Source organism: Mya arenaria, chromosome 8, assembly GCF_026914265.1.
Source record: "Mya arenaria isolate MELC-2E11 chromosome 8, ASM2691426v1".
Taxonomy (NCBI): domain Eukaryota; kingdom Metazoa; phylum Mollusca; class Bivalvia; order Myida; family Myidae; genus Mya; species Mya arenaria.
This window is the reverse complement of record NC_069129.1, coordinates 31069133-31189276: the sequence shown is the minus strand read 5'-3', so window position 1 is coordinate 31189276 and position 120144 is coordinate 31069133. Positions and strand designations below refer to the sequence as shown.

The 120144-nt window shown below is 34.6% G+C and overlaps 7 protein-coding genes across 16 annotated transcripts; 2 read left to right on the top strand and 5 right to left on the bottom strand.

The window, feature by feature from the left end:
* Positions 1-2958: 2958 nt before the first annotated feature.
* LOC128242925 (alanine--tRNA ligase, cytoplasmic-like) lies at positions 2959-21470 on the bottom strand. Of its 4 annotated transcripts, none has more exons than XM_052960363.1 (20): positions 21322-21470; positions 20564-20716; positions 20015-20203; positions 18549-18694; positions 17917-18108; positions 17016-17160; positions 15504-15649; positions 14968-15115; positions 14425-14661; positions 13528-13672; positions 12606-12775; positions 11739-11852; positions 10816-10953; positions 10289-10429; positions 9739-9851; positions 9286-9394; positions 8826-8951; positions 7944-8150; positions 7027-7140; positions 2959-5614 (listed from the first exon to the last, which is right to left on the bottom strand). In XM_052960363.1, the coding sequence occupies exons 2-20, from the start codon at positions 20705-20707 to the stop codon at positions 5441-5443; spliced, it is 2898 nt and encodes a 965-aa protein (XP_052816323.1). In that variant the 5' UTR covers positions 20708-20716; positions 21322-21470; the 3' UTR covers positions 2959-5440. The 4 variants fall into 4 exon arrangements, with proteins under 4 accessions (XP_052816323.1, XP_052816325.1, XP_052816324.1 ...); XM_052960365.1 differs by having other exon boundaries at positions 21328-21421; XM_052960364.1 differs by lacking the exon at positions 21322-21470 and adding an exon at positions 21091-21238.
* LOC128242927 (retinitis pigmentosa 9 protein homolog) lies at positions 21394-27118 on the top strand. Of its 2 annotated transcripts, none has more exons than XM_052960368.1 (4): positions 21394-21479; positions 24537-24601; positions 26030-26091; positions 26494-27118. In XM_052960368.1, the coding sequence occupies exons 2-4, from the start codon at positions 24548-24550 to the stop codon at positions 26810-26812; spliced, it is 435 nt and encodes a 144-aa protein (XP_052816328.1). In that variant the 5' UTR covers positions 21394-21479; positions 24537-24547; the 3' UTR covers positions 26813-27118. The 2 variants fall into 2 exon arrangements, with proteins under 2 accessions (XP_052816328.1, XP_052816327.1); XM_052960367.1 differs by lacking the exon at positions 21394-21479 and adding an exon at positions 21645-21799.
* Positions 27119-27664: 546 nt separating this feature from the next.
* On the bottom strand, positions 27665-45314 carry LOC128243445 (RNA cytosine-C(5)-methyltransferase NSUN2-like). Its single transcript, XM_052961229.1, has 22 exons — positions 45201-45314; positions 44834-44917; positions 42710-42846; positions 42063-42164; positions 41717-41822; positions 40787-40858; positions 40509-40590; positions 40204-40328; positions 39438-39493; positions 38940-39014; positions 38365-38495; positions 37883-37956; positions 34339-34460; positions 33770-33858; positions 33247-33478; positions 32628-32720; positions 31794-31929; positions 31244-31318; positions 30340-30481; positions 29659-29701; positions 28966-29090; positions 27665-28607 (listed from the first exon to the last, which is right to left on the bottom strand). The coding sequence occupies exons 1-22, from the start codon at positions 45222-45224 to the stop codon at positions 28558-28560; spliced, it is 2175 nt and encodes a 724-aa protein (XP_052817189.1). The 5' UTR covers positions 45225-45314; the 3' UTR covers positions 27665-28557.
* Positions 45315-46787: 1473 nt separating this feature from the next.
* Positions 46788-66958, bottom strand: LOC128243337 (RNA cytosine-C(5)-methyltransferase NSUN2-like). 2 transcript variants are annotated; one of them, XR_008262821.1, is made up of 23 exons: positions 66854-66958; positions 64651-64731; positions 63965-64101; positions 63311-63412; positions 62397-62502; positions 61852-61923; positions 61236-61317; positions 60673-60797; positions 60134-60189; positions 59634-59708; positions 58815-58945; positions 58356-58429; positions 54715-54836; positions 54447-54535; positions 53191-53407; positions 52884-52976; positions 52433-52565; positions 51784-51861; positions 50843-50984; positions 50558-50600; positions 49635-49759; positions 47343-48286; positions 46788-47294 (listed from the first exon to the last, which is right to left on the bottom strand). XR_008262821.1 is itself a non-coding variant. In XM_052961047.1 (22 exons), exons 1-22 carry the CDS (start codon positions 66881-66883, stop codon positions 48249-48251), a joined length of 2151 nt encoding a protein of 716 aa, XP_052817007.1. In that variant the 5' UTR covers positions 66884-66958; the 3' UTR covers positions 46788-48248. The 2 variants fall into 2 exon arrangements, 1 of the variants encoding a protein (XP_052817007.1); XM_052961047.1 differs by having other exon boundaries at positions 46788-48286.
* Positions 66959-70429: 3471 nt separating this feature from the next.
* On the bottom strand, positions 70430-75939 carry LOC128243872 (methyltransferase N6AMT1-like). The gene is made up of 7 exons (XM_052961854.1): positions 75810-75939; positions 75130-75216; positions 74835-74925; positions 74463-74546; positions 73379-73520; positions 72668-72809; positions 70430-71349 (listed from the first exon to the last, which is right to left on the bottom strand). The coding sequence occupies exons 1-6, from the start codon at positions 75932-75934 to the stop codon at positions 72706-72708; spliced, it is 633 nt and encodes a 210-aa protein (XP_052817814.1). The 5' UTR covers positions 75935-75939; the 3' UTR covers positions 70430-71349; positions 72668-72705.
* A 3626-nt stretch (positions 75940-79565) lies between these two features.
* LOC128243426 (D-aspartate oxidase-like) lies at positions 79566-93697 on the top strand. 5 transcript variants are annotated; one of them, XM_052961204.1, is made up of 11 exons: positions 79566-79701; positions 82970-83247; positions 83937-84060; positions 85193-85272; positions 85687-85752; positions 87761-87815; positions 90468-90569; positions 91532-91596; positions 92156-92273; positions 92518-92616; positions 92911-93697. In XM_052961204.1, the coding sequence occupies exons 2-11, from the start codon at positions 83054-83056 to the stop codon at positions 93031-93033; spliced, it is 1026 nt and encodes a 341-aa protein (XP_052817164.1). In that variant the 5' UTR covers positions 79566-79701; positions 82970-83053; the 3' UTR covers positions 93034-93697. The 5 variants fall into 5 exon arrangements, with proteins under 5 accessions (XP_052817164.1, XP_052817166.1, XP_052817168.1 ...); XM_052961206.1 differs by lacking the exon at positions 79566-79701 and adding an exon at positions 79823-79956; XM_052961208.1 differs by lacking the exon at positions 79566-79701 and adding an exon at positions 79847-79864.
* Positions 93698-94056: 359 nt separating this feature from the next.
* Positions 94057-101231, bottom strand: LOC128244124 (uncharacterized). Its single transcript, XM_052962140.1, has 6 exons — positions 101171-101231; positions 98376-98483; positions 97063-97283; positions 96323-96448; positions 94790-94978; positions 94057-94327 (listed from the first exon to the last, which is right to left on the bottom strand). The coding sequence occupies exons 1-6, from the start codon at positions 101229-101231 to the stop codon at positions 94091-94093; spliced, it is 942 nt and encodes a 313-aa protein (XP_052818100.1). The 3' UTR covers positions 94057-94090.
* Between the last annotated feature and the right edge of the window lie 18913 nt (positions 101232-120144).

Genomic DNA, 120144 nt, shown 5'->3' with positions numbered 1-120144 from the left:
TCACATACTAGAATATGGCCATTCGATCAGTCCTTTGATTTTGTTTAAAAAGTAATAATATGACACCTCAATTCAATGCTTAGAATTTCACTTAAATATTATATTTTTTCAGGTAGATATACATGTATTTTAATGATATTTTTTCAAGTAAAATTTTTAGATTTGTATTGAAATGTCATGTTATTACTTTTAAAACAATATCAAAGGACTGAATGGCCATTTTAAGTGTCCCAACTATGAGACGATTATCTTTGTTTAATGTTACTATAGTAACATTGCCAATTCGATCATTAAACTATTTTAGTTGACGCATAATGTACTTCTGTCCAATGTTACATGTATGTTTAATTCATGTACAAATATTAAAACAAAGCGTACATCTGAATGAACAGACATGCAGTTGATAGCACCACTTTAACAATGTGCCAATTCGTTCATTAAATTATTCTAGTTGACGCATAATGTATTTCTGTTCAATGTTACATGTATTTGTAATGCAAATATTAAAACAATGAGAACATCTGAATGAATAGACATGCTGTTAATAGCTCCACTATAACCAAGTGCCAATTCGATCCGTAAATTACGTCTATTGATTCAGGTTTTCCTTTGTTCAAAATCGAACGTGCAATTTTAGCAACGTCATTGCATGAATGGGCATAAAGGAATATTGAAAACGAGTTCAAATATTAACTGGGCATTTTTTATGTATTTTTTCTTCATAAATAAGAACATCAATTCATCAGGGAGTCGAACAGCTTGCAATTGTCATACTTTAAAAATAGCAGACTTTTTTAAATTCCAGGGGATATGGATCCCCCGGCGGGGGGCCAGGGGATGGGTTGGAATTCCGGGGGATTCCACCCCCCACCCCCTCCGCCGGGAGATTTGGCATGTATGTCCGAGGGTCTGTTTCAGTATGAGGGATTCATTCCAAAAGCAGGGTTAAGAGGCTTAGACACCTTTTGAAATTGCTAATATTTATTTAAGGTATTTCCTACTGTTTTTAATACAAATGTTCGAGAGTAAAAAACAATCTTTACAGCTGTTCAATAGTCAAGAGATACAAACTCCCAATCCTGGGGCAGTGACTACGAACAGTCTCAAATCCGAATTCAGACTCAAGATGGCAAAACTTCATTTTATTGTGATTTTCCTTCCATGAAAGCAGTAATGGTTAAAATTGATGAAACATATTACTTTTTGAATGTTTTACTATTATTTACATATATTTTTGTAAAAGAAATGGAATAAATGTGATTTTTGTTCCTTCACAAAAATGCTTTTCTGAGTCTGAGTCTAGACTTGGACTTGAGACTGTTTGTTATCATGGGCCCAGATTTCAGGATTAATTCTGAACTTTAGAACCCCTGTACTATGTTCATCATTTTATTTTCAACATTCTCTATCTACATACCCATTAAAGTGACACTCTTATTCAAAATCAATACATACACCTGTATAACAAACATAAAATTTGAGTAATAAACCTTTAACTACTTCCTAAATAATGCATTTATGGAAAATATTAACTTCTGATAACAAGATTGTAACCGTATATTTAATAGCTGATTACGCAAAAGTATTAAATGATTGGTGAATGCTAAAAGATTTACTGCGATCTACTATCGTCTCAAAGGGTAGAAATACTGTGTTTTCTGCAATTTTCTTTCAAATTCAATCGGTATCTGTAATTACCATTGACTTCTACAATTTTTCTTCCTTTTGGAATATAAAACAATTGTATTAATTGCTGTAAATCTTTTTTGGGAGTAAGAGTGCATCTTTTAATAAAATCAACTCATTCTGTGCCAATCATTCTCGTTCACCAGAGTGATGATGCTATGCGTATAAATCTATGTTAGATTAATCATTATCAAACCTCTTATGAATGAGAATGGTGCAAATATTCATAGTTGGTACATGTATATCTCCATTCACCATTCCATTTAACCCAACCACCTTAATGTATTGTTCATAAATATCATCAATCTTCTAACTGCAGAGACTTTGCAATTCTAATCTAATATTCTATTGTTTCTTTAATTGATCTATTGATGTAGTTATTCCGTTTCAAGTTTTATGTTTAAGAACATAACTGCCAAGTAAGCCGATATTAAAAGCTTAATGTTGAGATTGATTTTTCCCCATGACAATTCATGATTTATGCATGTACCTGGTTTCAATGCAATGCACCATTAGTAGTCTTAGCAATATTGTTATAACAATGCAAGTGATTTTATTAAATCATTTTTGTTTTGTTCTTTTATACAATATATTTTGTTTTATTGTTTTATTCTTGTAAACAAACACTGTTGCTGCGCAATGTCTATTGATATTCAACCTATATTAAATATGTAAACAATTATATACTGTTGTTTTTTACAATGTATTATACTGTTTTACCGGGTTATAAAACTGAACTCATGCTGTCTCATTTGTTGATCTTAAATAAGGCTTTTTGGGCCAATTCTTCCAAACTTTGGTTAAGTTAACAATGTGATTAACTACATCATTCTTAACTTTCAAATCGTTACTGTTCTAGGAGTTGAATGAATACACTTAGGATCTGCAGTGTCCCTAACAATATATGAGATGAGTGTTTCAGTTGTACTTGTTTTATTTGAATGTTATTTATCACATTGTTAAAGTTCTGAAAAATCCACCCATTGATGCATAAACAAGAGCGCTCATCTGATTGTTCCACCTGGACAAGGGGAATAATTTAATAATTATTGAAGTCAGAGTAAGAGGACTTGCCATGCATGTGTGTATTGCCTCTAGCAACATATATACCAATTTTGAAATAAATATCTAAAATGGTTTTTGAGTTATGGGCAAAGATAGAAGTTTTACTACGCTACCGTCACCAACTAAGACACTGACACCAAAATTATGACAACACCAAAACTTTTTTTTTCGCAAAACAGCTAAGCTAAAACATGAAAAGAAGTGTACTGTAATTTGTATCAGTTTATTTGGGAGTAAAGTTTCATGATAGTTCAACAATAAATATATTGTGTTGTGTGCTAAACAATGTTTACATTGAAGTGTGAAATACTTTCAGGAATTACTCCATCAACCTTATCATGAACACTAATCCAAATATGCCAACAAATATCATCAACCAAGTCACATAGAATAATCAAAAACATCACAGGGATGTAGGTAATGTTATGTAGCCATTTCAAATTCAAAGGCCAAATCCCCCTCTGCCCTCCAACATTTCATACATTAGTTTTAAGATGTGTACAGACGAATCACTTTCTTTCAACTTGAATGACTGTGGAATGTTCATTACAGATTTTTGTTTGTAGCAAGACTTAAGCCAATAAAGATAAAAAATGTCTGATATCTATAAAGCAAAAAAAAGGAATTATTAATTAGAACTTGAGCCAACAAAGAAATATACGTCTGGAGTGGTATTCAATATACAACTTAGGTTAATCTTAAGGTCAAACATCATTGTTTTCATTCACACTATTGGTCAGTTATTTATAACAAGCAATCCGATTAGCTACATCGTTCTCATATCTAATTAAGGTCAATATTGAATACCAGCCCTGATATCAAAGCAAATTAAGTTGACAGAAGGAATTATATAGAAATACATGCATATGTATTAACATGGAATGCATACAAACCTTTGGTCAATTTGTATTCTTTGAACAATAAATCGGTCCAACTCAAAACTGTGAAAAATAATCTACCAACATTTTACAGTTTTTACAGATCGATCACAGTTCTCCTGATTTCTGACCTCTACATGATGTTCTAAGAACCAATCACATCTATAATTCATAAAGAAGAGAACACTGTTCAGGTTACTGGATAAATAAACCAAAGGTGGAAAAGTCTAAATAATAAATAAGCATTTATGGTACTTTCATTTGTGAACAAAGAAACATTAATTCCAATAATGTACATTAGTGAACCATTGAGCCATTGTATTAGGGCCATAAGTACCATTTAAGTTACTAAGTAAGTCTGATGGTCAGTAAAAAAGACATTCAATTTCTCAATGAATTTATTATTGCCATAGATGCCCATTGTTTAGCCCAAGTAATTGGAGATTATGTTTCCTACTATTTCAACCAATTTTTGACACCACCCTGACAAAAACAAGAGCACCTCACTCAGTCAATGCTCGTCTTTCTTTTTTTACTCATACCGTGGGCAAATACTAAATTTTTATCAATGCCAAAGTTAAGGGCCTTTCCGTGCAGTATGCATTGTCTCTGGCAACATGTGTACGCAGTTTCATTTGATTATGTTCTAAAATATTTTTTTTTGGTTATATTCAAGCCACAACAGCAAGGCGATACCAATTTTTTTATTTATTTATTTTAAATCAGATGAGATAAAAATCCCTGTAGAAAATTGTTAATTCAGAAAGTCGTACTGGTATATTAAATGAATATATCATGTAAACCAATGATTTATGAACAAAATATACCGAATACTTCATGTCTAGAACTTGGATATTAATGTACACAAGCGCTTATGAAAATAAATGACAACATCTATGATAAATGTTTTGCAAATTAATAATTTAAAGAAAATACCTGATTAGAAACAATGACATGCGGTTTAAAATACAATAATTGGCATTTCATTTTGAAGCAGAAATACTATTTCTATTTTCTTGGAAGATAAACAAATACATGTTGATGCATTGTTTTTTTGTTGTTTTTTTACATTTGCCCCGTTCACAATTCCCAAAAGAATAGTTTTTTCATAAAAATATGACTCAAAATTCACAATTCTAAAAATAAAAAAATCTCTTTAACAGTTAATAAGTCGACCAGTTCAGATATTTTTGAATGCAGCCGAATTCTCTTGACTTTCTTTAAACCAAGCATCATAAGGAGTTCTTTTTTGCATTTGTTTCCAATTTCAAAATACACCATGCCAGGTCTGTTCATAATTATAGGCATTTTATCCTCATTTGCACAATTATATCAGGGCTCTGGCCCCATTCACCTAAAAAAGTGGAAATTAACACTGGGATGATATCCACAACTGTAACACACCCATAAGCAAAATTATTTTATTGTCTTGAATAAATCAACAGTACCAGTACCTTATCTCTACTGAAACATACAAATTAAAGCACTTCTAACTTTTAACATGATCATGCACCAAAGAAGCACAGGAAATATTCTCAGATATAAATTTACCAATACAAAGATAACTGACAGCACTAGTGCCTTCAAAAATAAATATGAGAATCAAAGACATTCACAACAGACAATCAATTAGATAATCTTGGTATGAAAAATGAACACTGAATATATAAAAGAATCAAGCTGAATATTGTTCTTATTTTTTTCACATTGGCCTATAATTTTTTTTTTATTTAAACCTTGAAAAGAACAGAAGACATGAGACAATATATCAGCTTATCAGCTATATCAAAATTCTAATTTAATAGCCTGGTTCAAGACAACTTCATTTTGGCGAATTCTAGCGCGACCTCCAGGGCCTTGGATATTGCTCCCGTGTTACTTCCTGTGGCCTGGGCAGAGAGTTCCTTCCCCCCACCTTTCCCGTTGATCAGACCCGACACTTGGCCCACCCACTTGTCTGCACCAAACTCAGGAGACACAATGGACTGAAATTGTAAAGACAATATTTGTTAGAATAGAAATAGAAATATTTTTTAAGGTAGCAAAAATCAATTCTAAAGATACAGGGTTAAAATTTAGCTATATCATGCACTCACATACCAGTATTTTTGTGTGAGTGTTTAAGTGCTTACTCGAAAAATGACAAAACACACACGCAAAATCTCAAATAATATATTATGATGACATTAGATATCATCATACACAGGCTCAATGTTCTTTTAATACATGCATCCATAATAAAATATAATGTACCCTGGTAATGAAGGTCTAAAAGTTGGCGTTTTTGTTTATCACCATACCATTACAGTCATTAAAATTAGACTTTTGGATGAACAAGCCTGAATTATTATACTATTGCTTGGCATCAATTTTTTTAACAAGCCCTGCTATATAAAATTCAAAATTTGAGCAAACTGGAAGACATTTTATTTGTGCAGGGCTTGCAGGCTTGTGTTAAAAGACAGTTATTCAGTTTGATATCATTATGATACTCCTGAGTTTATCAAGAATTTTAGAAGATTTGACAAGAAGAAAATATCCACTCAAGGAATTTTGCAAGCTTAGGCAAAAGTCACTCACAATAAATAAAAGTTCACTCCCATTTTGCCAGTAAGCGAGTCTAAATTTCTTTGAGATATATTTTTTGCCCTTAAAAGTAACGCTCCATATAATAGAACATATCCCTGCAAAATATTCAATTAAATATTGCCGTCATCAATAAAATGGTTGTTCACCTTAGGTTTTTCAGTAAATCCATGTGGATTATGCAGTTAAGTGTTATCATTCATTAATAAAATATAATCCTATCATTTGTCTGCTGATTGTATGAATGAAAAATTGGGGATTTGCAATAGACATGAAACTAAACCAATCAGATGTTAATATTTATAACTGTGAAACAAACTGAGAGATTTATGAGTAACATGATAACTCCGGACAAACACAGACATGGATTCAACATATTCTTTATGTTTAAACAAAGTTAATTACTGAGAGCAGCCATAATCCGATTTAAGCGTTATATCAATTGTCAAGGTTGTCTGGGAAGGGGATTTTTAGTTAATCCATTGGATCATGCAACCATGTTCTCTGATTTTTATACTTAATATAATCCTATCATTTTTCAAATGTTTGTCTGACAATTGCCAACTGTTTAATTAAATAGTTGCGACCATGTCGTCATTGAAACAATCTGTTACCAATAACAGGATTATATTTTGTAAATAAATAGAAGTCTATGGTTGCATTATCAAATGGATTAGCTAACAACCCCCCGCCAATCGATCACAACAAGTTACAATAATTGCTTGCAACTGGTCAAATATTCAGTAATCAATAAATAAGATCATAAAAGTTTGCTTTTACTACAGACACAACAAGGAAAGTTTCGAATTACCTTAGGCACGCAGCTCATGCAGACAATCTTGCTGTTGTCTGGATCGACAGTGAAGAACATGGCAGCTGTCTCCGGACTGAGAGCCTTGTACTGTTTCATTGCAGCATCCAAAGCCTGCAGGAGAAAATATATAGTTACCATTTTTTTCCCTTAATATTGATTACTATTAATTCTGTGAAATTGATCTTAAAGGCAAAATGCACATGCAAGGAACTCAGAAAGAAAAAATGCTTTGTTAATTTATTTTTTTCCATATTGAATTCTATTAATTCTGTATAAGTGATCTTAAATGTGAATTGCAAATGTCAGAAATGGCAGGAGCATGCAGAGGCTCCTGTTTTCTCTGTTGTACAAGGGGCGTAACTCCAAAACTATTCTAGCCAGAGTGATGGGCCAAATGGTCAACTTCTTTACTGGAGGATCCTGTCAAAGACATTTGGTAAAACCTCAACTATTTTATCTTTGAAAAAAATACTAGCGAATAAGGAACTGTCACAGGAACATGTCAAATACTCCAAAAGGCCTCATTGGACTGATGGTAATTTGTATCAGGGCCTGTATGGACATTTATCCTTCAGTTTCTTCATGTTTTATGTCACTGAACCTAAGCATTTTCTTCAGTTATTGATCAGAAACCGTGGGGATGGACGGACGCACTTTCATTGCTGCTTTATGTGTTTTTTTTACAATAGAAAACACAACTATTAACCTCCTAGCTCTAATGGACACAGACCCTTAACACCACTTTTTAAGTCCCGACAGACACACAGTCAGATAACTACATATATATGTCAGCCTTTAGGGGCATAAAAATAATATAATCAAATCATTTAGGTTGTAATAGAAAGCCTTCAAATAACACCTATAATCTTTTCTTATGACATACTGTTTCATTTAAACCTCTCTTATGTACAAACCTTCGCATTGGAACCAGCTTTAAACTCGTGCACAATGTATTTCTGTCCTGGGTTTTCTGTGATCATCTGTTTTGCTTGTTCCGTTACCGTAGCAACCACAGCGACTTTACGTTTCTTATCAAGATCATCCATTTTCTTTTTGAGGCCCTTGAGCTCACTACGTATATGATCCTTCTGCCAGTATGGAATAACTGACTGCGTTACCTCCTGAAGATGAATTAAAGATTTGTAACACATGTGAACATTCACAAGAAATGTACATTAAGACAACTTTGTAGATTTCAAAACATGGTAATAATGTTATGTGAACAAAGGTTATGAAATTACAGATTTTATACTTAAAAGAAATATGAATACTGTTTCTCTCTGTACCTTAAAGTTAGACACATTAAGGCTATATCAGGGTGAGGAATCATATAACATGAAGGGGTTCTGAGAAAGGTCACCACGGATCACAACCAATGTAAACAAACAAGTGATAATTAATTTCTAAATAACTTTTTGACAGAAAAGATATGAAAATATTACTTAGCCTAACAAACACTATGCTATTTTCTGCTCATACATGTGTGAAATATTTTAAGTTTGCTTATATTTTTTTTGTATTTGGCTAAAATTTCAGCATTGCATCATTCTACAAAATACAGTCAAGATGAAATTTTGGCCATGGATTTCATCCATGTGAGAACCCCTTTGAAGTCACTTGACTCCTCACCCTGTTGATGGCCGATACCATGATAAGTTGCATTAAAAATGTCAAGATGAAAATTTTTATAAGCATTTTAGATTGACTTCCATATACTTCCAGAATGCTTGACAGTATTCTTTACTTGGCAATGTCCATCTAAGTTATTGACATAGGATAGAGAAATGTGTACTCACATCATCCATATCTACAATCATGCGTGTGAGCTGTTTGTCCGTGAACTCCTGACTTTTCTCATTGCTCTCCACTTTTTTCTTCAACTCCTGGACCTCACGTTCCAGCACTTCTGTACGGTGTAAAGCCTGAAAAATGGGAAATCATCTTGGTCAATATCAAATATGGAGAGGAGATGGAAACATCATGATTTATGATTTTATCATGTAAATTATAATAAGTATTTAAGATGCATACAAAATTATGAGTGACCAAGTCTTACATATGATATTATATTTTAAAAGTCAAACCCTCTCAACAACAACTCTTATTATGCTGATATACATGTACCAGTAACTTGTTTTTACCATCACATGAAGAATCTGAATAAAAATGATATTTTAAATTAAAAACATTTTTGGATACATGCATTGAACATGTTCAACCATGTTTTTTCTTTCTAAGATTAAAATATTAGTTCACCTTCATCGCCTCAGCCCCAGTGATAGCAATGATTCTGCGGACTCCCTTAGAAATGGCTTCCTCCGACACAATCACCATCTTCCCGGCATCTCCTCCCTTCCTCAAGTGCCTGATATACATGTATGTAACTAAGTGTAACCACGATATAATTTTTTACATTTTTACATGTAGTATACAACAGCCTTTGAACATATGAGCAATTTCCACAATGCAATACATAATCGGTGTCTAAGTAAACATTCAGTTTGACGACTTTAAAATTAAAATACACTGAAAGACAATTCATAAAAGAATGGGGAATTGAAACTTGGGGTGTTTGAAACATCGGTTCCTTCAAGATTTTAGCTCAGACCCCGGCGCCCTCGAGCGATAGCAGTTTTACTGTAATGCCAAGGTTTATATAATATGTATAGGAACCTACCCCACTATTTTGGTGTAAGTTACATGACTTACGTTCCACCACAGAACTCCAGTGAAGTGATGGACCCTCCCGGGCCCATAGGGTCAGCTAGCAACTCCTCAATTGGTATGCCCACAGAAACTACCCTTACTGGATCAGGGTAAACCTAGAAGAGAATTTAATGTTTCCTATAAAATGGTATCCTAATCATTTATAGGGGATGTTCATAATGATTATTCAGCACAGGGGTACATCAAACCAAAGACCCTTTGGGAATAGGGGATGACATTTTTTTTCTTAGAAGACTGTTACACCATAGAAGTATGTGATCACGCTCTTTCTTATTGCATAAATGTGTTTCTAGACCAACCACAATACGATCGTAACGATTCTCCTTTTTTACATGTGAATGATATGCATCCACACCATACAAGTATGAATAAACACCTTTCCAGGACAGTAACGGACCGATATGCATACAGACCCTAGTTCAACATTTTTTTGAGTCAATAAATTTTAGGGGCTGTGAAAAAAAAGGGGCGGGCAGGAATTAAAATCTATAGTTGCCTTAAGTCTGAATATGCATCATATCATAAAAATTACCTCATCAAAGACAGCCCTCAGCCCCTGGATAGCCTTTGCTTCTGCCAGCGGTGTCTCCTTGGCATAGACAGGCTTATTTTCAGCAATCACTTGATTCACAATGTCTTCTGTCTTCTTAACTTCAGCGACTGTCATCGCTCCCTGCGGAAGAAAATTTATATTTGTAATTAACTACAAGTATGTTACTAAATGATTGAATTAATGACTATCCTCTCATGTTAATTGCAGAACATTTTTTATGAAGTTCCTTTTTGAACTTTGTGATTTTTTTCCCCTTATACTTTTGTTTTTTCGTCCAGTTACCCCCACAAAAAAGACCACACTCTTTTGTGCCAACGAGAGTGACTCACCATAAGTTAAAAAAAAAAATTTCACAACCGTTGTAAAATAAATGTAAAAATTAAAAAGTAGACTTACAAGAGCAATCTCATGAATAAATATCTCAGTAACTGTAGATATAACGGTACTAACATAAAATATTGCAAACAGTTCAACCTCTCTTACGTCAAAAAAGTAATGTACCATACCTTTGCAGAGAAGTCAAATCTGAGCCTGTCTGGTGCAACAAGGGATCCTTTCTGGTCGGCCTCTTTCAGTACAGAGCGCAGTCCAAAGTTCAACATGTGTGTTCCGGTATGGTTCTTCATAACTGCACATCGTCGTTTCTGAATTTCATAGTAAGAGAATTTAGGCATTACATAGCTCTTAAATGGATTAATACCGAGATTAATTATCAGGAAAAAAACAACATGTATGACTGTTCTTTTCAGAATGAGGTTATTTACATCTAGAAGTCTGTATAAGAGTCTCCATATCCATACTTTTTCCCCACAACTGGTAGATCTACGATCACATGTCTGCATTTAACATCATTCAAGGGCCAAATTTAGCAAGTGCTTAATTATTATATAGTGCCGAGCGATATATCTGAAATCACCCAAAAAAAAACACCATTTAATTGTAGTGTTAGTATTTTAACTTTTAATGACCACCAGTTATATTGCAAATTAAATGTCCATAAATGAGTGAAATGTATGTAATCAAGACATAGCATTCTTATCTTTGCAAAATATTTGATAATAAAAACAACAGATTAGGTGATGCTGTAATAAGGGTGTTACTGAGAAAACGTGAGTCTGTTGTTGTTCAATTGAAAAAGGGGCATAACTCAGCATTTATTGAAGCAAGAGTTATGGGCCTTGCTGTACACATGCATTTTTTCACTAGCAACATTTGTACCAAGTTTCATTTGAATATCTTGAACAGGTTTTTAGTTATGGCCCAGATTAATGATTTTGCATGCCCCAACCGAAGCAACAACTCGAAGACGACAATATCTCAACTATTTTTCTTGGTAAATCAGACAAGATAACAAATGAAGTTACCATATCTTGGAAAAAAGATCTGAAAATGTCTTCCAAGTATAGAGTAAAAAGCCAGTTTAAATTACCTCGTCAATTGCCTGTCTGACAGTATCCCCCACTCGTAAAGTTCCCTCTATCACCCCTATGTGTAGAACATAGCCTCCACGCACTTGAACATTGCGTACTGTGAACTCCACATCCTAAGAGAAAGAAACATGTTGGGATTATTAACTAACATGGGATTATTGACTAACATTATGAATATTACCAAGAAGAATAGGGTAAAAGTGTTGAAACATAAATGTATTTATTTTTAATTTTGTACCTGTAAATAATCATTCATTTTTATTCATCCAAAAACTTTTGAAATCTTATCAGCTTGTTCTTTATAGAAACTAGAAAAAGAGCATGGCAGAGCTAATACATATGGTCAACTGTTCTTGCTATTCAATTGAACAAGGTGCATCAATAAAAAATTGTTAAAGCCCGAGTTATTGGCCATTCTAAACACCTGCATATTGTCTCTGGCAACAGTAGTACCAAGTTTTAGTTTAGTATGGCCAAGATTGAAGTTTTTGCACACCAATGCTACCGCCTCAGACAATGACATCGATGCCACAGCTATGACAATACGTTGTCATGTTTTCCGTTAAAATAAAACAAACTTAAAATGACATACCTGTTGCCCATTCCTTTAGCCCCAAATCCAATATTCTTACCTCCTCATTCTCTTTCACCATAAAACCCTCATCCAGATTTTTATCCCCCAAAATAAACAGAGCTTAAAATGACAAATGTGTTGCCCATTCCTGTGACCCCAAATCCAATATTCTTACCTCCTCATTCTCTTTCACCATAAAACCCTCATCCAGATTTTTATCCCCCAAATTAAACAGAGCTTAAAATGACAAATGTGTTGCCCATTCCTGTGACCCCAAATCCAATATTCTTACCTCCTCATTCTCTTTCACCATAAAACCCTCATCATAGATCTGTCCACCCTGCTCGGCATAGAAATATGTCTTATCAAGGAGGACCCCGCACTCCTGACCAGTTGTAACCTCCTGCACAAACTCCTTGTTTGTTCGCAGAGCTAGGATCTTCCCCGTACATGGCACAAAGTCTGGAAAATTGAAATGATATTTTCATTAGAAAGCATGGTTCACTTACTTATGAAGGAGAAATTAAATTTGTTTCACTTAGGAAAAATAAAATCAACTTATAGTAAAACTGAACCTGAAAGTTCTTAGTTTGTTCGCTTTGCTCAACTATCACTTTGAGGATCTTGGAAAAAACAAGGAAATAGCAATTTACTATCAAGACCATTGAATACTGTGACATAAATGTGCACAGGGTATTTGGTAATTGCATTCCATTTGATATTCAACAAAACAATACTTGAATCATCAATCCTTATACCTAATAACAATATAAGATTTCTAGAACTTCTGCGAAAGATTAATTACTTTTCACAATCTTGAGGAACAAAACCAGTGCCCTTTAGTGGAAAATCTATACCGGTATGTTATTTAACTTCTTAGTTTGAAATTCTTAAGTATGCCATAGAATATAAATACATTTAATTTATTGCTCTCTTTTTCAAATAGGAAACATGTGTAATCAGCTCACATGTAGAAACGACAATAATATACGAAGACAAGTTCAAATATATTTGAGTTGGCAAAACAGCCTAAATGAAACTGACTGAACCGAAATGATATTACGGTAGTCTTTTTTGCCTTAACATATATTTTAAGAAGGAGAAGTTTTGTTTTGGCTGTTTCTGGGGAAGACATACATTTAGATATAATCTTTGACTGACCCCCCAAAAACAGCCCTGAAAAAAGAAATTAAGAATAGAAACCTGAAACCTACTGTAGTTGCCATTATCATCAACAGAGTAGTTGTACTTAGGGGAATCATCGGTGGGTGCAATGCCCTGTGTCTGAAGGTCGTTAATGGCATGTACATTCAGGTTGATCTGATCGTTCCGGACACCACCTGGACCTTGGGACATCTCCTACATGGGATGGAAAAACCACAGCTTGTATTCAGCTTTTATTATTTAAAAATAAATTTGTCATAAACCTTGTCACACTTTCTTTAATGCGTATAAAATTTAAATTGAACTTATTTCTAAAGCAAAAATAAGTACACAAGGATTGGACCACCAGTTTTTACAACATTAGCAAACAGCCCTCTCCTACTGGTAAGATTGAATTCTTCGAAAATAAATGGCACAGTCATCAAGGTTCTGCTGGTCAAGTAAAGACAAATGCCTCTGACCCAAGATTGAGTCTAATCAGGCCTCTCAGAATGGACACCAGCCCTATGGTTGCTTTATTTATTTGCTATAGAGCACCTAACAACTAACTCCTATGCAACCATGACAGCAATGAGCACCAACGTGATCCACCTGTCTAGCATTTTTCGGCCTCACAGTTAGCGCTATTTTGATTCAAAGTGTTGCATAGAAAATCCGCATATAGAAACCATGTGGGCTTTCTGAGGGTTGGGTCTAACCTTTGCCATATTTTTTCTATTGGTCATTTATATTTTACTTTTAACCAGATTACGCTTATTTGATTCAGATTTGTTATTGGAGCTCCTGTATAGTACTCTCAAATAGCACTATTCTTTTACAACTAGGCCCTTGGTCAGACCTTGAAAATAGACTACAGTGTGAATCAAAAATCAACTCATACAAGGACATGTGCATGTACATTAAGCTGTTTTTACTACCATCTAAAATGAATCAGCATAGACTCATACCTGAGCTTTCTTCTTAGCTTCCTCATAAGCAACCATATCAATCTTCAACTGCTTCTCTTCTGCCATGAGGGCGGTCAGGTCCACAGGGAACCCATACGTGTCATACAATCTCCATGCTACATCCCCTGGTAGGGTAGTGGTATCACCCATTTTGTTAATGGTCCGTTCCAACAGTCGGCGTCCACGGTTCAGTGTCTTTAAGAACTGTTCCTCTTCATCATTGATGATGTCTTTAATCTAAACATAGAGTCACAAATCAAAACAATAAGTGAACGGGTTTTGAAATTGAAATACCTTCAGGTAAAAACAGATACTTGTACTTTTGTTGTATTTATTTTATTTATCACAGCAAAAAGCTGCATCTAGATATCATACTTCTCATATTGCTATTAAAACATACAATGCTATTTAACATAAATGCTATTTTAAAGACATTTGTACCAATTTCATCTTTGAACTATAGACACCAGCGTGAGTCATGCCATCTTTAAAATGAAGCTTTGTACAAATCAAGTTTTTCAAACATCATCCCTGAATTATTACCATATCTGGGTCCTTTTTAACCTCTGGGAATGCACCACCAAGCAGTTTAACCACACAGTCTACCATGCTGGCAAAGAAGCCCGGCTTTGCCCCTAGTTTCTCTGTGGCATAGCGAACGGCACGTCGTAGAATACGTCTCAACACATACCTGAAAAAACAACAACAACAGTGGCTTGTGTCAAGTGTTTTGAAAGCTTCATTATTGTTACAATAGTCACATGATATAAAGGCAAATATTTCAGGCTTTGCTTCAGACCAGTGTCACTTCAAACATGTTAATATCAAAGTAAGGGCTTGCAAAGGGATGCAAAATATCCCATCTTTGCTCAAAGTGTCACTTAATCCATTTCAATACATGTCCTTGAAAAAAACAAAGATTTTTAAGTTTCACTTATATCAAAGCCAAGTGATTGATTGATTGATTTATTTTCTACAGTGCAATTTAACTGTTCAGGTATAAAATTGTATCTTTCAATTCATTTATCTGTGCAGTAGACTCCTTTCTCAAAACAAGGATAAAGCTGTTTATTCCTCACCCTCTGCCAGTGTTATCTGGTCTGCCTCCATCAGCAAGAGCAATAGTCAGTGTGCGAGCATGATCCCCCAACACTCTGTACGCCATGTCAATACCGTCAACGTCATCTTTCCCCACTTTTCCAGTGTATGGACGGATGCCTGTTGTCTGAATGCAGACAATTATAACACTATTTAAAATTCAGTCCTATGTGTTGTTTTAAATAAATTTCTGCAAGAGTAGCATAGTATGTGATGTCAATATCATCAACATCATATTTTCCCACTTTCCCTGTATAAGTGCAAGCCTAAAACTGTGCTCTGCCAGAGATGTACAGAAATATTCATAAACGTCTCCGTGGCCTATTGTTTAAGGCGTCCGCCAACGGAGCTGGAAGTCATGGGTTCTATGCCTGGCCACGTCATACAGAACTAGAACTGTAAGCCATAGGCTAACGAATACCCCCCACCCCTCCATGTCTAGGTTGTTTGCCCTGGAGTTAGGCCGGACAAAGCTAATTTTGCCTACAAGGGGAGATAACTCCAGTCAGGGTCATGTGACCTGTACCAAATTCACAGAGGCGAAAGTTTACAACATGGCCATTAATTTCTGAAAGTTTGATAAAGATTTGTTGAATAATAACAAAGATGAATCCCGGAGAGGGCTTATTTTGCCTACTTTAACACATCAAGGGGAGATAACTCCAGTCAGGGTCATGTGACCTGTACCAAATTCACAGAGGCGAAAGTTTACAACATGGCCATTAATTTCTGAAAGTTTGATAAAGATTTGTTGAATAATAACAAAGATGAATCCCGGACAGGGCTTATTTTGCCTACTTTAACACATCAAGGGGAGATAACTCTGGTCAGGGTCATGTGACCCGTACCAAATTCACAGAGGCGAAAGTTTACAACATGGCCATTAATTTCTGAAAGTTTGATAAAGATTTGTTGAATAATAACAAAGATGAATCCCGGACAGGGCTTATTTTGCCTACTTTAACACATCAAGGGGAGATAACTCTGGTCAGGGTCATGTGACCCGTACCAATTTCACAGAGGCGCAAGTTTACATCATGGCCATTAATATCTGAAAGTTTGAAAAAGATTTGTTCAATAACGACAAAGATGAATCCCGGACAAAAAAAAACGGACGGACAGACAGACAGACGGACAGACAGACAGACAGACGGACAGACGGACAACCCGATTCCAGTATACCCCCCCAAACTTTGTTTTGGGGGGTATAAAGACGTTTCAAGTTGGTACACGTAGCATTCTTGCCTGCCGCTCGGCATTTAAAGGGTAGTTCTTGGAAAATGGTGTAATAAGTATTGGTTTAACCCTGGAAAGTTGTACCCCAGCTCTTCTATTAATTCTTAAACTACTTTTACAAAAAAAGTAGGGAAAGTAGGGCTTTTTTAAGAAAAAGTAAGGAAAAGTAGGAGCCTAACAAAAAGGTAGGGCAAAGTAGGAAAAGAAGGTCCCGCTTGAAAGTCTGTAAAGGTCAATCCCCTGCACAACAATATTACCTTTTGTATAAAGTCAAACAGTGGCACAAATAGGTCTGTGTCATAGTTTGACTGTTTCCTCTGTATTACAGAAACCAGTCTCTCCAATCCCATACCACAGTCAACATGGCCTTTGGGAAGAGTTTTCAACTCTGTTGCTGACTCCCTGTGGAATAACATTTCAAGTAAATTTCAGGTTAAGATTTAAGGTCATAGATGGTGGTCTTGGTCAGAGATATATAATTATATAAAACAGCATATTTATTCTTTCTGTCCCTGACTGATTCTGACACATACAGAACAGATCAGATATATTATCTTACAAGAAATGAATAACATTTAGCTCCATTTTCTTGACAAGAGGTTATTACTGGTGGCCATAACAAATTTGGAGGTCTTGAAACAATTGTACAATTGTTTGCTTGTCAAGGCAAATTATTTTATTTATTTTTTTAAAAGAGGCATAACTCAACAATTATTGAAGCCAGAGTTATAGACCGTGCTATACATGTGCATATTGTCTTCAGTAACATGTGTACCAACATGAATATTCTGAATGATTTTTGTGAAATGGATTTTTTTCATCCTCATGATGACAACACCAATGCTATGACAATTCATATTTTTCTTTGAGAAATAGTAGATTTAATAAACATTCATACTTTCCAATAGACTTTTCATGAACTGACTAGCATACAGTGGTCCAAATTAAGACAAGCCCTGCATTGGTAAAATATCTTTCGGGCTTGCTAAAATTTTGAATTTTATATAGCAATTTGATGCCCAGCAATAGTATAAGAATTCAGGCTTGTTCATCAGAAAGTCTAATTTAGGTGACTGGCTGTCCATTGTAAATTATAATGGTTCCAAAAAATGATTATAATGTTGAAAGAATTTCAATAAGAATATTGTATTCCCTAACCTATTATACTGCATAAACACAAGATTCCAGATTTCTAGCACGTCTGGGACATCCATATTGACGAGGTGTTTCGCGTTTCGGCCTCCTATCCGGTCATAGTGGATCTCGGTACACGGTCCGCAGGGGCCCGTTTCCCCCATCTCCCAGAAATTGTCTTTCATATCAAATGGCATCACTCTGTCTTCAGGTACACTGAAAATTGGAAACACATAAAATATATTTGTACATACCGTAATTATACAATGTATAGGACGCAGGCAAAAAAAGGTGAGAAAACATGCATAGTATAATACAGTACACGTTTAAAGTGTACAATTTATCACCTTTATATTTGGATGTATGAAAGGTACAATCATGACAAATTAGAAAGAGTTTTATAAATATGCAAAATATCAAATATTTCAAGCTTTGTATTTTATATTTTATTAATTAACTATTGCGTATAAGACACAATACTGGGACAATCGCAGTACTAATACTTGACAATTGACCCAGATAAAAAAAAAATAACTTCGAATTGATGACTTCCAGAAAATGCCGAATTCTGGAATATTTTGCAAATAATACTCACTATTTTACGGCAGTTGTGCTTATAAATATTAACTTCCCAATCAACTGATCCCAGTACACACCCAAGACTGAGCCAGATATCTCTTGTGTCATTGTCTGGTTCAAGTCCCATCTCTGGACTCCCGCCAAAGTAGGTTACATACAATCTGTCTTTCTCCATCTTGATTCGCTCGGTCAGCAGCTCCCAGGCCCATGTACAAGCTTCTTTCTGTGTAAAAAATTAAAATGTTTTAAAAAAAATCTGATGTATTAGGGTTTTGAGAAAAGCTCTTTATAATAACCTCAAAAATGACATTTCATAAATCTTGACACATATACCTTGAAGGCTTGAAGCATTAAGAGATCAATGACTTCATTCATGGGGAAAAAGTAGGGTTAAAATGATTTTGGAGTCTTGTCAAAAATCGATTGTTTACAATTGAGGTCAACAACCATTGATTGCATAATTTCAGAATCGATAATCGCTAGGTGTCTGTATTCTTAAAAGAGAAATGAATGGAAATGTGTTTTTTTCCACTTTTAATATGTTCATGAATAGCACTTTATTGCTACATTTGCTAAATGTTTAGAGGTAAATACTTCTTTAAAAAACAAAACAAGAATATTTTTTTTCTTAAAGAGGATTTTTTTTTCCTGGGTAGGGGACAGATATATATACTTTTTCAGGTAGAGCCGAAAAGAAGGCCGAAACAAAGTTTAAAGTATAAATTATTTAGTATTCAGCTAAAACTCTTAAGCTTAACTTCGAAAGCAGCTTAACTTCAAAAGCTTTCTTCCAAATAACTAAAATTTAAATACATCTTCTTATTCTTCTATAACATTTACATTAAATTTAAACATATGGTAAAAACTTTTGATTTCTATTAGTTACATTATTGAAAATTAATCATTTTATGGCCTGACAGATTATTTCTATGATTAATTTTTATCAAGACTGATATTCAATCATTAGGGTTTCCCTGTATTTTGGTTATGTATCCCTATTTCGTATAACTTTGAGCATGAACCCAGTAACTTATACATCAAATACACAAAAAAAAATTAACAGAGAGAGACCAATAACCTCAAAAATTGTTTTCTTTAAAAAGAGTGTCACAATATTAAATTTATATTTTACACTGCCTAGGCCTAAAAAAAAAAAATTGTTTGGTTAGGGTTACATCCTTAAAAAAAATAGGTAGGGTAGGTAGGCTTTTTTTATTTTTTTATTTTTTTTTTTTTTATTAGGTTTTATATAAGAATATAATTTTCATCATTGGAGAATGGTGTTAAAACTATCTTCTGTACAAGCATTTAAGGTTTAAACTTAATATTAAAAAGCAATTAATTTTTTTTTTTTAGTTTTTCATTTTTTTTTCAAACTGACTATAAAAACGGTAGGGTCGGCGCCTATTCCGTAGGTAGGGTCGGGTAACCCGAACCAAATGTATTTTTTTTTTAGGCCCTATTCTAAAGTACTTTCTATGCATGTTGGAATCCATAGAGGCAAATAAAATTCATGCCCTCACAAGCTATACATATAACGAACCTTGTAATAGTCTCCAAATGACCAGTTGCCCAACATTTCAAAGAAGGTATGATGGTAGACATCCTTGCCCACATCATCCAGATCATTGTGTTTACCACCCGCACGGATACACTTCTGGGAGTTGGCTACTCGCACATACTTTGCCAGGTCACTGTTTGGATCCACTGTGCCCAGAAAGATGGGCTTGAACTGTTAATAAAATTATTTATATTTTAAACTATGGCATTCAGTGTTCTTTCAACATGGCATGTTCAATGTTGTGAAAATAACACTGTTTTGAAATTGCCTTTCATTTATTGCTATTTTTGTGATTTAAAATGATACAAATTTCGTTCAACAGAACATATAATTTTCAAAGGCAATTTAAATGAGTGATACGTTTGCCCTTTAAGTTCATATGCAAGAACCTTCTTCATTCAAATATTGGCAAAAGTCATGAAAATAAATGACAAAACTTGTTTCATTTTGGTAGTATTTAATTATTTTATTTAAAAGATCAATTTTCATGTTATTCAAAGAAACATTTTATACATGAAAAATGGTTCCTACCTGGTTCATTCCTGCATTGGCAAACAACAGAGTGGGATCATCAAGGGGAATTGTTGATGAGGAGTGGACATAGATATGCTCCTTCTCCTTGAAGAAGTCAACAAACAGGTCTCGGACCTGGTCTCCAGTTAGACTTGTATCCATTCTTGTTCTCTGTGAAAATATAAAAATTCTGATGTCAGCTTTGCTCCGCTTTAAGTGACAGTGTTTGGTGTGATTTATATCTGTCACATTCAGAAATTAAAATTTCACTGAACTAATAAAAAAGTTAAGTCATTCATTTCAGATCTTTACAACTATAAATCCATATTGGTTGAAGACAGAAAGATAAAGCATGCTAATCAGGCCATTTCAATTTTTTGATGTTACACTTGAATTTATTATTCTATTTATTTACGTTTAAGGTCCTGTTATCACACACATGTTAATCTAGGTCTTTTTAACAATACATAATGACACTTTATTAGAGGATATGACAATTTATATAATTACTGTCCTATCATTTCGTACAATTTAAAAAAAACTACCTTTCAAACCTTAACACTTCGACGGACAGCAGTTACATCAGTCGAATGAATTTAGAGAAGCAGACAAAAAATCGTTTAATTTATATACATATGTAAAATCCGAAAATAATTATCCGGAATATCAACACTTAACAAAATGTTGCATCATTTTTCGAGTATCACTCAACGTTGTGCAATGATAATTAGCAGAAACAATACATGAGAACAACCATATGACAATAAGTCACTTACACTCACAAACAACACTGGAACAGCTTCCTTCTCCAAGATAAAATAAACGTGTTTTAACTGCCAGTCACCGGTCTGCAAAAAATTGTGCCCTACAGTACAGTACAGTAATTTCCAAAGGAGGCAGACAACAGTTGCTTAAACACACACGAGTTTCTGAGGTTGCAAAATTTACATACAATTTTGCAAAATTGATAAGTACTTATAAAAGTGATAAACAGGTCATTGAAAAAAGTTATCTTTTTAAAGTTGTTTACAGATTTTACTAAATTTTGAGGCATGCGTCTAGCTGACACAGAGTTAAAACCGAAAGTGAAAGTAGGTGTCATGCACTGTTGACATTATGCTCTTGTTTTCTTTGCTAACCTCATGAAAAACAATCTTATTTAGATTGTATTTCTGTCTTCTACATATGACTTTTTGGTTTACTTGAAGCTTTTTAAAGTAAATTGATCTGAAATGAGCTTAAATAATGGCACAGGTACTTGACACAAACTTTTTTTAATGTTCTATATGGGCTATATACTATAATAAGATATCTTAATAAACATATATATAGGCCGATTTTTTATTATGTGACTTGCGCCTGTGAATAATGGTATTGCAAAATTTATCTTTATACAACAGTTATAATTACAGATCAAATTAATATATAATACAAAATTTATATGAACTACTTAAATAAATAGTATAATTTTAACAAAACAACTATAAGCATTTCCCAACATACATGTTAAATGCATTTTTGATATGATTGAATATGTTATTCAATACATGCAAACGTTGACAAATACAGTCGGGTAAGGGATTCCGAATCAGTAAGGACAAATCCAGTGCTGTATTGATATTAGGATAGTCAGTTAAATGAAACAGTACTTGTTCAGGAGCTCATATATATGGACTAGATTTATATCACTTTCAAGTATGACGCCACAGTAATGATGTCAAATTAACGTGGGCAGCGAAGTAACACATCGCCCCATACTTTGATGTTACTTTGATGTCCGGGTGGAATCCAGGCGGAATTGGCAAAGTGAATTCCGCCTAGAGTATGGACGGAATCATTATTACGCCTGATATCTACACATGTTTCTTGTAGATTCTGGGCGAACAATTATTGGAAGTTCCAGGCGTAAACAAATTACGGGCATATTTCTATACTTTAACAATAGTGTGGCATGGAATTTCGTACTTCGGTTTTTCTATGCAACCTTTTGGGCAGAATATCCAACTTAACATTTTAGTGGAGCCTAATTTTTGAACTTAGCCATATTTTCAGCCAAAAAAGCAAAAATAATATGAAAGTCATGAGAAATTATTGAATTGTTTTTGTTCCCTTCAGAAAGGAAAAAACATAAACATCTTCCATGTTATTATCTGTACACGGCATACTCCTTGCAAAATAAATGATGCAACAAAAATATAAAACCACAAAGGAAAGTCAAAAACATAATGAAAAAAACAGGACCCCATGATAAAAATTTACACTCTGTTTTCATGAACTTTAAAGTCCACTTAAAATGTCACTTATGACACTTCTTGGGATATTACATCATTAATCACTTATATCTATTGAACTAAACTCGGCCCACTTGGCTATAAATAATTAACTTCCACTTGATTCGAGACCATCACGCGCAATACTGTGCTACAATAGTTGACTCACCGACAAGCCTAAAGGGCTATCAATGGGGTACAGGATCCAGCTGTTAATAGAAACTCACCTTATCTTACCCCAATCTGGTCAGATTTCCCTCTGAGCACCTTAACCTTTATTTACTTTATTTCGGTCATGTGTTTCTCAAGATGCTCACACGGAAACCATTCCGCCCTCAATACTTAAATATATATTATTCAAAGTACACCTGGTAAAATTCTCTGTCCTGAACTTTTAGTTCAATTACGTGTCAATTCCAGGCGAAAGATTTCGTACGGTTCATTATTGTTGCTAGCTTGACCCCGAGCCAAACTTTTTACCTGTGTCACGGTACCGATACCTACACATGTGGTGAGGTGTGTGAGCGGTCCGGTAGCTCAGTCGGTAGAGCACTCGCCCTGATAACGAGGGGTCGCGGGTTCGAACCCCGGTCTGGCTTCACACTTTTCTCACCCTGTGACACCAGTGAAGGGCTGTATGACCAAGCTTGGTTTATAAGGCTCCCAGGGTCTAATTTTAAAGTCTATAAGATGAACAGGAAATTACTGAGTCAAGAAAGCCACAATCATCTCATCATGTGTCAAGGCTAGGAATGAAACAGGAAGTATACGAGAGAATCAATTTTTTTCATTGTAAGGGGTGTCTCCACCAAGTGAGTTTGTCCTGGCAGTCTCAATGGTATTGTATCTGTGAGAACCAATTGAAAGACTATTGATGAAAAATTATAATTTAAGTACCAGTTGTTGAGTATCACGGTCAACTCATTATACATAAGAGATGTTGTTAGATATTTATACGGGGTGTGAGTATATAAACTTAAATCCATGTTCATAGTTAACAAAATTGATGCTATTTTAACTAAACAGAAGGGTAATCTAAAATAATATTCAAAATGGGAGTCTTCTAATCACTAAATGTAAAGGATTTGCTGTATAAAAAATCATAAAAAAATATGTTGATATGGAAGGATTGCTAGGAAAAAAATTATATAAATGTAATCGAGTATTTGATTTTGAATACCAGGTTAAACAAATACCAATGAAAGAATCCCCTCAGCATTTTATTTCTGTGACTATATAAATAATGCACCAGTCAATTGTAACCACGGCCCCCCCCCCCAAGGTCCGGGGAATAGAGGGGACTTTGACTTTTGGTCAAGCCAACCTCGGCTAAAATCCCCGCCCTGCGGGGACAAACATATGGTAAAATCCCCGCCAAATGCCCCCGCACCCCAGGGACCCTAGGTAAGGCCCATTCCCCGCTATATTTTAAGCGAAGACAAAACCACCGCATTTACCCAGCAACCTGAAAGGTAAAAACACTGCCCATTTCCCCAGCTATCCCCGGTATACCCCCAGACCTAGAGGGGCCGTGGTTACAATTGACTGTTGCATAATATTGAGGCAAAGCATTGTAAAATTCTTAAATTTCAAAGTATATAAATCAAAATCAACTGCTATCACTATTCAAAGACATGTGTTGAACGTCTAGATAAGTGTTTCATAAAAATGGAGTGAGACCATTCAAATACATGTAAATCCAAACTATAGTTTTATTACAGATCAGTGCAGAATGAAAGCAGGCCAAAAACCACGGATTGATCTCTCCTCTGAAAGATTCAAATGGGTATCTGAAAATTTTGGAATTTGCAGTAGAGTTGTCTACCTTATTATGTATATTTTTCCATATAGTCATTTTTAGCTCAACTATTCGAAGAATAAGGAGAGCTATACTACTCACCCAAGCATCGTATTGGCATCACATCTTGGTAAGGTTTTGCATGAAAGCACCTTTAGGTCATTATCTCAGCAAATGCATCATGTATTGCATTAAAACTTTAGATATGTATTCCCAACTATTCAACCTACTTAATTAATCAAGTTAGATAATATAATGCAAATTATTGACCTTTTGTATTTGACTTAAGGTTAAGGTTTTGCATGTAAGCGCACATAGGTTAATATCTCAGCAACTACTAGATGTATTTCATAGAGACTTTATACAATGGAACTCAACCATCCAGCCTACTTAATTAACCAAGTTAGATAACTATAGTTTGCATTTATTGCAAAATAATTGCCCTTTATTATTAGACTTAGAAATTATGGTTAAGGTTTTGCATGTAACCATATTTAAGTCAATATCTAAGCAAAAACATCATATATTGCATTGAAACTTTAGATATGTATTCCAAACTATCTAACCTACTTAATTAAAGAAGTTAGATAACACTTTTTTGAATATAATGCAAATAATGCCCCTTTATTACTTGACTTAGAAATTCTGGTTAAGGTTTTGCATGTAAGCACACATAGGTTAATATCACAGCAACTACTTGATGTATTGCATTGAGACTTTATACAATGGTACTCAACCATCCAATCTACTAAATTAACAACATCAGATGACTCTATTTTGCCTTAAATTCAAAGAATGGCCCATTTTTATTCGAAATAGAAATTCTGGTTAAGGTTTTGTATGTAACCACATTTACGTTAATATCTCAGCAAAATTTTTTTTATTATATTGCATTGAAACTTTATACAAGGGCTCCCAGCCATCCAACCTTTTTAATTAATCAAGTTAAATAACTCTATCTTGCATATAATATAAATTTTTCCCCATTATTATCCGACTTAGAAATTCTTGTCAAGGTTTTGCATGTAAGCATATATAGGTTAATATCTCACCAACTACTTGATTTATTGAATTGAGACTTAATACAGTGATCCATGCATGTTTTGCCAAAACTATTCAATTCTTACACTGAAAAGCTGGGGAATAGTCGAGCGCGTTGTCTCTGAGAGAGTTCTTGTTTTATAACAAACAACGGTTTTGTTGTAACTGCAAATAGAAAAGTGCCGCACATGGTCACAGGGTGTGACATTTAAAAATATTTGCATACATACTTTCAAGGTTATTTACAGACCTTAAAAAAAGATGATTTAAATGGACAAATTTAAAGAATAACTCTATGACCCTTGTTTGCTTGCCGTGGTTCATACATACATAACGGTATCATTACTTCATAAACCATTTACAATTGTTTTTCAGAGTTATGAAGATCCGATGTTTGATTATCTGCAGGAGCAACAGAAAAAGGACAAATCGGAAAGGTTCTAAATCTGTATTTATTCATTTTGTTTTCTAAAGAAAATTGTTGGCAGATATTAAGCCCATACATGTCATGACCCCTGTTGGAGATAAAGGTTCCCAAGTAGTTTTATCAAACCCCGGTCATTCTTTGGGGCCTCTAGTTTCCGAGCAAAATCTTCTCGGACGCCTTCTAGAAATGTGGCTTTTATGTAAGCCATCACCCAATGCCAAATGGATGTTTTATAGCTCTTATTTAATATTGCCAGAATGTTTATGATTTATATTTTATGTAGCAAGTTTTATAAAAGATAACAACTATAGAACTCTTCTAATAGAACTCTGCAATAGCCAAATTAATTTAATAAGGGTTATTATTTGTGGAAGATGAATTTCTTAGTTATAAAAGGAGATTTGCTTTACAGAATAGCTGAATTGAAGGCTATACTTGCATCTTCAAGCACGTCATCATCAGACAGCGACAGTGAAAGCAAGAAAAAGCGGAAAAAGAAGCATAAAAAGCACAAGCATAAGAAAAAGCATAAAGGCAAAGATGATGACTTGGACAAGGATGGTTCCAGCACTCACGACTCGGAAAGGGATAGACAGAGGTCTAAACATAGAAAATCCAAGAAGAGAAAATCTAGGAGTAGGAATAGAAGTGATAGTAGTGAAAGTTCCAGTGATGACAGAAGGACAAAAAGAAAACACAAGTCAAAACATAAACATAAAAGGAAAGACTGATAATGTACATTTCAATCATCATAATGCTTTTTCATACATTTTAGTTGATTTTATTGCACACTTTTTTGTGCAGCTTGAAGCTCTTGTGTTATCTTCTTTGTCTATTTATAACTTTGGTTATGGTGTGTTAAAAACATTGTCTGCAACCACGTACTTAATTCTGTTATACTTCATAAGCACCGTGGGACAATTGACTGACAAAATTTTTGTTTTGATAATTGTACAAGAGGCAGGGGAGACAATTCTTCTTCCACTGGATTCGCATGTTACAATTAAATATTCTTAAATAAACCTGTAGCACCAGCAGCTTCTATGGTCAAGTGGTCTTGACAGCTGACAAAAATTATGGACTTAAAAGGCAAACTTGCTTCAATTCTGGCTTTTGCCAGAAATGGGAAAAGCCTATGAATAGCATCAGGTACCTTGCGGAACAAATGAAACTGCCTTTTTAATTATTCATGTCAGTTTAGGAAATTTTCAATATCGGCCATGGTACACATCGAAGTACCATAGTAGTGTATTGGGGGTATCTGACAATGTCTTAATAACAGCAATAGATGTACATGTTATTTCTGTGACTTCAGAGGGCCCTTGACCTTTGACCTCATAATTCATAAGGGTCATCTACTGACCCAACTTGCATACCAAGTATGAAGTTCCTGGGTCCAAGTATGAAGTTCTTGGGTCCAAGTATGAAGTTCTTGGGTCCAAGTATGAAGTTCCTGGCGTCCAAGCGTTCTACTGTAATTGAGCCGTAATGAAATGTGGTATACAGACTGACACTCTGGACAAACACTATATGTCTCCCAATGAATGAAGTAAACACTATAATTCCTATGGAAGAAATACAACTTTTGATCAGTTATTTTATTATGAAAATTTGCTGATATTACAAAAGAATGACAACAGTGTTACATGAATATTACATTCCAAGTTGAAAGTTCACAATTTTTTTTTAGGTCACTTTTCCAGAAATTGTTAATTGAAAAGGGAACAGTAGAATGTACTGCCATTTACCTTGTATTTATCCTTAATTACTCATGATTGTTTTTCTGAAACAGGAACAGAAAAGGGAAAAAATGTACATTTTTCACAATTCACAACATCTAACATTGACGTAAAAGAAGTTAAAACTCTCTACTTCAAAGTGTGGTTTGAATACAGCTTCATTTTATTACAGATATGGTAAATATATAATAAAATTTGATTGGACAATAAAAAGTCATTACAGTATGATAAATTTCAAACAGTAACAGGATAAAAATGTCTTCTTTTTTTTAACTCATCGCTCAAAGCAAAGACATTATTATATAAAGATGCTAATACATTTTAAATTTCTAAAACAAAATTATTATCAATCGGTCAATTGTTCTGTGATCTTAATGATATGAGTTCCAGTTCTATAACTATTCACCAAGTCAGGCTAGATGAAACTAAAAAACACAGCTTTTCTTTACATAAAGCTTATGGTAAGATATTGATTTCATGGAGTAAGGATTTTTTTAACGACTAATGTCATAAAATATCAGTTTATCTGGTTTCTAATACAGTCTCTTGAAACTGCACAAATCACTTTTCATGGTTAATTTCAGAGATATGGCAAAGTTCATGACTTAATTTGTGATCATCAACATCATAGAAATGAACCGTAGGCAATTATTCAGACAACTTTGAAATCAGGATGTTGAAATCTTTTGCAAGTTGATGGTCAATGTGATGAGATGTGAAGGTATTCAACCAAGTAGCTATTCTGCAACTCCGTCCACTTGCATGTTTTCCTGGCCTTCCTCCTCATCTGCAAAGGTTATTTAAGTCAGAGTAATGGGCCTTTGAATTAATGTATGTTGCCACTTTTCAAGAAACCGTCAAGAAAAGGTTTTTCACAACGACAAAGATACCATGGCCATAATTTAGCATGAACTAAATAAACAGACATATTTATGAGGCATCTTAGTGAACATTTTTTTTTAAAGTTGAATATAAAGAAACTAAAAATGTTTTTACACCCAAATTTTGAAAATAAGCAAGAAAACAGTCTAAATTGTAAATGCCTTTTAATAATCTTGATGAAAAGTAGAGGGTTTTTAAAATAGTTGTAGTTAAAAATTCGAAAGAATCTTCATGATTACAGCCCAAGTACTAACAAGCCTTACCGGAGGTGATTCCACAGAGCCTCAGATTATGTTTATCATCGTTGGAGTAGGGGCTGAAGGTTTTCTTGACGAACGAATCAAACTTCTCGCGCTTTATGATGATGGTACACCGTGGATCGGCGTTCCTGAAATATTAAAAGCAGGAATTCAGTTTTAAGCAAAACAATTTCATTTATGTGTTGATAAATCAGTAAGTAAACTAATGGAGACCAGAATCTTTACCAATGTTTTGCTCATCTGATAGAATTAAATTCTAATGAGTAATTATTTTGATTTTGATTAAAACATATAATTTGATTATCAATACATACAAACTTTTCACATTTGGCAATTGAAACCTAATCTTACTGCAATTAAACACAAGTCCTAAAATTTCTTTCAAAATCATAAATGTTCCAAATTTTATTCAGCCCGATAAAATGTGCCCTATGTACCCTGTCACTCTTCTGCAGCAACCTCTCCTTTTTTAAAACCTGGCTAAAACTCTATCTTAACATACAGTCAAACTCTGTTGGCTCGAACTCGCTTAACTCAAACTAGATGAAAAGGACCGATTTCTTTATACAGAAGATAAGCATTCAAGCTTGGCACAAATTTCCCCGAGGCTCGAGGTATTTTTGCTGGTCCCTGAAAGTTCGAGCCAGGGTTTGACTGTACTGTCTAAGACAGGAAAATAATGATAAAAGAACTTACTTTCCCTTCGGTTCATAGTAGAAGTACATGTAACCAGTCTCATCTGAAAGAGACAAGATATATACAGCTTGTATTAAATAATAATAGATATAAATTACTTACATTTCCACATACAACAGGTTTTGATCAACACTCTTCAATTCCCTTTTAAGCTTTTTCTCAACTCAACCCTTTGTGAAACACTATTAACTGAAATCTGGCCAGAAAACCATATAACCAATGGGGGGAAAGGCAATTCTTTTCATAGCATATGGGTGGGCGTCTTTTATGCTATTTGGACCCCAAAAGGGTAAATTTGCTTCTGTTGGTGTGTGGTATAATTAAGAAATGCCTTCCCCTTGTGAGTTATAGGTTTAAATGTAATAGCCCTAATGTAACATTTAAATTGTGTACAGGCGTGCTTCCATGATGGACTTGCAATGTAATAAGGTGTATCAATTACATTGATTTTAGTATAAGTACAGATATAAGAACATGAACATATCTTTTACATGAATGTGACCTTGACCATTTTATGACTAGTTCCCTCAGAAGGTCATGTTGAACTGTCATAATTATAAAAATTCTCCTTATTTTGCTTTAAGCTTTTTTTTCTTTCTCGTAATATTTCCTGATTTAGTCTAACCCTTACTTGACTCAAACTTGTAAGTCTGAAACTATTCACACAACAAATATACCAACCTTTCATCCCTTCCAGAGTGGCCTTAACTTTGTCGGAGAATTTATCGAACAGGACTTCTTTATTCTCCAGCATAAGAACAAGGTCCGATTTGGGGACACTCAACAGTCGCTTGTTGATGTACGGCATCAGTGGAAGAACAGCCTGGTAGGAGGAGACAAGAATTATAGATTCAACAAAAAATTATTCTCGTCATGTACAGATATCAATGCAATACACTGAAGAGAGTAGAAGTGGTCTTTAGGTATAGGTGCCTGCCTCTCACCAAAGACATTATGGGTTCGATCCCTACCAGAGTGGCACTGGTGTAGCTTTATAGGTGTCGGCATATCCATCTTCTGGTATAGATTTCAACCTTTTGTCCAAGAGGTTGTGGGTTCAAGCCCAACCAGTAGTACTTTCTCGTTTACTCACAAAAAAGGACTCCAGGGGCAGTATTTAAATTATTTTTATCCTTAGATATGCCGTAGTGATTACATTCAGTATATTGGCCAGTTATCTTTACAGTCCAATCAAAACAGTTGAGTTCGACTCTTAAGCTAAAGTTTGATTGAAGTTGCTTATTGAATGCAGCCCCAGTACTGGTTAATACCAAGGAAACAGACTTCAAGACATTCCAAGAGCAACCAGCTGTCTTGATAATTGAGCTTTAAGAAATATTAGTATAAACTTATGCAATTAATGGGTTCCAGTTCTAAACACCAATACCATTAGATCACCTCACTATCATTAAGTTTAAAAATGTCCAATTTGGTTCTCAAAATAACTTTTGCCTTTGACATGATCCTGTATACTATTAAATTGCTTTATGACAAACAATTCGAGGCGTGCTAGCAAGACTGTAGTAATTCCTATTACTTCAGGTAAATACTGCAGTCTTGCAGGGAACCTTCAGAATGGTCTTACCCCAGGGTAGAGGTCTTGACAGGTGTTTAGACATCCTTTCATAAAGGTCAATCCTCCAGCAGATTTCCTCGACATCTAAAAACAGAGAAAAGCATTAATTATGAGGGTTAGTTATTATCCTTCGGATACTACGGTAGTTTCACAATTTCTCAAGACATTTCCTCCCATTTTTTTTTTCGATCTTCAATGTTTTTTTTTTTAAATAACTATATTCATTTACTTGTATTTCAAAATAAATATCGCTTTTATTTTTGCAGAATTGAGAAAGTGTCATGTTTTTGATAACATACTGCGAACTAATCGGTGTTCCTTCATTTTAAAAACATACATGTAATGTACATTATTACAGATTGGTTCTCACTGAATTTTCACAATATTTATCATCCTGGCATATAACATGTTACCAGTCCACTTGCTTTCTCGAGCTTTTTTATGGCAAATATTCAGATGTTTGCACAGACTTTGCACAAAACAATACCAAAACCTTGTTCTTTTTCTTCAATTTAAAAAACTTATATACAAGTAACTTGTTAGCATTTGTAACACCCACCACAGCATCCTTATTATAAAGTATGAGCTTCTTGATGTCGGGACTACAAAAGTAGTACATAGCGTTCGTTTGTCCGTCCTCATCATACTGAAGCATGTAGGGAACGGGGTCAAACTTCTTGATGTCAAACCGGTCCCTGGAGAATATATAATATGGGTTCATGACTTGTATTCCAAAAAATTCAAAGCTCTTAACTTCACTTTGTATAAATGAACCACGAAATTATATAATCACAAATAATTTTTTCACACATAAAACTAGGCCAAAACGGAAAATGCAAATCCTAAATTACTTGTAATACATCTATTTTAATATTGCCAATATATTCAATATAGATATTTTTAAAACCTTGGTGAAACTGATATATATATATGTGTGAATAAAGAAATGGTGAGGCAATCACAAAAACAAGTCTGTTTGTTTTCAGTGTAAAAGGGGCATAACTGATAACAATTATTAAAGCCTAAGTTATAGCCCTTGCTGAACATGGGCTTATTGTCTCTGGCAGGATATAATATACTGGGCTTATTGTCTCTGGCAGGATATAATATACCAGGCTTATTGTCTCTGGCAGGATATAATATACTGGGCTTACTGTCTCTGGCAGGATATAATATACTGGGCTTATTGTTTCTGGCAGGATATAATATACAGGTTTTAAGTTGTTGCACGCCGACAACAGTGACCCCAAATCTATGAAAATACCTGGAGTTTTCGAAAAAACAACACATTTCAGGTCCTAAAACAAATCTTAACCAAACAATATCAGCAGGAATAAATTAAGGATTTATTCCAATCTACAAGGCAGGTTTAATTTTTTTTAATGTTTCTTACTTTATTTTCGCCCAGTCTGGATTATCCTCAGTGATCTCTTTGTAGCCGCTACGTTCAGCTTTCATCTTCCTCTGCAGGCTTAGCGGGATACAACTGCAAGAGATACCAAGATGACAAAACCTGATTCTCATAATTCTGGGTTTACCTAATGTTTGATATTATTTTCTTATATAGTAACAAGTTTCTAGTAAATTCATACATGTATCAAAGAGGAAATGTAAGCCTTATTCTGAGGCTAAAAAAATAAAATTGTGTGGTAGGAAGGCTGTTTTCTTTCTTTTTATAAGCAGCATGTAAGAATGATATTGCCATCATTGCAGAGTGGCGTACAAGATATCTTTAGTAAAAAGCTTTTTAAACTACATTTTTAAACACATTTCTTATTCTTATAACAAACAAACTTTTAAAACAGTGGGGTTTGGTAACCAAAACCGGAAGTATTTATTTTTAAAGGCCTGATCAACATTTTGTAACTTTTGTATTATATCATATGTCACTCTGTTGCGTAAGATAGAAGCACTACCTGATTGACACCTTCTCATTAAAACAACAAACCATGTCTTATCAAGCAACATAACACTAAAAAATATTTCAGGTAATTCCATAATAAGGTACTCACCATTTGGAAATATTAATCTCCGGGAGTCCAAAGTTGGACACCTCTGTATCAGTGCGTGTGTTCAGCTGTTCGTCTGTGATTTCCGTGGTCCACTCGATCTCAGTCACGGACACATTCACGTCACATCTCAGTGGAGTCAGATATTTCGGTTTGTCTTCTTCCTTCTTGGCATCGCCATCAGCCATTCCACCAGCTTCGTCAGTCTCCATCTTCACCTTAGCCTCTTCTGCCTCTGAGTTTTTCAAACATTTTCATGCGATAATTTTTTTTCACATGAATTAAATACACATCATTCTACTGAGGCTTTGAAGGATATTTGACAAACAATTATAGTGGAATTTCTGATGATGATGTGAGCATTTTTTAAGCCAAAAGACTTAATATATAATGCACATTAATTTTTTCGGAGGCTTTGAAAGATATTTGATAACCAATAGTGGAATTTCTTCTGATGATGTAATCACATTACACCAAGATTTTATTCATTTCTATGTGTAAATTGTTGATTATATGCATCACTTACCTTCCTTGACCCAGGGTAGGTCCCCCATCTTCATGAAGACAGCCACAAAAAAGGCACCGGTGTCATTGTCATGCGGCAGCACACGAAGACTGAAAAATACACATGTACCCTTTGTGTATTCAATGTGTATGTTCTTTCAGGAACAAACAAGAAACAGTCACAAGTGAATTACAATGTTGTCTTCTGATCACAAAGCTTACGGGGATTAAAGCATTTAAACGACATTAAATTAAGAAACGGATAGAAACTTCCCACTTTTACCTCTAATATATTGTATTATAACTAATAATAATTTTTTTTCAAAGAAATAAGACATAAGAACTGAATTGTACAACACCCATGATGAAAATGCCCACACATTACATGTTATCTTTTAAAAATTGTTTTCTTAAGATTTAAAAATCTCACTATCTCTCAATAATGAAAAATAAACAAAAATAACCACATAAAATTCACCATCTCTCAAGGATGAAAACTCAAGACCTAACTATAAAAAAATAATCCTATCAACTCTCAATGTAAACCACATACATTTTACCATTTCGTAATGTTAACCATATTAATCTCACCATTTCTCAATGTTGAGAGCACCAATGTTGTCCGGCGGGAAGAGAGAGCGCTCATTCTCCTTCTGGTACCAGGCCGGGGCGTCATCAAACTTGTCGTAGAACACCAGGCCCTGGCTCATCACCTTTGAGGTTATACGGGCAAAAAAGGTTATACAGATTCATGAACGTTAATAAGTTTCATATTATTTGAAGAGTGGTTTAATCATTATCCTTATATGTCTTGTGATATTATGTTTTGAAATAAGTCAGTGTCTCAAACTGCACATGTTTTATGGTATTTTTATGTCAAATCCATGATTCTCGATAAGGACAATAGCTATATATGTTACCAGCATGAAATGCCATTTTTTTCTTCAGTGTAATGTTCCACTGTTGATCATATACTGGCAAAACCATATTTTACTTGTATAGTTGATCTTCCATTCCTTTCCAGTATGCAAAAATAAATGTGTATATCTTGAACAAAACAAATAATCAAGTAACCCTTTTTTGTTGTGACCAATAGTTAAATGTTTAATTTTGAGTGTAAACGAATGCTGCATAAAAGGTCATATATGAAGGTCCTTTTCAATGGTGTTATGAAACTCAATCTCTGAAATTAATGGACAAAACCACATCATTTTAAACGAATCTCTGAACAAGTACACTGTTCAGTGAAAAATTAATAGGTTGGCAAAATCATCAGTTCATATGTAGAGGTCCACTGCTATATCATAACATGAAACATGTTCGATGGGCTGTCTCTGTACTTCTGCTTCATAAACTTAACAACAAGCCCTCCGAAATTCTTCAAACCCGTGACCTTTTAATAACTCTGTTTCATACACTTAACACTTTCTTCTTAACAAAACGACATCTGATATCTGTCCTACCTGTGACCTTTTAATTACCTAAATAAATTTATAACTTGGTAACTCATTGCAGTTTTTCCATTCCTTTGATAATGGCACGAACAGTGTGAAGATACAAATGTTTGTTAATCCACTGTTTAACTCGATACAAGTATTTTTTAAAAAACAAAATACTGTACGAGTAGTTACCACGGAAGTTTATAAGACATTTCTTGATGCAAAATTCTGAAATAAAAAATCAGTGGATTTTAACAGGTTTTTCTGACTTATGTCATCACACAGTTTTCAGATGGTTCAGCTTGTGTTAGCTTACCACTGAACTGTATTTCAGATCAGAAAACAAATGGTATGTTTGACGGACTGAAGAGTTCACCATAAATGTCCTAAAAAAAACAGTGGAAAAAAAAATAAAAAAAATACAATGACCATTTCTAAGTTAACACAAAGAAATACAATGCATGGGGTTATGGGTACATACATGTATGTTTTGTAAAAGCTTTCCTTGAAGGAATTCCATGTTGTAAATGTTTCAACAATGTTCACATAACGGTAGCTAACACCTTCCGGCAAAAATGACCAAAATAAAACTTGTAGGAATTTCTACATCTTCCTTATCTTCTTTTCAAGCTACAATGTTCAGTTCTCAAAACATGAATACCACTTTGATACCAGTATACCAAATACATCTCACAATTGACCATCATCTTTTCCGGTTCCTTTTTTTGAGTCATGAAAAAACCGGCCCATTTCCTTCGCAAACAATAATTTGGGAAAACTAAATGCAATTTTTCTTACAAGTTCATTGTATGTGAAGAGTCATAATGTTTAAATGACAAATTCTGGAGACACTATATGTAAGCATTTCAGTCTTGCTGAGAAAAAAATCAAGGTGTTTTAATACAAACTAAATTATGGCTATCTTCAAGTTTTTAAAACAAAATTAAATAACAATTGCTATCTTATAGAAAATGTAAGACATCAACATTTTTAACAATGACTATAAAAGTATTTAAAACAAGTTTTAAATGCAATTGAATTGAAGTCACTACCTCTTTTACACTGCACTCTGTAAGGCAATGAGTTCTCTCGACTAAAAAAGCAAACAGCACATTTCATTTCAACATTTCGCGGAAAAACATCATTTAAAATGTTAACAAATACAACCTAGATATAACTATTTTACAAAATAACAACATCTTAAAAGTGAAAATCTTTGTCTAAATGCAACTAAACAATTAAATTGGAATTTTCTTCACCACAAAATTATAACAATTTATATATCGCTTAAATGATAAATATTTTCTTGACTGTTCAAACACTTGTATTGGTATGGAACTGTCTTGCTTTTCAAAAAGGTGATTCCTTACATCAGTTCACAACAGAAACCCTTGACAAAGGGATCAGGTTCTTAGATACTGCTTTTTCATTCAGCTTCTTAACTTCAGCATTGAATTGCCTGCTAAGGCACTTCGTTCTAACATGGCCTTATAATGGTTACAGCACTGTCAGTCAATGGGTTGCTGTGATGTGACGAAACCACCGTTTCCTTTGCAGCAAACTGTAGCAATATGTCCCGTTTTTTTAAATTAATATTCAACATTAAAGGTCTTCTATCACCTTTGTATGATATATGTATATCCTTGAGTTTGTGTATGGGCCGGAGTACAATAAACTTTGAACTCTACCTTTGGGTCAAATAATGCAATGAAATCTTCCATTTTTAATATCTATTCATAAACCCTCCTAGTCGAATGCATTTAGCAAAAGTTGCCATGCAAACTGAACATGTACAACAGTACATGTATGTCATACTGCTATAAAAAATCAATGTCTTCAAAGTGTATCTGTCAATGGTTGGCTCTCTTTCTTTCCGGCTATCATTTCTGTACTTTCCTCTAAATCATTTGACTGTGAGTTTTACAGAAGCCCTTCTTTCCTAAGCATTTGTTTCATTTCAACTGATTGGTCAAAAGGCTTCATTGAATTACCAATGACAAGTAAATTCAGAGGTTTGGAGGTCCTAAATATTTTATTTTTAAGACAGCCACCAAGATATCATAGCATTCTTCTTTGGGTCAAACATTTTCATATCATATATGATAGGTACTACCAGAGATTTTCATCTCAGTCGCCATTACAAGTGAAACCTAACAGAGAATATTCATACAAGTCTAGTTGTGTAGAAAAGTAACAGTTAACCATGTACCAGTACCTGTAAAATGATATCAAGTGTAAAAATGGCCTGTCCATATAGATAAGCAAAATATGCTCAATTTGTTTCGTAGCTTTATGATGTAATACGTAGCAAATACTTGTCAGAATTTTTCACCGTAAGGCATTATTGACAAAATCATTGAATGGCTTGCCTTGGTCCTACCTAACAATGTCAGGAATAAATCTGTATGTAGGTCAATAGGCACAAAACATAGGAAAGACGTGCCACAAAATTATTCAAAGTAATAAAACAGAAGGAGGTGACCATAAATGGTAAATATTGAGAACTTGAAATTCTCCATATGAAAGTAGGATTAGGAACATAACTGCAAATCTGCCTTATTTTGAAAACTTTATAAAACAGAATATCAGTTAAGTTAAATGTTAAAATCAAATAATAATAGAAAAATAATTTTGAATTCCTAACAGAAATTAAAACATATGCAACATTTTATTAAATATGAACAAAATAAGTATACCTTCCATTGTGTCATGCCCTGGCGGATGTGAAAACTGGGGAGCTTGTTCTTCACATCCACTAGCTTGAGTGCACCTGAAATTCATGTACTGTAGTAAATACATCAATTCATAGAACTCTGTAATGAGTCTGGCAAGTATTCTTAAATGGATGTTTGTTTACTTTTCCATAGATTCTCTGGTTACTTATCAGTTTGAAACAGATCCAATAATTCACATATTGACTTCACTGACAGATTCCAAAAAACAACAACAAACAACCAAACATTTATTGCCAGCAAATAGATCACAACACCAATAAGACTTTCAATGTTTTACACACACTATATTAGAACAGAAGAGATGTTTATTAAGATTTTAACATAGCTCATGATATGATAAGAACATATTCTAAACACATAAAATTATATTACTAATATATCATAAGCAGAGCAAAAAATACATAAATGAACAGATTTCTTTATGATTGTCTTGTGTTTCTCACCTGGTGCCTCACTCATGATGGCAGCCACAACAGCCTCATTTTCCAGTGGGTTCATTGACTGGGTGGAGTAAACTAGCTGTCCGTTGATCTCCAGTAGCTCCAAAGCTCGTCGTACCTGTTTCTTCAACTCACTGTGGGAAAGGGCAAAGGTAAGATTCAATGGTTAGATTTACAACCATTTGCAAAATACCAAATTTTACCATTGTATTTTTCCACTATATTGGAAAGAGAAAACCCTGATTGAGAATTCCTATTTTGCCTAAAAATGGACAAAAATGCTTAAAAAAATGAACTAAAATCGTTACAAAATTTGATTGAGTTTGTTTATTTCAGAATGTTCACAAGATCTGCATAACAAAATGCTATGGGGTCCAATTTTGACATTATATATAAATTTTTTAAAACGAACAATATATTTTCTCGATTTGTAAAACTTATTTTTAGCATAAGGGATGGGGCCAAATTCCGGTCAGAAAAAATACACTGCATTAATATCAAATTGGGTTAAATGACATACAATAAAATAAGAAACAGAATAAATCAGTAAAATAAGATTGGAAGAACATTTTACTTACGTATGATTTTTCTGAGCATTTGTTATCGACCAGCCAATCCTCAGTTTAGGGTTTGACCTCAATGAACCATCATTCCTGAAACACAATATAAAAGTATTATTCGCTATTATTGATAACAGTTGGGACCACAGGTGATCGTTGCATAGCTGACACATTTACGTTCTTTCTTACTCACATTATTTTTAATACAATTATGTGAATTTAAATGCCAAAGAGTCTTAAATGAGCTTCATCACTTTGGACATTCATTACCCTTTATATAACTGCCCTCTATTTTATGATGAAAGGAAAACATATCATGCATTGTAAAATACATTATCACTTAAGATGATCCCTGAAAGAATGCCCAGAAATATTAAAATGCAAAATGTTAAAGCCTACACAACTTCACTGAATTGTCAAAATCTGAAGACATAAAATGATCCCTAAGAAATAATCAGAAATATTAAAATGCTAAATCCATCAACTTGACCCAATTGTCAAAATCATAACACTTACGATGACGCTCCATCCAGGAAGATGCGATCATACAGGACTTTGCTGTCTTGGTCATGCTGAAAACAAACCATCAGATCAAATCAGCAAATAACATATACATATAATACTATATAAAATAAAAAAAACATAACATAACTGACTTTATGTATATAAATTGGATGAACTACATGTACATGAATGTGTGTGCCTTTTTTCAATGAGCACCTATTCTTTTAAGATGCATACTACTTGTTAGTGTCTTAATCTTAAGTCTAAATTCTTACATTACAAAAAAAATCTTAATCTTAAGTCTAAATTCTTACATTACAAAAAAAATCTTAATCTTAAGTCTAAATTCTTACATTACAAAAAAAATATACAAGAGCTTAACATGAAGGGGAAATATCAATGATTGCCCTAAAAGATTTCAAGTCGAACATGGGCCTTAACTCAATAATTGTTAAAGCCAGAGTAATGGGTTATGGGCCTTGCATGCATGGGCTTATTGTCTCTGGCAACATGTGTACCAAGCTTCATTTGAATACCTTGAACAAAAGTAATGTCATGACCAAGGTTAAAGTAAGAGCCGAGGCCAAGCTTCATTTGAACATCTTGACAAATTATAATATCATGATCAAAGTTAATAAAGAGCCAAGGCCAAGGTTATGACAATATCTGGACTTTTTCTTTGAAAAACAGAAAAGCAAAAATGTCAAGACAACATAATAAAGAATGCCTTGGCATAAGCATGATAAATAATTGATAATAATTCCCAAAGTATTCACACCTCAGGAGTAAGGTACAGGTCTGGGAAGGTCTCAGCTGGGTGGTGTGTGTATAAGATGTTTGTTCCTTGATTGATGCGATACTGGGTTCGGCTTCTGTCTTTATCATTGGCCACCAGAAAACCATCTACAAATGCATCTTTATTTTATATAAGTGTGATTTATTTATTTTATAATTATGACTGAAAGTATTGGAAACCAGTATCATTTTTTCAATTTTCTCATCTTAAACACATTTCAATCTACTTATCATCACCTCCAATATAGGAATACCTATACATAAAAAATAAGAAAGCTTATATTGTACCTGGCATTTTCTTCGGATTGGCATATAGTAGCTCCATGATCTGGGCCGTCTGATGACCTACCCCGCAGTGAAGCTCCAACACCTGGAAGAGAGGAAATTTGTAATCTTGCCAACATAAGTTTGTCTCTGTTAACATGTATGTCAAGTTTTAATCAAATAAGTTGAAAGGCTTTAAGTCTTATGGCAAAGGTTCAAGTTTAGCAGTACAGCGACAACACTAAGGTTATCACAATAGCATGACTTATCTTCTTCGGTAATCCACAATTATCCATCATTACCTTATGCTGCGGTAGAACATCCACAAGCAGGGGTGGAATCATGCTGGTCAAATCCTGGTTAAATAACGTCAACTGCAACATGAAGAAAAATGTTATTAAATACCCTTCATTGACTGGAAATAATCTCTTTTGGGTACAAACCTCATCTCAGGGCTATTGCATTAAAACATATAACCCGCAGGGGGAAGGCACTTTAAATCATGCCACCCCCCTACAGTAGCAAATTTACCCTTTAGGGGTCAAAATTAGCAAAAAAAAGAATCCCATCAATATACTTTTTCAAAAATTGCCCCCCCCCCCCCCCCGGAGTTACATGTTTTACTGGAATAGCCCTCAGTTTACCATTAAAACAATATTTAAAAACTACTACCATGTTGTGAAAATGATGATTATTATATATTATAATTATAATTATTTAAGTAACTTATTAACGAATGAAAAATAATTTATGCAAATAAACCAGGGTCGGTATTCATTTACATCTCGAGTCTGAGTTTGAGACTCAGGCTCAGAAAACTAGATTCTTAATCGTTTCAAAACATCTACAATATAATTTTTTTTACAAATCAGTCATCAAATTTTTCAAGATTTTTTAATAAACAAGCCCAAATTCTAATACTATTGCTTGGCATAAAACTTTTTAACAAGCACTGTTATATAAATTTCAGAATTTTAGCAAGCCTGGATGACATTTTACCAGTGCTTGTGTTAATTTTGAGCACTGCAAAATATGAGTGTTTGATTGCAGAACAGATTATTCATAACAAATATAACATTTTTAACATCTTTGCTCCTATCATAGCGTATCCAACCAACATCAAAATTAAGCCACTTAAGTACATGTGCCGATTCTCCTGTATGCTAAAATGCATGTAGGTTCGAGCTTGGAATTTACAACTGAATTAAGTTGTGTAAATCTGTAGATCTTACCCCTTTCTCCTCACTGAACAAGAACTCAGCAATTGGTTTGAGTTCTGAAGACTGTGATAGCATTTTGAAGTCTGTGCTTGCTTTCCATCCCATCTGGTTTGGATACCTGTTTATAATTTAGGAAAAATTTAGTGTATTATAAAATGCTTTAGTTCAATAACCAGTACAGTGTGTACAAAATAAAAATAAACAAAAATTGGTTCGAATTAAACTTGTAGTTTGTATCTGTGAACTCATTGAAGTTTCTGTATTATGAAAGCATAGGACATTTCATCTTTTTCTATTTAAATGTTCATTTAATCTGTGACAATAGTCAGGGATCAGATTTAAATCATTGAAAGGTTACCAGGGTATAGACTTGATCTGGAATGGTTCGCCATCTACCTCCACTCCAGAGAGCTTAGTAATGATCTCATTCTTCAGATACTCACGCAATACCTCCGCTTCACTGAAATATGACATATCAACATATCACACATATTGTCTGTGAAATAATTTTCTCAGATAAGGAACCACAACATAGTTAATCATTAACACACTTTAAAATACTCTTTTTTGAAGTTCCAAAACTCTTTGGAGCATTACACAAGTTATACAGTGAGTTTTTTCAACATTATTTTCACTGACTGTGCATTCCAAATGGGGAATAAAATTTGACCTTCAGATAAAATATATATATAATATCATTTATTCATGTTTTTATATTTTTTATATATGCATAAACTGTGCCGAAAAAGAGTTAGTTTGTCAAGATTTTGTTTCTTTTTTTAGATTTTTATACATTGCCTTTTTACAATCAATTTTATTCTGTACAAATTGGGGAAAATATTAAACATTAAAAATATAAAAAAAAATCGCAAAGGAAAACAGCCTTTAGAAGGCAATTAATCACACAAAGAAAACTCATTGTATACCATGTGAATCTGTCTGGCAATCCCATTGGCTGAGGTATAAGCCTGGTCACTAAAAATGATTATGAACACCTTGGCATACCTGAGAACGCCTGGCCTTCCATCGTAGATGTTGTTACACCTGCGAGTACGGGCTGATATACGGAAGGACAGAGGCAGCTCATTGAAGAGAGACTGTAAAAAATGCTTCCACTCTTCTTCTCCAACCAATCCGATTCCCTGCAATAGAAATAAAGAATTATGACAAGTGATTAATACTGTTTTAACAGTTTAAGTTTTAATAGGTTGGCTCTGTCAGTACAGTAGAGCTATGAAGGGTATTAGCGCCGCATCCAGACTTGCTGAAAAATAAAAAGAGTGTCTGACATCTGTCAGAAAGAAAGAAAATATGTCAGAACAAAACAGGTGGAAAAATCCCAAGTAAAAACATTGTTTCTCTTCTTCTCATTAGATACAGTTGTTGATTATTCCCTTCTCTTACCTGACACGGCTTCGTAAAATTGTAATGATGCTATGATTGCTGCATAAAAGACTGGCAATATGTTGGTCTTCTACAGGCACTGTGCCAAAAGCAACCAATGAACACAGTGTTCGACACTAACGGGGTCCCGGGATCCCGAGGACACCAATTTTTCGGGAGGTACACCTGATCTTTGAAGTCCGGTATTCCGTCGGGACACTTAAATTTTGACTGATAAAAGCTAAATATTAATAAATAAATAGCGTTTCATTTATTTATTACCTAAATTTGGGTCCCCTAAATTTCTTAAGTGCATGTGAAAAGGATATTTTTATTAATACGTCGAACACACTAAAGCGAAAGTATGGCTGACTTTTTGACTATAGTTACGTCATGAATCTATAAATAAACAGGTCATTTCACAGTGCGCATGCGGGTTAACGCTTCCGTTTTGTTGTATACATAATCAACAAGGTCAGAGGTGACTTTTATTATCGGTTTAATAATTATGTTGAATTATTTTGCTTATGTGTCAGAACCACCCCAAAAAGAAGCCAACACTACTGACATTGATGCCTTAATGATGCGACCTTCGAGTTGTTACAGTAATATTTACGGCACAAATACCGGAATCCTACTATTCAAAATTCTTTGTTGTAAATATGCTTTGATCAAAACAATATAGAAATAAAATTTCCAACTTTAGTTTTATAAAATGCAATCAATGCATAAACATTTTTGGTCATCGGCTCTTACAGTATGCACTATACCTGTTGGGCACGCTGATTGATTGATTGATCAGCAGCTCTACTAAATATAAACTTTTTCACAAGCCAGATGTAATATTCCTACTGTTTCTCAACAAAAAGCACTGACATATGACAAGACCCTGAACCACATGGCATATTTTACGTGTATTTTCCGAAAATCTAAAAATAGTAACAACATCAAGTTTTTGTTTACATTGTATCCATCTTTGTTTTTGACTGAAAACAAAAGAGACTTAGACATGCTACTGCTTTTGAACCCTATCTACTGACTTGGAGACCCAAATCTTCCTCTCTGCCATTGCCAGAGGTTCCTATGTCTGACATTGTGCTACTAATTTGTCATTACATGCTGTTGAAAACATGTATAATATATGGTGTTTACTTGAATTACAAATTGAAAAGTAAAAGGCACTGTATTTGCATGTTAAATTCAATATTTAAACAGGTTAAGTAATGAAAAAATGTAAAAAATGGAAGGGACTCCTAATTTCATGAAGGACACCTGATTTCAAATGTTGGTGTCCCTTCGGGATCCCTTGGAAAAATGGTTAGTGTTGACCCCTGGAACACATGCGATACATTTATCTAACGCATTAAAGATAAAACCAACGCATTAAACATAAAACCAGAAAGATAAAACACAGTTAACGGGGTCAAAAAGCCGGACAGACTGATTTCTGTCCTGCAATAGTCAGCTTATCTCAAAATTTGCCGGTCACATCCCATCAAACCAACAGTTTTGACATCAGGTACACGTTTCCTCCTAGGTTTACTTTAGAAGCCTTATTATAAAAAAATATGTTGTCAAACATCAAGATATATATTCTTTATTAACAATGAGAGCAAAATTGCTCAGGAAATGAAATCCAATTTGTTTAAGCTTTCGTGAAAAGTGCTAACATTTCAAAGGCAAAATATTTGAATAATACAACTAACTTTTTACAATTTGGACTAGGGGAACAGGAGTTACTTTTACCTTGTAATACTTAACAAACTGTGACATTTGAGTCTCTGCATTAGCAAATGTGATGTTTTCATAGGAGCTCGCCGATGGTGGAGGCTGAAAATAAAATATTGACAATTCAATCTTTTTTTCTTACCAAGTAAATTTATTTGATTTAGAAAAAAAATACAACTTCGTTTTAACAACATGGTGAGGAGACCTATGACAACTAAGACACATGCATGCGCTAAATGACTATAATTAGAAAGTGCAGAAATTTAGTAGTATGTAACCTCTACAAAAGCAGGAATTTAAATTATGAAATATTCACTAAATATATGCCCAAACAGGAACTCACATCATTCATTTATTAAGCATGCACTGAAGCTCATATTCTTACCTTCTTCTTTGGTTTCTGTGGCATGTTGATTTTTTAATTTTAGTAAATTATAGGAAAACAATGCAATTGAGGAGCCGGATGCGGCAAGAAATTTTGGTAGAGACCGTTACATAGACACCACCGTAACAAGGAAACGGATATCTAGACAAAACGGCTTCATGATACCATAATTCATTAGACTGGTACCCTCTTTCTCTTTTTTGTAGAAAAAGTAACGTAGGGTACTAGTCTACAATTCATTACATCGGTACCCTATGTTACTTTTCGTAAAAATATTTTTGGGGAAAAAAAGAGAATGCGTGTACCAGTTTATAATAAATCAATTTCACTTAAAAGTTTAAGTATACAATTGGCACATTACGAGCTATTATACACATTTCAGGGTTATTATCCACACAGAGGCCTGACAAAGTTCCGCCTTCAGGAATCACAAGGAAGCACTTTTTGTATGAGGAAAATATAAAGTGTGGCAAATAACAAGGAGTGTTAAAACCAAGATTCTGACAACTATAACACTTCAGCAATTCATATTTGCTTAAATATTGTTCTTGAAGACCACAATTTTCAATAGCCTCATAACGGCTTTCAGCAATCCGTTGTTGTGTGATTGACATCGTCACATGATGTTATCAATGTATTGTTAAAATGTCAAAATATTAGCCACAGTAACAGCTTTCAGCGATCTGTTGTTTTGTGATTGGATGATTAACATTAACATGTGATATTATCAATGCATTGTTAAAATGTCAAAATATCAGCCACAGTAACAGCTTTCAGCGATCTGTTGTTTTGTGATTGGATGATTAACATTAACATGTGATATTATCAATGCATTGTTAAAATGCCAAAATATCAGCCACAGTAACAGCTTTCAGCGATCTGTTGTTTTGCGATTGGATGATTAATATTAACATGTGATATTATCAATGCATTGTTAAAATGTCAAAATATTAGCCACAGTAACAGCTTTCAGCGATCTGTTGTTTTGTGATTGGTTGATTAACTTTAACATGTGATGTTATCAATGTATTGTTAAAATGTCAAAATATCCATCTCTGATCAGTGCCCCAGCCAGGATTTTAAAGGGCAGGGTGCTAGATCAGAAAGGGCACTTTTGATGTGCATTGAATGAGCCTTAATGGGGCCCTTGCAAGGGCCATGTTCAATTCATATTGCGTAGGTGTTGTAACTACTATCAATACTAATAGTTTGTTATCCTTATCTCAGTATCAAAATTATGTATACTCTTTTTATACTCATTTCTGAAAATTGTCAAACAAAAGGGCACAGGGGGTGTAGTATAAAGGCAGCAGGGTGCTGGAAAAGGGCAGCAGGGTGCTCCATCCTGCTATTTAGGCCTAGCTGGAGCACTGCTGATGTATAAGGCCTTGTGGCCTAGCAGTTAAGGCAATTTCTCTTGGCTTTACAGGCATGAGTTGCAACCCACTGAAACCAAAATATTTTGTTAAACTTGAATTGTATTTTTTTTTCTGAAATTTCATTATGAAAGGGTAAAATAATGATAAAACAAGAGTTTTCAGATGAATAACCCTGGCAAGTAATTTTTGGTCCACAAACATGAGCACATCCAAAATAAGATTTATTTTAAGTCTGCATAGCATAATACGATAAAGGTAAGCCTGCAGAGTTATTTTAACCGATGGAAATGATTCTGTCCACACACAATAAAACATTTATTAAGTTGACTCTTTATTCTCATAAAATGGTAGACACAAAGAATAGTCAAAATGAAGCAAAAACAGAATACAACATCAACAACATATTAGTTTTGAAAAAAAATAACACAGGAAGTACAAAATCACGAAAAAAGATATAAATCTTGATAACAATTGATTTAGTGTTTCAAACAGAAAGAATGATCACTTGCAGTGTTTAAAGTGTATTCAAAACATTTAATCAATAACACAAATACAAAGAGTGATTAATCATTTAAAAAAAATAATCATTGGATTGAAAATATCCCCGACAGTAAGCAACTTATCTCAATACTAAAACATGATTTCTTAATAACAAAAATCGTATTTATAAAATCTACAATGTCCCCGGTACTTAATGTTTTCATTCACTTGTGACCTTGATGTACAATGTCCCCGGTACTTAATGTTTTCATTCACTTGTGACCTTGATGTAAGCATACATGTAAGTCAGTCGTTTTAAAAAGGGAGATTCAAGTAAATGACATGTATATACATGTAGGAAATCATTGTTTGATCAAACTTGTACTCATAAAAGATAAAAGGAAAAGTGATATGATTAATGAATGAAATCAGAATTATGCCATCAAGACAATAGTAATCAAAACAATCAACACTTGATTTCTGTTTTTCTAAATTCAGAGCTTTTATTAAACTGTTGTTATAGTACAAGACAATAAATAAGTTCTTGCTTTATTGATTTTCTCTTGAAATCAAAGTATGCCTACATTAAACATTAAGGTTAAGTTTCATGATCATTAATAAATTCACAAAAACATCGAAAGAAAAACAAATAAGGTAAGTCTACAGTCATCTATGGCCACTGAAATGTACACAGAAAACACAAACAAAATCCCTTAACAGGTTTGGTGCATCTATGATGAGGGGATAAGATTATATACAGTGAATGTCAATGAAATGATTCTTGGTCAATGATTATATACATTTGAGTCTTTAACTGATTACAAATCATGGTACGATGATGGTCAAACATCATAAAATGGCATCTAAAACTGATTACCCAGCATGGATTGATTATGGTCTAATTTAATAAAACTGATATCCAAGCATGGAATGTCGATGGTCCAAGAGCATAAATTCATTGAACGTCAATGAAAAACACATGATTTAAATTCCATCAACCACCATATAATGGAAATATGATAGCCCAAGATTATACATATACGCAATAAGATCCAAAAGAACATGACAAAATGTCCATGGAAGTCTATGTTGTTCTACAACAATGTGATCCGTGTGGTGTGTGTAAGACGTGGTCCATGGTATATACAAAGTCTTTGAAAATTGTCCAAATGGTGTTGGAAGAATAAGTCTACTCTGTCTGCATATCTTCCTCCTGCTGCTCCGCAGCTAAAAATAGATCAGATGTCAAGATGAGTATAGCAGACTGATGCCAACATTTGTTTTTCCAGCTAAACATTTCTGTTTCTCTGTGAGATGTCCAACATATTGATCACATGATGCACACCATTTTCTAATTGGACATTTTTTTCAGCATTTTGCAATAAGATTTGGTTTCGCCATTATAACTATATTTAAGTGCCATATAGTTCAGTTAATTATGCATTTACTAATATGTCCATATTCAGGTAAAGCTATCATAAACTAGAAATGTGTCCATAGGACACGGATGCCCCCACTTCGATTTTTTGTCACAGAAAATAAGCCATAATGATTATTCAGGATAATCTGCACAAGGGCAAATCCTTTTCAAAAATTAGATCGGATAAGATATTTTTTAAGTATTGTTGGGAAATAAAGGGCCCTAACTCCTAAATGATTAAAGCGATTTCCATGGCTATCGAACTTGATCAAGGTATTATGGTCACAAACATGTGTTAAAAGTTTGGTGAGGATTGGACAAACAGTTTTCAAGAATTAGATCGGAAACAATCTTCGGGACATATTTTTCAAGTCTTTTTTTGCAAATAAAGGGCCGTAACTCCTAAATGACAAAAGCGATTTCCATGGCTATCGAACTTGATCAAGATATTATGGTCACAATCATGTATGTAAAGTTTGGTGAGGATTGGACACATACTTTTCAAGAATTAGATTGGAAACATATATTTTTGAAGTATTTTTGGCAAAAAAGGGCCGTAACTCCTAAATGACTAAAGCGATTTCCATGACTATCGAACTTGATCAAGATATTATGGTCACAAACATGTGTTTAAAGTTTGGTGAGGATTGGACAAACGGTTTTCAAGAATTAGATCGGAAACAATCTTCGGGACGTACGTACGTACAGACGTACGTACGGACAAGGGCAACCCTATATGCCGCCACTTTGTGGGGGCATAACTATATCCATATGCCGGCCCCACATGATGGTTGACATCATGTGTTGAGGAGTGATGCTGTCATAGTTAAGGACTTGCGTCTTGCAAATGACACGTGTGCAAAGTAATTTTAAAATGTGCATGAGGAAGTTACAGCCAGGACACAACCAACTACTATTTATATACATATAAGCAGCATTCCATAATGATAAACCTGTAAGTCTGACGTTGACCTTTGACAAAGGGACATGTCGCATGTGCCAAGTTATTTTAAAATCTCTCCCTGCTTGACAAACTGAAAGCCCAGATAAGCCAATTCAGACGGACAGACAGATGTTGCGTTTTTGAACATGCCCACCTTTAAAAAGACAAGAATATGCTTTTATTGTTTTTTATGACAGATAAAACATCCCAACCTGGTACAATGCCACAAAGCCTGAGGCAGTGTCTGTCCTCATTGGTGAAACGACTGTATGACTGTCTGATGTAGCCACAGAACTTCTCACGACGAATGACAATCACGCACCGTGGGTCTGGATTTCTAGGAAAAAGTTAAAGTTATTAAAAATTGAAGAATGAATCGAATCAATGAAGGTGACTATTTTGTTTATGCAGATAAAGAACTTCTCCTGATGTATGAGGACCAGACATCTAAGTTTTTGGCTGATTAATATTGAACTATGAACATTTTAAATGAAACCTGTTTTTAACTTGTATAATGTACTTATCTATATAATATATAACTGATTAGCGAATGATGTGTGTACATATATGTAACTTTGTGCATCATTTATGTATGCTCATGGGCCTGAGGCTTTTATGCATTTGTTATTAAATATGGAACTATTACACCATTATGTAGCTGAAAACTTTCTCAGGATGCGATATGATCACAGAGTTTAGCAAATGAGAAAATACCTGTTGCTGGACATTATATGATATAGCGGATAAGTGTTTAAACTATTTACTTTTGGTGTTCACAATCTTACAGTGAAACCAACAATTTTCCTCTTTGTTAAGTGCCTAAAAAGAATATGATATGACATTTAATAGTACTTTTTCAGAAAATGCGAACGTAACGGAATTTTTAATTCACTGATAAATCTATATAAATGCCCAGAAATTCAAAATAAAAATCCGTCGTCAGCAAACACTTTCGTGAACACAAACATATATTTGACTTTGAATGAAATTCAACATATTTTATTTTTGTTAACAAAACTACAGTAAAACTCCAAAACATTATAATGCACAAATGTACACATGTATATGACAAAAAAGCTTTCCCATGTAATAGATTTCTATTTTCAGTCTTTTCTATAAATAGCACATAACTTACCTTCCCTTAGGCTCAGAGAAGAAATAGATGCTGCCTCGCTCATCTGGAAAGCAATTTGAACAAACTTGAACTATCTTAAATGCATCAAACATAATTTCATCATAACTTTTTTTAATTGGCCATGGCAAGATGCATATCAATATTATAGCCAGAACAATGGGACATAATTTATGAGCATTGTCAAACAATAGACTAATATCTATCATGTGTTTCAATTTTGAATCGAAAAACTCTGACCAGAGAGCTCTGTGCCTTTGGTCAGTAGAGCTAAAAACAAATCCCTACCTTTTCTAGCCTTCAGGGCATTCATTGTTTGTGGGCTGAGCATGTCAAACAAGACATCCTTGTTCTGCAGCAAGATGACCAGGTCGGACTTGGGCACGCTCACCAGTCGCTTGTTCACATATGGCATTAGCAGTGTCATACCCTGTAGAAAACAGAATTACAGTCAAACCTCTATTAAGTGGCCACCTTTGGGAAAAGGTCAAGTTGCTTAAGAAAGGTGGCCACTTTTACAGGTTGAAAATTGCTGCAACTTCAGCTTAAACAAATTTGTCACATTAATGCAAAAACTCAATAAATGGTTCTGCTGTGATGGTACACCCTGCACCAGGGGGGACACTATGGTGATTTTGGCACTCAAGCTATTGACTATAGAACATGTACCAAAGTATACCCTGTCTAAAATATTTCAATTTGGACTAATCTGTTGATTTATCACAATCATACAGTATGAAGAAAATAACATTGTTATAACATGTTGCAGAAAACAGAAAATGAACTACCAGTAGACAAATAGTGATTTTGTTGTAAAACACATAGCTATTGACTATAGTATATTTTATAGCTATGTCCAATTAAGAACATACAAATATTTTCATTTACATGTATGACCAAAGGTACAAGTTTTTGAAACAAGGTTGTAACCTAGAAATGAAAGGTTAAGAGTTATCTAATGGTAAAGGTGTCTCTCCACCCCTCACCCATGAGGTTGTGGGTTAAATCCCCTGCATGGGTACTTTCTCTTTGCCTCTCAAAACGGACACAGTACTGTTTCTACCAGGAAACAGGCTTGAGAGTGATCTTATAAACTATCAGCTTTTATCACAATCATGCTTAAATAAATTAGCAAAAACTAAACTATAAACCTAGACTTTATTTTCTACTCTATTCATACAGACCAGTGTTAAACAATTCTATTATAAGTCTACATTCAGACAACTCACCCCCGTGTAGAGATCAGAGGAGCCGGTGTAAGATCCTTTCATCAGACTCATGCCTCCGGCGTTCTTGCTCTCATGGTCCTGTGAAGAAAAGTACCGGGGGTGTATTTAATTTGAAGTGTCACACTTTGCCTTAGATATTCTCTGATGACAAGAATTCTTGTTATACAAGACTGCCGGTACTTGCTTTAACAATACCTTGTAGTGTCTTGGTTTCAATCATAGCAAATTTGGTTTATTTTTTAACTTTTGATTTGAATGTCACTTGTATGTTAACATACTATGTAACTATAATTATTGAGACATACTCCTTTTTTTAAGCGTTTGCTAAAATCTGAAAAATCAAACATGTTAAAAAGGCTGTATATATATTTGATGCACTTGAGATAAAAAAAGAAGACACATACTTAAATTTAGATAAGTAGTAATCAAAAAGTTTTGTTTATGGCAATAATATTTATCTCACCATGTAAATGCATAATCATTGTTTTTCTTCTGTGTTTATACTTGAGTTATGCTTACATTCAATACATCTCCAAAACAAATTCCAAATATTACGACTTTCATACTATTATATCATATGTTTAATATATTCTTATTTCTATAGGGAGTTTTTGTCACCTAATATTAAGCCCTTATAAACTGTACAAACCACAGCATGTTTGTTGTAAAGGATCAGTTTCTTCACATTTGGACTGCAGTACACATATGTGGGGAAAGTTTTGCCACCGTTATACTCAAGAAGATTAGCGGTGGCATCAAACCTCTTGATGTCAAAGTGGTCCCTGGAATAATTTACAACTGGTTAGAACTATTGGTTTAAACAGTATTTATAATGTAACGTGTAATATTTATACAACATACAGTTGATCCCTGCTAGCTCTAATTCCCAGGGACCAGCAAAAGTACTTCAAGCTTTGGGGAATACATGACAAGCAGGAAAGCTTACCATCAGTATAAAGAAATTGGTCCTTCCCCGGGTTCCCCAACAACGCAAGACCAAACTCTCTTGAAACATCTTGCCATCAAGAGTAACTAAGATTGAGTTAATATTACTTTCATCACAATCGTTATACATGTAATAAGAGTTTTAGAATATCTACCTAATTTTAATCCAGTCTTTGTTATCAGGTGCCACTTCATGATAGCCACACTTCTTTTCCTTAATCATCTTCTGCAGGGAAAGTGGGATACACCTAGAAAACAAAGGGTTTCCTCATTGTTCTAAATTCAATCTATGGAAATAACAACGATATCATGATTCACTCATGCAATAAGCCATAACAGCTCTTTATCCATTCCACTTTCTCCATACCTTCACAGATATTAATCATTCTAATCGTAAGTTAGATAGATTTTTTATTCAACATTCATGTCCAAAGTTTTAAATTTGATCTGAAGATTGCTTACGATCGAGAAATGTTCATGTCTGGCAAATCGAAGGTCGTGGAGTACACATCGGTACTTGTGTTCAGTTTCGCATCAGTGATTTCCTCCGTATACTCAATCTCAGCTACGCAAACATTCACGTCACATCGCAGAGGTGTCCTGTATTCCATCTTTAGTGGTTCGGTATCAGCAGCGGCTCCGTCAGTGTCCATCTGCTCAACTTTTGGTTTCGTTTCAACTACAAAAGATAACATTTATGTCTGAGAACATTTTTCCAAACTTTGCTAACAGATAAATCAGTCATGAACGATGACAGACCGAAAGTTCCATTCCTGAAAATTTACACTGAGTATAAGGGATTTGGGACTCAAACAGGTTTAAGGTGCTTATACCTTATTTTCAAACCCATGCCTGTTGGTTTCAACTTCTAATAACTATTAATTGGAAATGATCAGCAAAGAAAAGACTTCACAAATATGCTACAATCTAATTAAGGAAGCTCTCAGTCCTGACTTCAAGATAATCCCGAATCTTATCATTTCTGAATTGTGTTCTTTGTAGGTGTTTTCCTTTTCACAGTATGTTTAAAACATCATGTTGTTAAATGTTAAATAGTTTACTTCAAAGAAGATGTATACAAGTATAACTTAATATTCCCTTTTGAAGGAGGAAACATCTTAACAAATGTCGTGTAATAGAGCTCTTGGGCAGGGGAAAAACAACTGCACATTCAGCAGGTGAGAATAGTCTAGTGTTATAGGTACCTGTCTCTTCTTTAACAAGAGATTGTGGGTTTGAACCCCACCAAGGCAAGAGTGGTCTAGTGTTATAGGTATCCGTCTCTTAACTACAAGGTTGTGGGTGCTATCTCCACCAGGGTGAGAGTGGTCTAGTGATATAATTGTGCGTCTCTCACCCAAGAGGTTGGGCATTTGATCTCCACCCAGGGAACATTCTCATGACTTTCAAAATGGACTTCAGTACTAGTTCCATCCCAGGAAATGTACAAGTGATTATATAAGCTTTGTCACAATCCACCGAAAAAAAAAACAATTTTTTCCACAGACTCATATAAGGCCATAAGGCTATTCCAGTAATACATATAACCCACAGGGAAGGCAACTATTTTTATAGTATATGGGTGGGTGTCTTTTTTGCTAATTTGTACCCCAAAAGGGTTAATTTGCTTCTGTATGGGGATGGCATTTAGCAGTGACTTCCCCCGTGGGTTATATGTTTAAATGGAATAGCCCTTTGAAGTCTGAACTATTTCTCACCTGGTTTCTCCCAAGGAAGGTCACCAAGCTTTGAAAATACAGCTACAAACAATGCTGTAGTGTCATTGTCATGGGGCAGCACACGTATGCTGAAAATAATGGAGTTAATAATAGAGAATATGTTATATATAGTAGGCCAACTGTTGCCATAAGCATCTTATTAATATACAAAGCACTATCATCTTAATGTTTCTAAAAGCCAATAACAACAGATATAAGAGTAAAAGACCACTACATAATTATTCAATTAAAAATAAGTAAGCCATACCATCTGTCAATGTTAAGAGCATCCACGTTGCTCGGGGTAAAGAGAGATTCCTCATATTCCTTCTGAATCCAGGCTGGGGCGGAGTCAAAACTCTCGTAAATTGTGTTGTTCTGGCTCTTCACCTGTGTTGAGAGGAAAAAATGAACATGATTTAAGGCTGTTTATTAATGTTGATGGCTTATCTTTTGCCACTGTTGCTGTTTTTTTGCCCATTGTTCAGGTTCAGAATTAAATAACTAGTGAAGATAAATTTAATGATGTTTGTCAATTTTTAATAATGGTGATGTACATTTCAAATCAGCCCATCCAAAAAATCTTGAAAAAAGGACCTCATGAAATTTAATAAATCTACAAGGCTTAGAGGTCCAGTACTTTAAAAACAAACTGCAATATATATGAATACATTTATATTATATACCTTAAGATATCCATGTTACGTGCAGTAAATTCAAATATTTTTTTAATTCAAATACAATTTTATAATCAATGTTTTAATACCAGTTGGAAGCAATGTTTTCAACAAAACTATTAATTAAAGGCATAGTGGGCAATACCACTATTTCAGCGTCACAAAGATATGGACCATGATTTCAAGCATTCTTGGGATTTGAATGCTATTACATTACAAGGAGATGTATTCTGAAATCATAAACTTTTCAAATGGGTACTAGCCTTGACCAACTTTTAGCTCGTTTTAAAAACACACACACATCTGTATAGTTTATTAGATGTATTGAAACCCTGAAAACAAATTTCAAATGGGCAAGTGGGTCACCTTGTTAATCGAATGAGTGTGGCATAATGACCGTTGCATGATGGTAGTTTCTTCAATACCAAATCCATTTCCAAGATCTCTATCACATCAATAAACAGCACATTTGCATCAACACTTCACCAGCACATGGATTTCCCATACTTCTCCATGACATACAATTCATTATTCAAGATGCAGGTATCATGGCTTAACCAAAACTTTCTCTCAACTTCTTCTGACCATAACTGCATACAAGGATTCTTTTGCATGTTTTACACATTTTCTTAACTGAAATTCAAAGAAACATGAAGGCACAGACAAATATGCCAACAAGTCTTTCACAAATATAAAGTTGTTACCATTAACCAATGCCGTCAATATCCATACTCATGTCTTCTGAAATAAACGCATGTAATACAATTATACCAGCATCTTTTGCCGACTCAAAAATTTAAAGCCTGCTTTGACCATAAAACAATATGTAAAATGCATTTCAACAGTTATGATAACTGGTTTACATATGGTGTTAAATGTTTGATGATTTACTTATTTCCAAAATTAGGGCCAATCACAGAGATTCATTGTGCACTCCTACGCACAGGGTACAGAAGGTAAAATATTAATCTCGCTACAAGCTTATCAAATGTTGCTCTCCCTGAGCCTAATTCTGACCCACTGTGCACACAAGAATGTGTTTTATTCAATTTCAAAAACATTGAGGGTATAATTGGCTTTTATTGAAGGGTATGACTGTGATGAAAAAGGGTTATATTCATATCTTAAGTAGAAACTTGAAAAAAGGGCATTTTAACAGTGTTTGAAAATACAATCCATTAACATGATGTGATAATTTCCTTTCATCAAAGTTTGAACAAATGGCCAGATGAATGACATGGTCGATATATTCACCCATAAAGATGCCTAAAATCATGAAATATACAAAAGTTTGTGTCCATAATACATCAATGTTATCATCTTATCAGAACCATCATATTAGTATTTTGGACCAAGAACAACAAAGTTTCAAAAATTTTGAGCTCTGGTAACATTTCTTTTCTTTCAACAAATGTTGGAATAAGACAAAAATTTAAATGAATCTTCTACCTCTGTTTACACAGCTAGCTGTAATGCTATGAGCTGCCGATGCTAGAAAAATAAATAAACAGTTAACATACATGTACAATATTTCAATGTGATGAACAATATACATGATTAACTTAAACAAAGTTTAAAGAAGTTACTTTTTGGCAGTAACATGAAAGTTCACTAAATATGTGTAGTTATAACAAAAATTCGTATTTACATATGTTCAAGTACATTTTATAGTAATTAATCACAACAATTCCACAAAATCTTCATAACCAATATAAACATTTACTCCAGTAACGACACAGGGGACTTGTAACTGGATAAACATATGATGATTACATTAAATCCTGGGTAAATTGTAACATTTCTTGAGTCAAGTCTTAGATTGACACTGGTTAATTCATTTAATCTACTAAGTCAATCATGGAAAGACCAATACTTCCAGAAAATTGTTACCAAATAAGCCTACTACAAATAAAATCTTCCTAAAAATCTGCCACCAAGGTGCGATGGAATGTCGTCTTTGCTTGGGAGTTGTTGGCATGACCTCCAGAATCGTTTTGGTGACTTCAAACACTTGAAACCCATCTTTCAAATGTTGAGTCTGACTGTTAAGTTTGGGCGGCATACCATGACCCGGTCATCAGTGCCAAATGGCAATACAAATGTGCTCTGTTTAACAGACTGAAAAGCTCACTTTGCATAGTTTAATGGTAAACCTGTTTATAAAGTTGTTTGTGGATAAACAAATATTTCAAATGTGCATCAAATGGTCAACCATTCCCATAGGCACAAATCTCCATCGTGACAATCCATTTCTTTATTTACCAGTAAGTGTAACTGTACAATAGAGTTTAACCATCTGGCAATCAGTGTTACTTTTTTTCCAGGCATGGAGCTGATTGTCCTTCCTACTTCTTACACATTCCTCTTCAGCTGTCTTGGCATTGGGAAAACTTTTTCACAAAATCTCTTCATCAAATGCCTTGTTTCTGTCACACGGATGACAATCTGTTATTATCACAGTGGTTTATCTTGGTCTCTGTAACTGTGTAGACTAGCTGTTAAACAAGAAACAACTCTTGGCCAGTTTGATTTGGGAATGTTCATTCAAATTTCCCTTCAAACCATACAATACCCATCAGCCAATGAGGGCAACTGAAATATTTTGCATTTGCCAATATTTGACAATCAATGCAACACAATTCTGTTTCTTAAGTAAACTAAGTATTCACTAGTTCCGTAACATCGATCTCAGGGCCACAGAATTTATAAAAGAGCAGAAAATGTTGAAAGTGATGCCATTGTAATCATCAAATGAATGAAATAGACATAAAGCCAAAACAAAGAGATGGGCTTGTGGGCATTTTTCAATTATACTCAATCTGACTCGTCCTTTGAGACAATAACTGCATTTTTGCAAAGAGCTCATACAATCATTGAATGTAAGACTTTGAGTGATCAAGGCTTGACTATGTTCATATAGTCTCGAAGCAGTAGCCTGGCTTTTCCAAGGAATTTACAACAGGGGGTCTTGGGAACCTTATGGTTGACAAACTGGGCGTCTCTGGTAATTTGATAGGATCCCAACGTATCATTTTGTATTCAAGTAAATTTCCTTTTGGGGGTCCAAGAGATGCCCAGTAAGTTGGAAAATGAGGGACCCTAGCCAGAAAATAGTGTCCAAGATTCTAGGTATTTGTGTCAAGGAAATCCCTGCTAAGTTTGTTTGTCCAAGCAGCTGCATTGTAGTGGTATCATCATTATTAACAGAAGTACAAGACACATTTTTTCCTACCTTCCAAGAGGTCATGCCCGGGCGCATATGGAACTCTGACACCTTGTGGCTCACATCAACCAACTGCAATAACCCTGAAAATAAAAAGCGAGAAACTTACTTCACATCATGGAGATTATCTAAACTTTTAAGATTCTTTTATTCATGGGTTCTAATGGGTGATAAATGTCAATCCTAAAAATAACTGGGGGTCTGTTATAATAGGGGGTCTTGTGTTGTGGGGGGAATTGGAGTGCCCGGAGGAAAACCCTGCTTGTCAAACTTAGTTACCACCAAACAAACTCACATACACCCTTGCCAGTAACCCTACCCAGGATGCTCTGTTTAAAGTTGCATGTTTTCACAGATGACAAAATTAAAATATTGAACAATCATTAAAAAAGCTTAACAAAAATATACATAACACCCCAGCAAAAAAATGATGCTATTGAAATTATTCCACATGTAAAACAACCAAACCTGGGGCTTCATTCAGTATGGCGGCCACCACGGCCTCATTCTCCACTGGGTTCATTGATCGCGTTATATACACCAGTTGTCCGTTCAACTCAAGCAGCTCCAAGCCGCGGCGTATCTGTCTCTTAAGCTCACTGTATATGGGCAAAAAGTAGACTTCATTGAGATATTAAACATGTAATTTTTCCTCAAGCAATTAAATATTCTTTATGCAACTTATTTTAAGCAGTTGTCTTTTTTATCAATAACTCAAAGCCATGAAAAACCTGACTCGCCAAATCAGATCTCTTCCAAGATATGGTGCTTGAAAACAGTAATATAATTTTATGTTTCCTTTTCTGAATGTGCGTGTAATGATATCATAAATTACTCCAAAACGTTCATCTATAGTTACAAGTCTTTAACATATACTCATGGTCAAACGATGTACAACATACTACAGTTCTACATTTTCCCACAATATATATGGATTGAAAAAATAGTCATCACATTCAGATATTTATTCTCTTAAAAAAAACAGAAACGAAAGCCGCTCAGAACAAACCCAATCACCTTTCTGCAGTTCCTTTTTGCAATCAATCAAGTGGAATAACTCGACAGCTATTAAAGCCAAGAAATGTCTACCATGTTGCAAAAAGTTATTAAGTTATGGCTATATTTAAAGAAAACATGCATACCAATGATGCACATGTCCACAAGACCACCTACACTATCAAAATAAATTCCAAGTATTTTTTAGTTACCCCCCTCCCCCCCCAACCACAACAACAACAATTAGACATATTTTTAAAGTAACTTTTCATTACAAAAACTACAACTTACCCATGATGTTTCACACCCTGGTTGACCTCCCAGGTACCTCTGGCTTTCTTATTAACCCTCACCAAACCATCATTGCTGAAACAAGTCAAGTCAACTCTAAACATTTTCGTCACCCTATGTATATCTGCAAGATATTCTGACAACGAAGGAACATCCACAAGATAAGCACATTTTCCGAAAAAAATAAAAATAATAATCACCCTGACGGATACAAAACTTGACCTGAATTTTTAAGTGTAAACAACAACAACAAAGACTTTTTAAATGAAATGTTAATAAACATTGGTCAAAATTCTGTATGACATATTTTTTTAATCTATTATAACCTTAATTAAACTCTTTTTTTTGCCCCAAACTATTAACTCTTAATCAAACTTGCATGAAAAGGCTTTGCTTGGATGTTTATGGCATATCAAAACATAGTTATGACCTCCTCACACCCCCCCGCCACCCCAAATGGAACCATTACCACAAAATCTTTTCACACCCCTCAGACTTACGAAGCTGTTCCACAAAGGAAGACCCTATGATATAACACCCTGCTGTCTGGATCATGCTGAAAGACATGAAACATATTTATACAAGCAAAATAAAAAGGCAAGGTTGTTTTTTAAACCTCCTATTCATTAACAATGCCTTTATAGCGACACACTCGTGTTACATGTATAATCAGGGCCGTCTCACAGGTTATGTGGAATGGGTCTTTCAGGTCTTTTGAAAGCTAAATATTTAATAATTTCCTTATTTGCAGGATACTGAAATGCTTGTTCTTTTATCTGTAAAATTTCCCAATTTCGTCATATAACGTGACGCTAGTTTTTCCAAAATGTCTAGTCTTCTTCCCAAAATAAGCAGAACAAGCTCTGGGTTTTAAACTTTATATTGAAACACTCACTTCCATTTTTTTTAAATTTCTTCTATAACAGACTGCAATAGCAGTAGGGTCGGCACCTTTCATCGGAAGGTTTGGGAAACCCAAACCAAAAGTATTTACTTCTTTGGCCTTATCTTTCAAACTTGAGCTTGACATAATTGTTACCTCTGGCGTAAGATAAAGGTCTGGATATTTGTCAAGGTCTTGATGGGTGAACACAACATTGGATCCCTGACACCAGCGGTACTCGAGCTTGCTAGTATCCTTCTCATTGGCTACCAGAAAACCCTCTGTAAAACAACGTATGGATACAATAGATTTAACTGGCTTTTAATGACAGATTTTTAATAACAGTATGTGTTTGTACGAAGGTGGCTTGTGAAGATCTTCACTTGAAAATTTTAACATAGCAGTCATTTGTTATTTTCTGAAAAATAACACTAAATTCATATGTACAAGTACTTTACACCTTGTATGCTGCTAACACTGGAACACCAAAACAAAGTTAATCAGAAACATTTAGGGTTTTTTATTTGAACTAAGTGAACATATTGCAGCACAATTTCTAAGTATTATAGGAGGTTTTGGCCTTAATGTGCTTATCATCTCTGGCAACATGTATACAAAGTTTCATTTCAATGCTTTATGAGTCATGGCCACAACAAAGCAAACATCAACAACAAAAGCTCTATTCTTTTTTAAAACAGTTGAGCTAAAACTCTTCTTACCAGGCATTTTCTTGGGATTTGACAGGAGTTTCTCCACCAGCATAGCAGTCATAAAGCCTGTTGCTGCACGCATTTCCAGGATCTAGAATAATGAAATCAATTTATTTAATACCGTATCTGTATAATGTGAAGTCAAATTTTACAATGTACATGAATATGCGATACTTAAATTTAATAACTTTAATGCATTTATTTTCCATCCACACCATATCAAAATTAAAAGTTGACAAGGATGATTTTAGGGGCACAGTACCAGGTCCCCCCCTCACAAAGTTTTACTTGTTTAAATAATAATGGTAATGACAATTTAAAAAGTTGCAATAATGGGCAATTTAACAACTGATCTTAACAAAACAAGAGAGCCACAGAACAAATGTTAGTCTGATCTTGTCAGTCATACAATATGCATAACTTATGTTAGCCAGAGTTATGTGCCTTGCTTCATATGTGCGCATAACCTCGCACAACACTCTTCCAGACACAAACAAAGTGAATGTTTAAACGCGGACAAAATCATTTCTTTGAAAAATAGATTTTTTTAAAAATGACGGCTAAGTTACCCTGTGTTACGGCAAGGTGTTCACTTACCCTGTGTTACGGCAAGGTGTCCACTTACCCTGTGTTCCGGCAAGATGTCCACCAAACAAACCGGGATCATACTGGTGATGTCCTGTTTAAACACTGTCAGCTGAAACACAACATGATCATGGTTTTACACATAGTTCATGCTTAAACATTTTAACTGTTTAGTGTTAAAATCTTCAAATTTCAATACAATCTTCATTGAAGAAACTATTTTGGGTAGATGATCCATACCAGTCAAATTGGGAAATTTCCATGTGTTGATGTTTTTAAGAGACTCAAATCTAACAATAATCAATAAATACTATATGTTCAATGCCTTTAGGCGATGTTTGACGAAATAAAACCTAATATTTGTCAAAGATTCATTGGAGATTTTTGCATTCAAATCAGGAAAAATGTATTATTTTTGGTTATGCGAAAAGTTGCCAAAAACGCCTTTAAAACAGCCAGAAAAAAGCCTCATTATTTTTTCAAATCAACAGTACTTACCGTGAAAGTTGACCTTTTCTTTCAAGTTAAAATAAACCATTTTTGTATAAATCTCTTCAATATCTATAAAACTACAATAATTAGTACCAGTTTCTCCTCAGCAAATACAAAGTCCCTGAGTGGCTGGAGCTCTTTACAGGTGATGAACTGGTTCATGTTGATATTCGTCTTCCATGCCATCTCCTTTGCATACCTGTATATAAGTTGTCAGTTAAAACTGTTTTAACAGCGCTGTCTTTCTGTACACAATGTAGTGTCAATCATAAATGATTTTATTTTATTTACATTTGACCTGCAAGCATTATTTAAAAAAAAAAAAATATTTAAATATGGAGCGGATTTTTCACCAAAATTCATGAAAAGAAATACATTCCACGGCTTGGGAAATGGGGCCTTGTATCGGCCCTAAGATTTTTTAGAAAGACAGCCCTGGAATACAAATGTATAAATGTAACTCATTAATAAAGGAAAATAGGTTTAAACACCATTAATACCATAACACTGCATGATTTCTTGCAAATTTACCTCTTAATTGTTCATTTACCTTCTCCTACATACGAAAAGAACACTAAAAATTAGGCTTAAATTTCTTATAACTAATATTGCCCTACAAACCATGAACAATGTAAAACAGGCACGTTTAAAGTACCATTCCAAAAAGTACTGTTACAGTAGATCGGTTTAATTTCATGATATCTTTTGGTTTTTGTGTTCTTTTCATGACTTTGGCTAATTTTGTGATGTCATGATTTCATCATTCAAAATCAGCAGCCGACAATTATATAATCATTTAGTATGTGTCTTAAGGATAGTTTGTACTTTAAAATGATTCGATTGGTCAACAGAAAATATTAGATGACCAATCAATAATCATTTCAACCTACTTTAACTAAACCAAAGAATTCATCACCAGTTCATGAATTGGCTGCAGTGCATTAACATTTGCTAGGTTGTGAATTCACAACCTCATTCAATCACGAAAAATTGTGTATATATTATACCAGGGGAGGGCAGTCATCCTGAACTTCTCGCTGTCAATCTCAACGTTAGAGATTTTTGGGATCACCTCCTTCTTCAGAAAGTCACGCAACACCTCAGCCTCACTGAAAAACCAGACACACTTATTACTCCCACATTAAGAATCCTTCGATTAAGAAAACTAGTATAAATGGCCACTTCAGTGGGCAAAATATAACAGAATTTGAAACAGACGTGTACTTATTACACACTCTGAGTCCAACAGACAATCATATTAAAACCAACACTGCTATGACACAAAATGAAATACTGAACAAAACTGACTCCTGACAAATTCAATGCACAACAATATATGTGTACTATCATACTCAGTATGACTTTGAAATAAAAAAAGTTATCTATTAGACTGAACATTAGACTGACACAAACTTATTTTATAATTTGTTTATAAAGAGCAGCATAGACAGCTTATATGTTGCTTTGGTATTGATACTTAGCAGGAATATTATAGCTAGTACAAACAGATATATGAAATTCAGATGAATATTCAACATTTTTTTAATCCAATTAAAAAAATAGTACTAACCACTAAAAACTTTATCAATAAAAGCTTTGAGTTAACATGTTAACATGGTACAGGAATTTATTGGACACCTTTCATTGAATAAAAACCATACCTGACAGTATTCGGCCTTGCATCATATGGATTAATACACCGTCGACTTCTTTCACCAATACGAAAGGTCACAGGCACTGGCTCGAACAACGACTCCATAAATGGCTTCCATTCTTCTTCTGGTATGATTCCAATTCCCTAAACATATTTCATAATGATTTACAATAAAATGATAAAATTAACAAAAAAATACAAATTATACAGTAGCAGTCCTTTTTTTTTAAAGCATCCCATGATTCAGATTCATTCGTTATATCAAATCTCTTTAAAACTATGCACAATTTTCAGTTCCACAGTTTACTCTTGGAATTCTCATTCCCAATGTAAACATTTTTAGTGATTACTTTCTAAATATAGGTGTAAATATTTTCCAAAAATTTAGAAACAGTCATGAATTAATTACATAAAAATATACAGCGCACTCAACAAATGAGACCCAATATCCAAGATCACTCTTAGTGTTAAATCCAATTATTGTGGCCGCTAAGTTTCGCAAAGCTAACTCCTCCAAGAAATGCTGCGTTAACAATGCTTGGTCGACTCTGAGGGCCTAAAATCCAAATTCTGTGGAAGGGGATAGTCGATTACTTAATTGTGTTGGCCATGATAGCGACAATCCGCGGCAGGAAACAGAAAGAGTATCTAACACGTGGAAAGTAATGTTACAATACTAGTGTGATTTCATACCTTGTAATAACTGATGAACTGTGACATGTGTTGCTCAGCATTTTCCAGAGTGATATGGTCTCCTTCTTCTGGTGCATTGGACTGGATAAAGAAATTTATGATTTTAAAAGATATGCAATAAATTTGGAAAATGAGAAAAAATGCTGCTTGAAAATGATTCTCAAAAGAGGGATTGACAAGATCTAGAATCATAAGATTATTTTATTTGAATTAATAATTTGTATCATTCCAGAGGGTGCTTCACAATAAACAGGTCTTTATCTTTAACACCATACTAAATATGTACAGTATAGGTAAACCTGAAAACACTGTGGTCAATATTAGCAAAAGCCCTGGGAGTAAATAACAAGACCAATGGTGGGAATGCATTCATCAGTAAGTTCATGAAAAAGGGTTTGGACAAGTCTTTAATAGAGCCCTGGATTAGGTTTTTGGTCAAAAGGGGAGTTTTTTTCTACTTTTATTGGAATGGTGGCGTGGGCCGTTTGATAGGAGAAATATAGCTTAGTTTAGGCAAAGAGGGTAATAATACTTACATGATTTATATTATGTTCAACTTGTTTACAGACCTTTTATTGAACAAACCTATGGTACTATTCATGGAATTACGGACACTACGGACCATGGACATTACGGACCAGATTTAGGGACACTACGGACCAGATTTAGGGACATTACGGACCATGTTCGGAATCTTACGGACCATGATTTAAACATATTTCTTTTTTAAATTATTCACTCATTAGTTTTTAATTTGTTAATAAATACTTGAATATGAGTGCTCAGTATGACGTTATATCTTCCATATATTACTGTGAAAAATCCCGTGAAGTTCAAATAGATCAATGGTTCAATATAAAATCTTGTGAAATTCCAAAAGGTGTTAAAGACCTATGTATTTATAACAATTATTTGAAAAATAATGAACAAAATTTGAAAGATTGGCAGTAAAATCAGTTAAAAGCAACAGAAGAAATATTTTCCAAAACAGTTTATTTCCCAAACTAAATCGAGCAGAAATATTATCCAAAACAGTTTATTTCCCAAAATATATCGAGCACATATAAGAACATATCAGTGTTTGTTGCAATTCTTGCAAACTGATGTTTAAAACTGGCAATTTCTGTTGCCTTTATTAGTGTTTATTAGTTATTATTGTACCCGTAATTATCTGCGGTATATTACAAAAGAAACAAACATGATACTGACAACCTTTAATAGGCAATCATAAATGTGTGAAAACCCATTGTGACTGCGCACTTTCACTGAACCTTTCAATTAAAACAGATGAAACGGAAAACAAACAAATATGACGATCGAAAGTTTATTTCAGAAACCAATCGATCACATATGAAAACATTAATATTCACATTAACAATTATAAGATAAACACATATTTCGTTCGTTATTATTCACATTATTATAATATTTTATTAAAAATACATTGATGTTTAACATTGGAATTTCATGGGATTTTTCAGTTACATTAAAGATAATTGTCATACTGAGCAATTATATTAAAGTATTTATTAACAAATTTAAGACCAATGAGTGAATAAATTAAAAAAAAATGTTTAAAAACATTATAAATCATGGTCCGTAAGTTTTTGAAGATGGTCCGTAATGTCCCTAAATCTGGTCCGTAATGTCCCTAAATCTGGTCCGTAATGTCTGGTCCGTAATGTCCATGGTCCGTAGTGTCCGTGACCCCTATTCATGAATGGCACTTCATTGCTAAAATATCATAGCTTAATGTTCAGAGGTCAATGCTCATAAAAAATAACATTATTTTGGAATATCTTTACCAGGACTAAAAAAATATAAGAGAGGGGCCCCTTATCGGGCCGCAAATCAGGCAGAAAAAAACACTGAGTTAACCCCACATTCTTGGTCCAAAATTTTGTTGTTGTTTTTTTAATAATTTACCGAGATCAAACCAATATTCTAACTGCTTTTAATTTTACTTTACAGTAGTGAAATTAATAAGCAACATCGTTTTTGACGAAACTTTGGCTACAGTGTATTTCAATTATACGTTCACTTAAATATGCTGAAGAATGAGTGCAGTTTCTGTTTATAAATGCAGAGTGAACTTTGTTTTTTGACAGTTGTTCATGACAAAATTTCACGCTTTGCAATGAGTCAGTTAAAAAATATGTTCATAAAGTCAAATATTTTTTTTAACAAAATGAGACAATTATACCCGCTTTCTCCCCGCTTTATTAAACGGCATTTTTGGGACAGATTTTTTTCTGGTTTAACAGAAATTGATGCACGCCGGCAAGAAAGTAGGTCAATACAAACCTACACCCAAAGACACAATTATCATCAGTTATAACGGCCCGCGGTGAGGAAAAGTAACGTAGGGAATCAGTCTACGTTGAATAGACGGGACAATGAAGCAACATGTTTCGAAACTGCTCCAAAAAGGCTCGTAGACAAAGTTTTAAAAAAATATTAAGTATGAAAATCATAAATTTGGTATCTTTTTGTTTCAAGTGATATTATTTTTTGGTTTCAGCATTTATTACTTAAAATTTACTACGATCTGTGACATTAATCTTTATTTTTTAAAATGCATTTCTAACAAGAGTGACACTCACAAAATACGCCCATCAATAATTTCTTGGATTCTAAGACAACTTACTGTCACATTGGCCCTTTGAGAAGCAAGCTTTTCAAGAAGCAAATGATTTGGCAAAATATGGCATGATTCATCCTTAATCGTACCCAAGAGACAATCAGTGTGTACTTGGCAAAGCATTTATACCGGCAAACATTCTTGGTAAAGATTTTATAGCTACAAACATTTTCAGCAAGTTTGGTGAAGGTCAGATGAGAATTGTTCAAGTTAGAGGGTAGACAAAGCTTAAATGGCAAGGGCAGTAATCCTGAAGTGCTTCGGGGCATTTGGCTGATTATCATACTTGACCGATTTATTTTACCAACAAATATTTTCAGCAAGTTTGGTGAAGATCAGATGATAACTGTTCAAATTAGACAGTGGACAAAGCAAAAATGGCAAATTTTGACCAATTCAAGGGCCATAATCCTGAAGAGCCTGGCTGGTTATAGAACTTTGCCAAGAATATATACCAACAAACATTTATAGTAGCAAGTTTGGTGAAATTCGGATAAAAACTGTTCAAGTTTGAGAGTAGACAAAGCTAAAATGGCCAATTTTGATAAATTCAGGGGGCCATAACTCTGGAGTGCCTAAAGCGATTAGGCTGGTTATCGAACTTGACCTAGATATTTCACCAACAAACACTTTCATGAAGTTTGGTGGAAATTGGATGAGAAATGTTCAAGTTAGAGAGCGGACAAAGCTAAAATGGACAATTTTGACAAATTCAGGGGGCCATAACTCTGGAGTGCCTAAAGCGATTTGGCTGGTTATTGAACTTGACCGAGATATTTCACCAACAAACACTTTCATGACGTTTGGTGGAAATTGGATGAGAAATGATCAAGTTAGAGAGCGGACAAAGCTAAAATGGCCAATTTTGACAAATTCAGGGGGCCATAACTCTGGAGTGCCTAAAGCGATTTGGCTGGTTATCGAACTTGACCTAGATATTTCACCAACAAACACTTTCATGAAGTTTGGTGGAAATTGGATGAGAAATGTTCAAGTTAGAGAGTGGACAACATTGTGGAGCCGCCCGCCCGCCCGCCGCCCGCCCGCCATGGGTGTTCCCATAATACGGCCATCGTAAGATGGGCGTATAAAAATGCTTTACTAATAAATGGAGTTATCGTCGATACCAGAAATTTTCCAATCGTCTCATAAAACTTTCAAACATATTTTGACCTAAAACAGATCCGAGACAAAAATGTTTTACAAACAGCAGGCATGTAACTTCCTTGAGCGGCATGGCACAATAGCATTACCTATAAACATTAAATAGTGGTTAAGCGTCCGCCTACGGAGCGAAAGGTCGTGGGTTCGAACCCTGGCCGCGTCATACCAAAAGACGTTAAAAGTTGGAACAAGTAGCTCCCTTGCCTGGCGCAAGGCATTAAAAGAGTAGTGCTGGGAAAAGTGGTGTACTCAGTACTGGTTTAACCCAGCAAAGCTTTACACCGAGCACGTAAAAGAACCAAGGGGTCTCTTCGAAAAAGAGCTAGGGTATAGCACCCGAACTTCTTTGTATCCCGCCAGTGTATCTTCAGCGTGCTGTTCCTTCAGCAAAAAAACAAAGGAACCCGTTGGAAATAAGTGCTTGCACTTTCACGGGTTATCCCGTTGACCGCAAGGTATACATACATACAAACATTCAGGTATGTAGTATCCGAAATAAATGCAGATAATTCTGCTTTGAAAATAAAGAATTTGAACCGTTGTTCAATGTTATTTTAATAAAGCTGCGACGATGCTATATTGTAAACTGTTTTGTCAGGCGGCAGTCTTTCATCAATGGTCCGACACATCGCGTTTACATTTTCTTGAAATTTTCATTGTTTTGCATGCTTGTGTAGCATATATTGCCAATGAAAATTAGCTTTATAAGAAGCGACGACATATAATGCTCTAACAATAAATGTAAGTAGTATGAATAGCAACGATCAGGAATGTTGTATCCGAACAAAATAGAGATACAGAATTTGGACAATTGTTAAGTTTTTTTTAAATGAAAGCTGCGGCGGAATGCTATATTGAGAACTGTTCCGTCAGGCGAAATCTCTTTCATCAATGCCCCGACAGACCGCGATTTCAATTTGTTTTTGATTTTTTATTGCTTTGCACACATGTATAGCATATTTTACCAATGAAAAACAGCTACCACGTGTCTTGTATCCGAACTTATTGAAGATGGTATTGTTTTGAAAACATTGGATTTCGAACGGCACCAAGGTATTTCTTTTGAAGCTTCGACGGAATGCTCTACCATTTCATGCTACTGTTATAAATTAGCAAAGATCAGGTATGTTGTATCCAAGAACCCGTGGTTGTATCTGAACGAAATGCAGATCAATATTTTGTCCCATTGTTGAAAGTTCTTCAAATGAAAGCTGCGGTGTAATTCAGTATTGTAAACTTAAGTCAGGCTATGGATTCCGGGATAAATCTCGGGGGATTGGTAGCCGGAGACGGCAGAGTTGTGTGCAAAGCAGTGCTTCTTGTGAGCGATGTGCGTATAATGTTCAGGGAACTATCCGCATTGCTTCAGATTGCCATAATGTTTGAATTGGCAATGTAATCCGGAATAAAAAAAATCTGGGGTCGGGAAGCCAGGGTGGCAGATTGGGGTGCAAAATACTGCTTACTGTTAAGAGTTATGCGTAAAGGTTTCAGAGGAAAAACCGCTTTGCTTCAGTTGCATTCAGACGACCCGGCTTCGATTCCCGCCCTGGTCGCATGAGAGTCTGGTTTGTGGTCATCAAGTCGGAAAAGTGGATTTTCTCCGGGTTCCCCGGTTTCCCCCACAAATAAGGCCACATTCTCGCGCAACATCGTGCCAACGAGAGTGATTAGTACAAGTTGCAATAACTTGTTTCACAATTGTTGTAAAAAATTTTTAAACTATTACATCTTACAAATATTGAGACAACTGATGCAGCTGTGCTCGTTATATTTTAATAGATTAGCCCCTGGTCTCATACAAATGTTCATCTTAAAAATATAACGACGATACGATGTCATTTACAGTCTTGTTTACCTTAACAAAGTTCTGAACAATGGGCAGAATGTATATTAACTAGTCTATGTACTACATGCTGTTACGACAAGCAAGCGCAACGGCTGAAAAAGAGAATCCAGCAACAGACTGTAAACAAAAGTTAAGTACAATCTATTTACTTACAGATCTACAAAAGACATTTCCAATAAATTATAATAACATTTAAATACCTAAAATATAAAATAAGTCACGAAATACCATCACTGTTCTTGGTATCTTTAATGTCTGCAGGATTAAATCCACATGAACTGTTGAACACACTATATGAGCACTATTTTAATCCAACAACACTTGGATTAAATCCAGTATTTGAGAAAATGTTTTGTTTGTTTATTATTTTGAGTTAATCAAGGTCTGCTTGTGCTTATTGGCCTCTGTTCTGCCTCAACAATGGTCCAAGGTGTGTTCTGAACAATGATCCAGGGTGTGTTCTGAACAATGATCCAATGTGTATTCCGAAAAATATTCCAGGGTGTGTTCGAATAATGATCCAGGGTGCGTTCTGAACAATGATCCAGGGTATGTTCTGAACAATATTCCAGGGTGTGATCTGAACAATGATCCAGGGTGTGTTCTAAACAATATTCCAGGGTGTGTTCTGAACAATGATCCAGGGTGTGTTCTGAACAATATTCCAGGGTAAGTTCTGAACAATGATCCAGGGTGTGTTCTGAACAATATTCCAGGGTGTGTTCTGAACAATATTCCAGGGTGCGTTCTGAACAATGATCCAGGGTGTGTTTTGATCAATGATCCAAGGTGTGTTCTGAACAATGATCCAAAGTGTGTTCTGAATTATGTTCCAGGGTGTGTTCTGAACAATGATCTAAGGTGTGTTCTGAACAATGATCCAAGGTGTGATCTGATCTCTGGTCCAATGTGTGTTCTGACCTCTGGTCCAAGTTGTGTTCTGAACAAGGATCCAATGTGTGTTCTGAACAATGATCCAAAGTGTGTTCTGAACTATGTTCCAGGGTGTGTTCTGAACAATGAGCCAATGTCTGTTCTCATCATTCTAAAAAATACAATACATCAGTCTGTGTCTAATGAGATTAAAAAAAATCATTTGTTTACATAAACTATAAAATGCAGGCTGCTGAACCAAATTGCTTGTGGCATGAAAAGTACCACCAACTTAGCAGGCTTACTTTAAACATTGAAATACAGAATTGCAGATAATAGTATTGATCTATTAAATAGTAGGCTTTTGGTATAAATGGTTGAGTCATGTGCATTGTATCTTTACTCTCCTCTTTTATCATTTGGTATCACCTTATGGTATAGTCAATCACCAGGCCTTTTTACAGTAAAAAAATATGAGAAGCTGGAAATAAACAAATACTATGTTGAACTACTTTTTACTTCGGCTGGCATTGTGCCAAGCATGTGGACAGGTCTGTGGTGAGCTACGTTCAAGTATGAGCCGCCTCCGATAAATGCATTCATCGAAGTATGACTATGTTGACTACAGATAGTTCAATTTCAGTATGGATAAGGCCTAAAAAAAATACATTTGGTTCGGGTTACCCGACCCTACCTACGGAAAAGGCGCCGACCCTAACGTTTTTATAGTCAGTTTGAAAAAAAAAAATGAAAAATTCTTTTTTTTTTTTGCTTTTCAATATGTAGTTTAAAACCTTAATTGCTTATATAGAAAATAACTTTAACACCATTCTTCAATGATGAAAATGACATTCTTTTATAAAGCCTAATAAAAAAAAAAAAAAGCCTACCTACCCTACCTATTTTTGAAAAGGATGTAACCCTAACCAAACAATTTTTTTTTTTAGGCCTAAGTACTTTACAGTATGGATAACAACATTTTCAGTACAGACTACATTTTAGTACTGATAACTACATTTTAGTACGGATTACTGCGTTTTAGTACGGATAACTACGTTTTAGTACAGATTACCACGTTTTAGTACGGATAACTACGTTTTAGTACGATCCGTACTACATTTTAGTATGGATAACTACGTTTTAGTAAGGATTACTACATTTTAGACTACGTTTTAGTAAGGATTACTACATTTTAGTATGTTTCAACCTGGTGACACCACTATTGCTCTAAATCTGGTACATATTCAAAAGTTGGAGAAACTTGCAAGTTTGGGATAACTCTTGAATATGTTTTGACCAAGAGTTGATTACCCGGTTACGGGTAATACTGAATACTACATTGAGGTACGACTCAGATATGGGTAACTATGTTACTATCTGCACTGTGTGTGTGACTTGTAAATTAAGGCCAATGAAATTGTTAATACTCCACAATAAAGTCATATTTTTAAGTATCAGGAATAATTAATAAAATATAATTATGTACATACTATAAGTTTAAAGGCTTGAGGTAAAGTCTTTTAGACCGTCATCTCTGAAATTTCAGAACAGACAGAAATTCTGGTCCACTCCGTCTAGACATAACCTCTTCCATCTTCAAACCAAATTCTCCAAGAATGGACGCTATTTCATCTGGAAAATAAAACAGAAACAAAACAGAGACTTAACAATTTTATAATTATGCCCATACACATTCTGACCACATTTGGTGGTAACAAATGCAACTGGACAAATGCTTCTTAAGTTATTGGTCTGACAACACTGATAGTAGTTATTTTTATTATTAAAGGGCGATAATTCTCAAGTGACTTGAGAGAGATGGCTGGTATTCAAAACATCAATACACATTCTCACAAGAATTGGAGAACAATTGGACAATACTGGAAGCCGCACACCTGTGTGCAGCATTTGAAACTATGATATGTGCCATTCCATGGACAGGACTGGTGTCAAACAATGAAATAAGAGAGTTCTACTCACTTATTAATAAAGCTCTGATGCAAACTATACCACGGTTAGTGAAAATTGCTATAATTTAGCAAAAAACATATACCATGCATATACACATGTACAAACATAATTTGTGTTAATATACACATACATGTACTAGTAACATAACATACATTTCTTGATATTTTGATTTTTTTTTAACCTTTACTTATATTCTTATTATGTCTATACAAATGCTATAAGCAACTCACCTGCTTTGTTTTCTTTAATAACCACCATGTAAAAGACGCCATCAGGGGCAAGTAACTGTGGAACAAGGGGCAGCACTCTGTCAATTACCTCCCTTCCATCCTTGCCACCTGCCCAGGATGCTTCGATACCTGTGCTTCCAACCTGGGATAAAAAGAAGCAAGACTTAGCTCATAGAAAATAATCAAATTATGGAAATTTTACCGTAACCCCTTCAGGGGCTAGCATTTTGGGACACCAGAGTGATGATACTATGCATTAAATAAGTCACTGTCCAACCTCTGATGAATGAGAATGGGGATTAGCAACTTAGTCACATTATATATATTTATAACATTTAAGAATTCACTTTTTCTATGGCCCCAGGTTTTTATTACAGCAATTTTCATCAAATCTTAAGCAAAAGTGCTAAGTACAAAAGAGACATGCCAATTATTTCTTATCTGTTGCGAAACTACAGATATCACAGAATGCAATTAATATCGGCACACTCCCAAGAGTCGAAATGCCATATCTTTTTAAAATCTGATCTTGTATGACAATGATATGGACCGGACACAAACTATCATAAGTAAGGCTTATATAGCAAAACCTAGTAAGGTTGCTGTGACCTTGACTTTGAAGGTAGGGACACAGGTCTTGTGCGTGACATGTCCTCGTACTCTGATGGTCACTTCTGCCAAATAATTTAAGTATCCAACCATGAATTAGAAAAAAATGGGTTGGAAAAAAACTTGACAGACTGACAGACACATATTAAGTTCAAAAGGTTGCTATGACCTAGACCTTGAAGGTAGGGACACAGGTCTTATGCGCAACACATCTTATGCTATGGTGGTCACTTCTGGCAAATTATCTTAAAATCAGACCATAAATGAGAAGGATCCCGTCAAAAATGGGACGGACAGGCTTGACAATTTGCAGGATTACTAAAGTGACCCCACTTCATTTGATATAAAATTGGTATAAAAAATACATGAATGTTCAACTTTAAGTTTTTGATATTCATGTGTTCATGTATTCATATCCATTTATATATAATAGTATATTCATTCCCAGTGATATATTTCAATATAAACTATTTACCTCTTCGCTAGGGGTAACAACATATGGAGGGTTAAACAACAGTACATCTACTTGGCCCGTTAACCTCGGCAGCAGCCCATTCACCTGAAGAAATTGAAAAAACAAACCGTATTAAACCATTTCAAGAATCTTGTTTCCTGAAATATCAGAGATTTAAAAATATTTATTTTTAAAACTATACAGCTGTGTTTTAACTTATAGATCCCTTTTCAATTTCAGCATCGTCTTTTTGACAAGTACTTTTCTTCCAACCATTTTACAAAAGTAGACTTGTCTGGATGTCACAGGACAGACAGATGGGACAGGGTGATTTGTATATATATATAGATTTTACATTTTATCACCATGATTTTAATTGTTAAATTATTATACCAAGTCAGTGAGTACAGCATGAAGCTGGACCATGTTTTTCTTTCCAGTAGTGTGTGTCACTTCTGCTGCTTTCACATTGATGTCTGTGCATCTATTTAAAAAACAAATTGATCAGTTATATGACCATATTTTTAATAATACTCTTAGTATCCTTACTTTTTGAATGTAAGTTGTATACATAAAGTGTGATTTTCAAGAAGTAAAAACGTTATTAAACTTATACAATGTAGTTATTAAGAATTACTACACTTTCATTACATTTCGATCAAAACACAATTGTTCTCTGTAAACTTACAGTGAAAATATTGGTCTCCCAATTTCCTTGGCAAGAAAAGCTGAACAAATCCCTGATCCTGAACCGATCTCCAGAGATATTACAGGGCTGAAAAAATAATTCCTATTTTAATCCACAGGGCTGAAAAAATAATTCCTATTTTAATCCAACTTTTATTAATATTAATTATGGACGTTACGAAATCTTACATAGATCTATAACCATTCTTGACTGCTTGCAAACACTGAAGAAAGACTTATATGTAATGAATTAGAAATTGATACTTATGACAGAACAGCTTGATAGAAGTCTTGTCATTCTAAAATGCCATCCAGGCTTTTTTTTAATGATGGTTAGTCCAGGCTAACCACTGGACTAACCATCATTTAAAAAAAGGCTGGACGGCATTTTAGAATGACTAGATAGAAGTCCAACAATGGTATTATGTGCCTGCGTATGACACAATTCAATTTTACAGAACACTTCCTAGTAATGACATCATACAGCATATATCACTAGTGACGTTCACTGGTGGTTCAACTTTTGAGCAGATCGGCAGTTAACAGTTCATGTGTTAGAGTTAGCGGATGATTTAAGAGTCTAAAATCAGAAAACTAAACAACATTTGGTACGAAACACATGGGTACGAAAAGCAAAATCATTTTTGCGCTTTTATCGACCATTCGTAAAATATGTATTACCTTTTCCTTTGGAGGAAATTAACTTCTTTTTCTATTGCATCTATTAGCAGGAAGGTGTCTTCTGCCGGCTCATAAATAAAATTGTAATCGTTCGAGGAAATGTGCGAAATGTCAGGGGTGCACATTTTGGTTCAAGGCAAAACGTCTGCAAAGAAACGGTTGTTTACAAAAACTGTATTATGCCAAAGCAATGGCGTAGCTTCTTGTGGTAATGGCATGTAGGTGCGATACATGCCTTAACATGTATTTTTTTTCAGGAAAAGTGTTTTGATTTATAAATTTATAAAAGAGAATGCCGAATATAACTCCAACTTAAAAAAAAAACATTGCTCGCTCCGGACCCCGCCCATTTTATGCACTGTAAGACCTGTGCTAACGCCTCGGCCCATATACACCTTTGGTGGCTGACTGGCCGGTCCTTATAATGTCATATGACCCTCAGTGGTGTGTTATATTTCTTAAATAAGGAGTACATGTTTTTAAAGAACATATAGATAGATATTAAGCAAAAGTTAAGAAGCAGGAATATTATCAAGTTGATCTAGTCTAGTTAACATGGCATGATGCATATATTTAGAAACATTTCTAGTTGTTTTTTTATTTTTCACACGACATAATAAAGTCTACTTTTGAATAATCGGAAATGCTATATTCATACAAGAGTTTTAAATTACGAGCAAGTGGGCAACATAAACAAAATGGTATTCGGATTCGACTACTCTCAAAATACAACATTTACAAAGTCTAGCATTTCTATTAATATTTAGATATCTGCCCGATCGAGAACACAGACGTAATTTCGACAATTCTTTTCTAATATAATCATTATTAATAACATTAAGATATTTTTCAAATTTAAACTCACTTGTACATAGTCTATAAAAATAAAATTCTGATAGGCTAGCTACAGCTGTGTTCCACTCATATAAACATTATCTAACAAGGATTGTAAGCTATTGGTATCTGTAGTAAGAAGAGCAATATCAGTGGCAACAACAAGATATATACAGACAACAATTCTTTAGCGTTTAAGTTTTCAAATTCAATCGACTCACATATATCACTAATAATAAAATAAATAATAATGGAGAAAGTGGTTCACCTTGTTACTTAACAATGGCATTGTATTGAGGGCATAGTCAGGATTACTTAAATGTTGATGTTAACTTTTCTGTGCCGGATTTCTTAAAGGCCTAGTTTAAGCCTTCTATAAGTGACCCCCCCCCCCCCCCAATCTGTGTACAGTACACAACCTCTGTGTATTGATATTAATCTACTTGCCCTGATTCCTCTTATCAGATCTCTGATCTGAGTATCCTGCTGTGCAGTTTGGGATGTTTTATTATAGAAATGGACCCTTAATGGCCCTGAGCCAATAAACGAATGCACAGGAAAATGGCACCTACTGTGGCATCAGTGCAATTTAGCAGAAGATGCACATTATCATGCCAAAACTTCCTTAAACTAGGCCTTTAAACGCAGATGAAATGTTTGAAAGCATCTCGTTTTTTTCGTTAAGTCGCCTTTTGTATAACTTTTTAAAAAATGATATTATGTAAATATATATTTGGACGTTTAACTAAATGTGCTTGCAAATATCATGTTGTACATAATTGGGAGAGAAATAAGCAGAAAATACGACACTTAAATAAATCAAACATTAGTTTATTTTCAATTTGAATATATTAAATGTGAACATGCATTGGACTGCGAGTCAAATATAAGTCGATATCTCCGACAAATAAATTTTATTAGTTGTTGCGCATATCAAATTTTATATTTAATATATGAAAGAGGAGCTTTATGGAGACTACATAGCAATAATGTGCTGTGTTGACTGAAAAGCATTTCAGACATTAACAGGTATTAGAAGTCTGCCCGCGCCCATCCGTTGCCACTTATTTGCGCATTGTCCTTTCCCACACTGTTTATTGGCCTTTGGTGGTGTGAGACATTTCATACAAGTTTTAATTTATGGGATAAATATTAATTATGATTTGTGTATCTAAGTATGCACTTCATACCAGTTTTATTTTTAAAAAAATGTGTGACTTTCCATAGCGTAACGAAAAAAAAAGATTATAATTATGATTATTAAAAATAATTATGTTTTTTAACATGACGCATTAAATATCAAAAGAAGAAAAGTGACTCTAGTTAAGTAATGACTTTATATGCTGTATGAATACAGAAACTGGATTATTCAGCCATTATTAAGATATTAGTTTCATATGATCAGTGAGGTACTGAATTTAAGTTATTAAAATAAGATTGGCAATGACAATATGTTTCGTGAATACCAGTCCTGCTTTATGAGCTATTTAATGTATTGCTTCGTCATTTCATTAGCAATCTTGATCAAAATGTAAAATAAACATGTAGATAGATTCAAACTGGCACAGTTAAAACAATTGACGTGGACCAATCCGCATTGCGAGCTACTGCCCTTGATAAATACCAAGATTCGGACAATATCAAACATGTAAGAAAACTGGTAAGACTGGGAGAAACGATTCGCTAAAAACTAAACATGACACTTATAGGTCTAAAGCACATCGATTTTAGCGAGAATTTTGTGCCATTCATATTTATAACACATATACAGCCAGTTTCAGTCAATTCAGCATGAAAAAAGTGGATTTGTGCACAGGATAACTGTTGGGGTCCATTGGAGAAACGATTCTCTAAAAAACTGAACATGACATTTATAGCTTTAAAGCACATTGAATTCAGCGAGATTTTTGTGCCATTCATATTTATAACGCATATACAACCGATTTCAGTCAATTCAACGTGAAAAAGTGGATTAAGCATTGGACAGAATAACTGTGGAAGTAAATCATTGATTGCTACAGGTAGCGTCTAGCCTGTTCAGATCGGCACTGTTTATCACATTGTCAAATACAATACATGTCTAATACTTGTGCATAATGATATGTGTACAATGATGAGACAGAAATGAAGATCGGAGAAATTCTTAGTCGGTTAATTGTTGATCTTGCAATTTGTGTAATTTTCATTATTGTCTTTAAATCAGCATATTTTTTTTAATGGTAAACTGACGCCAACTCTACGTAAGATACAGAATTCGAACGGAGATGCCGTGGAACTCTTGATGACATTGGGAACACTTCCATGTGTGTTAATCATACTTGAATTTATTCGTAGGTCAACAGACGGTCATTTTCAGTGATATGACCAGTCTGAAGTAATCGCATGTTAACATGAGTCAAGTTTATACTAAATGCATCATCTGAATATGAAGAATGATGTTCTTGAGATGTTTAAAAATGAAAAATCTCATGTTTATCAATCATATCTCAATGGAACCAATAAACGCTGCATATTGTACCTATTAAATCGTTAATTAGTTCAAAATCATTCAAGCACTAGCGGAACCAGGGGCACGCGGTTCCTCGCTTAAATCGCCCAAGTTTTCTTTTTATATCAATATAGGTGAAAAAAGGAATAAAACACACACAAAAAGAACCGTCATTCCGAATTAGAAATTGTTAAAATATGGGGGAAAACCCCCAAACAACAGTGCCAGCACTTATCATATATTAGTGTAAATTTCGCTGTTGAGGGAGAAGCGCAAGTCAAACGCTTAACCCTTTAAGACACGCCCCCTCTAACGTCAAATCCTGGTGCCGCCTCTGTCAAGTATTATAACACACATTCCCGATGTGCACGAATCAAGAAGATGGGTTGTGTGCAGACTTAATTTCCTCGTTTCATATGATAACGCACAAGAAAGGCATATATTAATACATGTTTGAAATGTGAATGTTGAGGCTATTTATTTCCCCATCCATGATAACGCTCGAAGACTTAATAAAGTTCAGCCAGTGTTCTTTCACTTAACGTCTAACTGCACCAGTTTCCACACAAGGTCAGTGATAATATTTGGCAATTAACTTCATAGTTAAGCAATGGTTAAATAAAGGGTTAATTATAGCACACTCAGCAAACTTACGGATGTTTACGGCTTTCACCGATTCTATCACTGTACGGTTATGTCAAAGTTCACGGTAGCCGACGGAACAATCCGGCAGGTAATTTAATGGATAATGTGCATAAGGTCGATAATCAGCTGATACTGAAATACGCTCAGAACAAAATAGTTGAGAAGCAGCTGGAGTTGCAGGTATGCCAACAGCTATTTTTAAGGTAAAATATTATGTAATATTAACTTGTTTTATGGGATACATAACTGTGTTGTGACTGCTTATTAGGATTGAACCAGACCTTCAACATAGTTCGCGGTTAAAGTAAGTACACTGTACCTCATTATCGTTGGTTTGTTTACGTTCAATAAGACACCAGACACGTTACAACCCTTTTTCAATCAGTAATCATTTGGTAAGTAGGCATCAATTGACAATTATTATTAATTTGACACTAATATGAATGAAATAATGAAAAACTCCCTTGGCAAGATGAACGTTTCTCTTTTTTTCCACAATTCACTACATTTAAAGCTGCACTCTCATAGATTTACCGTTTTGACAACTTTTTGATTTTTGATCTTGGAATGCTTATTCGACACCTGTTCTTCTTGTCAGGGAAACAAAATATTAGCTTCCGTTTTCGGATTGCATACTTTTTTTAACCTTTTTTTAAATCTTTTTTTTTTTGAGTAAATTTGTGTCTAAATGTCAGCTAATGCTTGTCACACTTCAAAAGACCGCGGTTATGTTTGGATTTACGTTTACAGCATTCTCGTACACCAGGCCCAAATTTCTCGAAACTTCTTAAGTCCCTTATAACAGAATTAAGTCAATCTCACTATTTTTGTTGTTCTATAAAATGTGTTATATTTACTTTTTCAAGAATTTTTAGAAATTATGTAGGAATAATCTGTATGATTATAAAAATAAACCATTTTTCATTTATCAAAATCCATTTAAGTATTTATTTTGGTAAGTAAAATATGACTTAAGCCTGTTAAGCTTAAGAAGTTTCGAGAAATTGGGGCCAGGGCGATGACGCTATATGCGTACAATCATTATCATGAGAATGGTTTACTAGAGCGCTCTATAAAAATGTTACGTTTTCGATGGAAAATGGCCGAGGTGTTCCGAATGAAAAGTTACATGTAGGTGTCTCATTCGAAAATATTCATATATTGGGTCGATTGCTCAGAACTTTTCTTAAAGTCAGCAACGTGATTAACGACATCTTTGTTTACTTTAAAGGTGGAATATTTGATGACGTGCTCGAATATTTAATTAAAAAAAGCACAGTTGTAACAGATGTCTCAAAAAATGTTAAAAATACAGCAGATAACAAATGCATCCATTAAAGTGACTCGCTCATTTTTTGGACCAAAAATAAGTTTTCCGGATAAGCATCTGAAAACACTTATTTTATCATTATTTTACGCTATGATATCGAAATTACAGTAAAAATACAGTTATAGTATAAAAAAGTATTTGTGTTCATGCTGGTAAAGTCAAGAAAATATCATAACATAGCCGGCTAGTCGACACGACCACCGGGACTCTAACAAAAGTGGTGGATATGTTGACGTCTTAAAGGCCTAGTTTAAGAAATGCTTGGCATGATAATCCCCTGCTGTGCATCTGCTGCTAATTGCAGTGGTGTCAAAGTAGGGAGCCAATTTCCTGTGTATCCGTGTATTGGCTCAGGGCCATTTAGGGTCCATTTCTGTAATAAAACTTCTTAAACTGCTCAGCAGGATACTCAGATCGGAGATCAGATAAGAGGGATCAAGGCAAGTAGATACAGATCAATAAACAGAGGTTGTTTTCTATACACAGTTGTTGTTTTTTTGGTGGTGGTGGTGGTGGTGGGGGGGGGGGGGTTCACGTATAGAAGGCTTAAACTAGGCCTTTAAGGATACATTGATAACATCAAGTGATAATGTAAATCAACCAATCACGCAACACCACAGCCGTAATTAATTTTCAATCGAGTTATAAATGCTTATGATAATTGTGGTCTTCAAAGATCATTTGTTTAAGGGTTTCAGCTTTTGGTATATTTGTTTTAACACTCCTTATGATTTGCCACACTTAATGTCGTAATTAAAAAAAGTGCATTTTACAAACTATGAGCGAGTTACTTTAAACTTCGAGAGCAGAAAATATTGGAAAGTTAAAAACGAAAACGCTTCTTTATTTCTTTTACTACACTCAACACATTATACATGTGAAAAGAGGTAGACATTATATTATATTATAATATAATATAATTATGATATAAACAACAACAAATAATGAACCAGGTTTTTTGGGGTCAGATGTTAAAGCATAATATATTTGAATTTGAAAAGACATAAGATACACTTAACCATAATAAATTATAGCCGAACTACTCATCTTTAAAATATTAGGTGATATTGCCAGGTGGGTTTTGCAATGTTTTGAATACAAAAGATGTGAATTTGCTTGTGATTAACTTTGTAAACTTTCAGCTCCGAACAATCATCCCAAAGTATACGCTTTCATGCATGCAGTTTTCATAAAAAAATAAGTCTTGAATCATAAAACATGATATCAATAAAGTAATAATTACATGCATGATTACTGATACAGAATACGTTAAAGTGACACTCTTATTTCAAAATCAATACAGTGTTCGGTCTTAAATGATATATTAAGTCATTATATGACCAAAAACTGACAAATTAAACCCATAATTTCGGACAAAGACCAGGTCACTTATACTTTATTGATAGTATTAGTGACCTGGTCTTTGTCCGAAATTGTTGTTTTTTGTCAGTTTTTGGTCATATAATGACTTGATATATCATTTAAGACCAAACACTGAGTCAAATTCCTGTGAGTGAAGCATGAATATCTCATTTACTGTAAAAACTGTATTGAGTTTATGTATTGTCAAAGGTCAAGTTACATATGTACAGGGTCGACCAAGTATGGATTGAAGGAAAACAAACACAGGTAAAATGAAAAACGGACATTTATTAACATGCCATAAATATTGTTAAGTTACTAAGAAGGTATTTTAGAAAAAAAACAATCCGAAAAAAACATATCTGGGTGAACAAAACCGGACTTCTCTGACAGTCCGCAGCCAATTGTATAAACGTTGGCTAGATTTAACCGCTGGTTAGGACTGATCCACTTGTATACAATTGTCTGCTGGTGATGATATTTTGACGTATTACTTTTCAGGGAATATTAAATTCTATTAGGGAATTCAACGTACATATGTTATGAAACCAACACCATAATACGGATACATAACTTACCGGAAATATGTACGACATCGCTGTCATCGGTGCGGGTGTGGTCGGTCTCTCGACGGCCGTCAACATACAAGAAGTTCTACCCGGTCGTCACGTGACCGTCATAGCGGACAGATTCACCACTGGCACAACAAGTCATGGGGCTGCCGGAATTATAAGACCAACACTTGAAAAAACACCCGTGAAAGATGTGGACCAATTCAGGTTTGTTTTTGACGATTTCTGGGTGTCAGAACTACTTCTTTGAGAGTTTGTTTAGTGAATCTGTACATGGAATGCTACTTTGATTAGTTTCTTTTAGAGAAAACGTGAAAAAAAATACAATGATTTGTGTGATATGTTTTACCATAGAATCACTATAGATTCTATAGACTACATCGTTGCTGCCCCCCCCCCCCCCCCCCTACACCACTCACCCTACCCCACCTTTTTTGGTATAAGATACACAGCGGACATTTAAAGGGGAACTAGGGTACGCGGGACACATAGACATTCAAGATATGTCATTATTTGGTACGCAGATTTATAGACTACACTGTGTCTGAACCATACCCTTTCTGTATGCTGTATTTAGGGGACATATTAAGGAATACTGGGGACTCGAGAGGGCGATACGCAGTACACTTCCTCTCAAAATGTATGGCTTAACAGTATTTGTAACGCAGGACCTGGGTAGAAAATAAAGGAGCATTCGGAGGAACGCAGAGGGGGTGACGTTGGGGGCGGGGGGGGGGGTACAGCCCCTCTACATTGTCTCAGGGGTTATGTCAAGACGATAGAAAGAAAAGGAACCTATGGTCCGTTTCAAAAAATTGATCTTAGTCGATCTCGTTTATTTTCATCAACCTCTATGGTTTTTTCAAACTCATATTTAATCATTTTGATCATTTTAGAAAATGGAGCGATGATTCATTTGGCTGGTTCCATCATTTAAACGTTGACCTTGACCCTTCGCAAACTGGTGTACAGCGGCTTACAGGGTACCAGTTCAACACCGACGCAGAGTCAAATACCAAGGTACATTTATGCATTTGTTTTTAATTGACAAATGATTGTATTGGTGTCTTCCATTGTGGTTTATAGATTTTGGTCATAAGGTATTGCTGCCGAAGCACTATCCATGTAACTAAAAGCTTGCCTTAGTTTCTGTTTGTCCTCGTTTCTTTGTCCTCTCTTGTTTCATGAATTGACCTAGTTTGATAGACTGTACTAAAGTCATCGATTGTCCTCGTTTGATAGACTGTACTAAAGTCATCGATTGTCCTAGTTTGATAGACTGTACTAAAGTCATCGATTGTCCTAGTTTGATAGAAGTACATCGATTGTCCTCGTTTGGGCACTGTTTTGATCACATATGTCACGAGAGAGCCCTAACTTTGAAAATAAAAGAGTGCAAATTATAATGAAGTACATGCATTTGACATTATGTTTAATAAATATATGCAGGGGCGTACCCAGTAATTGACATTAGACAGAAGTTCATATTGTTTAAAATGTTGACAGGGGGGTTGGGGTATTCCCATTTTTTTAAACAATTTCTAGTCCAAAATGATGCATTTTTAGTTTTAACGTTTTGTATTACTTTTTCTCCGATATTTACATAAAATTTAAGGAGGGGGGCGGCTTAAATCCGCTAGTGATATACGTGTGTATACAATAGTATGTGTAGCAGCTGCAATTGAAGATAAACCATTCAGTTAATGTGGAGAGCATGTCATTTAATATTTAAGAAACTAGTTGAATATTGATACACCTACGGTTAAACGGGAAATTATCTAACCCGATTTAACCCGATTTAACCCGATTTAATCTGATTTCGTTTTAAATTCGTAGTTTTTCAATAGATCAAGACAACCAACAAATAGCTAATAATGTCATTCGTGGTATGCCCTATATATAGTTCTAACTCGTGTCCACTTTTATTGTATCCATAATTTTTATGTTCTTTGTACCAGATACAAGATTTATATACATGTATAAAGTTTGTCATTCGGCGGATCTGAGTAGTTTTATTTTATTTTATTTGACCTATGACAAATGTACTATTAAATAAGATCACAGATATATGTAATGCTTTTGAATTGGTTTTCCTTCTATATTTGCACTATGATAATTTACAAGCTCAATCATCGATCATCGATATTTACAGTATCCCTTTCACCATGTGATAGACTATGACTTCTGTGAACTGTCAGACGAGGAGCTTAACAGACTTCCGGGAAATTATAGGTGACTATTGATATTATTTCAATAAATGTATGCGTCCCATTAAGAATACAGAGTTTGTCGACTGACGACTATCGATACAATCGATGTATTTTATTAACAACATCTGTTTGTAAAGAACGACAATCTAACCAAACATAATTACTTTATTAAGTACTTATAAGTATTTATAAGACTGCCGCAAACGAAATTAAAAGTTCAAAGTCATAAGCCGAAAAGGGCCCCACATTGATGTAAGAGTTAACAGACAAATAAATAGAGACACATCGCGCTAAGCACTCATTTAAGGTTTTATATAAAGGTAAAACCTGTTTATCAAGCAATGTTGGGATAACACATTGGAATATGTTTGTAAAGGTTAAGCAGGTCGTAATAATTTTGTTAATACATGTACATTCATTTTCATTCTGTCTTCAGACATGGTTGGAGGTATACAACGTTAATGGTAGAGTGTCGCCGGTACTTACCATGGCTTACAAACAAGTAAGTGTATGCCAGTTTGATGATATTTTAGGAGGGTTCAAAAACCTGCCATGGTTTACACAGAGGTAAGTGCATGCCATTTTATTGATATTTAAAAAGGCCGGTACTTGCCATGGCTTAAAAACAGGTAATTGTTTATCATTTTTATGACTCCCAAACTTGACATGGCTTACACAGAGGTAAGTGTATGCCTTTTTGATGCTGATTAAGAATTATTCGGGTTCTTGCCATGGCTTACAAAGTGGTAAGTCTTTATGTGTTAGAAGGACTCCGTACTTGCCATGCATAGCTTACAAAAATGTAAGTGTGTATTATTCTAATGATGTGTAAGGGGGATTCCGATACTTGCCATGGCTTACAAAGAAGTAAGTTCTTTATCATGTTAATGATGTGTTAGGAGGATTCCGATACTTGCCATGGCTTACAAAGAAGTAAGTTCTTTATCATGTTAATGATGTGTAAGGGGGATTCCGATACTTGCCATGGCTTACAAAGAAGTAAGTTCTTTATCATGTTAATGATGTGTAAGGGGGATTCCGATACTTGCCATGGCTTACAAAGAAGTAAGTTCTTTATCATGTTAATGATGTGTTAGGAGGATTCAGATACTTGCCATGGATTACAAAGAAGTAAGTTCTTTATCATGTTAATGATGTGTTAGGAGGACTCCGATACTTGCCATGGCTTACAAAGAAGTAAGTTCTTTATCATGTTAATGATGTGTAAGGGGGATTCCGATACTTGCCATGGATTACAAAGAAGTAAGTTCTTTATCATGTTAATGATGTGTTAGGAGGACTCCGATACTTGCCATGGCTTACAAAGAAGTAAGTTCTTTATCATGTTAATGATGTGTAAGGGGGATTCCGATACTTGCCATGGCTTACAAAGAAGTAAGTGTATATCATGTTAATGCTGTATTAGGAGGACTCCGTACTTGCCATCCATAGCTTACAAAAAGGTGAGTGTGCATCATTGGAATAATGTGTTTGGAGGATTCCGATACTTGCCATGACTTACGAAGTTGCAAGTTTTTTCCCTTTTAATACTGTGTTAGGAGGATTCCACTACTTGCATGGCATACAAAGAGGTAAGTGTATTCCATGTTAATGATGTTTAAGCAGGATTCCGATACTTGTATGGCTTACAAAGAGGCAAGTTTATGCCATTTTGAACGGAAATGTTTTTCCATGGCTTACTGAAAGGTAAGTTTCACCATTTTGGTACCGGTTTACATTAAGGTAAGTTAACATTATTTCCATACGATTAAGACATGTCATGGCTACAGTTACATGGTATTTGGACTGCAGTTTTGGCCAGTCGAGCTATCTGATACGAGCGATTCGGTACCTAGGGTGATCTCTTGGTCTGAGAATTATAAAAAACAACAACTGTTCATGTGTATTATAGAGTACAAGAATACGTATTTTTATAATGCTCAGAACAAGAGATCACTCGAATCAGACAGCTCGACTGGCTAAACTGCAAACCAAATACCAGGTGACTGGGGTAGAGGACTACGCTCAATTAACAATCGACAAGCACGCTATGGAATAGAAAAAAAGTTTTGCATATATGTAATGGAGTTTAAAGCTGCACTCTCAAAGATTGAACGTTTTGGCAACTTTAAAAAAAATGTCTTTGAACGAGCCAAATTTTGCGAAATTGCATGGAAACCAGTGAATTAAGACTGCTGAAAAAAATCAGATCACAGATTTTCATATTTATATTAAAAAAATGATGTTTTATGCATTTATCTTAAACCGTTTGTAACGCTTTTAGCGATAAAACATTGATTTTCGAACCGAAATATGAAAATCTGCGATCTGATCTTGTCATTCCAAGACAAAAAGTAAAAAAGTGGTCAAAACGGTAAATCTGTGAGAGTGCAGCATTAAAGCTTGAGATACTCTTTCAGCCACCCGTCCATATACTGATGTGAATGGCAATTTTATACAAACTCATGAAGCGTTATGTGACATGAACCTTTTTTCTTTTCTTTTTTTAGATTTCTCCAAAATGGAGGGCGCATTGAAAAAAGAACAGTTTCAAATATTGCAGAGGTTTGTTTTTTCTTATAATCAATATTCACTCTATTGCAAGTATCAAATTACTTGTATTTCACAATTCCCCTGCTTCAACCATGGTGAAACCCTCTGTAATTCTCATTTGATGCTCCGGGTTCTAAGGAACACATCATTGACCAAGACTTAAAGCGACACCCTCAAAGATTGAGAATTTTGTCATTTTATAGTTTTTGTTTCAGAATCAGCTGATTTCGGTTTCAATGCAGTCAAATCAGTCATCTTAAATAAGTCAAAATAGAACAGATCTCAACTGTTATGAAAACTGCCGAAAATTTCTCTTTTCTTAAAGCATAAGCTACGCTTATAGCCATAAAATATCAATTTTCGAACGTAAATGTGAAAAACTGCGATCTGATATATTGTCAGCAGTCTTGTGGCAATGGTTTCCAGACAGTAACGCAAATATTGGCTCATTCCAAGACTAAAATGAAAACAGTTTCCCAAACGGTCAATCTGTAAGAGTGCAGCTTTAAAGTATTTCAAAGAAATCGTGTTCTCTAAAATATTGTATAATCCACCCCAAAACACACATGGACACATTTGTCGGATAGAAATTACTCTGTGCCGTTTCTAGGACGCCATTTTAAAATTTAAAAGAAACATCACAAACATCACAAATCAATTTTGAGTGGATTGCAAATATCGAAATAGAACTGAGATTTATTATCGTGCTGTGACCTAAATGAACTAGAATTATGGAGACTGGCAAACTCTTTAATTCATTACACTAGGACCAAGTGTAACTCCTAAGTAATAGTTAGATGACATGAACTAAAATCTTAATAAATAAGAATGGGTGGAGTGAGTGTTGCGAACGATCCATTCTTAATCATTAAGATATTACTTCAGATCATCTCTATGACTTACAATACAATCTCATAGGCTCACACATTGTAAACGCAAAATGATCGGATGATTTGCAGTTTGCGGACCATTGAACACCCGCGAAAGTTGAAAATCTTAATGATTATGCGTAGTACTTTAATGATTGCCTATATGCAATTGCATTGGCTGAAAATGTAGGTTATATTCTGAAGACAATTGACAGGACAACTAACATGACACGGCCTGTAAGTCAAACTAGCCGGTCAATACCCGACTGACTAATCAGCGTCCAGATTAGGCGGGGCTTATCAGTTGCACGTTGCTAGCCTTCTTGACCTCCGACAATCTTCACTTATGAACAGTAGTGAAATTACCCTGTTTTCTTTGCAAATATGTTTCTCATAACTGAAAGATTACATTCTCATTCATCAGGGGTTTAATGTTTGATACGCATAGCATCTTCACTCTGGTGTACGAAAATGGACAATTAAGGAAATTCGAAACACTGACATTTTCCTTTAATGCTGCTCAAATTATGCATTTCATTGTACTTGTTTGATAACAAAATTACCTTTAAGTAGACCTTTTCAACCCTCCAAATGTATTAATCGTGAATGTAACTGCACATAATATACAAATATTTTCCGTTAGTCTTTAAATAGGAAATATCTTCATAAGTAATCAGTATATAGATAAAACAAAATCATCTTTGTAAATGCATATATCGAAGTATAAACATGATAATGACTATGATCATTTCTAACTTCTTTGATGCTTGTTAGAACAGTTTTGCATTTCATATAATATGGATATTTGTGAAATTTGATGTCAATTTGGCCAAAAGCATGAATTTCCTGATAGTGCCAATAAACTGGAACTGAAAGTGATATTTATACATTATGCGAACATTAAGGTAGTTATATCAATATTAATAATTGATTAAACTTGAATAAAACAGGTGATTCTTGACGGAAAAAGGAAGAAAACTGTGACAGCAAAATCCATTTGAGTGTTGATAAAACAATCGTTTTTTGTTGACTTTCGTAAAGGAAATCAATTCACGCTTTGTTTCCCTAAATTTGAGTTTTAAAAAGAAACGTTTGCTGTAACGAAATTCCGATGTTATTTAGAAATAAATAATTTTTAAGTTTCGACGTTAAATAATTTCTAACTGGATCATAAATTGCATTCAATTAATAATGATGAACTAATTTTATATTATACTTGCGTTTATTGCTTAAAAAGTTTGTTTTACCAAGTTCCATGTTTTTAAATCTGATTGTCAAGTGTTTGGTATTATTATCGCCTTTTTCTGTGTATTTGTCAGAGAGCCCTTACTAACATGCTAACATTGAACTAAATTCTTCTTTTAAATTAGTAGAAGTTTCCATCTCCAAAACATCTAAATACGTATTAAAAAGGCATTCACCATGCTTACTAAAGATTGAAACTTCTTTCGTAAAATTTACTTAGCTGTCCGAAACATCTATACTTGTATTACAGTAAGCATACAGTATGCTTGCTAAAGATTGAACCTTAAAGTACATGTACAGTCGAATCCCGTTGGCTCGAATTCCTCGTTGGCTCGAACTGGATGTTAAGGACCGATTTCAATAAACTGGAGGTAAGCATTCTCGCTTGGCTCGATTTATTTTAGGCTCGAGGTATTTTCGCCGGTCCCTGGGAGTTCGAGCCAACGGGGTTCGACTACATATAACACGTTTAGAAAAGTTTGTGCTTTGTCCTTCAAACTAACTTTTGCATTATGGTTATGGAAATAAGTGTTTCGTTTAATATTTTAAGTTTGCAGGAAAATGCTCTCTGCTGGTGAATTGTGCAGGAATGGCGGCCAAAACATTGTTCCAGGATACGGAAATGTTCCCCGTACGCGGACATCTCATCCGGGTAAGTCAGCATTGGGTAAAAGAAACAATGCATTTCGTATTATCTGTACCTTTCGAACGGCTCATGACAGTAATCGCTGGTGGCCAATTCATGAGGGTAAGACATATTTGGGTTAAAAGAAACAATGCATTTGTATTTTCTTTAGAGTTTGAACGGCTCTTGACAATGTATTTGCTGATGTTCTCTTTCCTCGCAATCCTGTTAGAGCCATCCTGTCTTTGCCTCTTGAAGTTGCCCAAGCAAAAACGAGAGGTTTCATTGTACATCCTCGCCTCTTCTTTTTCAATTATTTTATACAGGAAATCATATTAGTTCACACATAAAACTACATGAAAAGACGCGAGATTTCATAACAGGATTCAGTACTTTTGTTAGTGGCATCAATAGTTTTGAAATACGAAATATTGAACATTATTAAAAATCAAATCACATGTTAAGTTTGTGACAATATTTATGACATACATTTTTAAATGAAAGCATTGAACGTAGACGCAGTTGACGAAAGAAACATATATGATCTTTCGCATTCGGAACTTCTCGGCAATTTTTCATCGAAAACAACCTCGGATGTATGCCATGCCGGTATACCAGTAGAAGTAGTTCGTAAATTGTTTAATAATATTATCTATTAGTATTTTTGGCGTATTATATATATATAGTTTAAATCTTTTGCTAGTGAAGTGTACTATTGCATAAAAAATGAAGATTACCAAGAGCTACCTCATGTAGTTTAACTTCTAAATTGAAATTACTACGCGATCTACTTGCATCGCAGTTAAATCTAAATATTCTGACATTCTAAACCGTCTATATACAGCCGAGGATGTTTTTCGATGGAAACTGGCCGAGGAGTTCTGAATGGATCTTTCGAAGCTCGAGTCTGATAATTGTACATTATTTACCCGATAACAGATCACCGAACTTCCAATTAATCACCTATGGAATGTTTTATTCAATTCCAGGTAAAAGCTCCGTGGTTGAAGCACTTTTACGCATGGGACCATGGCAACAATTACATATATCCGGGGTAGGTTGATTTACATTTTTTTCTAAATGTTCTGTACTTCTCGTAAAACAATAATTGAAAAATTAAACTTAATGATACCCTTCCATACTCGCTATTTCTTGGTGGTGCGATAGCAGTTTAATAAATCATTGTTACAGTCGAACTCCGTTGGCTCGAAGAACCCCTCCCAGGGACCGGTGAAAATATCTCGAGCCTCGGAAAGTTTGAGCCAAGCGGGATTGCTTTACTTCTTCTTTTTTATAGAAATCGGTCCCTTACATCAGTTCAAGCCAACGAGGAATTCGAGCAAAGCGAGTTCGAGCAAACGGGGTTCGAATGTATTTGCAAGTTGCTTAAGCAACAGGAACACCGAATGTATTGTTATCTCATAGGAAGATGGATAACTCAGCGTTCGTTTTCAAGGCGTCGTTAAACATAGTTATTGCCAGTGTCAATTAGAAGATAAACTGCACATATTGATAACTTCTTTCAATGAATGCTGCAGTTCAATGTTGATAATGATAGAAGCATTTTTCATATGAACTATCAAAATACAAACATGTTGTACTCGTTTATCAAGACAGGACAGTGTTGTTTTGGGCGGGACTCGACAGAAAGGGGAGGAAGATGTCTCGGAGGGAGAACCGTGGTTTACAAACATTCTGGACGCTTGCTCAAAACTGGTTCCCGGACTTAAGGTAAATTATTAAAGACTTCCATGAGGGGCCGTTTAAAGAGTTCTCTTAATAATATTCCGGATCAAGTGAGCTTATTAATACATTTAAATAAATAATAATACTTATTGGTCTCGTTTTAAACAAATCATTTTTCCGCAATATACAATGCAATTGTAGAAAGCTTAACTGACAAACGTAAACTGTACAAGGAAAGAAGTAATGAATAGATTATTATGCGTTTTATGAGTAATTGTATTTATTTCAGAACGCTCCTATTGAGAGTAAATGGATAGGACTGCGACCACATAGAACATATGTAAGAGTTGAAAATGAAGTTATCTACTTTGGAGGAAAAGCTTTAAACGTGAGCATTTGGCACTATGTAGTTATTATCTCTCAAGTCCTAAAAATGCAGAAAAAAACTTTAAAAGTGTGTATTTAATAAAACATACAATAAAATAAAATTATATAAACACATTATATAATCACTGATTTATTATCTGTTTCTATTCAACACTGCACTGTGCTTTAACTTGTTAACTCTTCATTCAATACCACTATATAAAAGCAAGTGTTTACGATGTATTTCTTCTGATATGTTTTAGTATGTGTATTTCCATACTTCACAACCATACATTCTATATTCGTCTTTGTTAAGGTGGTCCACAATTACGGACATGGTGCCAACGGGATCTTCTTGAGTTGGGGAACAGCAATAGAGGCTGCTGCCATCACCAAAGACTTGGCGACTAAAGGAACCTTGACGAAAGCCAAATTATAATACTAGTCATAGTGCGAAGTGGTTTGTGGTGCTCTTGGAAACAGAGCAGAGGGAATAATGTTATTTATTATTTTCATGAACAAGTGTTGTGCTTGCGCGCATGTACATTTGTAAAGAATTGTTAATGTGATTGATAATACTGTGCTAGTGGTAAAAGTGCACCACCTTATATATTCTTATGATAATTTACATTTATTGTTATAATGAGAACAAATCATGTTAATATCTTTATATGGTAAAATCTAATATATCTTATATGTAATGATTTTGTTTAGATCATTATGAGTCGTTTCATTTACGATTCGTGATATATACTTGATGATACAACATGTCCGGATTAATTGGTGCTATATGCGTGTTGTCTTATTTCAAATCATCATTGGATATAATTGTATTGTAATTATTCTGAAATTCTAGTCTAGGTTTCAAGTCCTCATTGTTGAGAAAAAAAGTGTCCGGAATTTTATACAAATTATGTTCATATGTTGTGTTAGGAAAATGTCCATTGTTTATAATCAGTGACTTTGGCCACTAGGTGGCTATTGCGAATTTACAATATGCAAGATGGCGTCCAAGATGGCCGCCAAATTTTGTGATTTGAGAAAGTATAAAATAATGGGCTGTAATGACATTTAGATTATATACTTTTTTTTTATTCTGTCATAGTAGTGTCAACATGAGATATCAAATAACATTATTTAATGCATTTCAATACAACTTCAGTATTTATAACTATTTATTGAAATAAAAATAAAGAAAAAACAAAAATCATTATTATATCAGGAACCGTATTCACAAAGATTTTTAGTGAACAAATAGTTCACAATTAGTGTAAAATCCTTTTTCGAAGTTGAAAACTAAGAATGTGTTTTCCCAAAAAACAACAAAAAAAGCTAAAAGAAAGTACCAAAATGATAAAGGCATATGAATAAATAAAATGAATAGTTAGAGGAATTTTAAAATATTTATTGTTAAAAAAAGTTGAAAAAAAAATCACTAAGAAGCTTTGTGAATACAGCCCCAGAAATCATCAACCATCAGCATGCATTGTTATACATTAACAATTCCAATCGTTTTTACTGACTAGCACTTTGATTGGTATGTTCTTGACATCCTGCACATACACTATACTCTGGCCATACCCCTGCAGTGTAGCTATAAAGAATCCAGAGACAATACCGTGCACAGTCTGGCGGTAATGGTTGAGTTGCGTGTCGTTGTTTGTCTTGCAAAAATGGGTCAGATGACACGCTTCCCATCCTACTGGATCGAGCATATCGCAATGGCCGAAATCCTAAAACAGAAATGTTCATTTCGTTTGTGTTTTGGGATTATTTTAAGTGTTGTAATAACTACCAACAGTAAACAAACAAACGCCAACTAAAGCCTTTAAATGTATTTTGTGCACACCCATAACAAAGTAGAAAAGATTAAGCTTTATGGTGCCGAATTGACTGGGCCGAATTCTCTTGGTGCCGAATTATCCCAGGTATCAGCTAAACTACGAAATAAGATAATTATTTTTTAATAGTTTTTTGGTTATAACAAATGCAAGGCCAATTCATGTGTCTGCAAATTCTACTATGACCGTGAAAGGACACCATTGGACTAACGAACACACACATATTAGACAACATATGCACACAATGTCATATCTTATTACCAGTAATAGAATCGAATTTATCGTCAGTTTTGTCTGAAATGGTTCAGGCTGTGCTTAGTGTAAATGCATGTGCAATAATTAAATTGCCGTTACCGCAACTTTAATGGCAATCCTTGGACACTTCCAGACATCGTAGAACTGCAGGTAGTCATACCCTGGGACGTTGCACCGCGGTAAGCCTTCCTCTGCCAGCTGAGTGCCGTACATCAAGGCTGGCACGGTGATCGCCATGGTCTTGTTGGCGTGGACTACCTGGCTGTACGGCTCCATAAATATGGTGGCCTGAAATAAGATAATTCAAACGAGATCATGGTTTGGTTTCGGAAATTAGGCTCGTCCGTTTGCTTAAAGCTGCACTCTCACAGATTTACCATTTTTACAACTTTTTTATTTTTTGTCTTGGAAAGAGCAAAATTTTGCGTAAAAATCTGCAAACCAATGATATAAGAGTGCTGACAAAAGATCAGATCGCAGATTTACATAATTCCGTTCGAAAATTAATGTTTTATGGCTTAAACCGTTACTAACGGTTTAAGAAAAATACATTACACATCAATTTTTGAACTAAAATATTAAATCTGCGATCTATGTTTTGTCAGCTGTATTATATAACTGGTTTTCATGCATTTTTCGCATAAAATGGCTCGTTCCAAGACAAAAAATTAAAAAAAATGTCAAAACGTTTAATCTGTGAGAGTGCAGCTTTAAACGAATACGCAAAACGTTTTCTGAAATCTACGCGTAAAGTACAGCTCAAAGGGACTGGACACCAGATGATACAATTGCAAGAAAAAAAGAAAATTGTGAAAAATTTACATAAAACTGATATCGTTGTGTACAACGCATTGAATCTTTCTTACTGATGTTTCATATCGCTTACGACGCATGCATCTTTCGCAGTTTTTTTTGCGCATTTTTCCAATTCGAAATTTACTAGGGTTGTCTACTACGTAAATCCCAGCAAGTTTAGAAATAACGTCAGTTAATTTATGTGTACCCATAAACATAAATGATTTAAACTGGGATACAAGTATGCGTTATTTTAAACGGGGAAACACAGATGAGACAGCAGCATGATTGTTTCGTTCATTTTTTCAACCATGTAAAGTGATGAATTATCGGCCTCCTACTAGGTAATTGACAATTCTAGGCTTGTTTTGAGGGAAAACTGTACTTGCCTATTGATAAACCATCCGGTGTCTGTCCCCTTTAATCATAACCCGAGCTTAAATCTATTCGACAAAGGAATATCAATATTTTGACACAAGCCTACATGGATTTACATGGCGTTATTTAATCAACAGCCGTATCTCATACTTAAATAAGTTTCAGACACGGAGCGTTGAATATTTAAGTCAAGTAACAATAAACGGCAACTTTTCATTACTTAAATCCTCAGTGAGAATACAAATCTGTCAGACAGTAACACTAGAAAGAGAAATAAAGTCGAAACTCGCTATGTCGAACTCTGTTATCGCGATGTGTTGGTTATGACGATTTTTTGTTCGAAGTTGTTGGGTTTAGTTGAGACATGCTTTGTATTTCGGTTTAATCGAATGTTTGTTATCTCGAAATATATCCCGTGCAACAAACGATTTCGACATAGCGAGTTATGACTGTATATACTTTGAAAGGGAATATGTTCTTTTCAATCATGTCTAGCGTGTCGCCACAGCCAGCAGAATGGCAGAGCAGCCCAGTCAGGTCCCATCGTGGAACTCCAACGGTTTTGTTCACCATGAATTTCTGCAACTGGATAACAGAACAAAGTTTAATATGTAAAATAATATAGTGAAGTATGAGCATTGCGCTAATATTGTTATATTCATTATAAAGAAAATGACACACAACTTCAAAGTGAAACTTTTATTTAATATCAATGCATAGTAAATACACATGTATAACAAGCATATAGTTTAAGTAATAAAACTTTAAATTCTTACTTATTATATAATAATGCATTTATGGAAACTATTAATTACTGATAACAAGATTGAAACTGTGTATTTCATATCTGAAAACGCATACATATTAATTGACTGGTGGGTCCTAAAAGATTTACACCGATCAACTATCGTTTCATAAGGTAGCAAAACCGTATTTTTTGCACCATTCTTTCAAATTAAACACGATTTCCTTCATAGGAAAACTTGTTTTCGAGATGTATTCATCCTTTTCGTTAAATTAAAACAATTGCATTAATTATGGTACATCATATTTGGGAGTAAGAGTGCTTATTTAAACTCTAAAAGCAAATCGTCTGGTAGTAACAGTAATAGACAAACACATGTTGTTGTAACGAAACATGACTTTTTAGAAACTAAAATAGCTACTTTTGTGTGTATTTAGAGTAAATTATAACTCACAAAGTTGAATTCCCTAAAATACACATCGACGGCGTCACCAACTCCCTGTCCATCTTGTTTTACTGAGTCAGCAGGAAAATAGTAGTCAACTCCGAACACGAAAAACCCGTGCGCCGCAATTTTTGAGAGGATGATGGAGTAAAGCTCGGAGGGCACGAGGGAACTGAGGCCGCCTATGTAATAGATGACTGGAAAGTCGCCTTCGCCGAGGGGAAAGAATGCTAAAAATAGACAGAGCATGGTGCCTTTGGGTACATGTTCAATTTTTAAATGATTTCTTGGAAGATGTCAATTGCAGCGTTTCTAGTACATTTTGTTTTATCGAAAATAATGGGAATGTTGGCAAAACACACTAAAATTAAGTACTGTCACGCCCCGTTTGCTCGAACTCCCAGGGACCGGAGATAATACATCGAGCCTTGGGAAATTCGAGCCAAGCGAGAATTGTTACATTCAGTAGAAAGAAATCGGCCATATACACCATGTTCGAGCCAACGTGGGTATCGAGCCAAACGAGTTCGCACCAACGGGGTTTAACTTTATAAAATCTAGTTTAAGCTGTCGACATTGAAATTAAATACTTAAATTAAAGGCAAAGTAATTTGAAACATTGAGAAACGATAAATCTTCGGATGTGGTTTAATCATTCAATCATACCACAACGGAAACTACAAGGACAAGGCAAAAATCAACATTTTACAGCCAAAGCCTCACAGTACAACATTGACAGCTCAACCATATCTTTATTTAAGGGGCTCAAAATTGGTTGATGTAACTTGTTATTTTAATGCATCATTTTGTTAAACTCATTTGACTTTGATGATAAAAACAAAATCATTAATTTGGGTACAGACAAATAAAACATATAAGCCGTCATTATTTGTTTATTTGTTTTCATTTAATAGCTACGTGGTCACAAATTTCACAGTTTTAGATAGCGCCAAAATATCGCTTATACTTTAATGAAAGTCAAATGAGTTTAACAAAATGATGCATTAAAAATAATAAAATATATATAATGTTTGCATTGACCTATTGTGAGCCCCTTTGATATTAGTTTCGTCGTTCAGTAAAGCAGTTGATGTGTTTTTAAACGTTATAATCTTAAAATTATAATACCAAAAATGTGAAAAAATATTGATTTTCTTTTTTCAAATATGCACTTTGTACTGTTTATATATACAATACAAAGCGCATTTTTGGTATTATAATATTAAGTTTGGAATTATAAGATTTTTTTTTGATTTTTTAAAAAAAATGATTGAGTTTGAAAATTCGGTGTCAGTGTGTTTTCCATGCTTGCAAATCCTAACCTTTCACATGTCTTGGACTATCCTCTGTTGTGACTGTAATAGCGAGCTCTCCTACCAGCTTCGGTCCATTTGCATACGGGACACCTTTATCAACAAACACCTCAGCCCCTGCAAAATATTAAGGAACGATATATATTGTTGACATCGCGACGTCAGGGGCCGTATTCAATCAGCATCTTAGTGAATATTTTCAACTGAGAATTTTGTAAATTTTGACAATCATTATTTTAAATATCCGCGACTTTTTATTAGATTTATTCATATGCATATATTGTTTAGACAATTTTCTTGCTTATTTTCATATTTTTGGTGTACAATTAATGTTCATTTTCTTGTTATTCAAATAATAAAAAAGGCAATTCTTCACTTAGTTTAAAATTATTGCTAAGATGCTGAATGAATTCGGTCCTAGTTTGGGATAAGTCTCAATGTTGTACCACGGAGGATCACGTGATCAAAATGGACAAGCCAGCAGTTTTATTGTGATATATGTTTGATAAAAACAACCTTTATAAACAAACAATTGTACAAACTGATTAAAGAAAGAGGAAACATCATGATACCAAAAAAAAACCCAAAAACGTTTATCTTATACCGTTATTAAAAAACCTTGAGGCACATGATTATTACATGAGTATAATAAGGAACAGCTTTTGTAGATACTTGTTCCAATATTTGTACCTATTTTAACCCTTAAGCTGCTGATGGCAATTTTAAAGGCTTTGCAAACAGCTTGGAACCAGACCAGAGGCCGAGTAACTCGGCGCCTGGTCAGGTTCCAAGCTGTTTGCCACTCAGTCAATATATCCCCAAAGTTTTAAGTAAATTGGAAGAAATCTAGAATAAACCAGACGACATTTTTGAGCAGACGACAATTTACCCAGCATGCAAAGAGTTAAACTATATACTTTTACTTCCAGGTCACAAGCTCATTGTTTATAATGTTTTGTTATGTTATGTATGTTTGTTATTCATGTCCGAAAATAGCTCATTGAGCTAAAGTTTTCTTGTTATCATATACCCGACTTTAAATACAAATTATTTTATCTTGTATCTTGAATATTTGTGATAAAATTGAAGGTAAAGCTAATTGATTTGAAGTGATATTTACTCAAAAAGAAATGTATATATATATATATATATATATATATATATATATATATATATATATATATATATATATATATATATATATATATATATATATATATATATATGCATACAAACATGTGTGTAAATCTTAGTTTAGTAAAATTCCATTAAATTATCAATAATTTATTAATTCATAGTTTTTTCTCTCATTGGAGTAAAAATATCAACAACAAAAAGTTAAACCTTTTATTATAAATATACGATCCAGTGGCGATCGCTCAACACCAACCCCCACCCCCACTCCACCTAAAATTGTCGAAGTGCAACTCTCATATCAATATGGTCTGGATTACTCCCGGATAATCAGATGTGGACATCTTATGGACCTTCAGGGTCAATGTCGAGGTAACCTTAAGATAACAACCTTCAGCTGACCGTCTCCGTGGCCTTGTGCTTAAGGCGTCCGCCTACGGAGCGGGAGATCGTGGGTTCGATTCCGGGCCGTGTCAGACGTTAACAGTTGATACAAGTAGCTCCCATGCCTGGCGCTTGACATTTAAAGGGTAGTGCTTGGAAACGTGGTGAACTCAGTACTGGTTCAACCCAGGAAAGTTGTATCCCGTTCATCGGTGCATTACACCGAGGTCGTTAAAGAATCAAGAGGTCTCTTCGCAAAGAGCTAGAGTGTCGCACCCGGATCTCTTGTATCTCACTCTGTTTCTTCAATGTCTGGATTTGACTGCGAATTGCTGTCACTTCTATCGTATGTCACTTATGGCATTTAAACACAATTTAAGTCGTGATGGCGTCACGGCGGGGTTAAGCCATAATGCAATAAATGGACGCGGGCAGACCTTGATAAACTCAAATACACAAACAAATCAAACGATCAATAAATAAAGGCTTAGGCCTAGAGACCTCGTTGGTAGAGATCCCTCAAGCAAGACCAGTACCCTAACTATTGTTATGTTAGTTGGTCAAAGGTCAAGGTCGTAGAGACCTTAAGCTGAAAATTCGATTTCTTTCAAAACTGAAAAATGCTTATATCCACGTTCCTAAAACTTGGTATCCAGATTTAATGCATCTGCTTCCGATTTAAGTCATGTTTCAAAAGCATTCGCGACGTCTTTGATGCTTTAAGATTTCTTGTTCTGTTCTGTAACGTTGATGTAATGTTCGTAATAACATATATCACTCCTGCAACATGAATGACGCAACGTCATTGGTCCAGGACTGGTCACGCGGTGACCATATATTTTTTTCAATATTGGGTCACTAATCTTTATATCGTTCCAAAATGTCGTCTATTTTCCGATTCCGATGAATAAATAAAAAAAAATTCCAAACAGTGTTGGCGTCTTGATCAATGTTAACAGTTGTCGACGTGATATATACGTTACGGGGTAAGTTGGTGACCCGATATGGGATATACGGGGCACAGGAACCCATTTGCGGGTTCGAACTTCGCTCTAATCAGATATGGTTTCCTTTGCACTGTATATCGAGCTTCGCTCTCACCCGAAATGGTTTCATTTGCCCCCTATATCCGAAATCAGATCATCTACTAGCCCCGTAACTTCTAATACGGTTAGTAAGTATAACCTTTCCCGCATCATTATAATTTTTATCGGTAGATCAAACATTTTTCAAGTGCATTTGGAGATTAACATCCCTCCCGCATATTGTTAATGAATTGTACTTACCTGCGTTCATGGAGAAAAATGCAACACATGTTGCTATAAAAATGTATGCAATAAATCCCATGTTGATAGTTCAACTATACATAAGACTTTGCCGTTTAACAACGCACACTAGTGTATTAGTACTGTATACGACAGTCAGTTTATCAGGTGCACTTTTGACACCAAATATTTCTAAAATTAAATTGAGATAAATCTAGATCTGCAATCTGAATAAAAGTTGCTCACAAGGACGAATTTATGCACACAGTACAATAGTTGTTCGAAAAGACGATTGTATGCACTCCATACAATAGTTGTTCGAATGATGGAATGTATGCACTCAATACAATAGCTGCTCGAAAAGACGAATGTATGCACTCAATACAATAGCTGCTCGAATGGACGAATGTATGCACTTAATACAATACTTGTTCGAATGGACGAATGTATGCAATCCATACAATAGTTGTTCGAATGATGGAATGTATGCACTCAATACAATAGTTGTTCGAAAAGACGAATGTATGCACTCAATACAATAGCTGCTCGAATGGACGAATGTATGCACTCAATACAATAGTTGTTCGAATGGACGAATGTATGCACTCTATAAAATAGTTGTTCGAATGGACGAATGTATGCACTCAAAAAATTAGTTGTTCGAATGGGCGAATGTATGCAATCTATACAATAGTTGCTCGATTGATGGAATGTATAAACACAATACATTAGCTGTTCGAATGCACATGTATGCACACAATAAAATAGTTGTTCGAATGGACGAATGTATGCACCCAATACAATAATTGCTCGAATGATGGAATGTATGCACTCAATACAATAGCTGCTCGAACGGACGAATACATGCACTCAATACAATAGCTGCTCGAACGGACGAATGTATGCACTCAATACAATAGCTGCTCGAACGGACGAATGTATGCACTCAATACAATAGTTGCTCTCGAATGATGCAATGTATGCACTTAATATCTTTACGAAAGTTGCAGGCATGAACGAATGTAGGAAATCTATACAATAATTGCTCAAGTTGCTTGCATAGACGAATGAATGCAATCTATACAATAGTTGTTCACATGGACGACTTTAATCAATCCATACAATAGATGCTCACATGTACGAACTTCAGAAATTCATCCAATAGTTGCTTACATGAACGAATTTATGCAATCTATACAATAGTTGCTTACATGGACGAACCTATGGAATCCATACACTAGTGTATTAGTACTATATACGACAGTCAGTTTATCAGGTGCACTTTGACACCAAATATTTCTAAAATTAAATTGAGATAAATCTAGTCTGCAATCTGAATAAAAGTTGCTCACAAGGACGAATTTATGCACACAGTACAATAGTTGTTCGAATAGACGATTGTGTGCACTCCATACAATAGTTGTTCGAATGATGAAATGTATGCACTCAATACAATAGCTGCTCGAACAGACGAATGTATGCACTCAATACAATAGTTGTTCGAATGATGAAATGTATGCACTCAATACAATAGCTGCTCGAACAGACGAATGTATGCACTCAATAAAATAGTTGTTCGAATGGACGGAATGTATGCACTCAATACACTAGTTGTTTGAATGATTGAATGTATGCACTCAATACAATAGCTGCTCGAATGGACGAATGTTAGCACTCAATACAAGAGTTGTTCGAAAGGACAAATGTATGCACTCAATACAATAGTTGTTTGAATGATGGAATGTATGCACTCAAAACAATAGCTGCTGGAATTAACGAATGTATGCACTCAATACAAAAGTTGTTCGAATGGACGAATGTATGCACTCAATACAAAAGTTGTTCGAATGGACGGATGTATGCACTCAATACAATAGGTGTTCGAATGATGGAATGTATGCACTCAATACAATAGCTGCTCGAATAGACAAAAGTATGCACACAATACAATAGTTGCCCGAATAAACGAATGTATGCAGTCAATACAATAGTTGCCCGAATGGACGAATGTATGCACCCAATACAAAAGTTGTTCGAAAGGACGAATGTTAGCACTCAATACAAGAGTTGTTCGAAAGGACAAATGTATGCACTCAATACAATAGTTGTTTGAATGATGGAATGTATGCACTCAAAACAATAGCTGCTGGAATTAACGAATGTATGCACTCAATACAAAAGTTGTTCGAATGGACGAATGTATGCACTCAATACAAAAGTTGTTCGAATGGACGGATGTATGCACTCAATACAATAGGTGTTCGAATGATGGAATGTATGCACTCAATACAATAGCTGCTCGAATGGACAAAAGTATGCACACAATACAATAGTTGCCCGAATAAACGAATGTATGCAGTCAATACAATAGTTGCCCGAATGGACGAATGTATGCACCCAATACAAAAGTTGTTCGAAAGGACGAATGTATGCACTCAATACAAAAGTTGTTCGAAAGGAAAAATGTATGCACTCAATACAATAGTTGTTCGAATGATGGAATGTATGCACTCAAAACAATAGCTGCTGGAATTGACGAATGTATGCACTCAATACAAAAGTTGTTCGAATGGACGGATGTATGCACTCAATACAATAGTTGTTCGAATGATGGAATGTATGCACTCAATACAATAGCTGCTCGAACAGACGAATGTATGCACTCAATACAATAGTTGTTCGAATAGACGAATGTATGCACTCAATACAAAACTTGTTCAAATGGACGAATGTATGCAATCTATACAATAGGTGTTCGAATGATGGAATGTATGTACTCAATACAATAGCTGCTCGAATGGACGATTGTATGCACTCAATACAAAAGCTGTTCGAAAGGACGAATGTATGCACTTAATACAATTGTTGTCCGAATGGACGAATGTATGAACACAAAACAATAGTTGCTCGAATTGACGAATGTATGCACTCTATAAAATAGTTGTTCGAATTAAGGAATGTATGCACTCAATAAAATAGATTTTCGAATGGACGAATGTATGCACTCTATACAACAATTGCTCAAATTGACGAAAATTTGCACTCAGTACAATAGTTGCTCGAACAAACGATTAAATGCACTCCAAAAAAAAGATGTTCTAATAGAAGAATATATGCACTCAATACAATAGTTATTTGAATGGACGAATTTATGTAATATGTACAATAGTTGCTCATTTTGACGAATTTATGCAATATATACAATGATTGCTCACATGAACGAATTTATGCATTCTATACAATAGTTGCTCACATGGACGAACTTATGGAATCTATACACTAGTGTATTAATACTATATACGGCAGTCAGTTTATCAGGTGCACTTTGACACCAAATATTTCTAAAATTAAATTGAAATAAATCTAGATCTGCAATCTGAATAAATGCTGCTTTCAAGGACAAATTTATGCACTTAGTACAGTAGTTGTTCGAATATACGATTGTATGCACTCCATACAATAGTTGTTCGAATGATGGAATGTATACACTCAATACAATAGCTGCTTGAATGAACGAATGTATGCACTCAATACAATAGTTTCCCGAATGGACGAATGTATGAACACAAAACAATAGTTGCTCGAATGGACGAATGTATGCATTCAATTAAATAGTTGTTCGAATTAACGAATGTATGCTCTCAATAAAATAGAGGTTCGAATGGACGAATGTATGCTCTCTTTACAACAGTTGATCACATGGCGAAAATATGCACTCAATACAATAGTTGCTCGAATGGACGATGGAATGCACTCAATACAATAGTTTTTCGAATGGACGAATGTATGCACTCTATACAATACATGTTCTAATGGACGAATATATGCACTCAATACAATAGTTGCTCGAATGGACGATGGATGTACTCAAAACAATAGATGTTCTAATGGAAGAATGTATGCACTTAATACAAAAGTTACTTAAAGGGACGGATTTATGTAATATATACAACAGTTGCTCATTTTGACGAATTTATGCAAACAATACAATAGTTGATCACATGGACGAATTCATGTAATCTATATAATACTTGCTCACATGAACGAATTGGTGCAATATATACAATAGTTGCTCACATAGACGAATGAATGCAATATATACAATAGTTGATCACATGGACGAATTCATGCAATCTATATAATACTTGCTCACATGAACGAATTGGTGCAATATATACAATAGTTGCTCACATAGACGAATGAATGCAATATATACAATGGTGGCTCACATGGACAAAATTATGTAATATGTACAATAGTTGCTCACATGGACGAATTTATGCAATATATACAATAGTTGCTCACATGGACGAATTCATGCAATCTATACAATAGTTGCTCACATAGACGAATTCATGCAATCTATACAATAGTTGCTCACATAGACGAATGAATGCAATATATACAATGGTGGCTCACATGGACGAATTTGTACAATATATACAATAGTTGCTCACATGGACAGATGTATGCAACATATACAAGATCTGCTCACATGGACGAATTTATGCAATATATACAAAATTTGTTCACATGGACGAATGTATGCAATCAATACAATAGTTGCTGATATGGACGAATTTATGCATTCTAGCCAGTAGCTGACGTAAGTTGTTCCACGCAAGCATGCAGCAAATAATGAAACAATGACACTTAGAAATTTTCAATTCACGACTAAATTAGACTAAGATCTTTATAGACCCCCCCCCCCACACACACAGGTGTATAAAAGTATGATGTTCATGAATATTTTCGCCCTATGCTGGATGTTTGGTGATTTCAAATTAAACATATAGAATAATATAAATAATTTGTATTGGATTATACAAATTTAAAACCTTTTCAAAGTTTTAATATATCATATGTAATATACATGTAATTGACTTTGTTCTCTTTGCTGAAAATTTCAGATTCTATCGGAAAATTAACACATTCGTCGTTTATTTCAAATAAAACAAACCCAACCGAGTGTCTATACACAATGCCTTTTGATTGTAATTGAAACAGAATGTTTGAATCTCATTCGCTAATCTGTTTATTTAGACAGCGATTTGAGATCGTCATCAACAGCCTTGTCTAGGAAAATATTTGCAAAACGGAAGTACAAACATACTATTTAATAAGCATATTGTGTAAATATAATCTTGTATTTGATAACTGGCAAAAGTTCCTATGAACATCACGAACATGGAATGCTCAGAAACATGATATCGCCTTGAAAACGTTTCATTGTAGGCATTATATGTGTACAGTCGAACCTCGTTGGCTCGAGCTCCCAGGGAACGGCGAAAATACCTCGAGTCTCGAAAACCTCGAGCCAATCGGGAAGCTTAACTTTCATATAAATAAATCGGTCCTTTACACCCAGTTCGAGACAACGAGGAATTGGAGCCAAGCGAGTTCGAGCCAATGGAGTTCGACTGTTTATGCTTTAACTTTATTTATTTAATACACACAAAATAACACTTACCATTGATGATTCCTTTGGCGGTCTACAATATTGCATACCATTAATAATTATGAAATTTCTCATTCAGTAGTAAGCATTCTTCCCTGAATTGTTCAATAGTACTTCACTTTCTATTTAATGGTCTTGGACGCAAAATGTTACCGCTGAACTTGACAGATCGTTAAAGCGCCAGGCGAAACTGCACTGACCTGCAACAACGATGCTTTGGGAGATATTTTCATTTTTTATTGATATGAATATCAACAGTTAGCCTTAAATTCATATAAATATTGCAGTCAACCTTTAAATGGTAGCCAACCCAGGAGACCCAACCGTAGTAGTTTAAGCTCTGCTATTTAGAAGTATCATTTCAGTGCCTCTCAGGAAAACCGTGTCGAATTGGCCTTTAAGCAGAGAAAAGAGTCCCTGTAAATAATCTCCTCTCTCCTCGCCGATATTGCATTAGTGGAATGACTGACAAGCCTGATTATTTGGTCACAAACCACTATTATCAAGAACTATTCGTTTATTCGGAATTCACTGAACTATAATAAAACAGTCGCTCTATCTAATGAAATAACTGGGATCAACTACTGCCCAATAGACAGATGCCGCAAGCCTCTTTAGGAGATCTGGAAATGTCAGATGTTTTATACGTATCTGGTTATTAGATAAATTTTTTAAGTTGTGTCAAGAATGGAAGAGCAATAACTACAGAATTAAGCTACTCTTAATTTAGATAGTTATGCTATTGGTTGGCCGATATGCTACTAGAGTTAGTTATTTAGAATACAGTTAAAACTCGCTATGTCGAAGGCGTGATCTTGTGAAAGACTTGGTAATAACGAACAGTCGATACAACCGAAATACAAAACCCATCTATAATTAGACCAAACACGTTCGAAAAGAGTTCGGCTTAGCATCGAGATAACGGAATTCCACATAACGAGTTTCGACTTTAATATTATTTGAAGGTAATGTATTTAGGTTTGACACAAAGGTACAAATGAACTATTTTACACGACACCGATACTCATTACCACTTTATAATAACATGACACTTCAATGTTGACAATGATCTTATTATGTAATTACCACCTTTATCTGCCTTGTAAATATCTCATTGAACGCCATGTTGTCAGTAGTTCCGGCAACATTTTTCTAATACATGGCAATCTCGCGTGTATCTAATTTAACTTCTGAAGGACCAAGTTCCGAGAAACTAATACCCATACTTTCGATTCCTCGTGTAATCCATTTGTCAATAACGACGATATGACAAGAACAGCTTTAACAAACTACTGACAGGACCGGAGGTTTTCATATCGGTTATCGTGTTAATGAAAGGCTTCTTATTTTGTAGATTTAAAAGCTGATCAACTGTTTTAATCATGCATTGACCACTCCGTTCATTCTGCCTTTAAAGGCCTAGTTTAAGGAATGTTTGGCATAATAACCCCCTGCTGTGCATCTCTTGCTAATCGCACGGGTGGCGCAGTAGGGGCCAATTTTTGGTTTATTGGCTCAGGGCCATTTAGGGTCCATTTGTATAATAAAACATCGATAACTGCACAGCAGGTAATAAGGTAATAGGTAATTAGGTAATAAGATTAAGATCAATTATCAGAGGCTGTGTGCTTGTGCTAATACCCGTTTTTTTTGTTGTGGTTGTGGTTGTGGTTGTGTTTTGTTTGTATTTTTGTTTGTATTTTTTTTTTTTTTTTTTGGGGGGGGGGTCAATAATAGAAGCCTTAAACTAGGCCTTTAAGTTATACTCATTTCGTACGACGTATTTAAAATCGACCAAACGATGTAACAATGATTCAACCTTAACCACACGGCGTATGCATCGATGTGATACAAGATAAAAGATGCCATAATCTTTATTTAAAGACGTGTATTTGTTTACAAAAAAAAACATTAGCTTGATGAGCCATTTCCGACATAAATAAAAAAATACATGACATATTAAAACAATATGAACAAGAAGCGTGACTATTCTAAAACCAAAGATAAAAATTCAGCTATGGTATTACTGTCTTCCATATCAATAATGCATTTCGCCGCCAGAAAACATTTTATATTATTGCACAGCATTCATAACATATAGATTAAATATCTTAGAATAATTAAAAGAGAACAATAACAAAAATAATTCAACAGACAAAAGTCAATTCTGATTTTCTAAATAGAATAAAGCATGTCATATCGCCTTAAACAATCGATTATTTATTAATTTATGTCAGCTTTTGTAGCCTTGTCTGGCTAGAAAGATAGCAGTTAAAGTGTAGTATATCATATTTAATATACATGTACTTGACTTGGTTCGTTTTGCTCATAATTTTAGATTTTATTGAAAATCAACACACTCGTCATTTATTTCAAATAAACAATCATTACTGAAAGTGTCTACACAATGCCTTTTGAATGTAATTGGAACAGAATATTTGAATCCCTTTCGTTACCCTGTTAATTTAGACAGCGCATTGAAATCATGATCAGCAACAGCCTTGTCTAAAAAAATGTTTGCAAAAAGGAAGTACAAACATACTATTTAATAACATATTGTGTGAATATAATGTTGTATTTGATTACTGGCTATAGTTCCTGGGAATATCACGGACATGGAATCCTCAGAAACATGATGATAACATAGTTTCTATTAATAGTTGATTCCGCCTTGATAACGTTTCATTGTAGGTATTATATGTGTGCGGGAAGCTTACCTTTAATATTAAGAAAAAAGGTGCTTTACATCCAGTTCGAGCCAACGAGGAATTTGAGCCAAGCCAGTTCGAAAAAACAGGGTTCGATTGTTTATGTTTTAACTTTATTAAAATAAACACAAAATAACACTTACCATTGATGAATCTTTTGGCGGTCTACAAGATTGCATACCATGAATAATCATAAAATTTCACATTCATTAGTAAGCATTCTCTCCTGAATTGTTCGGTAGTACTAAGATGATATTTTCTGTTCTTTGATGCAGAATGTTACCACTGAACCTGACAGATCGTTTAAGCGTCATGCGCAACTGCACTGAACTACAACAACGATGCATAGGGAGATATTTCAGGTTTTTATATTGGCCTTTTAGCAGAGAAAAGAGTCCTTTTAAACAACCTCCCCTCTCCTCGTCGATATTGCATTAGTGGAATGACGGACAAGCCTGGTTATTTGGCCACCAGTCACCATAATCAAGAACTATTCGTTTATTCGGAATTCACTGAACTATAATCATGCAATCTTTCTATCTAACGAAATAACTGGCCTCAACTACTGCCCAATAGACAGATGCCGCAAGCCTGTTTAGGAGATCTGGAAATGGTTGATGTTTTATACGTATCTGGTTATTAGGTAAATTACTACAAAAGTTGTGTCAAGAATGGAAGATCAGTAACTATAGCACTAAGCTACTCATATACATATAGTTGTGCTATTGGTTGGCTGTTACGTTACTTAAGGAATTCATTTAGTATACAGTAAAAACTCGTTATGTCCAAGTTTTTGATATCTCTCCAAATACTTTGAGGTAAAGAGCATTAACCGAAATATAAAAAAAAGACCCACTAAATTCGAAAAGTGTTGGATATAACCAAAACATCGATATAACAAACATCGACATATTAAGTTTCGACTTTATTTTACCTTATCTTAAGGAAATGTAATAAGGGTTGACATCGAGTAACAATGAACCAGTTCCTACGACACCAATAATCATTACCAGTGTTATAATAACATGACACTTCGATGTTGGCAATGATCATGTTATGTAGCTCATCATGTCGGTTATCGTGTTAATAAAAGGCTTCGAATTTTTAGATTTAAAAGGTGAACAGTTTTAATAATGCATTGACCACTCCATTTATTCTGCTTTTAAGTTATACTCGTACGAAGTATTCAAAATCGACCAAACGGTGTAACAATGATTCAACCTTAACCACACGGCGTATACATCGATGTGATACAAGATACAAACTAGAAGATGCAAAAATCTTTATTTAAAGTCGTGCATTTGATTACAAAAAACATTAGCTTAATGAGCCATTTTCCGACATAAATAAAAAACGTACATAACATATCAAAACAATATGAACAAGAAGCGTGAAAATTTTAAAACTAAAGATAACAATTCAGCTATGGTATTACTGTCTTCCATGTCAATAATGCATTTCTCCGCCACAAAACATTTTATATTATTGCACAGCACTCATAACATATAGATTAAATATCTTAGAATAATTAAAAATGAACAAACTAAAAGAAAAATCTACATACAAAAGTCGATTCAGATATTTTAAATGATACACAGAATGTGATATCGCCTTAAACAATCAATTATTCATTAATTTCAGTCAGCCTTTCACGGTAGCCATATCTGGCTAGACAGATACCTGTAAAAGTCTATATAATATTTAATATACTAGTATACGAACATGACTTAGTTGTTTTTGCTCATAATTTCAGTTTCTATCGGAAAATCAAGTCATTCGTTATTTATTTCAAATAAAACAAACCCAACCGAAAGTGTTTACACAACGCCTTTTGATTGTAATTGGAACAGAATGTTTGAATCTCATTCGCTAATCTGTTTATTTAGACAGCGCTTTGAGATCATGATCAACAGCCTTGTCTAGGAAAATATTTGCAAAACAGAAGTACAAACATATTATTTAATAAGATTTTGTGTAAATATAATCTTGTATTTGATAACTGGCTACAGTTCCTGGGAACATCACGAACATGGAATCTCCAGAAACATGATAACATAGACTCTATAAATAGTTGATATTGCCTTGATAACGTTTCATTGTAGGCATTACATGTGTACAGTCGAACATTGTTGGCTCGAACTCCCAGGGACCGGAGAAAATACATCGAGCCTCGAAAACCTTGAACCAATTGGGAAGCTTACGTTCAGTATAAAGAAATCGGTCCTTTTCATCCAGTTCGAGCAAACGAGGAATTCGAGCCAAGCGAGTTAAAAACGACAGGGTTCGACTGTTTATGCTTTAACTTTATTAAAATACACACAAAATAACACTCAACATTTTATGAATCTTTTGAGCTAAAAAATTGCACACCATGAAACATTATGATATTTCTTATTCATTAGTAAGCATTCTCCATTGAATTGTTCAATAGTACTTCTGTTTCTGTTTTCTGGTCTTGGATGCAAAATGTTACCGCTGAAGTTGAAAGATCGTTAAAGCTTCATGTGCAACTGCACTGCCCTATAACAACGATGCTTAGAAAGATATTTCCGGTGTTTATTTAAATAATAAACTTTAACAGTTAGTCTTAAGTTCATATACATATTGAAGTCAACCTTTTTACTACAGCAAACATAGAATTACAGGTCGTAGTAGTTTAAAGCTCTGCTATTAAGAAATCTCATTCCGTTGCCTCTCAGGAAAACCGTGTGGAATTGGCCTTTTTAGCAGAAAAAGAGTCCCTGTAAATAATCTCCTCTCTCCTCGCCGATATTGCATTAGTGGAATGACGGACAAGTCTGGTTATTTGGTCACCAACCACTGTAATCAAGAACTATTCGGAATCCACTGAACTATACTCAAACAGTCGTTCTATCTAATGAAATAACTGGCCTCAACTGCTGCCCAATAGACATATGTCGCAAGCCTCTTTATGAGATCTGGAAATGTCTGATGTTTTATACGTATCTGGTATTTTGGTAAATAACTTATGCTGTGTCGATAATGTAGGAGCAATAAAATTAGCATTAGGCTTCTCGTAGTAAATGTAGTTAGGCTATTTGTTGGGTGTTATTCTACTTAAGTTATTCCATTAGTATACGGTCAAATCTCGCAATGTGGATGTCATTGGGGTTCCGAGAAACACTTCGAGATAACGAACATTCGATATAACAGAAATTCAAAAAAGTATTACAAGACCCAACACATTAAAAAAGAGTTCGGCTTTACCACAACATCGAGATAGCAGAGTTCGACATAGCGGGTTTCGACATTAATTTTCATTTTTTAAGGAAATATATGAAGGTTGACACTAAGCTACAAGTAAACCAGTTCCCTCGACACCAAAACTCATTACCACTGTTATAATAACATGACACTTTAATGTTGGCAATGCTCTTGTTATGTAATTAGCAACTTGAGCTGCCTTGTAGGTATCTCCTTAAGCGCCATGTTGTCAGTAGTTCCCACAACATTTTTCTAATACACGCCAACCTCGCGTGTATCTTATTTAACTTCTGAAGTACCAAGTTCCGAGAAACAAATACCCATACTTCCGATTCCACGTGTAATCCATTTGTCAATAACGATGATATGACAAGAACACCTTTAACAAACTACAGACAGGACCTTAGCTCATCATATCGGTTATCGTGTTAATGAAGGCTTCGTAACTAGTAGACTGAAAAGCTGATCAACAGTTATAAAAATGCATTGACAAATCCAGTTATTGTGCTTTGAATTTGTATCTCAATTCGTTCGGTGTATTCAAAATTGATAAAGCAGTGCAACAATGATTCAACCGCAAACATAAGGCGTATGTGTAAATGTGATACAAGATATAAGATACAATATACACGATACAAGACACAATGATCATTATTAAATTTTAAAGTCGGGTAATTGCTAACAAGAAATATTAGCTTAATGAGATATTTTCCGTCATAAATAACAAACATACATAACATATCAAATTATAAGAATATGAACAAGAAGCGTGACATTTTTAAAATCAAAGATAATAATTCAGTTATGGCATTACTCTATTTCATGTCAGTTATGCATTTCGCCGCCAGAAAACAATTGATATTATTACACAGCACGCATAACATGTAGATATCTCATCTATAATTAATCATAAAAGAACAGGCAAAAGTCAATTCTGAAATTCAGAATAAAATACAAAATGCGATATCGCCTTAAACAATCAATTATTCATTAATTTCTGTCAGCCTATGTAGCCTTATCCGGCAAGAAAATTCCTGTTAAAGTCCATATCATATTTTATATATATGTACTTGACTTGGTTCGTATTGCTCATAATTTCAGATTCTATCGGAAAATCAACGAATTCGTCATTTACTTCAAATAAAACTAACCCAACGGGAAGTGTTTTCACAACGCCTTTTGATTGTAATTGGAACAGAATGTTTGAATCTCCTTCGTTAATCTGTTTATTTAGACAGCGCTTTGAGATCATGATCAACAGCCTTGTCTAGGAAAATATTTGCAAAACGGAAGTACAAACATACTATTTATAAAGCATATTGTGTAAATATAATCTTGTATTTGATAACTGGCTAAAGTTCCTGGGAACATCACGAATATGGAATCCTTAGAAACATGATGATAACATAGATTCTATTAATAGTTGATATCGCCTTGATAACGTTTCATTGTCAGCATAATATGTATCAAGTCGAACCTCGTTGGCTCGAGCTCCCAGGGACCGGCGAAAATACCTCGATCCTCGAAAAAACTCTTTCCAAGCGGAAAACTTACCACCATTATAAAGAAATCGTTCCTTTACATCCAGTTCGAGCCAATGAGGAATTCGAGCCAAGCGAGTTGGAGCCAGGTTCGACTTTTTATGATTTAAAACATTGTTTAAATACACACAAAAGAACACTAACCTTTGATAATTGCTTTGGCAGTTTACACTATTGCATACCATGAATAATTATGACAATTCTCATTCATTAGTAATCATTCTCCCCTGAATTGTTTAATTCGAGCCAAGCGAGTTGGAGCAAACAGTGTTCGACTGTTTATGCTTTAACTTTGTTTAAATACACACAAAAGAACACCAACCTTTGTTAATTCCTTTGGCGTTCTACGATATTGCATACCATGCATAATTATGACATTTCTCATTCATTAGAAAGCATTCTCTCCTGAATTGTTCAAAAGTACTTCAGATTCTATTTTCTGGTCTTGGATGCAAAATGTAACTGCTGAACTTGACAGATCGTTATGCACATTTGCACTGGACTACAAGACCGGTGCTTTGGGATATATTTCCGGTTTTTATTGATATAAACCGAACTGTTAGCCTTAAATTCATATTAATACTAAAGCCAACCTTTTTTATGGAAGACAAACCAGGAGATCCAGCCGTAGTAGTTAAAGCCCCGCTATTAAGAAATCTCATTCCAGTGCCTCTCAGGAAAACCGTGTCGAATTGGCCTGTTTAGCAGAGAAAGGAGTGCTTGTAAAAAACCTCCTCTCTCCTCGCCGATATTGCATTAGTGGAATGTCGGACAAGCCTGGTTATTTGGTCACCAATCACCATAATCAAAAACTATTCGTTCATTCGGAATTCACTGAACTATAATCAAACAGTCGTTCTATCTAATGAAATAACTGGCCTCAACCGCTGCCCAATAGACAGATGCCGCAAGCCTCTTCAGGAGATCTGGAAATGTCTGATGCTTAATACGTATCTGGCCCCAATTGCTCGAAACTTCTCAAGTCCCTTATAACAGGATTAAGCTAACCTCACTATTTTTGTTGTTCTATAATATGCGTTTTATTTACCTTATTTAAGAGTTTTTATAAATTATATAAGAAAATCTGTATTCTAATTAGAAGAAACCATTTTTCATTTATCAAAATTCAATATTAGTATGTATTTTGGCTAATTGAAATAAGCGACTTAGGCCTGTTAAGCTTAAGAAGTTTCGAGAAATTGGGGCCAGGTTATTAGGTTAATTACTTAAGTTGTGTCAAGAATGGGAAAGCAATTACCATAGCATTAAGCTACTCATAGTATAGATAGCTATGCTTTTGGTTTGCTGTAATGCTACTTAATTTATTCCATTAGAATATAGTCAAATCTCGCTATTTCTAAATCGTTGGGATCTCGAGAAATACTTCGAAATAACGACCATTTGATATAACCGAAATACAAAAAAGTATAAGAAGACCCAACACATTCGAAATGAGTTTGGCTTTACCAGAACATTGAGATATTAGAGTTCGACAAAGCGAGTTTCGGCTTAAATATACACTATTTTAAAGAAATGTATTTAGGTTTACACTAAGGTACAAATGAACCAGTTCCTACGACAAGGTTTACACTAAGGTACAAATGAACCAGTTCCTACGACAAGGTTTACACTAAGGTACAAATGAACCAGTTCCTACGACAAGGTTTACACTAAGGTACAAATGAACCAGTTCCTACGACAAGTTTTACACTAAGGTACAAATGAACCAGTTCCTACGACAAGGTTTACACTAAGGTACAAATGAACCAGTTCCTACGACACCAACAAGCATTGCCACTGCAAGTATAATAACATAACACTTCAATGTTGGCAATGATCTTGTTATGTAGTTAGCATCTTGAGCTGCCGTGTTCGCAGCTCATTAAATGCAATGTTGTCAGTAGTTCCCACAACATTTTTCTAATACAAGGCAACCTTGCGTGAATCTAATTTAAGTTCTAAAGTACGAAGTTCCAAGAAACTGATACCAATACTTCCGATTCCTCGTGTAATCCATTTGTCAATAACGACGATATGACAAGAACAGCTTTAACAAACTACTGACAGGACCTTAGCTCATCATATCGGTTATCGTGTTAATGAAAGGCTTCGTATTTTGTAGATTTAAAAGCTGATCAACAATTAAAATAATGCATCGACATTTCCATTTATTCTACTTTAAGGTTATATCTCATTGCGTATGGTGTATTCAAAGTCGACAATAGGGTGCAGCAATGATTCACCAAACGTGAGGCGTTTGTATCCATCCATGTAAACAGAAAAAGAATGCTTGACCATTTTAATATCAAGGTTTACAATTTATTTATGGCATTACTCTCTTCCATGCCAATTATGCATTTCGCCTCCACAGTTTTTTTTATTATTGCACAGCATGTATATTATGTAGATATCTCATCTTAAAATTATTAAAACAGAACAATATCGAAGATACCTTTACAGATAAAAGTCAATTCTGATATTCTAAATAGAATAAAGAATGTGATATCGCCTTAAACAATCAATTATTCATTAATTTCAGTCAGCTTTTGAAGTCTTTATCTGGCTAGAAAGATACATGTTAAAGTCCATATCATTTTTAATATATATGTAATTGGTGTTGTTCTTTTTCGCTCATAATTTCAGATTCTATCGGAAAATCAACGAATTCGTCATTTATTTAAAAAAAAAACCGCCCGAAAGTGTTTACACAATGCCTTTTGATTGTTATTGGAACAAAATGTTTGAATCTGCTTCGTTAATCTGCTTATTTAGACAGCGCTGTGAGATCACGATCAACAACCCTGTCTTGGAAAATATTTGCAAATCAGAAGTACAAACATACTACATTGTATTTAATAAACATTTTGTGCAAATATAATCATGCATTTGATTAGTGGCTATAGTTCCTAGCAACATCACGAACATGGAATCCTCAGAAACATGATGATAACATTCTATTAATAGTTGATATCGCCTTGATAAAGTTTCATTGTAAGCATTATATGTGTACAGTCGAACATCGTTGACTTGAACTCCCAGGGACCGGCGAAAGTACATCGAGATTCGAAAATCTCGAGCCAAACTGGAAGCTTACGTTCATTATAAAGAAATCGGTCTTTTACATCCAGTTCGAGCCAACGAGGAATTCGAGCCAAGCGAGCTCGATCCAACATGATTCGACTGTTTATGCTTTCACTTTATTACAATAAACACAAAAGAATGGTTACCATTGATGAATCTTATGGCGGTCTACAAGTTTGCATACCATGTAAAAATAATGAAATTTCACATTCATTAGTAAGCATTCTCCCCTGAATTGTTCAAAAGTACTTCAGTTTCTATTTTCTGATCTTGGATGCAAAATGTTACCGCTGAAGTTATAAAACAGATCGTTAAAGCGCCATGCGCAACTGCACTGACCTGCAACAACGATGCTTTGGGAGGTATTTTCATTTTTTATTGATATGAACATAAACAGTTAGCCTTAAATTCATATAAATATTGCAGTCAACCTTTTAATAGCAGACAAACCAGGAGACCAAACCGTAGTAGTTAACGCCCTGCTATTAAGAAATCACATTCCAGTGTCTCTCAGGAAAATTGGCCTTTTTAGCAAAGAAAAGAGTCCTTGTAAATAACCTCCTCTCTCCTCGCCGATACTGCATTAATGACGGACAAGCCTGGTTATTTGGCCACCAAATCACCATAATCAAGAACTATTCGTTTATTCGGAATTCACTGAACTATAATCAAACAGTCGTTCTATTTAATTAAATAACTGGCCGCATTCGCTGTCCAATAGACAGATACCGCAAGCCTCTTCAGGAGACCTGGAAATGGCTGATGTTTTTATACGTATCTGGTTATTAGGTTAATTATTTAAGTTGTGTTAAAAATGGAAGAGCAATAACTATAGCATTTAGCTACTTATAAACTTGATAGTTATGCTATTGGTTGGCTGTTATGCTACTTAAGGTATTCTTTAAGTATACAATAAAAACTCGTTATGTCGAAGTCGTTGATATATTGTCAAATACGTTAAGGTAACGAGTATTCGATATAACCGAAATATAAAAAAATAGACTTACTGAATTCGAAAAGTGTTGGATATAACCAAAACATCGATATGACAAACATCGACATATTAAGTTTCGACTTTATTTTTCATTATCTTAAGGAAATATAATAAGTGTTGACACCAAGTAACAAATGAACCAGTTCCTACGACACCAATAATCATTACCACTGTTATAATAGCATGGCACTTCGATGTTGGCAATGATCATGTTATGTAATTGGCAACTTGCGCTGCCTTGTTAGTATCTTATTAACTGCCATGTTGTCAGTAATTCCCACAACATTTTCCTAATACATGACAACCTCGCGTGTATCTAATTAACTTCTGAAGGACAAAGTTCCGAGAAACAAATACCCATACTTCCGATTCCTCGTGTAAACCATTTGTCAATAACGACAATATGACAAGAACAGCTTTAACAAACTACTGACAGGACCTTAGTTCTTCATATCGGTTATCGTGTTAATGAAAGGCTTCGTATTTTGTAGATCCAAAAGCTGATCAACAGTTATGATAATGCACTGACAATTCCATTCAGTTTGCCTTTGAGTTATATATCATTGCCTATGGTGTATTCAAAATCGACCAAACAGTGTTACAATGATTTAACGATAACATAAGGCGTGTTTATCGATGTGATACAAGATACAAGATATAATATTTTATATTTAAAGTTGGGTATTTGCTAACAAGAATCCTTAGCTTAATGAGCTATTTTCTGACATAAATAAAAAACATACATACCATATCAAAACAAAACAATATGAACAAGAATCTTGACAATAATAAAACCAAAGATAACAATTTAGTATTGCATTACTCTTTTCCATGTCAATAATGCATTTCGCCGTCACAAAACAATTAATATTTTTGCATAGCACGCATAATATGTTGATATCTCATCTTAAAATAATTATAAAAGAACAATATCAAAGATAATTCAACAGACAAAAGTCAATTCGGACATTCTAAATAGAATAAAAAATGTGATATCGCCTAAAACAATACATTATTCATCAGTTTCTGTCAGCTTTTGAAGCCTTTTCTGACTAGAAAGATACCTGTAAAAGTATAGTTTATCATATTTAATGTTCATGCTCTTGGCGTTGTTCTTTTTCGCTCATAATATCAGATCCCTTCGGAAAATCAACACATTCGTCATTTACTTCAAATAAAACTAACCCAACGGGAAGTGTTTTCACAACGCCTTTTGATTGTAATTGGAACAGAATGTTTGAATCTCCTTCGTCAATCTGTTTCTTTAGACAGCGCTTTTAGATCACGATCAACAGCCTTGTCTAAGAAAATATTTGCTAAACGGAAGTACAAACATACTATTTAATAAGCATATTGTGTAAATATAATCTTGTATTTGATAACTGGCTATAGTTCCTGGGAACATCACGAACATGGAATCCTCAGAAACATGATGATAACATAGATTCTATTAATAGTTGATATCGCCTTGAAAACGTTTCATTGTAGATGTTGTATGTGTACAGTCGAACCTCGTTGTCTCGAGCTCCTATGGATCGGCGAAAATACATTGAGCCTCGAAAACCCCGAGCCAATCGGGATGCTTAACTTCCGTATACGGATATCGGTCCTTTACATCCAGTTCGAGCCAACAAGGAATTCAAGCCGATCGAGTTCGAGTCAACAGGGTTCGACTGTTCATGCTTTATCTTTATTTAAATTCACACAATAGTACAATAACCATTGATGAATCTTTTGACGGTCTACAATATTGCATACCATGAATAATTATGAAATTTCTCATTCATTAGTAAGAGTTCTCCCCTGAAAAGTTCAATATTACTTCAGTTTTTATTTTCTGATCTCGGATGCAAAATGTTACCGCTGAACTTGGCAGATCGTTAAAGCGCCATGCGCAACCACGGTGGCCTATAACAACGATGTTTTGGGAGATATTTCCGGTTTTTATTTATATGAACATAACGGTTAGCCTTCAAATCTTATACATA

Coding starts and splice junctions, on each gene's coding strand:
- LOC128243445 (XM_052961229.1), bottom strand. CDS start 45,224: ATGCCACAGAAACCAAAGAAGAAG. Junction 40,329..40,508: donor CAATCCGAAGAAAATGCCAG/GTACAATATAAG, acceptor ATGCATTTGTAG/ATGGTTTTCTGGTGGCCAAT. Junction 30,482..31,243: donor GTCAAGACCTCTACCCTGGG/GTAAGACCATTC, acceptor TCCTCCTACCAG/GCTGTTCTTCCACTGATGCC.
- LOC128244124 (XM_052962140.1), bottom strand. CDS start 101,231: ATGGGATTTATTGCATACATTTTTATAGCAACATGTGTTGCATTTTTC. Junction 98,484..101,170: donor ATTTTTCTCCATGAACGCAG/GTAAGTACAATT, acceptor AATATTTTGCAG/GGGCTGAGGTGTTTGTTGAT. Junction 94,328..94,789: donor GGATTGCCATTAAAGTTGCG/GTAACGGCAATT, acceptor TTTCTGTTTTAG/GATTTCGGCCATTGCGATAT.
- LOC128243872 (XM_052961854.1), bottom strand. CDS start 75,934: ATGTGCACCCCTGACATTTCGCACATTTCCTCGAACGATTACAATTTT. Junction 74,547..74,834: donor ATGCTGTACTCACTGACTTG/GTATAATAATTT, acceptor CAATTTCTTCAG/GTGAATGGGCTGCTGCCGAG. Junction 72,810..73,378: donor TATTAAAGAAAACAAAGCAG/GTGAGTTGCTTA, acceptor TTTATTTTCCAG/ATGAAATAGCGTCCATTCTT.
- LOC128242927 (XM_052960367.1), top strand. CDS start 21,778: ATGAGCTTAAATAATGGCACAG. Junction 21,800..24,536: donor GAGCTTAAATAATGGCACAG/GTACTTGACACA, acceptor GTTTTATTACAG/ATCAGTGCAGAATGAAAGCA. Junction 24,602..26,029: donor CCTCTGAAAGATTCAAATGG/GTATCTGAAAAT, acceptor ATTGTTTTTCAG/AGTTATGAAGATCCGATGTT.
- LOC128243426 (XM_052961204.1), top strand. CDS start 83,054: ATGTACGACATCGCTGTCATCGGTGCGGGTGTGGTCGGTCTCTCGACG. Junction 87,816..90,467: donor CAGTTTCAAATATTGCAGAG/GTTTGTTTTTTC, acceptor TAATATTTTAAG/TTTGCAGGAAAATGCTCTCT. Junction 92,617..92,910: donor TTGGAGGAAAAGCTTTAAAC/GTGAGCATTTGG, acceptor GTCTTTGTTAAG/GTGGTCCACAATTACGGACA.
- LOC128243337 (XM_052961047.1), bottom strand. CDS start 66,883: ATGCCGTTTAATAAAGCGGGGAGAAAGCGG. Junction 64,732..66,853: donor ATAAAGCGGGGAGAAAGCGG/GTATAATTGTCT, acceptor TTCTTTATCCAG/TCCAATGCACCAGAAGAAGG. Junction 59,709..60,133: donor TTCCTTTGTGGAACAGCTTC/GTAAGTCTGAGG, acceptor GACTTGTTTCAG/CAATGATGGTTTGGTGAGGG.
- LOC128242925 (XM_052960363.1), bottom strand. CDS start 20,707: ATGGATACAAGTCTAACTGGAGACCAGGTCCGAGACCTGTTTGTTGAC. Junction 15,116..15,503: donor CCAGATAACACTGGCAGAGG/GTGAGGAATAAA, acceptor TTGTTTTTTCAG/GTATGTGTTGAGACGTATTC. Junction 12,776..13,527: donor TGATGATAATGGCAACTACA/GTAGGTTTCAGG, acceptor TCAATTTTCCAG/ACTTTGTGCCATGTACGGGG.